The 144,179-nt window shown below is 38.5% G+C and overlaps 1 protein-coding gene and 1 pseudogene across 1 annotated transcript; one reads left to right on the top strand and one right to left on the bottom strand.

Moving 5' to 3' along the window:
* Positions 1-33,295: 33,295 nt before the first annotated feature.
* LOC123387219 (phosphatidylinositol 3,4,5-trisphosphate-dependent Rac exchanger 2 protein-like) lies at positions 33,296-86,206 on the bottom strand. Its single transcript, XM_045063240.1, has 9 exons — positions 85,956-86,206; positions 83,009-83,064; positions 75,693-75,763; positions 74,278-74,400; positions 69,389-69,493; positions 61,568-61,669; positions 58,062-58,223; positions 39,161-39,294; positions 33,296-34,171 (listed from the first exon to the last, which is right to left on the bottom strand). Exons 1-9 carry the CDS (start codon positions 86,204-86,206, stop codon positions 33,907-33,909), a joined length of 1,269 nt encoding a protein of 422 aa, XP_044919175.1. The 3' UTR covers positions 33,296-33,906.
* LOC123387218 lies at positions 41,310-41,898 on the top strand (annotated as a pseudogene).
* Positions 86,207-144,179: the final 57,973 nt, after the last annotated feature.

Raw genomic sequence — 144,179 nt, 5'->3', positions numbered from 1 at the left:
GGAGAGAACTAGGTGTCATCTTTAAATAAGAGGAGTCAGAACTCTACATGGGAATCTGGAAACAATAAATTATGTATTGTCTTAGTACTTTCAGGCTGCTATAATAAACTGCCATAGACTGGGTGGCTTATAAAAAACAGAATTTACTTCTCATCCTTCTGGAAGCTGGGAAATCCAAGATCAAGGCACTAGCATATCTGGTGAAGATCTGCTTCCTAGTTTGTAGACAGCTGTTTTGTCTCCGTGTTCTCACATGATGGAAGGCCAGAGAGCTCTCTGGAGTCTCTTCTATATGAGTACTAATTCCACTCATGTGGACTCCACTCTCATGACCTAGGCACCTCGCAACACCTTGCCTCCAAATGCCAGCACGTTGGGGATTAGATTTCAACATATGAATTTGTGGGAGAACACACACATTCAGTATATAGTATGTTATGTTTCAGGAATTTGTTTTAGGCACAAAATATATATAGACGAAAAATGTCTTTCCACTCTCAAGGACCTTAGCTATTTAGTAAGTGTCAACAATTTGCATGATTCTACTTAGCTCATTCATGTGGGAGAACAGTTAAGGCTTTAGGCGAAAAGCAAGAAAAACTGGTTCTGAATGGAAAATGATAACTTTTGGAAGGATCTGGCATGGCTCACCAAATAAAACAGCTGCTGAAGAACTAGCCTGGAAAGTATAGGAAGATGGGATGCTCTGGGCATCCCATAGCAGGGACTAATCTATAACTTTGATAAATCAGCTCCATAATTTATACCTCTCTTTGTCTCTCTCCTAAAAATGTAAAGTCCTAGGAAATAAATAGTCAAGCTAAGAAGGACAAATCATTTTGTCTTGATAAATTCATCAATTCTTCTTTTACCAGAATAATGGTGATAATAGATGCTAGGCAGCAAAAACCATAATATTTACCACCTTCAGTTAGGCTTTAGCAGTGGATATAAAACTTGGCTACTCAAAGCCTCTATTCATGAGATGAATAGTTCATGTTTTAGGGTAACTCCTTATTAATATCTCCTATCTTGTGAAATAATTCTGTAAAGTACTCAGCACGATATTGGTCATATATTAAGCCATCAATAAATGATGGCAGTGACTAAAGCTTTTGTCATTCCAAAGTTATGGCTTTTATATTTCCTTAAAATATTTTAGAATTTTGTCCTGGAAAAAGGCCACTCCTTTAGAATACAGTGGCATGACATGAGGATAGTGGCATGACAATCACTGTACTAGTACATTTTGGAATCAGTCTGGACAAGGAGAAAAATTGACTTTTGACCTGGAATGAGACCTGAACAAGAAGTAGAGCAAATGCTGAAGAACTAACCTGGCTGGTCTTTAGGGTTTGGGCCTAGATGTGTATCCTGGTGGTCCAGGAATAGGATTCAGGGTTTAAGGAAGCATACCTGTCCTCATATACCATTTATGGCAAATGATCTTTTGGTTCTGATGTGTAACTCTGTTGTAATAGAGTTAAACATCTATGCAGTTGCCATGGCGTCATTTTTTTGCCCCTTGACTTCAGGTCATGTGACGTTCTCTGACCAACGTAATGTTCAATGTTAAAGAGAGGAGGCTTGAAATATGCTTGTACTTTAAGGCTTCTTATTCTTCTGCCATTCTCATGAGAATAGAATGAATCACATGGCCCCAGAAAAGACCCATAGAACAGAGCCACCCATGCTAAATCTCAGATACATTACTGAGAAACAGATGCTTATTGTAAAGTGTCAAAGAATTTTATGGTAGCTGGTAAGCAGAATTATTGTGGCAACAGCTGACAGATAGGTTATTTAAAAAATTCTTTATATATAGTTGGGAGATGAATGATTAGAGGATGTGCAATGACCTCCAGCACAGATCACTAGGAACCCCAAAACTGTCAATGAATCAAAATTTGATGGACATATTTTCAGACATTGTTGTTATAAAATCTCTGTACTTCACTGAAATAGTGTTCATCATTTTATAATGTAGAGTTCTCAAAAAATATTTATGACAATGAGGTTAAAGAGGTTCTTTTTTCAAAATAATGCAGCTCCATCAATTAATGAAAAAAATAAAAATTTTAAGTTGAATTTAATTAGCATTCTTTTAAGTGCCCATGAACATTAGAAAAGGATAATGACATTTGAAAGCTATTTTCAATTTGAAGAAGTTAATTGTTTCATGTCTGAACAGAGAAAGGGACAAAGCAAAAGATCTGCTCAACAGAGTATGTAGAAGGCAAGTTCTATTTTTAATGCTTACGAAATAGAAGAAATGGTCAATTAAGTGAATAACATTAAGCAATAAAAAACAAATTTTTTACTATTATAAGATTGTTATAATATGCCTTCAATATATCCTACTGGTGTATTTCTTTTATTCTTTTGTAAAGATGTCATGCAAACTTTGGTTTTTGTTTTGTTTTGTTTTAAAGATTTTATTGTATTTATTTGACAGACAGAGATCACAAGTAGGCAGAGAGGTAGGCAGAGACAGAGGAGGAAGCAGGCTCCCAGCTGAGCAGACAGCCTGACATGGGATTTGATCCCAGGACCCTGGGATCATGACCTGAGTAGAAGGCAGAGGCTTTAACACATTGAGCCAACCAGGCACCCCGCAAACTTTGCAAATAAGAAGTTATTTTCAAGGAGTGTTTTTTTTTTTTTCTCTAGACTTTTGTATAGGTGACTTGTAAAAGATCACAGTGTTAGTCAGAGTGTTCCCAGAAGCAGAGTTTTTAAAAGATCAAAATATGTTCAACTAATCCATAAGACAAAGGTAAAGCCTTTGGGTCAAAAGCTATTTATGCCATAGATAAAGTGAAAAAAATCTAAATTTTTTAAGTAACCTAAGTAAACATTAAAGTCCCATCTATTAGGAAAAATATAAAAGTAAAGTTGAGTATGAGTAATGGGAGTAGTTACTACTACCTGTTTCAGGTGCCTATTTTTGTAAGCGAGCTACCCCAAAATTAGTGTCCTGCAACAAGAATCATTTATTGTTATGATCTCTCATAGATCCTAGGATAGACTGGACTCAGTTAAGCATTTTTCACTGAGGATGTCTCCTGTAGTATAGGCAGAGAGTGGCTGGACTAGAGACATCCTGATGGCTTCATAGCTCAAATGTCTGATGCATGGGCTGAGCACAGTCAAAAAGCACACCCATAGGCATGGATTTCAACCTCTATTTCCTCCCTCCCTGTCCTGCCAAGTAGCATTATAACCAATATTGACAAGTGCTTGTTTTGCAAACCTCCAGAGTGGTCATCTTATTTTAAGTCAATAAGTATATACATATATAGGAGACTGGGAAGGTAGTGGAGTAGGAGGAACCTAAGCTTGCCTTGTCCCACAGACACAACCAGACAACACTCACATCAGGTTAATAACCCAGAAAACTACCCAAAGACTGGCAAGGAGAGGCCACCTTGAAGAAGGTAGGAAAGGTGGAGAGGTGATTTGAAGCCTAAACAGGCCATGGCTACTTGTGGAGAGAAAGGAGCCAGGGGTGCTGAGAAGGGTGAGAAAGGGACTGTCACACAGAGGAAACTGCAAGGGTAAGACAAACCCCCTAACATTTGGCTTTGAAGGTGAGAGGGGACACGTTTCCCTAGTTCTTAACAACAAGCAGCCTTAAAGCTTGGCCTGGTTAGTACCTGGATAGAATTCTAAACTTCAGTAAGCTCAGCTCTAGGAGAGCCCTGAGAATGTTAAGAAGTTGAGTCCCCAGCCTTAAAGAGATAGCATGCCAAGCAACCTTAGCAGATAGAACATAGAACCAGCAATTTGAAAAACCATCAGGGAAAGACTGGAGGGAGAGTGATTTACTCATCACAGGGCATGTCCTAGAGAAATCAGATCAGTGACCTGGAGAACAGAGTAAAGAAAATAATGAATTGGGGTGACAGAGAGAAAAAAAATAACCAAAAAAAAAAAAAAAAAAAAAAAGAAAAAGAAAAAAGAAAAGAAAAGAAACTAAGGCAATTTAGTGATACATTCAGCATAATAACAGTCATAGTATAGGGATCCCAAAAGAACAGAGAGGAAAGTGAGGAAAGTGGGCAGAAAAATTATTTGAAGAAATAATAGCTGAAAACTGCCCTGAATCTGGGATGGGAACAAATATCCAGATCCAGGAAGCACATAGAAACCCAATGAAATCAACCCAAGGAGGTCTACACCAAGACATATATTAATTAAAATGGCCAAAGGAGAATTTTAAAAGCAGCAAGAGAAAAGAAAACAGTTACATACAAGGAAATCCCATAAGGTTATCAGCTGATTTTTTCAACAGAAACTTTGCAGGCCAAATGGGAGTGTCATGATATATTAAATGTGCTAACAAAAAACTGTGCAAACAAGAATACTCTATACATCAGGGTTATCCTTCAGAATAAAAGGGGAAATAAAAAGTTTCACAGACAAAAAAGAAATGAGAGGAATTCATCACCACCAAAGAATTCCTACAAAAAAATGGTACCAGAGACTCTGAATGGAAAGGAAAGACCATAAGGAGTAAGAAAAGTAGAAAGCAGAAAGTGGTAAAATTAAGAATAATTACAAAAAATCAGTCAAGGGATTCACAAAATAAAAAGATGTAAATTATGACACTATATGCATAAAACTTGGGAAGGAGAGGAGAAAAAATGGGTTCAAACATAAGTAGCTATCAACTTAGTATGGACTGGTATATGCAGACATTGTATACAAATCTAATAATAACCACAAATAAAAATCTGGTAATAGATATGCAAAAAAATGGAGTAAGGAATCTAAGTTTATCACTAAGTCAGCAAACAGTGAGAGAAGAGAGCAAGAGAAGAATGGAAGAGAGAACTACACAAACAACCATAAAACAAGTAACAAAATGGCAGTAAGTACATACCTACAAATAATTCCTTTGAGTATAAATAAACTTAATGCTCCAATCCAAAGACATAAGGTGATATCATGGATGACAAAGCAAAAACCATCTATATGCTGTCTAGAAGCATCTCATTTCTGAACACCTGCAGACTGACCGTGAAGAAAAGGAAAGCATTTATCATGAAAATGAAAATGAAATAAAAGCAGAGTAGCAAGACTTATATCAGGCAAAATAAACTTTTTTTAAAATTTAAATTCAATTAGCCAACATATAGTACATCATTAGTTTCAGATGTAGTGTTCAATAATTCATCATATAAAACCCAGTGCTCATCACCACACATGCCCTCCTTAATACCTCCTTAATGCCTGTCACCCAATTACCTCATCCCCTCACCCACCACCCCTCCAGCAACCCTCAGTTTGTTTCCTATAGTTACAAGTCTCTCGTGGTTTTCCTCCCTCTCTGATGACTTCTCCTTCAACTTTTCCTCTGTTCCCTTATGATCCTCTGTGATGTTTCTTTTATTCCGCATATGAGTGAAACTATATGATAACTGTCTTTCTCTGATTATAATAACTCCAGTTCCATCCACATCAATATAAATCATTAAGTAATGACAGTTGGGTAATATTCCATTATATATATATATACCACACCTTTTTTTATACATTCATCTGTCAATTGACATCATGCTCTTTTCACAGTTTAGCTATCATGGACACTGCTCCTGTAAACACTGGTGCACGTGCCCCTTTGGATCAATACATTTGCATCCTTGGGGTAAATACCTAGTAGTACAATTTCTGGGTTGTAGCATAGCTCTATTTTCAACTTTGTGAGGAAACTCCATAATATTTCCCAGAGTAGCTGTACCAGTTTGCATTCCCACCAACAGTATAATAGGGTTCCCCTTTCTTCACAACCTCGCCAACATTTGTTGTTTCCTGTCTTGTTGATTTTAGCCATTCTGACTGGTGTGAGGTGGTATCTCATTGTGCTTTGATTTGTATTTCCCTCATGCCATGTGATGTGGAGCATTTTTTCATAGGTTTGTTGTCCCTTAGTATGTTTTTTTTTTTTTTTCAGAGAAATGTCTTTTCATGTCTTGTATCCATTTCTGGACTTGATTATTTGTGTTTTGGGTGTTGGGTTTGATAAGTTCTCTAAGATCTTATCAGATCTTTACCTGATAAGACATTAATGAATATTTTCTCCCATTCTGTAGGTTGCCTTTTGGTTTTGTTGACTGTTTCCTTTGCTGTGCAAAAGCTTTTTATCTTGGTGAAGTACCAATAGTTCATTTTTGCTTTTGTTTCTCTTACCTTTGGATACGTGTCTATCAAGAAGCCGCGGTGGCCAAGATTGAAGAGGTTTCTTTCTGTATTCTCCTCTAGGATTTTGATGAATTACTGTCTCACATTTATGTTTTTCATCCATTTTGAGTTATTTTTGTGTATACTCTAAGAAAAAGGTACAGGTTCATTCTTCTACATGTGCCTGTTCAATTTTCCCAACACCATTTGTTGAAGAGACATCCTTTTTTCAGTTGGATATTCTTCCCTGCTTTGTCAAAGATTAGTTGAGGAGTTGAGAGTTGAGGGCTCATTTCTGGGTTCTCTTTTCGGTCCCATTGAAATATGTGCCCTTTTTTAGTGCCAGTACCATAATGTCTAATATTTACAGCTTTTTAATACAGTTTGAAGTCCAGCAAAGTGATGTCACCAGTTTTGGTTTTCTTTTCAACATTCCTTTGGCTATTTGGGGTCTTTTCTGGTTCCATACAAATTTTAGGATTCTTTGTCCCAGCTCTGTGAAAAATGTCCATGGTTTTCTTTCTTTGTTTTCTTTTTTTTTTTTTTAAGATTTTATTTATTTATTTGACAGAGATCACAAGTAGGCAGAGAGGCAAGTAGGCAGAGATCACAAGTAGGCAGAGAGAGGAAGGGAAGCAGCCTCTCTGCTGAGCAGAGAAGCCAATGCAGGGCTCGATCCCAGGACCCTGGGATCATGACCTGAGCTGAAGGCAGAGGCTTTAACCCACTGAGCCACCCAGGCACCCCTGTCTGTGGCTTTCTGATAGATATTTCACTGAATGTGTAGATTGCTTTGGGAAGCATAGACATTTTAACAATATTTCTTCTTCCAACCCATTACAATGGAATGCTTTTCCATTTCTTTGTGTATTCCTCAATTTCTTTCATAAGTGTTCTGTAGTTTTTAGAGTACAGATCCTTTGCTTCTTTGGTTAATTTTATTCCTAGGTATCTTATGGGTTTTGGTGTAGTTGTAAATGTGATAAATTCCTCAATTTCTCTTTTTCTATCCCATTGTTAGGGTATAGAGATTCAACTGAATTTTATGCATTGATTTTATATTCTGCTATGGTGCTGATTTTCTGTATGAGTTCTAGCAATTTGGGGTGGAGATTCTTGGATTTTTCTATATAAAGTATCATGTCATCTGTGAAGAGTGAGAGTTTCACCTCTTCCTTGCCAATTTAAATTATTTTTATTTCCATTTGTTGTCTGGCTTCTGAGGGTAGGACTTCTAGTACTTTGTTGAATAACAGTGGTTGAGAGTGGGCATCCACTGCTGTGTCCTCAACCTTAAGGGAAAAGCTCTGTTTTTCCCCATTGAGAATAATATTTGCTGTGGGTTTTTCATAGATAGCTTTTATGATTTTTTTTTTTCAGTGCTCAGACTTCTATTGGAGACTCTGCCTCCCCTGGGTCCAATTTCTAGCCTACATGCATCTTCTGGATTATACTCATGGTGGAGTGGCTGGGCAGGGCACAGAGGAGGGGTCTGGCATCCTGTTCTGAGAAGGGACCTTGGTGAGCTTTGTGGCAGTGGCAGTGGCTGGGAAAGAGTGGTCATTCCCTGTGTGGGGGTGCACGTGAACTTGGGTCCAACAGGACACAGGGCCCGTCCTGTGGTGAGCAGCCATGAGGCCAAGCTCCTGAGAAGACAGTCCTCTCTTGGGGTGGTGGGAGGTCACGGTGGAACACCTGCCTCACATTGGCCTTGCACCCCTTGCCTGGCACTGTGCGCTCTCAGCCTGTTCCTCCATGGGGAGCTGGGCCCCTAGCCCCTCAGAGGGAGGATCCCCTGAGAAAATTCTGTGGGGTCACGGGCATGGAGCACAGTGGGTGTGGGGAGCAAGAGAGTGGAACAGGGGCCTGGGGCTGGGGGGCTGGGGTGGCCTAGTCGTCCTTGTCCTTGGCCCCATGCTTGAGGATGCGGGTGAACTCCATGTAGTTGAAGTTGCCTTTCTTATCAATGGGTGCCTCTCGGTACATCTCGTCCACTTCTTCGTCTGTGAAGCGGTCTCCCATGGTGGTGAGTAGCTCCCGAAGGTGGTCCTCATGGATAAATCCTGAGGCGATTTTAAAGTATGTTACCTCTACCCCTACAGTGTGGAGAGTTTTAATTAAGAAAAAATTGTATTTAGTCAAATGCTTTTTCTGCATCAATTGAGAGGGTCATATGTTCCTTGTCTTTAGTTTTATTAAAGTGATATATCATGTTATTTGATTTGCAAATGTTTAAACATTGCAGCCCAGGAATAAATTCCAATTGGTCATGGTGAATAATCCTTTTAATGTATCTGTTGGATCTTAATAATACCATGGTGAGAATTTTGGCATTCATGCTCATCAGGGATATTGGTCTGGGATATTCTTCTTTTTGATTAGTTCTTTGGATTTGGGATCAAGATAATGTTGGTCTCATAGAAAGAGTTTGGAAGTGTTCCTTTTGCTTCTGTTTTTTGGAACAGCTTCAGAAGAGTAGGTATTAGTTCATTAAATGTTTGGCAAAATATTCCTGGAAAGTCATCCAGACCTGGACTCAGGTGTTGGGAGATGTTTTATCACTGCTTCAATTTCCTTACGGGTGAAGGTTTGTTCAGGTTTCTGTTTCTTCCTCTTAGAGTTCTGGTAGTTTATAAGTCTCCAGGAGTGTATCCATTTCTCCCAGGTTGCTTAATTTGTTGGCATATAGTAACTCCAAATATGTTCTTATAATTGTTTGTATTTCCTTGATGTTGATCATGATCTCTCCTCTTCCATTTTTCAATTAATTAGTTTTCAATTTATTAAAACTTGCAATTTATTAATTTGGGCCCTTTCTCTTTTCTTTTAAATAAATCTGTTCAGGGGTTTATTGATCCTATTAATTCTTTCAAGGAATAAGCTTCTAGTTTTATTGATATGTTCTACTCTTCTTTTGGTTCCTGTTTCATTGATTTCTGCTCTAATCATTGTTATTTCTCCTCTGCTTGGTTTAAGCTTTATTTGTTGTTTTTCTCCAGTTTCTTTAGGTATAAAGTTAGATTGTATATTTAAGACTTATCTAATTTTTTGAGAAAGGACTGGATGGCTAATATATTTCCCCCATAGGACTACCTTTCCTATGTCCCAAAGGTTCTGAAGAGTTGTGTTTTCATTTTCATCTGTTTCTATGAATTTTTTAAATTCTTCTTTAATTTCCTGGTTGACCCATTCATTCTTTAGTAAGATGCTCTTTAACCTCCAAGTGTTTAAGTTTCTTCCAAATTTCCTCTTGTGGTTATGTTCAAGTTCTAAAGGATTGTAGTATAAAAATTACTGGGAATAATCCCAATCTTTTGGTACCCATTGAGACCTTATTTTTGACCCAGTATGCAGTCTGTTCTGAAAAATGTCCCATGTGCACTCAAGAAGAATGTGTTTTTTCTGTTGTTTTAGGATTGAATGCTCTGTATGTATCTGTGAAGTCCACCTTTCCCACTGTGTCATTGTCATTCAAAACCCTTGTTTCCTTGTTGACCTTCTGCTTAAATGATTGTCCATTGCTGTGAGTGGGGTGTTGAGGTTCCCTATTATTATTGTATAATTATCAATTTGTTGCTTTACTTTGGTTATTAATTGATTTATATAATTGGTTGCTTCCAAATTAGGAGTATAAATATTTGTAATTGTTAGATCTTCTTGTTGGATAGACCCTTTAAGTATGATATACCGTCCTTCCTCATCTTCTATTATTATCTTTGGTTTAAAACCTCATCTGTCTGATATAAGAACTTCAGCTTTCTTTTAACATTCATTAGCATGATAAATGATTATCCACCCCCTTTCAATCTGGAGGTGTTTTTAGGTCTAAAATGAGTCTCTTGTACACAGCATATGGATGGTTCTTGCTTTTTTTTTTTACTCAATCTGATATCCTCGGTCTTTTGATTAGAGCATTTAGCCTACTTATATTCAGAGTAACTACTGACAGAAATGAATTTAGTGTCATTTTATTACCTGTAAAGTCCCTGTAGATTATCTCTGTTTCTTTCTGGTCTATGCTACTTTTGGATTCTCTCTTCACTTACAGGATCCTCTTTAGTCTTTCTTGCAAGGCTGGTTTAGTGATCACAATTGTTTTCATTTCTCATTGTCCTGGAAACTCTTTATCTCTCCTTCCATTCTGAATGACAGCCTTGAGAGATTAAGTATTCTTGGCTGCATGTTTTTCTCATTTAGTACTCTGAATATATCATGCTAGCCCTTTCTGGTCGACCAGGTCTCTGTGGATAGGTCTGTTGCCAGTCTAATGTTTCTACTATTGTAGTTTAAGGAGCTCCTGCCTTGAGCTTCTTTCAGGATTTTCTCTTCATCTCTGAAATTTGCAAGCTTCACTATTATATGGCAGGGTGTTGATCTACTTTTATTGATTTTAGGGGACATTCTGTTTACTTCTTGAAACTGAATGTCTCTCTCTCTCTTCTTCCTCTGGGACCCCACTAATTCTAATATTGTTGCACATTATGGTATCACTGATTTCTCAAAGCCTCCCCTTATGGTCCATTAATTGTTTTTCTCTCTCTTCCTCGGCTGTCTTCCCTTCAGCTGTCTTGTCTCCTATGTCATGGACTCTCTCTTCTGCCTCATTTACCCTAGCCATTAGAGCAGCCATTTTAGACTGCATCTCAGTTAAAGCATTTTTAAATTTCTGCCTGATTAGATTTTATTTCTGCACTAAGAGATTCTCTAAAGCCTTTTATGTTTCTTTAAGAGAGCTAGTAACTTTATAACTGATATCTTTAATACCAGCTCTGACATTTCACTTATGTCCATATTGATAAGATCTGTGGCAGAAAGTATTACCTCTGGTACTTTTTTTTGTTGTGGTTTATTTCTTCTTGTGATTTTGCCCAGAGAAGAAAGGATGAGCGAGAAAACAAAATTAAAAATATCAAGTGAAATACACACTAAACAAATCTGAAGAGGTCAGAAAACAAAAGAGAAAATAAAAAGGAAAAAAGTAGAAAAGAAAGAAAATAATCTCACAGATGAGGTGGACACAGGTGGATAAAACAAGGTAATCCACTTGCCCTGTCTCTGCACCTTCTTTGTTAGAAGACACTAAATCTCAGAATTGTAAAGAAAGCAAAATTTATATATAACAAAAATAAAATTGTATACAGTAAAAGGAAGCTGAAAATGAAGTATATATCAATAAAGTGAAAAATGGAAAAATGGAATTTAACAAAGACTTAAAAACAAAAAGTTGATAAAATAAAAACAACTAGTTGAAAAGGAAAAAAAAAAAAGTCTTAAACTGAATGACTAAAGACTCATGCCAAAAAACCCAATTCTATATACTATTGTCCCCTAGCACAAGAGTTTTTCAGTTTTGAGTGATCTATAAATTTGGGTATTCCCCTGAGGATCCTGCTGATCTTCTGGGGGAGATGATGTTGCACTGATTCTCGGGTGTCTTTGCCTGGGTGGAATTGCACCATTCCTTGCCAGGGGCCAGGCTCAGTGTAAAATCATTTGGATTTCTCTGTCTTTCCCTGCTGCTTTATAGGGTGAACAAAAAAACTAAAAAAGAAAAAAATGACACCACCCCAATCTCCAGCCCCGGAGCTGAAGGATCATGTCCCCCACTCTTCAGTGCACCCTCAGGGAAAGACAATCAGACCCTTTCATATGCTTCTAACTCCCCAGACTTCTGTTGTGTGTACCCACACCAATCCTCCCAGGGGAAGGAGAGGTGCCTCAACAAAGCCTGTTTGGGGAGGCTTTACCTTATTTTTTTTCTGATCCATGCCACTCCTCCTGGGCAAAGTAGCCAGCTCTCAAAGCAGTTGTTCTTTTTTGGGTCCCTGCTTGGAGAGTGGTCTCCTAATTGTGCTGAGGTTCACAGTTTATTGTAACACATAGCTGAGAAGCCACTCTGGAGCTCGCTAATTATAGCTGGCTTCTCTGCTCCAACACTTGGGCACTCTGCTGCACTCAGTCATCCCCCTTCTTTCTGTGACCCTGGGGATCCTGAGACCACATGGTACCACATAAGAGTCTGCCCTGCTTCACCACCTGAGCATATTTCAGCCAAGGATGTCCCTCAAGGAAGCAGACTTCTAAAAGTACTGATTTCGTGTACTACTGCTATATCACTTTCCAGTGGCCTGCTTACAGAGGCTCCCTCCCCACTGTGGTTCATATATCCCCACAAATTCATGTCTCTGCACCTTCTTTCTTTGCAAAAGTGGTCTCTTTTCTATTTGTAGAATTGTAATGATTCTTTCCTTAGATCTCAGGTTGAATATACAGATATTCTGAATGATTAGATATCTAGGTGAATTCAAGATACCAGATGAAACACAGTTCCCCCAATTTTCCATCATCTACAGGATTCTTCCAGACAAAATAGACTTTGAAAACAAAGTCTGTAACCAGATACAAAGAAGGACACTATAACCATACAGGAAACAATTCAACAAAAAGATATAACAATTATAAATATTTATGCACCCTCCAATGGAGCCTTCAAATACATAAAGCAACTAATAACAAACATAAAGGAAGTAATCAATAGTAATACAAAATAATATGGGAATTTAACACCCTACTCACATCAATGGATAGATTATTCAAACAGAAAATCAATGAGGAAACAATGGCTTTGAATCACACATTGGACGAGATGTATCTAATTGGTATATTCAGAACATTCCATCCTAAAATAGAAGAATATACATTCTTTTCAAGTACACATCAAATATTCTCCAGAATTGATCACATATTAGACCATAAAACAAGTCTCCACAAATTAAAAAGGACAAAAATCATACCATCCATCTTTCCTGACCACATTGCTATGAACCTAGAAATAAAGGATAAGAAAAACTCTGGAAAGAACACACTTACAACTAAGTTAAATAGCATGCAACTAAACAAGAAATGGTCAACTACGAAATTAAAGAGAAAATTTAAAAATACATGAGTATGAATGAAAATGAAACACAATAGCCTGGAATCTTTTTGGAAGCAGCAAAAGCTATTCTGAAAGGGAATTTTAAAGCAATTTTAGAGGCCTACCTCAAGAAGTGAGAAAAATTTCAAATAATTAACCTAATCTTAAACCTAAAGGAGCTAGGGGGGAAAAACCCAAAACCAGCAGAAGGAAGGATGTAAAAAAAGATTGAAAGCAGAGATTGAAAAAAAGATTGAAGCAGAGATAAATGGAATAAAAAAAAAAAAAAAACATTGGAAGAGATAAATGAAATCAGTAGCTGGTCCTGGGATGAAGCCCTGCATTGGGCTCTCTGCTCAGCAGGGAGCCTGCTTCCCTCTCTCTCTCTCTCTCTGCCTGCCTCTCTGCCTACTTGTGATTTCTTGTCTGTCAAATAAATAAATAAAATCTTTAAAAAAAAAAAAAAAGGAATAGCATCCAAAATACATAAAAAACTTATACAACTCAATGCCAAACTTCCCCAAAACAAAAAAACCCTAACAATCTAATTAAATGGATTAAAAATGGGCAGAAGCCATGAGCAGACATTTCTCCAAAGACATACAGATGGATTACTCATAGGAAGAAGATGGAAGGTACATCAGGTTATCCTGGAATTTGATTTTCTTAAAAATATTTTACAGTATGTACAGTATATTATTCACATAGAAGGTCACAAATATGTAATTTATATATGGTTATGCATGTTGAAACAATTTGAAGGATGGAGTGAATTATTTAAAAAGCAAGACTTGGGGCACCTGGTTGGCTCAGTCAGCTAAGTGGCTGACTCCTGATTTGGGCTCAGGTCATGATCTCATGGACCTGGAATCCATCCTCACACATCAGCCTCCATACTCAGCACCTTCCCCTTCCCCTCCACCTCACTAGAGCACACTCTCTCTTTCTAAAATAAACAAATAAATCTTAAAAAAAAAAACAACTCAGCAAAAAGCATGATCCCTAATCTTTTGGTGTCATATAGGAATTCTTTTATGTTTATTTAAATTAATAATCTTAGGGCTCTGCCCAGGGCATATGATATGTTCTGGGCTTACTAAATGAATGAATGAATAATATTTGGTTACTGAATATGCCAGAACACTGGGGTCACCATAACAACACAGTCTTTCCCTGTAAGTCAATATTTATAGGCAGGTCATATTTTAATTAGAATCTTGCATGGGGAGTACATAATTATGACAGGAAAAGGCCATTATTTTTTGTTAATATCCCTAGGGTACAACAGCCAAATCTAGTAATTTTCAGAGTGACATACTTACCACAAGAGAGAGAAAAATTAGGACTGTGGGCTGGTGAACCCAGTCAACCACTGGCTTGACTTCTAGTCTTTTGGCTATTCCATCCCTTCACTATGTGAATTGGACAAACTATAAACTACTGGATTAAGATTTTTGCTTCCTAATTTATATTCCCAGCCATCCCTGCCTCATTCAGATTTTTTACAGGCTTTCCATTTCTTTTGTTTTTACTTTTTTTTTTTTCTTGACCCCATGTTTTGTTTTTTCACAATTTCTACTTTCAGTACTTAGGTGTTTCTCAATACAAGAATATTTATTTTCTTACAATGTCTTTATAATTTCATTTTGTCATTAATATTTCAGTTATTGACAATCAATTTTGTATTGTATGTGGAAGGATGTACACTTTTTCCTAAATTGTCTTAAATGAGTAATTATTGATTTCTGCTACATATTCTTAATCTTTTGTACATTCAAACATCTCCAGAAAAGATAGAGGGAAAAAAAAGCCTTAGAGATAACTTATTTTTATGAGCTAAGAATAACATTTGATGGAAGTGATTGCATCTATTATTGTGTTATTGAGATATTGAGAAAGTTGGTTGATACCTCCTTTGGCTCTAATTTGTCTATAAAGTAGCATAATTAACTCTGTATTGCTGACTTTTTTTACTAATTAATTATTTCTATATCTAACTCATGTTCAATGCAAATATTCAAGGAAGTCTAAATATTTTAATGCCCAGTCAGGATGCATGAATAAGAGTTAACTTTGTTACTCAGTTTTCTGTCTTAGGTCATATTGTGAAATCCCAAGAATAAAGACTTTATTATGAGGTTTCCTAACTTGAGTTTGGTTGATTAGAAATGATACTGGAAATTGGTCTGTGTGGGAGTACAGAAAAATCTATCACAAAATAAAAAGAGCAATGGTGAGGGAACAAAATCAAACCACAAACCATTATCAGGTTTTCAACATCATTAGTTATATAGTCTGGGTTTAGAATGAGATTTGGGTTCAATTTCAGGATATTTTGACACTGAATTCACTTTGAATTGGTTTCTTTTTCTAATGTCTCAAGGGGGGATTATCATTCAATAAACTTTAATAATAGTTTTGTGTGCTAATGAGAGTTTTCTACTATATTAGAAAGAAAAAAATTCAATTCTGAATCTAGCAGGAAGAAGCAAGTTGGGATTGACTTTTCCTTTTTCATTGTATTTGTAAAGACTGGACATCAGCAAATAGGGCAAATAAAGAATTTACAGAGTTGCAAAGGTATTTAGATATATGCCCTTCAAATATTTTGCAGCTGATGATGGGAAGGGAAGTAAATACTTTTTTATATATCTTAATTTGTTAGCCTATATCATATAATATGTGGAATAGATAGATTATAACTTATGGGAAATTTAATACTGTGTAAATGTTTACTATTTTTAAAATTTGGAATTTTTGAAAAAGAAAGTCTAAGTATGAGATGTTTTTTTTTTAAACAAGGTAACAGAATATTCTAAAATATAATTTTGGGATTCATAACCTTACTTTTATTTCTGTATGTAGCAGACAGCATTACATAGTATTAACAATAGACCATGTGTGCATATAAATTCTCATCAACAATATTCTCAGTGTATATGGACAATTGTGTGAGTATTTTTTATTTTGTATATGTGTGTGTGTATTTATTTTGTATATATATATATATATTTTGTATATATATATATATTTTGTATATATATGTGTATGTATTATTTTGTATGTATATATATATACAAAATAAATACACACACACATATACAAAATAAAAAATACACACACAAATATATATGCACACACACAAATGTGTGTGTATATATATATATATATGTAGTGCAACCATCACCACCATTATCTTAAGAACTTTTCCATCTTTCCAAAGTGAAACTCTCTAACCATTAAACAGTAACTCCTCATTCATCCCCAGCCCTGGTAACCACTATTCCACTTTCTGTCTCTAAGAATTTAACTATTCTTAGGGGTGCCTGGGTGGCTCAATGTTTAAGCCTCTGCCTTAAGCTCAGGTCATGATCTCAGGGTCCTGGGATGGAGTCCCACATTGGGCTCCGCAGGGAACCTGCTTCTTCCTCTCTCTCTCTCTCTGCCTGCCTCTCTGCCTACTTGTGATCTCTGTCAAATAAATAAAATATTAAAAAAAAAGAATTTGACTATTCTAGGTATTGCACATAAGTAGGATCATATAATATTTGTCTGTTTGTGTCTGGTTTATTTTACATAGCATAATGGTGTCAAGGTTCATCCACACCGTAGCATATTTCCCCACTGAATGGATTTTGTATCCTGACTGAAGATCATTTGACCATATATGCATGGGTTTCTCTCTGAGATTTCTATTCCATTAAATTACCATTTATTTTTAGGTCATTATTATGCTCATTTGATCACTGCAGATTTGTAGTAAGTTTTGAAATCATGAAGCATGAGACCTCCAACTTCATTCATTTTTTAAGATTATTTTGTAAGGGCCAGTTTGGCCAGAGGGAGCCATTTTGTTGCAGTGAACTTGTATTGACCCTGCCGCTACCAGAGGAATTTGCTTGCAAAGCCTAGATACAAGGGCGGGGCAGGCCAGATGAAGACATTCAATCAGTGGGGCGCGCGTATATCCACTAGAGTGAATTGAAACTCAATTGGCCACCTGTGTGTGGGCGGGGCAGGTTGGATAAAGACATCCAATCAGTGAGGCACACGTATATCCACTAGGGTGAATTGAAACTCAATTGGTCACCTGTGTATAGCCCGGCTAAACTACCTCTATAAAAGTATGTCTATGAGGCTGGGAAGGGTTGCCTCTTTGCAAGAGACGGCCTTGACTGGTCAGTATGATTCTCGATGCTTGGCGCAAAATAAAGCTTTGATTGACCTTCGCTTTGTATCAGTCTCGCTCCTTTGATTATGGACCCTAACATTGGAGGGGGCACCTGGATTCAAACGATGAGAACTGAGTCAGCATTGGAATTTTTGGGAAAAGCCTCCGGAGGTAAGAACACGGGATCCTATCTGTCTGTCTGGTTGGAGCTCCAGGGTATGGACCACCGGGGAGAAGCTGGATGCAGCCATGCTCCCCAGGGCTGGAGTGGATGTGGGGACACCCCATCCCTCTGCTGGTAGATCGACGGGAGGTTCAAGTCCCCCTGGGTGGTCAGGGGTCTTCTGGGGGGTTTGAGTCCCCCTGGGTGGTCGGGGGGTTAGAATCCCCTTGGGCGGTTGGGGGGTTCGAGTCCCCCTAGGCGGTTAGGGGATAAAGAAAGCCCCCACCAGTGGCAGGTTCTGGGTAAGAATCATTGGGCCTGCAGTTGTCTTTGTCTGGTCCTTTTGTTATCTGTTGTGTTGTTTGTTTGTTATGACTGAAGGAATGGGGCAAGCAGAGAGTAAGGGGACTCTGACTTTCATCTCTCCGTTCTTCATAATAGATGTGAGGCTTCTCGCTCACTCATTTCGTGTGTTAAGGGCTATGACTGGAGCTGACTGGGGTTAGTCTAATACCGGGGTTAAGGTGCCCAATGCTGATGCTCATTGGAGCCGGATGTGGAATATGAGTGCCTAGTGGGCCACTTTTGGTAAGCAGAACTGGCACTGCAGGATGAACCGACCTTGAGACAGAGACTTTAAGGAAAATTCCCAAGCAGCTGCTGAAACTCCCTTTGTTTTGGGGAATTCCTTGCCTTCTCTGGCCCAATGTGGACTGCCTAGCCCCTCCCCCTTGCTGGCGGGAAAGCATGGCATCTAAAGTGGAGATGATTATTTGTCTGTCTCAAGGTTTTAATGGGTAATTGTTAAAGTGGCTTCTGAAGTCTTTGGTAACCTGAAACTGTGAAGGGTTGCTTGAATGACAAATGGAATTAAATTTGTTGGACATCTAGGTCTTAACCAAATGGGATAAAATGTTAGAGCGTTGGCTGCTGGAACTGGGTTTGTGTTTTTGAAATCTGCCTGTGAACACGTTCTGTGCTTAACTGATTGATAAATTTGCCATCTACAGAATTCTGTTGTAACAACTCACAGTTGGTTTATATTTAGTCTTCAGTAGAGGTTAAGGTATTTCTAAGAGTACAACATTCTGTTAAGTGTAATTAAGACTGATGGAAATGAGAAAAGCAACTCTGTATGTAAAAAGTAGGAGATATGTAAAAGTTTGAATCTGAAGAGTACCTGACTATGTGAATGTGTCTGTATGGCTCCATGGCTTTGGCTACGGAGTCTGAGCGGGCTGCACCCTGAGCCTCGTGGGGTGTCATATGACATAATGGCCATATACTCCATGGAATAGCCTGATCCAGGGTTTATATGGACAGAACTTAGCTAAGACGCTCCTAAGTTCCTGCAAGGGACGCAAGCAGGACAGCATATGAAAGATCCCCCCTCCCATTGTCTGCAACATCATTCACGATGGGAGGGAAACCTAGTAAACTCATTATCTGCATAATTGAAAACAAAAAAAGACACTGAAATAGAAAAGCTGGTTTTCTCTCTGTTTAAAAAGACAGTTTTCTTAAGTTAATTGATCTGTTATGGTTTTCTCTTTGCCCAGAAAATTCAGTTTCTATGTTTTGTTTTATCAGGTGTTTAACATCCCTAATTATATTTAGGCATGTGTTTTAAAACTTTCTAAGGTTTTAGCAATTGTTGACAAGATTTAAACCAATGATACACCTTGGGTTACATTTGGGAAAATGCTATGCATTCCCTAAAATTTTAATATGTTGATAGATCATCACTTGATATTGTGATTATGGAAATGTTATGTGTCACAGAAGTAACCTGATTTTCTTGCCAGTTACATTGTAAATTCTCATCTCACCAGCTCTTTACCATATCTATTCTGAGTTTTTGTCATTTGTAATTGTTTTATTTCTCTTGTAAGATAAATTCATCTCAAAGAAAATTCATATGGGAGACTTTCAGGACAAATACAGGTCTTTGATATGTTAAAATCCTGGAACTGAAATGGGTAAGAATTTATAGAAGTAAAAGCTGCATTCAGACTAAACCAGAATTATTAACATGGGACTAGATGAACTGAAATATTGTAATGTTGTATCTCTTGATGTTTTGTCTTATTTTAAACATTAATGACTCTTTAATGTTTGCTCTTCCAGACTAGGGAAACTTTTTCTTAAGTTATCTGTAACTTACAGAGATAAAAATGTAGTCATTTGTAAACAAATCAAGGTATTCAACTCTTTCTCTCTATCTGAACCCTTTGAAAAACCAAAAGGTCTCAGCAAGTATTCTTTCTTCCATGGCTATAAGTCATTTGCATAAGTTCAATAATAATCTGTTCTCCTTGTAACAGGACACCATTGGAAACACTGGTTATTTTACCATGGCTTTGACTGGAATGGTATTTGAAAAGACTCAGATATGACTAGACAGATTAAAGGAACTAAGGTTGACTCTATAAAACCTGGAACTGTAAAGCTCTTTGGAACTGTTGGCCTGATACCTTGCTTACAGAGTTCCCAGCAGCCTCACCAGGTGAGTAAAGGATGTTACTTCCTGGCAGGTGCAGGACCTCAGGATTCTTTGGGGGGCCTCAGGAAGAAGAATTCACCCAAATCGACAGGAATTGCAGGCATGTCTGATGGCAAGTATGTAGCTTGGCTTCTGGCCTGGAGAGGCTATTATAAGTTCAATCTAGAGATTCCTTACAGGAAGTTCCAGCAAGCATACTCTAAAAGATCTATATGATCACTCACTGTTCTTTCTGAGCTTATGTAAATAATTAGGCCAAGTTTGTTAAAAACTGGACTTGTTTTTCAAATAAATTAGTCCTGATTTGGCTATCTCTGAAAACGTGTGTTATTTTAGAGAGAAAAAAATATGTTTTAATAACACACCTTTATGGATGTTAAATTCTAGATTTGATTGTCTTTAAATGTTTGTTTACTTAAGCTAGACAACTTGAGGGAACTTGCATGATAGCTCATTTAGACGATCTTGTTTTGCCAGTCAGTCAGCCCCAGATATAGGAAACTTCAGAAAATTGAAGGATTTGAAGGGAAGAATCTGACTGAGTTAGTGGGAATAGCAGAAAAGGTGTTTAACAACAGGGATGCACAGGAGGATAAAAAAACAGACCAAAAAAAAAAAAAAAAAAAAAAACAACTGGTTAAGGTTTTGGCATTACATGAGGCGGAGAGGAGACAGGTAGGGGATAGTAAATGGAAGGAAAAGCCTAAGCATAGAGAAGGCAGGTGGGAAGACTTAGATTCAGATCAGTGCACTTACTGTAAGGAAAAAGGACATTGGGCCAGGGAGTGCTCCAAAAGGAAGACAGCAACGCTTGCCACCAGAGACTGAAGGGGCCATGGTTCAGAGCCCCTCCCCGAACCTTGGGTAAAAATTGAAGTGGAGGGGGAAATCAGTTGATTTTTTGGTGGACACAGGAGCCCAGTTTTCATCATTACTTAAACCTATGGGAAAACTATATGGAGAGGAAGTTTGGGTACAAGGAGCAAATGGCACAGAGAGACATAAATGGACAACAGAAAGGACTTTAAATTTGGCCTCGGGAGTAGTTAAACATCGATTTTTGGTCCTCCCTAATGCCCCATGTAATTTGATGGGAAGAGATCTCCTCCACAAGTTAAGAGCTGGCATTCAGTTCTCAGAAGGAGAGATGGCTGTAACCTTGAGACAACCCACTGTACAAGTGCTTATGGCAGCAGTAGATGAATACCTCCTTTACGAGCCAGTCTCAAAACCAGAGGAAACAAAAGGGAGGAGCTTTCTCCAAATCCTACAAGATGAGTTTCCCCAGGTTTGGGAGGAAGGGAAACCCCCTGGCTTGGCCAAGGAACAACCTCCAGTGGTGTTACAATTAAAGGCGACAGCTATGGCTATTCGCATTTGGCAGTAACCCTTCCCCAGGAAGCAAAGGAAGGGAACAGAAAACATATTAACCACCTCTGAGGAGACGGGATCCTAGTTCCTTGCAAATCTCCATGGAACACACCTTTGCTGCCCATCATAAAGGCCACGACTGGAGAGTACCGACCCGTCCAGGACTTGCAGGAAGATAACAAATGGGTTGAAGATATCCACCCGACGGTGCCTAAACCCTATACCCTACTCTCCTTCCTGGGCCCCAGAAGAACTGTGTATACCGTCTTAGATCTCAAGGATGCATTTTTTCTGCATGTCTTTAGCAAAGGAATTCTCAGCACCTTTTTTTCTTTTGAGTGGTCTGACCCACAGGAAGGATTCCAAGGCCAGCTCCCCTGGACCAGACTTCCCCAAGAGTTCAAAAATTCACCCACTATCTTTGAAGAGGCCCTACATGAGGATTTGCATGAGTACAGAACCTCCAACCCAGGAGTCACTCTGTTACAGTACATTGATGACTTGCTAGTAGCCGCTGAGGACTATGAGTCATGTTTGCGGGGGGACGAGAGCTCTCTTACAGGCTCTGCAGGAAAAAGGGTATCAAGTGTCAGCAAAGAAAGCACAGCTCTGTCAGAGCCATGCCACTTATCTAGGCTTTGATCTCCACGAGGGAGTGCGTACACTGTCTGAGTCCAGGAAACAGGTGATCACCCGATACCCCCCCACCCCACCATGTCCCGACAAGTAAGGGAGTTTCTTGGGCCGGTGGGCTACTGTAGGCTATGGATACCGCGGTTTGCAGAGATTGCCCTACCTCTACGAACTGACAAAAGGAGGGCTCACTATGATAGAGTGGACAGATGAGACAGAAGGAGCATTTCTGCCTTACTGCCTTACAAACAGCCTTACTGATTGCCCCAGCATTGGCCATCCCAGATGTTACCAAGCCCTTCCAATTGTATGTGGATGAAAAATCAGGGGTGGCCAAAGGAATTTTTAACTCAGACTCTGGGGCCTTGGCGAAGGCCAGTGGCCTATGTTAGCAAGAAACTAGATCCAGTAGCAGCTGGGTTCCCCCCCTTGCCTTTGCATAAATGCTGCCACACAGCCCTCCTGATCAAGGATGCAAGTAAATTGACTTTGGGTCAAAATATCATCTTGACCACCACCCACACTTTTGAGGGCCTTCTCTGGACTCCACCCGACTGATGGATGATGAACACCCAAGTGACAGGGTATCAGGCCCTCCTCCTCAACGAACCAAGAGTGACCATCCAGCCCCCAATGGTGCTAAATCCAGCCACACTGCTGCCAAAGGAGCTGGCTGACCATCCACACGACTGTGCAGAGGTCCTAACCCAAGTCACAGGAATAAGGCCGCATCTCAGAGACATTCCCCTCCCAGATACTGAGAAGACTCTGTTCACAAATGGGAGTAGCTACATAGTCGATGGAAAGAGGTATGCAGGGGCTGCGGTGGTTTCTCCTGAGCAGGAACTCTGGGCAGCAGCCCTGCCACATGGAACTTCGGCACAAAAAGTGTAACTGATTTCACTCACTAAGGCACTGCAGATGGCCAAAGGTAAAACCACCAACATCTCTATGGACAGCAGGTATGCCTTTGCTATTCTCCACATACATGGGGCTATTTATAAAGAAAGGGGCCTATTAACAACATAATGAAAAGGAATTAAAAACAGAGGAGAAATATTGGCTCTCCTCCAGGCTATTTGGGATCCAAAAGAGATGGCTGTTATGCATTGCTTGGGACACCAAAAGGGGACTGATCTGATTTCAAAAGGAAAACCAATTAGCAGATCAAGCCACAAAGCAAGCAGCCTGAGAAACAGTGCAAGAACTGGTTATACTCCCGGCTCCAGCCCTACCAGAAAAAACTGAACTATTCAGAAGAAGATTTAAAGTATTTACAGAAATGGGTTAAATTGGACTATGAAGGGGACTGGGCTAAGACTAAAACAGGAAAAATAATTCTTCCTCGAAAACTAGGTAAAAAGTTAGTAGACCAAATACATCAGGGTACTCATTTGGGGATATGCAAACTCAAAGACCTTATAGGCAAGCAATTCCAGGTTTCTAAATTAGGGTGTATGTTTCAGATGTGCTCAATGCCAGGCAGTTATTATGGAAAGAGCTAAAATGGGAAGAGGGAAAAGAGAAAGAGGTAAGGAACCAGGAATTTATTGGGAAAAAGATTTTACAGAAATGAAACCCAGAAAATATGGGCACAAGTATATGTTGGTTTTTGTGGATACTTTTTCAGGCTGGGTGGAGGCTTTTTCCGCCAAACATGAGGTGGCAGGACTGGTGGCCAAAAAGCTACTAGAAGAAATAATTCCTAGGTTTGGGCTGCCTCTCGCCATTGGGTCAGACAGTGGCCCTGCATTTGTGAGTTCAGTCTCACAGGCATTGGCCAAGGCTGTGGGCACAAACTGGAAACTACATCGTGCCTATTGGCCCCAGAGTTCCAGATAAGTAGAAAGAATGAACCAAACTCTTAAAGAGACCTTGACAAAACTAATTCTGGAGACTGGCGGTAGATGGGTGGGTCTCCCTCCTTTCACCCTCCTCAGGGCATGATGTACACACTATTTAAACAAGGTGACCCCATTTGAAATAATGTTTGGGAGACACCCCCCTCCCCACTCTGTCCTCAGCTATAGGAGGTTGCCCTAGCAGAAATGACTGATCAGTCTGTACTCCAGTCACTGCAGGCATTAGTCTGTCTTAAAAAAGCCCACGCAGGGATCCGAACTGCCCACACTGGGACAGAGACGGTGGTACAACCACATCCTTACCAACTCAGGGACTTGGTTTGGATATGTCACTATCAAGTGGGGAACTTGGAGCCTCGCTGGAAGGGACCGTTTAGTGTTATCCTAACCACCCCCATGGCAGTAAAAGTAGAAAGCATTAGGGCCTGGGTTTATGTGGGTCACGTCAAATGAGCCAAGAGTAAGGACACCCCCCAGAGATGGAAGCTGCAGCCAACAGACCCCGCTGACCATGGACTAAATCTAAGACCAAAAAAAAAAAAAAAAAAAAAAAAAAACCTGTGAGTTTATTGTTTCTCCCATTGTTACATGTTTAGGTAAAGTATAAGTGGGAAATTAGATGAATGGAATTGGGAAAAATGAGCCGACTGTGCACTAATGTCATTTGTACCAAAGAAAATCAGAGCGATAAAATGTTAGTCTTACATGCTCAATATAATATAGAACTAGCTGAAAAGTCAAGGATTTGACTAATCTCCAAAGAAAAGGGGGGGAATGTAAGGACCTGGTTGGCCAGAGGGAGCCATTTTGATGCAGTAAACTTGTATTGACCCTGCCCTTCCCAGAGGAATTTGCTTGCAAAGCCTAGATACAAGGGTGGGGCAGGCTGGATGAAGACATCCAATCAGTGGGGCGCGTGTATATCCACTAGGGTGAATTGAAACTCAATTGGCCACCTGTGTATAGCCCGGCTAAACTACCTCTATAAAAGTATGTCTGTGAGGCTGGGAAGGGTTGCCTCTTTGCAAGAGACGGCCCTGACTTGTCAGTATGATTCTCGATGCTTGGCGCAAAATAAGGCTTTGCTTGACCTTCGCTTTGTATCAGTCTCGCTCCTTTGATTACAAACCCTAACAATTTCAGCTGGTGATACAGATTCCTTTGAGATTCTATATGAATTTAGAATGGATTTTTCTAATTTTGGGGGTGGGGATTTTGATAGGTATTACATTAAACCTGTGGGTCACTTTGGGTGGTATTCATGTCTTAAAAATGTTAAGCCTTCCAATCCACAAAATAGGCATGTCTTTCCAGTTGTTTATGTCGTTGAATTCTTTCAGCAACATTTTATAGACTTCAAAATAAAAGCCTTTCAGCTTCTTGGTTATATTTATATTCTGAGTATTTTATTCTTTATGATGCTATTGTAAATGGGACTTCTTTCTTTTTAAGATCTATTTATTTATTTGAGAGAGTCGGGGGAAGGGGCAGAGGAAGAGAATCTTTCAAGCAGACTCCCCACTGAGTGTGGAGCTGAACATGGGGCTCAATCCCGGGACCCTGAGAGCGTGACTTGAGCCAAAAACAAGAATGAGGTGCTCAACTGACTGAGCCACCTAGACACCCTTCCTGACTGAGTTTTCTTAACATCATTTTTATACTGTTCATTGTTAATATACGGAAACTCTATTGATATTTGTGTGCTGATTTTATATCTCACAACTTTGTTGAATTCACTTTTTCTAACAGTTTCTTTGTGGAAGTGAATTTACAAGGTTTTCTATGTATATAAGGTCATCTCGTCTTCAGACAGAAAAAAAATTTTCTTCTTCCTTTACAATTTTGATGCCCTTATTATAATTATTATTTTCTTATTTGTTTGCTCTGGCTAGGACTTCAAGCACCTCTGTTGAACAGAATACCATTTCTTTTTATTTTATTTTATTTTTTATTTTTATTTTTTGTAAAGACCTGAGTCAGTGTGGCCAAAGGAATCTGGAAGCTATAGAAGAATTTTAAAAGTATCTGACAAGAGTTATACAGGAAAAGTGTTATGTGTAAGGACAGACTTTCAACACTGATGAGACCAGCTTGTTTCACAAGGATCCTGGAAAACAAACCTATGTAACACAAATTGTGTTTCAGTTGATGAAAATGTTTTGACCAGAGACTCATAGATACTTAAGCCTATATTCTGTGACCCACACCACAGTGTTCCCTAATTCAGTGCTCACAAGTTTATAGTATATAACTACCATGAATAATGAGAATTGATTATTCTCTCCAATATTATTGCCATATGGTCTCCATTTCCACTAAACTATTTGTGGTTGCCTGTAAATACTTTTCTTGGTGTTCTTGCCCTCTCCTCTTCATCATCTAGACACCTAGATTCAACCATTAAACCTCGGCCAACATGTGAAATAATAGAATATATATATATATATATATATATATATATATATATATATATATGACTCTGGCCCTGGTTCCTTTCCTGACAACTTCCCAAGTGAAGAGCAATATTGGGTCTTTAATACACTGCTTTGACCTTACACAGAGCTCCTAAATCCTTTGGAATTTTCTGGCTCCTGGATGAGGACTGGTTGCCAGGAAGATGCTCAGAACTTTTAGCCCAAGCCCCAACCCCAAGGAACAGAAGAGGGGCTAGAAATTGAGTTTACAATTAATCATACCTATGTGATGAAGTCCCCATAAAAATCCCAAAGGTATGAGATTCAGGGAGCTTTCAGGTTGGTATACACAACCACATGTTGGAAAAGTACTCAACTCCATAGGGATAGAAGCTCCTATGCTTAGGACCCTTCCAGACCTTGTCTTATGGAGCTCTTCATCTGGCTGCTCATCTACATCCTTAATCATATACTATTTTTATAATAAACACAATAAATGCAAGTAAGAGTTTTCTTGAGTTTAGTGAGTTTTTCCAGGGAATAATTGAATTCAAGGGGGGAGAGGAAATCATGGGAACCTCTGTTTGTAGCTAAGTTATGGGTAACCTGGGGACCTTTTACTTTGCAATTGACAAGTTGAAGTTGGGTGCAGTTGTTTGGAACTGAACCCTTAAATTGTGGAGTCTGCATTAATTCCAACTAGTATTAAAATTGAATTAAACTGTAGGATACCCAACAGGTATTGCAGAGAATTGCTTGGTTTGGGAAACACACACACACACACACACACACACACACACACACACACATACTTGGTATCAGAAGTGCTGTCAAAAAGGTAGTAGAGTAATGAGAGAGAAGAAGCACACAGAAGGAGTGCTGTTTTATCCTCCATGCTCAAATCCTCAGGGAGACACTCTTTCTCTCTGGACCCCCAACTCTAGTGTACCTGAGGTATTCTTCTTCTTGTTAACGCACCGTGTGTACACCTTTCTCTCAGCATTTATCTCAGCAATCAATTTGTTGATTTTTTCTGTTTTCCCCATCCATTTTTAAGCTGTTGAGATGCAAGTTCCATATATATATATCAAATAGTTTCAATGTATTAAATTAACAGTTTGTCTCCTTAAATATTTTAATAATTCCTTTACCCCCCCTTTCTTTTGAATTTGAGCTATCTATAATAAAATTTTGCTGAACAAAAATAAACTGCAGCTTAGTCCAAATGGAATAATTAGAAATTTGGAAAAAGCCATCTGAATTAATGTGTTTCTACTGTGCTCAGAATAATTCTAGAATATTAGAGCCAGGAGAAATCCTAACTTATTTACACACGTGCCAATTAGCTCTTCCAGGTTAGCTAAGAAGATAGGAAGGATAAAGATCTGAAACAGCGATCGAGGGCCAGAAAGGAAGGTCATGTGAGGAGAGTGCCATGTCCAGCCTCTGAGAGCAGCTCTGTGATTAAACAGCTCCAAGCTGTCTTCTCATGAACAGGCATACACTGCTGCCAGAGCTGGAACTACTGTTATAGAGCCATTGCTCTAGTGGCTACTTATGCCCAGCTTGTCGTGAGCCACTATTTCTATCACTACTCTCTCTGCCTACTTTATGCTCCTGCTCCTGCCTAGAAGTCCAAGTGCTAATGCTCTCTACAAGCCTAAAACTCAAACCAAACCAAATTCCACAGATTCAGGTTTCTTAAGATAGCTACTCTCCTTCCTGCTGCATGGAGATCTTGTGCATGCCCACCTACTATGATGCTGGTCACCCTGTAAATTAGTTGCCTTTTGGACAAGCACTTCCTTTATGAGTTATAATGGTGAGAAGGTATGATCCAGCTTCATAGAGGTCCTAAGAGTGTGGAATGAGCTCAAGATACACCACTGGGAACTCTTCCTCCTTCCCTTTACAGAGGCAGAAAGTGAAACCTAAATAGTTAGATGATCACTGCAAGAAGGATTCCATTCAAAGCCTACCCTGAAGCACATCGTCTCCTCATAATAAGAAACTATCTCTTTGTCTCAGTCCTTTTGACCTATTCCAAATGTTTGGGTTAAGCCCACAAGGGCTGAATTAACAGACACATCAGGTTTATGGAATGTGTAAACATATTGCCAATGTATGTTTTATTTAGAATTATTTAGGCGTAAAAATTAAGGATGGTTATGATTTCTGGATTGGTATGTAAGGACATTAGAGGGTCACTGCTTTATCTTAACATCAGATATAAAACTGAACAAACTGAAAAATCAACACCTTTTTTTTGATCTTTAAAAGGATTAAGGTCGTGGGGCAAACTTTCCACCAAAATTGGACAGACAGAGAATTACAATATACTGGAGTAGAAACCTCCCCAGGAACCAGTAATAGGGTCAGAAAATCTGAGTGTATTGGCAAATTGCTGGAGGCTAGGCCTGTACAAATCTGGGAATTAAGGGCGTTAGGGGAAACCAGTCATAGGTGACTGCCACACTTTTCTGACCCTACCGTTAGGAGCTTGACTGGTGCTCACAAGAAATATCACAGTAAATTCCCTTCATGTCTCTGGCAGGGAGAGGGGAAAGGCATTTGGACACATGCCAGAACACTCTACCCTTCTTAACATGGTCTATCTTCTGGAAAAACTCAACTGAATATCTTCTGAAAAAACCAGAGCCTAACCTGCTGGGATTTTCTCTGAGCCTATTTGACCTAAGGAGGAAAATACCCAACTTCAGTCTTTGTGGGGTTAAACAAACAAACAAACAAAAAACAAAACAAACAAAGTTGTGATGTTCACAGTCCAGAGGCATAGGCACACTAAAAGACTGAGACCTAACCATTGCACTATAGAATGCTTCCCTTTCACTAGAACTACAACTACATTACCAAAGGCCTACTTACTGTTGTTCATTTTCCCTAGCACATCACATCCAGTAATCAAGAGAAAATTACAAGGCATATTAAAAGGCAATAAACACAGTTTGAAGAGAAAGAGCAAGCACCAGAACTGGACATGACAGGGATGTTGGAATTTTCAGACAGGGAACTTAAAGCAATGAGGACTGGACATCAGGAGAAGACAACAGAGTAGGAAGTTCCTAAACTAATCCTTCAACCTCTGGATACAGCTCGGAAACACCAACATCAGAGTAAATAATCCAGAAAATGACCTGAAGATTAGCACAAGACTCCCCACAGCTAAATGTAGAGACAAGCCCACATTCAAGACAATAGGAAGGAAAGAGACATAGTAGGGAGTCAAATGGACCTGTGAGACTGTCTGCAAGAGGGAGGGATGTTGTGGGCTCAGGGAGGGGAGAGGAACAGACCCCACACCAGGCATCCCAGGCATGGGAGATCCTGACTGAGAAAACAAAATCAGCATAATATTTGGCTTTGAAAACCAGAATGGGCAAAGAATCAGTTCCACTTGGAACTTTAAAATCAGCAGCTTGGTTCTAGGAGAGCCAGAGATAGCACACAACAAATACCGCTCCTGCGATACAGCACAGAAGTAGCAGTTTGAAAAATGCCTAGAGTACACAGGAAGATTGGCTGATTGATTTCTTAATCTCAGAGCATGTGCTGGAGGCAAGGATTTTGGGGAGACTTCACCAAATACAAAACAGCTGGCAAGTATCATTTTGCTCCCCTGCACCCCAGCGTAAATAAGGGGACACCTGAGGGAACTAGCACAGCATTAATACTCTAGAACTAGCTTGCAAACAGTATGCCTTGTCCACACACAGTTCTGTGAAGCCATACCTTCCATCCCAACCTGACACCCCAGGAGTTTTCCCAAGCAGCTGCAGGTCCTGTCCTGCAGCAGGCCAGCTCTAACCTTGATAGAAACATGTATCCTGCCCTTACATTCTGCAGACCTGCTCCCACCAATACACTCTTGGCTGGAGACCATCAAAAGCAGTATTACAAGCCTAGCAGTGTGCAAGCAGCCCAACAGCAGCCAGCACCACTCTAAAGTGATTCCTCCCCTAGGAAGAGAAGATAACCACACACACCAGTTCCACTGTGGACCCAGCAATGAGCTAGGGTCAGACATCTGGTATGACTGCAGGCCCCATCCACCAATGAAAACTTCTCGGGGAAAACACAGGAAAATCACCCCGCACTTTGGTGTTACCGCATCTTTAGAAATGTCTGGTCTGACAACATGATTTTAAGGAGCTTCCACACTAACCCACTAAAAACTCAAAACCTGTACATAAATGTATCTGTGTCCTTATGGAAGCAGTGGGGCCGCCAAGGGGGTAGAAGTGACTGCAGTGGTCTGATATTGACACTTTACAGGCTTGTAAGAGGTGTTCTCATCTTGCTTCTTTGAAGGCCCCTTCCCATTTATGGTGGTCCTTCACACTTCTGTTTTACTTGAATGATTTCCCCAAACCAAAGGGTTTAAAACAACATTGATAATCTGATATGGTTTCTGTGGGCCATCCAGGTGCAACTGGATGGGACAAGGAGAAAAGAAATGTCAATGATTTCAAGAAGTTTAAACCTACCAAGTATTAGAACACCATCTCTTCTACACTAATTCATTCAGCCAAGAAGTCCAATGGCCAGGTCCCAGACTTTCAACTCATCTAATTTCTGTGCTTTCTCTAGGGACACCAGGGAACTTCTGGGCTCTTTTTCTGCCTTCTAGGAGGCTCTATGGGGCTGGGTCTAGTGCTCTCAGCCGACTTGGACCACACTGCCAGTTGTTTCCTCCTGCATTTGCCAAATATCAGCACGGGAGGATCAAGTGAGGGGATGTCCTCTCAGAGAGATACATGGTGAACAGATAGAGGTCATCTTTCTTACATTGTTCACCCTAATCTCTCAGTAGTTTTTACCATCTCTTGATTTCCCTGGAATTTCAACCCCAGGAGAGGGGGGGTGGGTCAGAAGCCAAAAATTCGGCATCACGCTTCTGTTTTACTTATATCCCCAAACCAAAGGGAACAACATTGATAATCTGATATGGTTTCTGTGAGCCAGCCATTCAGGTGCAACTAGCCAGGTACCTGTGGCTCGGGATCTCTCACAAGGCTGCAGTCAAGATGTCATCTGGCTCTTCAGTCATCTCAGGGCTTGTCAGGGGAAAATCTTCTTTTGAGCTCACTCAGGTGGCTGTTAGCAGCCAGAGGTCCTTTATTGCTCTAAGCAGGAAATATGCATTCCTTGCCACATGGGCCTCCCCATAATTTAGCCCACAACAAGCAGCAGGCTTCCCTAGGAACATAAGAGAGAGGGAGGGAGGGAGGGAGGGAGGGAGGGAGGGAGGGAGAGCAAGCTCAAGAGGAGACTGGTCTCTTTGTCAACTAACCTCAGAAGTGACATCCTATCACTTTTCCCCATTCTGTCCTTTAGAAGGGAGTCAGTTGTTCCTAACTGCATTCAAGAGGTAGAGTATGCAACACAAAACTATGTGTACCAAAGATGGGAATCATTGGAGACCCTTAAAGGCTGCCCTCCATACTTTGGTGGGACTTTACCTTCGCTAGCCACCACGAGAATCTTTGCATCCTTACTAGAACGTGAACTAGGAGAATATTTTATCAAGCCCTTCTGGGATCCTGCAAGCAGCTTGCCTAGAAGTTCCTTGCACAAGGGTGCCTGTTTGGCTCCGTCAGTTCAGCGTCTGACTCTTGATTTTGGTTCAGGTCGTAATCCCATGATCTGTGAAATCCAGCCCAACATCCGCTTCTGCACTTGAGTGGAAAGGCTGTCTAGGTAACTCTCTCCCTCCGCCCCTCTCCGCGCTTGTCTGTGTGTGCCCTCTCCCTTTTTGTCTAGTAGTAGGAGTAGGAGGAGTAGTAGGAGTAGAAGCTTTTTGCACAGCAGTTGATAATGAGACAACCCTGCTTTGGAATGGGAGCTCTGAAATTCACTACCTGTGTGATCTTGGGGCAAATTGTTTCCCCTCTCTGAACCTCAGTCATATATGACACACTGGGTTATTGGGACAATTAAGTGAACAGTAAAAGACACTTCAAACCCTTCATTCTATTCATTCTATTAAGGCATAGAATCCCTTAATAAAATCAATTCTCAGTAGCAGTAGTATCAGCAATTTGATATTTTTATTTTTTGTATGCTTCACATTGAAAAATACTCTCTCACATGCTATAGGGAATATGTAGCATTAGTACAATAATGGGGTGGATCTCCAGTAAAAGGAGCAATGGGTATGGCTTAAGGGGTAAGCACAGGAGCTTCTGGGCTCTGGTTGTGAGTGTTGGTGGCTGCTGGGAAAGGGAATCAGACCTGCAGGGGACCCAAGAACTTGGGAGTCTGGCCAGTGCACCCTTGCTCCCTTCTTGGGCTCCTGGGGATTCAGGGGAGCCTTTGGCCCTTGTGGGCTGTGCCCAGAAGAGCAGGAGCAGGAGCAGGAGGCCCCCCCCCCCAGAGACAGGCTGGACCCTGGGCCCAGAGTTGGCCAGCTTCTGCCTGAGGCAGTGCTTTTGTGCCTGGAGCCTTTGGAACTCCCTCTCTGGCCACAGAACAGCTTTCTGGCTCTCCTTACTTCTGTTGTCCACAGGAGGTGCTCACGGTCATGCAAAGAGGAGATTTTTCTGCCCCTGGCAGTGCAGGTCCTTGGGCCATGGACCTGTAGAGGCCTAAGTCCCAGTGGGCAGCAGCCGCCTTCTTGTGCACCTTGGCAAGTTCCTTATTCACTTGCAGGCAGCGTGCCTTCACCTCCATCACCTTCCTCTCCAGGTGTTTGATGTGCTTTTCCCATAGCTTAGGCTCTGCCTCCAGCTTCAGGTGCAACTTCTGAATCTCACTGTTCAGGAGGAGGGTGTTTGGCAGGTGAAAAGATCTCTGCTCAGCCTGGTGGTTTGTTTTGTTCCTTGAGAGCTCTTCATTCCTCTGACTTGCCTTCTTCTGGGCCCTGGAAGGCTTTCCTTTGTTCACGAGGCTCCCGCCTGAGGGCACATCCTCAGTGGAGGAGGAGCCAGTCTCCACCTGCCTCCTTGAGCCACCACGTTCTAGATGATCTCTAAGCAGCTCCAGCAGATGCATCAACTTCAGTAGGATCTGGCTGAGGGTGTGGTGTTGGCTCTGGCCCTCACCGGTGGCCTGCACCCACACTCCTCCTCCATCAGGAAGCTTGGGCCCGCCTGCTTCCCCTGCCTCTTCATGCACTCTCTGTCCACAGCTGCCAGTGTCCTGGACTGGTGGGTCTGCACTTCCCTGCAGATCAGGGCTGTCCTTGAAGCCTTGAAGCCTTCTGGTATTTTCCTCACACGGGGTTCTCTCCATCTTCCTGGACTGCTCCAGAGATGGAATTTTCATCAGTCAACTGGTGAGGGTTCTTCAACAGCCTTTCCCGAACTCCCTTCAGCAGGTGCATAGTGTTTTCCACGGAAAAGTACCCGACATTTTGATTCAGGGCAGCCAGAGCAAGAATCTGTAATGGGAGAGTACTGGCCTTCTACTCAGATGATGCAATGTCTCCACAGGCTTGTGCATCCGGGTCAGTCTTCACCATGTCTTTTCAAAGATACTTCATTCTGGGCACAATGCCCCTTTCTTCTTGTTAAGCTGAGTCCATACTTTACTGTAATGAACAACACCACTGCAGTAGACACCAGGAACTCCCAGCCAAACCCAGAGACTCGTGGCACATGTGGCAAACGTTCATATATCACCAACCCAACAGCCCACAGCTGCTCCAGGACAGCCCACAGCGACTCCAGCACTATGTGCGGAGACATTTGGATGGCCACCAGCTGGATCCAAAAAGCCTTGTGGCTTTGTCTCTGATCACCAGGGTCTTCTGGGCCACTAGTAACTGCTTGGAACCCCTATGAGGGTTCCGTCTCCAACGCAAACCAGTGCCTGGCAACAGGAGCTGTGGTAGTTGGGGTGGAGGAGGTGCACCTGGGTCTCCAATGCAAATCAGTGCGTGGCAACAGGAGCTGACAGTAGTTGGGGTGTGGGGGGTGAATCCCTCTATTGTATACCTGAAACAAATATAACACTAGATATCAATTTATTGGAATTAAAATTTTAAAAATTAAAAAAAAAAAAAAAAAACTAAATATCAAAAGGAGAAAGATAACAAATATCCAAACACTTAGAAAGAAACATTCTACATTATCAAAGATTAAAGATAATATCTCAATGTGCTGAACTGAAGGAAAATGAAAATACAACATATTAAAATTTGTGGGACACAGCTAAATCAATGGATAGCCAAATTTATAGCACTCAATGCATATGTTAGAAAGGAGGAGGGGCATCATTCAGAAGGAGGGGGGTGGCTCAGTCAGTTAGTCCAATTCTTGATTTTGACTCAGGTCATGATCATTCTCGGTGTTGTGAGACTGAACCTGCATTGTGCTGGTGCTGGGCATGGAGGCTGCTTAATAATCTCTCTCTCTTTCTCTCTGCGCCCCTTCCCTGTCTCTCTCTCCCCCCCATCTAAAAAAAAAAAAAAGAGTCTCAAAACAACAAGCTCTCAGCTTAAGAACCTAGAAAAAGAAGAGAAAATAAACTAAAGAATAAAACCAAAAGAATCCTTCTACCCAATTTCAAGATCTATAGCTACAGTAATCAAGAGTGTGGGGTGTTGGTGAAGGGATAGACAAATGGAACAGAATAAAGATAGAGAAGTGGAAGAGGATCAAGGACCCAAAAAGAGACCGACACCAATATGTGCAATGGGGTTTTGACAAAGGTAAAAAGCAGTTCAGTGGAGGCGTGACAGCGTTTTGAATAAATGGTGCTAGAACAAGTGGACTTGCATAGCCAAAGAAGAAGAAGGAGAAGAAGAGGCAGGGGGAGAGATGAGGAGGTGGTGGAGGATGAGGACCACAATCTAAGTCGCATACCCTATACAAAACTTAGCTCAGGGTGCCTGGATGACTCAGCCGGTGAGGCAGCCAGCTCTTGATTTCAGCTCTTGTCATGCTCCCAGGGTCCTGGGACAAAGTCAGGCTCTAAGCTTACTGGCGAGTCTGCTTAAGGATGCTCTTTGCCCTTCTCCCTCCACCCCATCCCCAGCTCATGCGCATGCTCATTCTCTCAAAAAAAAAAAAAGAAATTTTAAAAATTAACTCATAATTATTTACTGCCTTACATCTAAAGTGATAAATCTTACAAGGAAAAAATGGGAGAAAATTTCCAGAATGTAAAGCTAGGTAAAGAATCCTCCATTTGGACATCAAACCATTTTCCATAAGGGAAAAGTTGATTACTTGGACATTATCCAACAATCCGGATTGTAAATCTGTACTGTGTGAAAGACCCTGTTAAGAAGACACAAAAGAGGGCAAGGGTGGCTCACAAAGGTCATGATCTCGGGAGAAAATATATGTAAAGCCACTCTCTCTCTCTCTGCCTGCCTCTCCATCTACTCTGATAAATAAATAAAATCTTTAAAAAAAAAAAAAAAAAAAAAAAAAAAAAAAAAAAAAGAAGACACAAAAGACAAGCTACAAACTGGGAGAAAATATATGTAAACCACATACCTGATAAAGGACTCCTGTCTGAAGTATAAAAACTCAAAATTTGACCCCCAAATAAGAAAGCAAGCAATCCAGTCAGGAAAAGGAAAAAAAAAAAAAAAAGGGCAAAAGACTTAAATACTTTACCAAAGAGTATACAGATGGAAATCACATAGGAAGTTGCCATTGGGGCAGTTCAAATTAAAACTACAATGAGCTCTCACTGCACACCTATCACAATGATTCAAACCAAATGCACCAGAAAGGGAGAGACAGACCCCACTACCAAATGCAAGGCAGGATGTGGAATGACAGGATCACTCCTGCATCGCTGTTGGGAATAGAAGATAATAGAGCTAAATCTTGAAAACAGTTAACAGTTTCTTTTCCTTTTCAAAGCCTTGAGTTAAATTCGAGTTAACATGAAATGCAATGCCAATTTCGGGTGCACACTAGAGTGACTCAACACTTCCACACAGATTCTTTGAAAACTAGACTTGCTACCACCATATGACCCAGTCATGGCACTATGGCATTTATCTTAGAGGAATCAAAACTTACGTTTGTTCAAAAGCCTGTACATGAACGTATCTGTGTCCTTATGAAAGCAGTGGGGATGCCAAGGGGGTGGAAGGGACTGGAGTGGTTGGATATTGACACTTGACAGGGCTGCTGTAAGTGATAAACTCCTCTTGCATCTTTGAAGGCCCCTTCCCACTAATGGTGGTCCTGCGGACGAGGAGAAAAGGAATGTCAATGATTTCAACAACTTTAAACCTGCCAAGCATTAGAACACCATCTCTTCTATGCTAGTTCATTCTCCTATTAATCCTCAGTATCCCAAAGCAGACAGGAGGCATCTGGTCCAAGAGGGGTTGTGGGCAGCATCCCTTCCACAGGCCATCTCCCCTCTAGCCCAGAAGTCCAATGACCAGGTCCTAGGCTTTCAACTCATCTAATTTCTGTGCCTTCTCTAGGGACACCAGGGAACTTCTGGCTCTTTCTCTGCCTTCTAGGAGGCTCTACGGGGCTGGGTCTAGTGCTCTCAGCCGACTTGTACCACACTGCCAGTTGTCTCCTCCTGCATTTGCCAAATATCGGCATGGGAGTATCAAGTGAGTGAATTCCTCTCAGAGAGATACATGGTGAACAGAACAGAGGTCCTCTTTCTTACATGGTTTACCCTAATCTCTCAGGAGTTTCTACCATATCTTGATTTCCCTGGAATTTCAACCCCAGCAGAGAAGCCAAAAATGTGATCTTAGGGTCCTGGGACTAAGTCCATGTCAGGCTCTGCACTTCAACGGGAAGAGTCTGCTTCTCTCCTTCTCCCTTTGCCCCTCCTGCTGCTCTCTCTCTCTCTCAAAATAATTAAATAAATCTTTAAAAAATAAACAAAAATACCCTTCAGGATTTTAATTTTACAAAATCTTTTCTGTTGTTTACCAATTTAACAAGGAAAGTCATAAGACTGTAAATGATATCATCATTGTACATGACTAACCTTGCAAAAGCTTGCACTTGAAGGCAGGCATATATATTAATCCGTATAAGATCAATTGTAATTTTAAAAAAGTTCTAATTCTCAAATGGATGCCTTTAATAACTGGACCTAGATGGATGTATTATTTTTGATTCCATGGGCAAAATCCTTTCATGATGTATATCAAATCATCATGTTGTTCAATTAAAATATATTACAATGTTATTTGTCAACTAGTCCTCAATAAAGCTGGATAAAAACAATTGTACCTTAACATCTTGAAGCACATTATAATTTTTTAATGAGTGCTATACAAGTAAAATTAACATCCTTTTCTACATCTTCCTGAAACCTATTTCTGTGAGTCCCAATCTTGCTGCAAAATACAAAGAATTTAGAATTGCACAGTAAAATAAAATAGACAATTCATTTTCATATGTGGTAGAATGCATCTTTTTTTTTAAGCTCATTAAGGTGGGGATTAAAAATATCTTTTTTTTGAAAATTTTATTATTTCTTTATTTATTTTAAAGAGAGAGAGCATGTGTGAGATTGGGAAAGGGCAGAGTGAGATAGAAGGAATGATAGAGAGAGAAACTCAAGCTGACACCAATTTGTTGCAGAGCCTGATATGGGGCTCAATCTCACAAACCTGAGATCATAACCTGATTCAAAACCAAGAGTTAGACACTTAACCAACTGCACCACCCAGGCAATCCATAACTATCTTTTGACTTTAACCCTAACCTGTTCCCTTTCAGCAAGACACATGGGTAGTTCTATGCTTTCTCAGCATCACTGTATGTTTGCACTAATGTCTCCTGCTAGGGCATTCTGATACTATAATCCAAGAGGTTGAACTCCCATGCCATCAACATAGCTGCCAACTCAGAGAACTTGCTCTTGACATCTGTGTACATTGACTTAGGAAATTCCATTTCAAGAGATGAAGAATGATGTTCCCTTAATCTTGCCTCAGAAATCAGTGTTTGAGTTTCTCATTCTCATGTTACCAAAAATCTTAGGTTACATTGTCCTCATTTCTGAACCTATAAGAAACACTCATGCAAACCCTGCATCCTCAACCCATCTGTTTTACCTTTAGATTTCATGAAGGCTTTTAGTATCTTTTCACTGAAAATATTGTATCCTAGATATGGTTAGGAGGAAGTATATAAAGGCTCAGGAAATTTGCTAATTAATTTCAGCTTTATTATTTTGCTTAAACAATCTGTAAAATGTTTCACCAGGAGTTCAAGGAAACATCCTATAAATTAAGTACCTCCTGAGGAGAAAATTATATTCCCTACTTTAAAACAAATAACATACATCATTAACACTGCTACATTAAATTGCTTAAACTAATGATAACTAAGATATACCAGGAACTTGCTTGGGTTTCATTCATTCACTTGTTCATTCATTTATTCACTTATTCAACAAATACCTCTTGAGTGTCTATTACACGGCAGGTCCAGTCTCGGGGGAAATAGCACAGAATAAATAGCAAGACCAGTATTCTCATGGACTTTATAGTCTAATCCATCAAAGGTGGCAACAAATAAATAAATAATAAAGAAAATATTAACAAGAATTTTCTAGATACCGATATAAAATTGCCGGGAAGCTATACCAGATGGGGCAGTCAAGGAAAATATTTCCAAGGACGGGGAGGAAATTACTGGGAAACAGCACTGGGAAACATGGAAGACATTTTCGCCTTTCCTATAGAGCCTGAGGCATGTGGGTTAGCAACAGAAGAATTTTTTTTTCCTCCAAAAGCTTCCTAGGAAGGTAGTGTTATTGAATGATAGTCACATTTCAGTCAGGTTTTACAAGAAGGTAATGAGAAGAATCAGAAAACAGGCTAAGAGTATGTGAATTTTACTGAGGAGATCCTGAGTTCCCAGGAGGACAGAGGAAAAGGTTGAAACTGTGAGACTGATAATTTATTTTTTCTTAAAAAATATTTTCCAAGGTTAATAAATTATTTCTAAAGTAGTACCTGTTTATCACCCTACCTGTGTTTCCTTTTGCAATACATCAGAAGATTATCAAAAAGAAAAAACACCCATTCTTGAATATTTCCAGAAGAAATTTTCAACAAGATGCCACACATTAGCATCTCAGTGCAGGTGTCGATGATATTGGATCCCTAGGTTAAAAAAAAAAAAAAAAAAAAGTAAAAGAGAGAGAGAGAGAGACAATGTCTGATTACTTAACAGAAACTTCTGTGTAATTCTTTTTCTCATTAAAAGTCTGTTTTTATATCAAGATACAATATATGGACAGGATAAAAATTGAAACACCATAAATAAACACTGGATGGAGTTCTCTTTTCCTCTCAGACTCCTCCTCATCAGTCTCAGCAGATACAACTGTGGTTAGGAGACTCTGGGTCTTCTTTTAGCTTTCTTACACATGTAGGCATATATAAGCATGGATGATACATGTTACCTATGCTCTTTTACAAAGAGATGATTTCAAACTGATGTGTAAAAAAATTCATGTGTCTAGCACTCCTCTCCCCCTCCTCTCTTTCCCTGGTATGGGAAAAGAGTTCCATGGATATATCACAAAGTACATTAAATTCTCTAAATGTTTAACAGGTCTCAACCTATTTATCCACTCCTTGGATGGATAGAAGAAAAAAGAAGAAACAAAAAAGAAAAAAGTAAACTATTTAAAGAGAGCAACCTTCCATAGAGCTTTAACCCAAGTTAAAATTTAGCATAGGCACACTTGTTCCTTAAAGAAGCCTTCACTGAGTATATACTAAGGTCAGATGACTAGTGACAAAACTAAGTCTTAACACAAAAAACTAACCACTGAGAGGAGCCACAGATGGAAAGAGCCTGAATCATGAACAGAGGAAAGCTGCCCAAAGAAGCAGAGCACAAGCATTGGATTATTGTGTGAGCTGATCAACAGTTTCTCCTTTGAGCCATTATAAAAATGGCAGTGCATTTGTTTCTACAATTTAAACTATCACAAGTAATGCACTAAGTTAGACAAAACAAGAAGCAAAGAAAAAAAAATTTTTTAGTAGATAGCTGATAACATGCTCTTTTCAATATTCTGGTCTCTTTAAATCTAGGGATAAATTTCTAATTCTTTTTCAACTCAATTCTTTTATTTTTGTTTTTGATATTTAAAAATCAGACAACTAATTGTAAATTTCATATTTCCACAGTAATCACTGATACAGTTTCCCTGATTATAAAAATTTAAATTAAAGTGATAACTCATACATGTCAGTAAGAAATTTCCCAAATGGGAAGTGAAGAGAATGTGATTGTGCTGAGTATCTGCATTACAAACACATTTTATTTATTTTTTTACTTTTTACTAACTTTATTATTTTAAAGATTTTATTTATTTGTCAGAGAGAGAGAGAGACAGAGAGAGCACAAACAGGGGGAGCAACAGGCAGAGGGAGAAGCAGGCTCAATCCCAGGACCCTGGGGTCATGACCTGAGCCAAAGGCAGGTGCTCAATTGAGTGAGACACCCAGGCAACCCTACACCCATATTTTATTTTTTGTTTTTATATTTAACTTAAATTTAAAAAACAATTTTAATTCCAGGAGAGTTAACATATAGTGTCATACTAGTTTCAAGTGTATAATATAGTGACTCAGCAAGTCCATGCCTTATTCAGTGCTCATCATGAGAAGTGTATTCTTAATCCCCCTTACCTCTTTCACCCTTCCCCCGACTCACCTTTCCTCTGGGGACCATCCATTACAAAATATTTTAGATTTAAGACATTTCCCTTTTTTCATCTTTCATCATAAAGGTGGACATATAACTAGAGATCTATCAAAAATTTATACAATTACATATCCTTCCTCATGTGATAGTGAAGTAAAAACTGTCATCAAATTCAAATATAAATCCCAATTTCAGTGGCAATGACTCTTACTTAAGTACTATCCCTACCTCAGAAAAAAATTACAATAGAATACTATTAAAAATGGAAATAAGGAAACATCACATTGATTCTTGCACAACGACCTATACAATGTTATGGAAGTGGTTTTATTGATAACAATTTTACTAAACATACAAAATACTTCACCTTAGGTTATTTCTCATGGTAGCCCAAAAAAGTAAAACAAAGAAGCTAAGTTGTTATCTAATTAAATGGGACCTGCAAGAGAGGAGCAAGATGGGGGAGGTGTATGGAGATAGTTATTATTACGAAAATGGAGGAATGAAGCCAAGAGGGATGAAAGAAGCTCTCTCTACTCCCTCACGAGTGGCCCACAGAGATTAGGAATGGTATGATGCTGAAATTGCCAGAAAACTGCAAGAAGAAGAAATTTTGGCTACCCAGGTGGACATGAGAGCAGTTCAAGTATCCCAGGATGAGGAAATAGCTAGACTTCTCATGGCTGAAGAAAAGAAAGCTTATAAGAAGGCCAAGGAGCAGGAGAAATCATCTTTGGACAAAAGGAAGCACAACCCCCTGATTAGAAGCCAAAAAAACAACTAAATCGGCACACTCAAAGTCGAAAGAGAGTGATGACCCTCACCGTTCTAAGAATGACAGGCCAGCACGGCCACCACCACCTATCATGACAGATGCTGAAGATTTGGATTACACTCATTTTACAAACCAGCATAATTCCACGCGTCATTTCTCAAAATCAGAATCCACTCATAAAGGTTTCCATCATAAGCAGTAAAACCCTAGGAATGTGCCTTGAGAACAGACTCACTGTAGCAAACATTACTGGATGATACAGAATGCATTCCACACTGATTTTTTTCCTCCTGTATTTGTATTCCTGAGATTTATCTTCAAGTGTTCTGACCATAAATAATTTTAATTCATTTAAAAAAATATATCATCAGGAGTTCAGCTAGATAGTTATCAAACTATTCTGAATACCTACAAACTCAACAGGAGATCAAAGAGAAGAAGACCAGTAATTCTAAGAGAAAAAAGACCACTTCCCAGAAGGAAGAACGTGCAGAGAAGTGAATCCGAGGTGACATATGGGAAGACACACTGTGGGGGAAAGGCCAGCTCCCAGCAAAAAAGATGGAGCAGCAGAGAACATAAAAGGAACTTTTAGAAGTCTACTCCATTGAGGGATGTCATTGTAGAGGCTAGAGGGGGGTGGGGGTGAGGAGAACACTCGTGGGGATAGTATGGTCTCAGGATCCACAGGGTCAAAAAAAGACCAGGGGTGTCTGAATGTGGCAAAGCTCCCAGGTATAGAGCAAGGAAGCCAGCTGCAGAGACAGAGCCAAGGAGGAAGAACTAAGCTCAAGGTTACCTTAAACCATGATCCGTGGCATAGCTGGGCCACTACTCTCCCAGCAGGAACCCCACAAGGGGCAGATCAGGGGAGAACCCCCATTCCTCCTCCAAGAGGAGCTGTGCAGGAGAACAGTGCTGGAATCAGCTGGGTTTGGAGACTCCAAATGGGGCCATTCTCCAGAGATAGAAAAACTCAGACACAGGATGGGTGAGCTTGGAGTGCAGCCGGAGATAGGGAGACAGAGGGATTAACTGCTTTTCTTTGAGGGGGTGCACTGAGCAGTAGGGCCCCCAAGCTCTCAGCTCCTCCAGGGCCAGAGACTGAGAAGCCACCATCTTCATTTTGGTCCTCCAAAGTTATACAGAAAGTGTTCAGGGAACAAAAGTTCCTGAAAGCAAACACAAGCAGATTACTTAGCCTGGCCCCTGGCAAGGGTGGTTCAGTTCCACCTCAGGCAAAGACATTTGAGAATCACTGCAACAGACCCCTTCCCCAGTATATTAGCAAGAACATCTAGCCAAGAACAAGTTTCCTCTCAATGAGAACTGCAGAACTCCAGAGCTAGGGGAAAGCAACACATAGAATTCATTACTTTTTCCCATGATTCTTTAGTCTTTGAAAGTTAATTTTTTACATTTTTTTCTCATTCTATTTGTAAAAATTTCTCCTCCATCTTATTTTAACTTTTTTTAAACTATTTTATCTTATCAATACCTTTTTAAATTCTTTTTAAATTTTCATTGTGATAGTCATATTCTATCCCTTCATTGTATTTAACTTTATTTTTTGTATACATACAGGTTTATTTTTTTTTTAAATTCTGGGACACAGATTCTTCTAATAGGCCAGAATATACCCTAAATCTAGCACATGTCTTTGTTCTAGTCTCCAGCCTAATCACATTCTTTCCCCCTTTTTTTTTTCTCCTTTTTCAAAGAAATTATTGTTTCCTTTTTTAGAATATTTTTTAATTTTTAGCTTTACAGTCATATTCCATCCCTTCATCATGTTTACCCTTATTTTGTCTGTTCTATTCTCCAGTCTAATATAATTTTTTTTCTTTTTTCCTCCTTTGTTTTCCTCCCAGTTTGGGGTCTCTTCTGACTTGGTTAATATATAATTTTCTGGAATCATTGCCACCCTTGTAGTATTTTGTTCAATCATTCATCTTTTTTATCTGTATAAAATGACAAGGTGGAAAAACTCACCACAAAAAAAAAAAAAAAAAAAAAAAAAAAAAAAAAAAAAAGAACAAGAGGCAGTACAGATGCCTAGAGACCTAACCAATACAAACAACAGTAATATCTCAGAACTACAGTTCAGAATGATGACTATCAAGGTACTAACTTGGCTTGAAAAAAGCATGAAAGACCCTAGAGAATCCCTTTCTAGAGAAATAAAATCCCTTTCTGGAGAAATACAGGAATGAAAATCTAACTAAGTTGAAATCAAACAAGGTATTGATGAGGTGTAATAAAAAAAATGGAGGCTCTTACTTCTAGGATAAATGAGGCAGAAGAAAGATTTAGTGATTTAGAAGACCAAATGATGGAGAAAAAGAAGCTGAGAAAAAGACAAACTACTACTGAACCATGAGGGCAGAGAATTTGAGAAATAAATGATACCATAAGATGAAATAATATTAGGATAATTGGGATCCCAGAAGAAGAAAGAAAGAGAGAGGTAGAAGGTATTTTGGAAAAAATTATAGCAGAGAATTTCCCCAATTGGGCAATGGGAACAAGCATAAAAATCCAGGAGGCTTAGAGAACCCCCCTCAAAATCAATAAAAATGGGGGGGTTATGGACATTGGGGAGGGTATGTGTATGGTGAGTGCTGTGAAGCGTGTAAACCCGGCAATTCACAGACCTGTACCCCTGGGGATAAAAATATATTTTATGTTTATAAAAAAATAAAAATAAATTTAAAAAAATTTAAAAATCAATAAAAATAGGTCCACACCCTATCATTGAATAGTAAAACTTACAATTCCTAGTGACAAAGAGAAAACCCTGAACGCAGCCCAGGACAAGAGGTCTGTAACCTACAACAGTAAAAATATTAGATTGGAAGCAGACCTGTCTACAGAGATCAGGCAGGCCAAAAGTACTGGCATGATATAATCAGAGCACTGTAACGAGAAAAATATGCAACCAAGAATACTACATCCAGCTTGGCTGTCATTGAAAATAGGAGAGATAAAAAACTTCCAGGACAAAGACTAAAAGAATTTGCAAACACCAAACCAGCCCTATAGAAAATATTGAAAGTGGTCCTCTAATCAAAGACAGAGCCTAAAAGTAACAGACCAAAAAGGAACAAAGACAATATACAGTAACCGTCACCTTACAGGCACTAGAAGGGCACTAACTGTATAGCTTTCAATAGTAACTCTGAATGTAAGTAGGCTAAATGCCCCAGTCAAAAGACACAGGGTGTCAGAATGGATTTTAAAACAGAAGAAGAAGAAGAAGAAGAAGAAGAAGAAGGAGTAGATGATGACGACGATGAATGAAAAGACCCATTGATATGCTGTGTGCAAGAAACTCATTTGAGACCTAAAGACACCTCCAGATTTAAAGTCAGGGGGTGGAAAGCAAGTTACCACGTTAATAAACATCAAAAGAAAGCTGGTGTAGCAATCCTTACATCAGATAATTTAAATTTTAAGCCAAAGACTATAGTAAGAGATGAGAAAGGAAACTATACCATGCTTACAAGTTTTGTCCAACAAGATCTAACAATTTTAAATATCTATGCCCCTAACATGGGATCAGCTAATTATATAAACCAATTAATAACAAAGTCAAAGAAACGCATCAATAATAATACTAATAATAATAGTAGGAAACTTTAACAACCCCCTCACTGAAATGGACAGATCCTCTAAGGAAGAAATCAAGAAGGAAATGAAGGCTTTAAATGACACATTGGACCAGATAGACATCTCAGATAAATTTAGAACATTCTATCCCAGAATAACAGATTACACATATTCCTCTAATGCACATGGAACATTCTCCAGAATAGATCACATTCTGGATCACAAATCAAGTCTCAACTGGTACCAAAAGATTGGGATCATTCTCCACATATTTTCAGGCTGCAATGCTTTGAAACTAGAACCCAACCATAAAAGGAAAGTTGTAAAAAACTCAAATACATAGAGGCTAAAGAGCATACTGCTAAAGAATGAATGGGTCAACCAGAAAATTAAAGAATTAAAAAAAATTCATGGAAAAAAAATGACAATGAAAACACAACTATTCTAAATTTTTGGAAACAACAAAGAGAGTCCTGATAGGAAAGTATATAGCAAGATAAACCTTCTCAAGAAAAAAAGAAAGGTCTCAAGTACACAACTTAACCTACACCTAAAGGAGCTGGAGAAAGAATAGCAAAGAAAGCCTAAACCCAGCAGGAGAATAGAAATCATAAAGATCAGAAGAGAAATCATAAAAACTCAGAGGAGAAATAAATGAAATAGAAACCAAAAAACCAGCAGAACAAATCAACAAAACTGGGAGCTGGTTCTTTGAAAGAGCTAATAAGATTGATAAACTCCTGGCCACACTTATCGAAAAGAAAAGAGAAAGAACCAAATAAATAAAAAACATGAATGAAAGAGGAGAGATCACAACCAACACCAAAGATATACAAACAATTATAAAGAACATATTATGAGCAACTACACACCAGCAAATTTGACAATCTGGAAGAAATGGATGCATTCCTAGAGACATATAAACTACCAAAATTAAACCAGGAAGAAACAGAAAACTTGAGCAGACCCATAACCAGTAAGGAGATTGAAACAGTCTTTAAAAAAAAAAAAAAATCTCCCAACAAACAAGAGCCCAGGGCCAGATGTCTTCCTGGGGAATTCTACCAAGCATTTAAAGGATTAACACCTATTCTCCTGAAACTGTTGCAAAAATTGGAAATGAAAGAAAAACTTTCAAACTCATTTTATGAGACCAGCATTCCCAAAACCAGACAGAGACCGTATCAAAAAGAATTATGACCAATATCCTTGATGAACATGGATGCAGATAATCTCGCCAAAATACTAGCCAATAGGATCTAATAGTACATTAAAAAGATTATTCACCACGATCAAGTGGGATTCTTTGACTGCAAGGTTGGTTCAACATCTGCAAATCAATCAATGTGATACAGTACATTAATAAAAGAAAGAACAAGAACCATATGATATTCTTAATAGTTGCTCAAAAAGCATTTGACAAAGTACAGCATCCTCTCTTGATCAAAACTCTTCACAGTGTAGGGATAGAGGGTACATACCTCAAAGTCATCAAAGCCATCTGTAAAAAACTCACAGCAAATGTCCATTCTCACAGGGGAAAAACTAAGAACATTTTCCCTAAGGTCAAGAACACAGCAGGGATGTCCACTATCACCACTGCTATTCAACATAATACCAGAAGTATTAGCCTCAATAATCAGCCAAGGAAAAGAAATTAAAGGCATCCAAATTGGCAATGAAGAAGTCAAACTCTCCCTCTTTGCAGATATGATACTTTATGTGGAAAACCCAAAAGACTCCACTCCAAAACTGCTAGAACTCATACAGGAATTCAGTAAAGTGTCAGGATATAAAATCAGTGCACAGAAATCAGCTGCATTTCTATACACCAACAAGAGGACAGAAGAAAGAGAAATTAAACGGTCAATCCCATTTACAATTGCACCCAAAACCATAAGACACCTAGGAATAAACCTAACCAAAGAGGCAAGGAATCTGTACTCAGAAAACTATAATGTATTCATGAAAGAAATTGAGGAAGACACAAAGAAATGGAAAAGTGTTTCATGCTCATAGATTGGAAAAACAAATATTGTGAATATGTCTATGCTACCCAAAGCAATCTATACATTTAATGCAATCTCTATCAAAATACCATCAATTTTTTTCAAAGAAATTGAATAAGTAATCTTAAAATTTATATGGAACCAGAAAAGACCCCAAATAGCCAGAGGAATGTTGAAAAGAAAACTAAAGTTGGCAGAATCACAATTCCGGACTTCAAGCTCTATTACAAACCTATAATCATCAAGACAGTATGGGATGGGCTCAAAAACAGACACATAGGTCAATGGAACAGAACAGAAATCCCAGAAATGGATCCTCAACTCTATGGTCAACTAATCTTTGATAAGGCAGGAAAGAATGTCCAATGGAAAAATGATGGTCTCTTCAACAAATGGTGTTGGGGAAATTGGACAGCTACATGCAGAGGAATGAAGCTGGACCATTTCTTTACACCACACCCCCATAAATAGACTAAAAAACGGATGGAATACCTCAATGTGAGACGGAAATCCATCAAAATCCTTGAGAAGAACACAGGCAGCAAAACCTCTTCAACCTCAGCTGCAACAACTTCTTCCTAGAAACATCATCAAAGGCAAGGCAAGCAAGGGCAAAAATGAACTCTTGGGATTTCATCAAGATCAAAAGCTTTTGCACAGCAAGGGAAACAGTCAACAAAACCAAAAGACAACTGGCAGAATGGGAGAAGATATCTGCAAATGACATATCTGATAAAGGACTAGTACCTATAATCTATAAAGAACTTACCAAACTCAACACCCAAAGAACAAATAATCCAATCAAGAAATGGGCAGAAGACATGAACAGACATTTCTGAAAAGAAGACATCCAAATAGCCACCAAACACATGAAAAAGTATTCAACATCACTCGGCATCAGGACATACAAATCAAAACCACAATAAGATACCACCCCATACCAATGAGAATGGCTAAAATTAACAAGTCAGGAAACAATAGATGTTGGAGAGGATGCGAAGAAAGGGGAACCCTCCTACACTGTCGGTGGGAATGCAAGCTGGTGCAGCCACTCTGGAAAACAGTATAGAGGTTCCTCAAAAAGTTGAAAATAGAGCTACCCTATGACCCAGCACTCTCACTACTGGGTATGTACCCTAACAATACAAGTGTAGTAATCTGAAGGGGTACATGCACCCAAATGTCTATAGCAGTAATGTCCACAAGAGCCAAACTATGGAAAGATTTGCAAGATCCCTGAAGATCTCTTCTGAACCTTCTCCAGTTTGTGAGGGTCTCCCTCAATATGAAACATCTCTAGAAGTGAGCACTACTACTCAGATGCAAGTTGGCGAATAAATCATGTAGTGATATCAGAATTTCTCCAGACCCCTACAATATATATCTTGATCCTATAAGATTGTATTAACACATCTATGGCAATTCCATCTTCCAACTAATTCAAAGTGCTCCATTAGTCAACAACGCCTCTAGATCATTTTCCTCTATTGTATGCTTAAATAGTTCGACTTTTGATTTAATCTAGATTGGTATCATAGCAAACCCTAAACCCCCTACTAATATACAAATACATTATATTTGGGGGCACCTGGTGGCTCAGTTAGTTAACTGTCTGTTTTCAGCTCAGGTCATGATCCCAAGGTCCTGGAATGGAGCCCTGTGTCAGGCTCCCTGCCTATCAGGGAGTCTGCCTCTCCCTCTCCCTGTCCCTCCACTTGTGGCCTCTCTCTCTTTCAAATAAATAAAATTTTTAAAAAATATTAAAAACTAAATTATGTTTAAGTCATTACCATAAGTTCCCATTAGCTCCTAGCTCCTGATAAAAAATCTGAATATTAATTGAACTGTGAGGTAAAACACTTCTTTTCAAAAACAGCCCAAAGCATCTGTTTAATAATCTATTAATGAAATTTTGTCGGGTAATGACATCAAGCCCAACAATCTTTTTATGTTTTAAAGTATATCTCACAATATAAACATAACATCACTCATTATATTTTTTACTAAATCCTACTGAGACATTTCTATCACTGTAAAGAAATTTCTTTCATATTTAACATCAAGCTTTAAGAATCAGTAGAGTAGGTACATTTACCATCTTGTACCAGAGTAGAATAGTAATAGTATTAGATAATAGTAATCTACTATTATCACAGGAAATGTCCATTAAATAATTCCCAGAGGATTGCTTACTCACTTAAAGGAATCTGAGTTGAACATACACATTTGTCTAAAAAACTCCTTCTAAATGAATGGCCTATAGCATTTCTCTTTATACCCTGTGTAAAGCCGTAATGGTAAAGAAGAACCATTGTGTCTTTGATTTACCATGTTTGAATCTGTGCATTATTAATAGGACAATGGCAACTAGAAATCACTAAGAATCTTTTAACTACAGAGACGTACAATGTTAGAAATATTAAAAAATTTGACCAAGTGTATATACAGTCTTCTGTATAGTCATGATATGCCTCTCACTTCAATTCCATCCCATGTACAAGTAGACACTTAATAAGCGTCTCTTTTTAAATAATGTTGTGGTTATTTTCTCCTTGCTTACATGATAAGTCTACCTTTCTCTGTAGCTAAAACAAAAGAAAACAAAACAAAAACCTCACAACTTTATCTTTAAAGTAAATGAAATTTATGATATTTTGAAATTACATGCAATTTTTTTTCATTTACCTAGAAATCCCAGGAGAGTTTTCTGGGGTCAGAAATAAAGAAGTCAAGCTATAAAATTCACAGAAGAAATTGAAATAAAGTATGATTATGAACATCAGATTACTAGGTAAGGGTCAGGAGCGCTAAAGTCTATCAAAATGACAACGTCAGCCAACTGATCTAGAATATAAAAAAAATGTGGAAGCAGTAAAACAAGCCAGGCAGATCATCGGAAGAGAACAAAGTCTCTAGGGCATGGTTCTCAAAGTTTAGTGTTTGGGAGACACACCTGATATGCTTCTTGAAATTCTCAGGTTCCCTGGTCCTACCTTTGGAGATTGAAACTGAGTAAAGCTGTGGTAGGTCCCAGGTCATTTCAGTAAATGCTGATGCATCTGGAACACTCTAAGTAAAATTACCTTGGAGGTTTTGGGTACCTGAATCCAGGTGCTCAAGTGCATCAGATGGCAACCCTGCTGACAGGGAGAGAGAGGTGAGCGAGCACAGGTCTCTGCCTGAGGTCGTCCTGACTGCTTCCTAGTCCCAGGGCAGATAGGCACTGATCATGTTACCATGGTCGCAAATATACCCCATGGTCACCTATGGTATATTTCATCACCGGTGAGTATTTCACTTACACCTAAATAATGTTACATAACCTAGTTAGTGTTTTATCTTCATTTTGAAAATTGATCCTAATTTTTAAATCTAGAAATATGTTCTTTGGCAATTCCATATTTAGTCATTGAACAATCATGTATGATAAACACTTTTCTCTATATGAATACTGAAGTCAGGATTTTAACATTTTATAACATGTCAAACAATGTGTTAAACATTTTTTCCTGGTATAAATCTCTAGCAGGTTGGTTTCTCTGTTTGTAAAGTTTTAGGAAGCAAGAGGGACAGAGGGAGATGGGAGGGAGGGAAACTGGAGGGAGGGAGTAAAGGAGGAAGGGAGGAGGGAAGGAAGGAAAGAAAGAAAGATGGAGGGAGGACAAGTGCAAGGTAAAAGAAAGGGAAAGATGTTGGGTTAGATCAGTTTTGTACAGTTTTTCATGGGTCACCAAGTAGATGTTGAAGGCAGCAGATTATTTCACTATGGGAAAACAAACAAACAAACCTATAGAAATACTTTTACAAAGATGGAATTTCATGTGTTTGTGAAAAAAATATTGTCCATGAAAATAAGCTATTTTAAAAGCACACTGATATATCATAGAGTCATAAACCAACATTTGAGAGGCAAGGTATAAAAGAATTATTTTTAAAAAGTAAGAGGGCTTGTATAAATCATTTATTTTGAACTATTCTAAAGCTATTACCCATAATGTAATATGTATATATGTACATATTAAATACAGATTTTTAAAATTTTTTTTTATTTTTTATAAACATATATTTTTATCCCCAGGAGTACAGGTCTATGTATTATCAGGTTTACACACTTCACAGCACTCACCAAAGCACATACCCTCCCCAATGTCCATAACCCCACCCCCCTTTTCCCAACCCCCCTCCCCCCAGCAACCCTCAATTTGTTTTGTGAGATTAAGAGTCACTTATGGTTTGTCTCCCTCCCAATCCCATCTTGTTTCATTGATTCTTCTCCTACCCACTTAAGCCCCCATGTTGCATCACCACTTCCTCATAGCACGGAGATCATATGATAGTTGCCTTTCTCTGCTTGACTTATTTCGCTAAGCATGATATGCTCTAGTTCCATCCATGTTGTCGCAAATGGCAAGATTTCATTTCTTTTGATGGCTGCATAGTATTCCATTGTGGATAAAGAAGATGTGGTATATATACACAATTAAATACAGATTTTTTAAAAAGATTTTACTTATTTATTTGACACACAGAGAGAGATCACAATCTGGCAGAGAGCAAGCAGAGAGAGAGAGGGGGAAGCAAGCTCCCTGCTGAGCAGAACCCCATGTGGGGCTGGTTCCCAGGACCCTGAGACCATGACCTGAGCCGAAGACAGAGGCTTTAACCCACTGAGCCCCCAAGGTGCCCCAAAGCAAGTATTTTTAAATAATGTGTTTACCCATGTGATTCAGAGTTATGCTGTCTCAACATTCCCTTAATAAATAAATAACCAAAATAATGGACTTTTTTCATCTAGATGATTTATCCTTTTTAACATGCATTTCCCTTTAAGAAGCAACATTGATCATGTGAAATCACACCTGTGATGAATTATATATATATAGAACTAAATACAGCAAAGACCCAGCAAGGAAGTTCCATGGATGGTTCTGATCCTGACCACTTTTATTAAATCAGGAAAGGAAGGCTGAGTGGCAGTTCAAGAGGAGAAGTAACCATCCACTAATAACTGCACCATAGGTGGGAATCTACTCACCCAGTGCCTCTCCTTCCAAAAGCTTCTCTTTCTAGTCCAGTCTGTGGAAACCTATGTTATCCCTCCTCCTTCACCTTGGTCCCAGCAGGTGCAAAGTCTTGGGACATGACCCCTGTTCCCGATACTAGTGGAAGAAATACATATGAAAGCATAGAATTAAATGCAGCATGATCACTGTAGTAGCAGAGTATCAACAAAATGAGAGCTGGCATGAATTAACACTATTAGAGATAGCTGTGTGTATATGATTATTTGTTTATCATTAACTATATAGTTCATTTCATGTCATGGTTTCAGATTTCAATCATGCTTTAGGGATTTTCTTTGTCACTTACAAAGTACACCATTTCGGTATCACCTTCTCATAGGGTGAAAAGATCAGTCTGAAATGGATGGAGCAAACCATGACTTCAGTCACTAAATCCAGGACCCAGAGGCAATCCATGTTGGCAACACTCCTCACCAATGGCTCCCCTTCTCACTGTGGGTGTCTCGTGGTCAAGATCCAGCCAGAAAATGGTGACAATTCCGAATCTAATTTGCTAAGAAGCTGAATAAATTTTGATTCTACAATTTGAGGTATAATCAGGTGTGAATTATATAGTCAGCATACATGAAAGACTAGCAAATTCAAAGTGCCATTACAGAACTTAATGTATTTAATTTAATTTAATTTAATTTGGAATATGATGAATTTCCATAGCTGGACACTAGTTAGGTGCCAAAGTATGCTTTCAGAAAATGACAACACCCAGAAAAGACAGTCAGGAGTGTGTGAATTTATTTTATGGCTCCTTTTCTAATTTCCAGTGTGTCTTCAAATACAATTTATGAAATGATTTATGAAACACTGCAACAATAGAACAAAGCCCCACCTCTGAAAAAGATGCAATGAAAATAATATTGCTAAACCACGTCTGGATTATTTGAAAGGTTAAATCTTTTTATATTAAGTTCTCAATATGTTATGTAAGGGTTCATTACTGATTCTTTGCAGCTATGAAGAGTCAAAAAATCACTATAATAGGAAACTAGTCACTATCTGACCCCACTGTCAGGGCTCCCTGCTTAATACCAGAGTCTACCTCATTCATCTTGTCAACTAAATGTTGAATGTCAATACCAGAAAAACTCAGACTGCAGAGAAAAGGCATAATCTTGGCAAAGAAGAAGGATGACAGGAGGCTCTGAAACTTCCCCCAATCATATACAAAGCACAGACAGATGAAGATCTAACAAGAGTTAGACCCACTCACTGTGGAAGAAAATTGACAAGAATGACAACTGGGTGGGCCGTCGCATAAGAGAATGGTTTCAATATCAAAGAAGTGTCTCAAGAAAATGAATGAAGCATTTGAATATTCTTTCAAAAAAAAAATCTTTTAAAACTACTAGAAAAGTTAAACATGAAATGAAGAATATCACATCATTTTATCATGTAATGTCATAAAATGTATGCCGCCCAGCAAGATTCAGCATTTGGTTCACTCTTTTTGAGATTCAATTTATTAACTGATGTTTTAACCTACATTCTGTCATATATTAGATAAAACTAATAACATAAATGTTCATTTTATCGAAATGAAGTCCCAATCAAGCTTCGCCCCCTCCCACTTAGAAAATTCTGCTCCCTTTCTTCACAGATTAACTTTCAATGGCCTTCTTCCCAAACGACCTATCCTTAAGTAACAAGGGCCATCTATAAATCAATTCTGTCTCAAGGCAATAGACAAATTTGTATCTACCAAATCACTTTGTAGAAAAGAAAAAAAATTCTGATCACAACCTCTGTTAGACTCACACTCATAAAGTAAGAGAACATGACTTGAAGTCAATATACTGTCAGACACAAACTTAATCATATGTAAAGCAGGAAATGGATGTTAAAATGGTTTTGTGCCATTATATTTCTCCATGTAGAAAGCCAAGAGGTGTCAAATTTCTATTCTGTTTCTATTTCGTAAAATGCAGTGACTATTTTGATCTTATTTTTTCCAGCACCTTCATATATTAATAATTCTCCCTCTTATCTTTTAATATGATTGTTTTCAGATTGGAGAGATCTATTCCAAACAGGGCTATCATGGATATAAAGCTGAATTACCAAGTAATATAATGCTTTTTGATACTCCCTTGTTGATAGAGTTCATTATGATTCCAAAGATTAAAGTTACCATTACAACGCTATCAATCAGCCAAAAAAGCAGACCAAGACAGCAACTGGTCCTGTTCTATGAAATGAATCAGTGACTCTGATTAAACAACTAAGGAACTTCCTTTCCAAGCACACTGATCATTGCCCTACAATTACCTTTGGTAGAATATCCTATGCAATGCTCTGAATGTTGGATAAGACATAAAAATGAGATATGATAAATTATACTAATAAAAGGCAAAACTTCAAATATGAGCAATTAAACTACAGATCTTCTGTAATGGCAGTCACTATGTAAATGATGACAAAACCTAATTTCTATATTCAATTTACTTCTAAATGGCAAGCAATCGAATTAATCTAAAGAATTAGCTTAATTTTTTTCTGAGTAGATACAATATTACATGGTGACAAGGAATATAGGTTTAAACTCTGCCATCCATTAGCTGTAAGCACTTGAGGGAAATTTTATGGCCCTCATTTTTTAAATCTGTGTAATGGGGATTATAATACCTCAGCAAACTGTTAAGGGCTCACCAAGATTGCATACAATGGAAGATCAGTCTTTCCCCAAAAGGAAAGTGGCTGACTGGCCAATAAGGACCTCTGTCTTCCCCTAGGCAAGACTACAGGATTCTTAGATTTTGATCTTGAATCCTGAGTGATGTAATACAATGATAGAAAAAATTATTAGAGTCTATTCATTTTAGTCAGGGCACTGATGAACCTACTTATGAGCATTGGCTGCCTAGACACCCTTGAGAGTGTAGCTTTTCTACTGATTCTGTGAGCTGCCCCATATCTTTTTAAATTAATTTTTCTTTTAGTTTCTGTGACTTGGAACTATCTAACCTTAACTGAAGTAATATAACACCTTCAGTAGGCAGGAGCATGTATTAGACAAATAGGAATTTCTCAAGGGTAAAATCCTACCATTGAAGCAGAGCTTTAAAATATTACTCATTTGCATAGCATTTGACATTATTCAAGGCACCTCCACTTATTTTGTTTGGCTCCTATAATAACCCACATAGTATGTGGGAGAGGTCTGATACATCATCCCCAAAGTAAGGGTTAGAGTCCGGACAAAAGATGAAGTCTGCTTGAAAATCAGGCTTCAGCTCTATGTCATCTAATTTGGGACCATAGATTTCAATCACTTGTTTACCTAAATTCAACATAAAGGAATGTAACGATAATTTATAGCACAGAATATTAGACAGGCAAGATACCTGATATATTTCACTCTAAAAAGCCTTTATTTGATTAATGGGAAGATAAGACTGGATAATGAAGTGACTTACTTGAAATAAATAATCCACCTAAGGTGAAAATAATGCTAAATCATGGTGTATCAGATTCAGATCCCATTCAAGAAATTTTAGTTACTGGAGCGAGGTGTCATCCCTCAGGTGGTCCTCAAGGGTCTGCAGGAGCTTGGGGAAGGAATTAGACAGGGAGTTGTTTTCCCAACCTTATAAGCTCAAGACTTCTTACCTCAAAGGTTTTTTTAAGTAACTCTCCATTCTTAGCCAGCATGCCACCTGATATCTGCCCTTGGCCATGTCCTAAACCCACTAGAGCTACTCTAAACATACACAAAGCTGTCTGCAAGCTGAGCAGTAATCTCTGTTTGCAATTTAGAGAAAGCTCTGTATCTATCCTCCTTCCCAACCCAGGGCCTGCATTTATTCTTTAAGACTACCCCTCTCTCCTGGACAAATTGGAGTCCTATCAGCAGTTTCTCCAAAGCTTCCAGAAACAGACCAGGTGTGAGTATTATAAGACCTTTCCCCCTCTCTCCAAGCTGGTGGACTGAGATGAGGAATCATGTTCTTATCAAAAATTGCCAACCAGTTAGCTGGGCCTTCCTCCAAGCTGCATTCCCTCAATGTCCCAAAACCCCCCAAAGTAGCCTGGCTGTGTCTCATGCAATTATATTCAAATCCTACTCAAATAGAATCTGCATTGCTGCCCTTTTATTGGGACCCAACACTCATATGATCTCCTCTGTGCCTGCTGGAACTGTAGTCATATCTGATTTCCTGCAGCCAGTTTCCTCTGTCCAGGTGCTGCATTTTCCTCTTGCACTTCAACTGTTTGTTGTAAACATAGAGAGCTGGTGAGATTGAGGGACCCCCTGTTAGGGGCTGATCGTAACGGAACATGATCCACACACATTCTTCCTTTGAGTAACTGGCTTGCCCAGAGCAAGAAATATCAACTTTTTAAAGAATCTCTTAATTCTGCACTAGATACAATTTTTTTTTTTTTTTTTAGGAAATAAGTGAGGAGGAACAAAATTATGACAGATTCCATTCCCCTAGAGTACCGAGAAGAATCTGTGAGGTTTTGTTTTGGGAAAAGGCTGGGCAGATATCAATGAAAAACCCTGCAATGTAAAGCACATTCAGTTTTTCTTCCAATGCTCAAGTGACAACAGAATGACAAAAGCAAACTTCAATCCATTTTTCTCAACCCAGCAGGACAACCACTCCCCAGGAAAGGAATTATCATCGTGAATCAACTGTAAAACACACAACCATTTTAACTGACTGAAATAAGTAGCATTCATGCTGAAATATGAGGTCACCCTGGACACTTGAAATGAAAGAATATAAAGAGAAAGCTTTGATCCCTGCTGGATTTGAAAGTTTCATGGTGAAGAGTGGATAAACTGGGGAATTCGTGGACGTCAACGTTTGAGGTTTCTTTGCAAATCTGAATGGATATAATTTTAGATCTAAATGGAAACCAACATATTGAAGATACGAAACAAATCAGTCAATTATAAGGTCCTAAAGATAAAAAGCAATCCAATCGAATGTGTGTGATACATTATTTGGTTGGAAACATTTTAAATCTTCCCTATACCTTTAAAAAATGCCTTAATTGCTTTACTTTATAAAAATAAATGATCCCAGTTGAAAGCTCATCTCATCTCAATTAAGTCAATTTAAAGACAAAATTTTAGTTTATGCGTTATAACATAGGGCTCCAACCCCATGAAATAATAGGGATTCAAAGTTACCATGGATGAAAACATATATCACTCTTCGTTTGCTTTTTTTATCATTTAAAAAAATTTTTCTTTAATGTGTCATAAATCCATAAGACTTTTCATCTTGAATGGACCTTAAAAATCACATCATAGACAGTCTCTTCATTTAGAAATGATGAAATAATTGCAATGAAATGCAATTTAAGAGACTAAGTGGCCTTAAAATGAAATTCATCATCAAACACCTAATTTAGAATCTGAAAATAACAGTATCATAGAACACATATGGGGCATAACTCCCCTTCCTTACTCTCTCCAGGTTTTAGGCTATGTACTTACTGACCAAAGGAGGGCAGGATAATCAAGATGCACAAATACTGAAATACCAAAGCTCATAACCCACACAATATTAGAAGGTTCTATGACAAAGCTTTCAGGTTGATGTTAAGTCAATTAACTTGCCACTCTAAAGATATTTAAAAATGATAATGACAGCACTTTGCAGAAATGGTTATAGCCCTCTGGCATTATCTGTTAAAATGACCATTTATGGTTCCATCCAATGTCAACAATTCTACATGCAGCACAAGACATAACAAAACAATTTTAAGTAGAGTGAATGTACCTCCCAGCCTTCAATGTGAGACTGCCATTCCTCTAAGACTTCTAACTTCTCCATCTGCCTCTTGGCCTCGTTTATGTTGTAACAGACAGCTTTCACGACTTGGAGGGCTTCCATTACCGCTGCGTAGTCACTGTGTTTCCTTGGACTCTGCTTCAGCAACTCCTGTTTATATACACAAAAAAATAAATCGCCCTTTGATCTTCAGCTTTCTGGTATAGCATGTTCAGAATGGCCAGGAAATGAGAAGTGCAGAGATTGTGAGAGCCACTTTCAGAAGGGACATCACAAACTCCACTAAAATTCAGATCAAAAACAAAGGTTGAATCAATGAATATACATTACCCTGACACACATTTTGCAGCTCCTTTAATTTTTTTGCCTTAAAATTATTTTGTTTTAAAAACTAAATTAGATTTCTCCTTTTGAATTGTCAAATATCTCACCTGCAGCATGTAATTTGTTTCTAAGATTGACCTCTGCTCCAACAGAAATAGAACTCTGTATGTCTTCCTAGAGCCTTAAGGAACATTAAGTCTTTATATAAATATGTCTCATAATATCAAAAATAATTTCAATGCCTTATTTCCTAATACACCTTTGAGAAACTACAAAAACATGCCATAAGTAAAGCAAAATTTTTAAATAATGTCTTATACTCTAGCAAAATAAATAACTTACAAGTTCCATGATACTCCATCACTAACAGAGCAATTATGCTATTTTCACCAAAAACCTGGTTTCACTTTCTGCAATGAATGAATTGCCATAAGCCCCTCCACAGATTATTTTTTTGTTGTGGTTTTGATTTTGGGGGTTTTGGGGGGCATTTTATGTTTTTTTTTTCCATTTAGGATATCAGAGCAAGCGTGATCTTTAATATTTTAAATTTAAAAGGTTTTGTTTGTTGTTTAGAAGCACAAAATTAAACATCTTCACCCACTGTGTAGACAGTTGTGACCACATTGCTTTTTAATCAGTCATTTGTTTCTTTACTACAGTTGCCATCATCACGTAACTAACACAATTACAGAAATCCTGGGGCAAGTCTTTAAAATAATTTTCTCAATTCTTAATATCCAGTGGGAAATTATGCAGTTGTTATACTCTCTTGAGGGCTGTTACTGTTGAAACTTCTGCCATAAACTTTGACCCTGCATTCAGTATGTTCAAACTCCATTCTGCAGAGCTATCGCCAGAAGAATACACATTGCATCACTCCCAACATAAAATTTAAAAACTTATGTTGGATCACAAATCCATAAAAGAGATATGCTAGCTTCTCTAAAAATTCTAAAGTGCAGAAGTATTTGTAAATTATGTGAAGTGGTCAAGTCAGTCTGTGGACTGTGATTTGAGGTCCTATGGAATTGTGCCCAGTGGGTATCCATGAAGTTGAGACATGAATGTAGACAATGTGAAGTAGCAAGAAAAATAACTAGTAATAATCTTTTGTCAGTTACTTTCTATGAACACTGTACTGGTTGGCCACACCAATAATTTCAAGTTCCACAAATATGACCAATAGTTTAACACAAAGTGTAACCCCTAATGTTTTTCTCTGAATAAATAAAACCAACCGAAATCAACGAGATTATCAGCACAATGGTACAACAACAAAAAAATTATCAACACCAACATATCTACTACACAAGTAAATAGTTTCTTTGTGAAGATAATCATCCAAAGAAGGGGAAAGATGGCATCTTTCCACTTCTTGAAGGAGTGCTGAGTTGATCATTTTCTTCCTAAGCAAGGATGTGGCCATTATTCTATCTGTTGAGAGGTCAGATCAGCCAACCCTATCTGGTGGTCATCCCCATCCAGAAGTTATTTAGAACAACTACTTAGCATGATATCCTTCTCTTAATATCACTATCCCTTCTGACTCTTAAAACAAACAGATGCCTGGGATTGCTAAATCAGGTCCAGGAATAGCTGATGTGATCTGAGTCACCAAGTCAAGAGTCTGAAAGGACTCTCAGAAAGACAGGAGTCATGTTTGCCCCAACCTTCCTGTACTGAAGACCATATTAAAGGTCTGCAGAACTGAAGATCCCCATGTTAGCTTCCCTCTGTGGCTTAGCCAAGCAATTTTAACTTGTTTTTTTAAATAAGGAGAAATTGTTTTCAAAGAAATTTTACACAAAAACCCAATTATGCAACTCATGGAAGTTGTAGTTAAAAAAATGTATTTTAAGTTCAAATTCCTTATATTTGTTTCTCAAAAAGTAAATCAATAAGAACACCAGTTAATATGTGCATAACATATTGAAATATTTTAAATTTTTAAAAATTTAAAGAAGTAGTTAAACTATTAAGATAAATCAGAATCAAATATATATGAATAATAATAGCTAACATATACGGAGTACATACTGTGCAAAATGATTTGCATAACAGTTTAATTACTATTTTTATGTAATACATTTTCCATATGTGTGTATATATATATGTATATACACACATACACAGACATACACATCCGTTATACACATCCTTGCAGACATATGCTACAATTTCATCATCATTATTTCTGCTTCATTAATAAAAACCCAAGGCTTTAAGAAGTTAGAATATGTATTCAGTCACACAGCTAGTAAGCAGAATACTTAGGATCTGAACTCAGAGCTCCCGTGCTCAACCACAAACACAAACTGCTGCTATAGTTCCAAGAAGCACCATTTCCAGAATTGCTATTCCAATCTATTCACATATTCTTACAGTACAAGCATAATTAGCACATTAAAATATGGCGCCTGGGTGGCTCAGTGGGTTAAGCCGCTGCCTTCGGTTCAGGTCATGATCTCAGGGTCCTGGGATCGAGTCCCGCATCGGGCTCTCTGCTCAGCAAGGAGCCTGCCTCCTTCTCTTTCTCTCTGCCTGCCTCTCTACCTACTTGTAATCTCTCTCTGTCAAATAAATAAATAAATGTTTAAAAAAAATATGATTTTCACAATAACACTTTTAGTCATTGTAATGAGGCAATGGCCTACGACCATTAATGTGTCCAGAGGCAGTACTTGCTTAGCACGGTCATTCTACATCCTACCATTTATTGTCCCATGTGACCCACAACATTTCCTATAATACTGATTCAAAAACCAAACTGTGAAATTATGTAACTTTCACTTTAAGTTCATTAGCATCAATGGGGAAGTCAAAAAATAAAACAATAGATTTACTTAAGATAATGAACCCTGTAGATAATATGCAATATAAACTTGTCATAAGATATTTAATGGGATCTATCTTGAAACTAATGCATTTACTCTAAAGAAAACTCAAATGGATAAGTTTTATACAGAGAGCACTAAAAGTCTCCTTTCCTAAAAGATTTGTTTCCTAATCCATATATATGTGATGAAATAGCTATTTTTCCTAGTAACTCTGAGCTGCACTTTCTTCAGAAAATCAGATTATTTAAAAGAAAAAAATTTAAAGCAAAATATGCAGCAAAATATGCAGATACAAGAAAGATACTACAGTAAAATAAACACATAAAATACCTTCAAAATGAGAGGGTATTTGCAAATTCTTTGTATTGGTGCTACTAAATATCCTTCCAGGGGAACATCTGTATTCTTCCGTCCTCCAAGTAGCATGCAGTTCTGCAGTGGAGATAAAAATAATCATGAATTTTTAAAGCTGAAGGCATGAAATTTTCTTTTATCATAAAATTTTCTGTCAAAAACTTGTGAAAGCCTGTCTTTATACCTTCTTTCTCTGAGATGAGCCTGGGAAATCACAAAGAACATTTACAGATGACAAAGAGAAGTATTTTCATATCACGTTAGTTATAGAAACCAAAATATGTTTCAAATACATACCTTTAAAATTAATTTTCATGTACTATCCTCTGAAGTCTGAAGAAAAGAAATAGGATAGAAATGGAGGAATAAATGATGGGTAGGTGGATGGATGGATGGATGGATGGATGGACAGATGGGTGGATGAATGGACTGATGGATAAATAAATAATAGACACAAAGATACACAGATCAATCCTGCTTATAAAGGAGTTGTGTTGTAGCTGAATTGTGGTGTTGTGCTGTGTTGTAAAGAGCAGGGCTGGAGACAACTGGGTTCTATACATCCTCACCACTGACTAGTGATGTAACTTTGTGAGGGAGTCCTGTGAGCATGAACCCCACTGTTGCAGAACTTCCCAGCAGACAAAGGGCTTCCGGGAACTGTTATGAACTAGGAGATGTTATGGAGGATGTTATAACTGCCCACAGATAGACCACCAGGACATGGGGTACGTGCTACAAGCAACATCAGCAGCAGCAGACGAGCAGCCTCGCACGTACAGCAGACCGCAGATTAACCGCAAGCGCCTTTGACGCAGTGACTGAACTGGCATATAAGCAACACTGGCCCTCTGCTTGTCAGAGGGCTCTTGGGACACTCTCGCTCAGATCATCCTCCCGGTCGATGCACCCAAAAGGTGTGCTCCAGGGAGGGGATTGGTCACCTTATCAGTTGATGCACCCAAACGGTGTGCTCCCGAGAAGGGGATGGAGCCCTCTCCCTAGCCCACGTGTCTAGAGTTGTCTGTCTTGTATTAGCTATTGTGTGGCACACGCTAATAAACAGTTTTCGCTTTCAGTTATTGTGTGTGACCCATTTGCTTCCACCATCAGACCGGCTCACTCCCCTGGGAGCTCCGTGAGTGGCAGAGAGCTCCCACTTTGGGTTGATTTCAGAATGCTAGTTTTCCTGCCTGTAAAACTGTCGTGTTTTAACCAAGTGATTGCTAAATTACTTTTAGTTATAATACACTACCAGTGACAATGGCCAGCCAGTCTCTGAGAAGGAGGTCAGGTATGATCACCAGAGAGGCAAGATGAATGGAGAAATCTCAAAAGCAGCAATCAGAATAAGATGTAATAGAAGAGAGAATCAACTCTGATTAAAAAAAAAAAAAAAAAAAAAGCCTATATCCTCTGAAGCATCTTGTCTTTATTTCATAGTTTAAGTATCAATTTAAAAAAGAAAAAGATTAGAAACTTGTGCCAAATCCTTTTCCTACAATGCCTATCAGAGTGGCTGGCAAAAAGAAAGTAGTCAATAAATATGTAATAAATGGAGAAAAGGGCTCCTCAAATATCATACTGATAATTTAACAACCTTTATACCAGCATTTTACAAGGGTTGAGACTACTGTCCGACATACATTGAGAAGCGAGACCAAGAGCTAAACAGGAAAGGATGAAAAAGAAAAGACTGGGGGTAGCAGTATATGTCCCCACCCCTGACTGTCGTGAGCAACTTGGCTTTAGCCAAATGTATTCATGTCAGCAAAACTAACATCATGCCTTTAACTTCACCCAGACACTTTAGAAGACAGGGAAGCAAAGAAATGTTCTGACTCAAGCATGCTCTTTGAGGGCTTCATCCCCCATTGCAATCAGTTTACCAAAATATTTTTTTTCCAACCCCACATGGTGCTGTCCCCAGAGGAACCATATGAAACACAACCATGTACATCTCACTGTATTTCCAGTGATGTTTCAGCATCCCTACATAAGTTAGCACCCCTTATAAACACATCCACCCCTTTCCCCATCCCTGGGTTGAAGTACCCTAAGAATTTCATGACTGCTTAACACGCTGTTATTTCCTTGTCTAATAGGCCTGTACAGATCATGGACTGTCTTCATAACAGCAGAGGTGGGTTGTCACTTTAGACTGGCTTATGAAAGCCAACTCTCTCTCCATGCGTCCAGAAAGAATATCTTCTAAATGACCTCCCAGAGATCTCTCCCTGATGATGAAAACGGTGGTGGCATATCCAAGTATCCATCACCAAATCTGTAAACTCTCACCTGTCTTCCCAAGGGTGACTGTTATTAACCCCCATTTTACAGAGATGGAAAATGACACCAGCGATGTACTGAATTTCTTAAAGTCATTCAAGTAATTAGAGGTCACTTAGTACCAGAGCGGGAATTATAAAAGCCAGGTTTCCTACCAGACTGTGCTGTAAGACCATATAAAAACCAGCACTCTTCGGACTTTACTGGCATGGCTTGACACAATTCAGTCAATAAACTAGACCAAGGGGATCAAAGAGTTGACTGTGCTGAGAAAAGACCAGATTCACTAAGAAAATGAGGCTCTAACACCTCCTAAAAAGCCCTAAAATTTTAGTGGCATAGACACCTCTTCTGGCTGTGGCAGAAAAAGGGGGAGGAGTCCTCCTAAAAAGCCCTAAAATTTTAGTGGCATAGACACCAAATCTGGCTGTGCTGTGGGCAGAGAAAAGGGATCAGTAAATCCTCTTCCAAAAAAACCAAACCAAACCAAACCAAAACAACAACAACAAAAAAACAACTGTAACCTCAGCAAATTGTCAAAAATATCAACTTCAGAGCTCTGGAAATCAACTAAAGTCAAACAAACAAACAAAAAAAACAATCTTTTTATTCATGAAAAACTGTGGAAATTTCAGATAAGAAAGGTGGGAGTCTATAACATTCTCACAAGAGCTTCTTCCACCTTCCCTCTGCCTCCTCATGCCCCCATCCTCCTCAGCTCACCCTGCACAGTAGCCCTATCAAAATGGTGCTTCCACAGTGGCTGTCCTGCAGTGGCTCCATCAAAGGGGCCCTGACATAGTGATAGACCCTGAAAACCTGCTTTCAGGTAGACCCTTTACTGCAGAGGGTAAATATCTCACTCCTGAGGGCATTGTCAATAAAGTTAGCACACTCTATAAGAAAAATGGAGAATGCCCACAATTCTGTTGGCCTGAGATTACAGCCCTCTTTGGAGCAGATATCAGGCTGTGCATCTGTAGAAAAGACCCAAAGGGGAAGGGGTATCCCCATGGAAATAAAAACCTAGATCTGACTTGATAACTGCCTACCCTTTGAATGTCTCCCCCACCCCCCACCAACTAACACATAGATCCATAGACAAGATGATTAACGATGTTTAGTCACCTCTGACAAACCATCAACAGAACTAAGTTAAGCAGTTACTGGAGTCACCCCCTAAAAAGAAAGGCTAAATTATAAAACAAAAAAAAAAAATGAGTAGAGATAGCAGCTGTACATACAAGAGTCACAGGTTCTTAAATCAAGTCCAGGAAAGTTACAACAACAAAACAAAACAACACAAACAAAAAACAAAAACCAACTTCAGGAAATAGACTTGATAAATTAAGATGAATATTGTTCTTAGAGCAATCACACTAAACACTAAAAACACTAGACAGTAAAAAAAAAAAAAAAAAAAAAAAAAACCTAAAAAAAAACACTAAAAAACTAAACACTAAAAAAAATAGTTCAAAAACAGCAACAGAGGAGATAAAACAGTACACTAAGGAAGGTAAAGGAGGAACAGAGGGGCAACAATAAAAACACATACACAAAAAACAGTAAAACGATACCTTTCAATACAATATCAATAATTCAGTTAAAGATCAATGAATGGAACACTCCAATCAAAAGTCAGAGATGATCAGGCTGGATAAAAAAGCAAGATCCAGGGCGCCTGGGTGGCTCAGTGGGTTAAGCCGCTGCCTTCGGCTCAGGTCATGATCTCAGGGTCCTGGGATCGAGTCCTGCATCGGGTTCTCTGCTCAGTAGGAAGCCTGCTTCTCTCTCTCTCTCTCTCTCTCTCTCTCTCTCCCTCCTTGTGATCTCTGCCTGTCAAATAAATAAATAAAAATCTTAAAAAAAAAAAAAGCAAGATCCATAATGATGTACTATAGTTGGCTAATTGAATTTAAATAAAATACACTTTTTTTTTAAAAAAAGGTAGGATCTAACTATATACTGTCTCCCAGGGACATGTTTTAGATTCAAAGATCTAAATAGTTTGTAAGTAAAATACTGGAAAAAGACAAACAAACAGTACAAGAAGTGTCATGGCTATAATAATATCAGCCAAAACAGACTTTAAGAAAAGAAATATCCCGGGGCACCTGGGTGGCTCAGTGGGTTAAGCCTCTGCCTTCAGTTCAGGTCATGATCTCAGGGTCCTGGGATCAAGCCCCACATCGGGCTCTCTGCTCAGCACGGAGCCTGCTTCCCTCTCTCTCTGCCTGCCTCTCTGCCTACTTGTGATCTCCATCTGTCAAATAAATAAACAAAATCTTTAAAAAAACAAACAAATAAATAAATAAAAAAGAAAATAAATATGCCTAGGGACAAAGAAAAACATTTTATGATCAATAGAAATACAAATACAAGCACTTTCAATGAGTATATATTTAACAACAGAGCCCCAATACATATAAAACAAAACTGACATAATTGAAAGGCAAGACAGACAATTTAACAATTAGACCTATAGATTTCAATATCCTACCCTCAATAACTGACAGAACACCTAGAGGAAAAGACAAAGAAGAGAAGAACAACACTATGAACAAAACTGACCTAACATTTATAGAATATTCCACTCAACAGCTGCAGAATATGCATAGTTTTTAAGCACACATGTAGCATACAGAGAGGGGGAAAAAACAAAAAACTCCAGGACAGATCACATGCTAAGCCATAAAAATGTCTTAATGAATTTAAAAAGATTTAAATGATTTAATTATGTTCTCTGACCAAAATGGAATTAAATTTAAAAAGTCAACTACAGGAAGAAATTTGAAAAATTCCAACATTGGGAAATAAAATAACAGAATGTTAAAACTGATGATTCTAAGATTTTACCCTAACGACAAGCTCAAAAGTCAATAGGCCAGAGATTTCTGGATGCTGGAAGAACACGTGAAACTCCTAAGCCAGAGCTACAGGACTTTTTTCCCCTTAGAGCAATAGCAGTAGCCAGAGTATCATTATTTGGGGGCCAGTTTGCCAAGGCTCAGTTCCCAAATTGCAACACAGGGAAGACCAGGTGGCCCATGCACATGGGACACCAGGAAAGGAGACCTAAGGCTAAGAACCATGCATCTTTCATGAGGTCAGCAGGCATGACTGCCCATCGCTTAGGAGGAAGAGAATATCTCTACTTCCTGATATAAACATCCCTTATATTGTGATATAAACATCCTTTAAAGATCAGCCAGAACAAAAGCAGTCAGTCCCTCCACTCAGAAAATGTGCAGGGACACAGTCCCATGCAGAACTGCCTTCCAAGACAAACTCTAAATAAAGAATAGACTATAGATATTACAAAGGAAACTAGACCTTTTCAATAACAAAACATATGAAAAATTTTAGGGAATAAAACTAATGCAGTGTGTAGGGCAATATTCATAGCTTTAAACACCTATGTTGGAAAAAGCAAAAAGGTTCCAATAAAAACTCTTGACAAACTATGAATATAATGGAATTTCTTCAACTGTAAGAGGACATCTGTGACAACAGTTAACATCACACTTCATGATGAAAAACTGATTGATTTCCCCCAAGATCAGAAACAAGGCAGGCATGTCTGTTCTTATCACTTCTATTCAATAGTAAACTGGTTCTAACCAGTGTAAAACCCAGGGAGAAAAAAAAGACAACTATATTGTAAAGGAAGTAATATAACAGTCTTTACCCTCAGATGACTTCATTCTATATGTAAAGTGTCCTAAGAATCTACCAAAAAACTACTAGAACTAATGCATGAATTTAAAGCACATGATACAAAAATATACAATAAACAAAAATAAATAAAAGTCAAATGTTTATATGGTAGCAATAAACAGTCCAAAAAATGATATTAAGATCATTCCAATCACAACAGCATCAAAAAGAGCGAAATACTTGGGAAAAAACTTAACAAGTAAGTATAAAACCTGAATACGGACTTCTTAAATAAAATGAAAATATGTTCATAGGAAAAAAATTTAATAAATCCTACTTCAACAAAATGTAAGAATTTTGATTTCCAAAAGACAACATTTTTAAACAAACCACACTGAGTGGAAATATTCACAAATTATATGTCAGATACAGAAGGTGTATTCCAAAATAAAGAACACTTGTAGCTCAATATAAGATAAACATCTCAATTTAAAAATGGAGCAAAAGTTCTGAATAAACATTTCACCAATAGGATATATGAATGTCTAATGAGATCATTGAAAGCATGCCTGATATCAATGGTCATGAGAGAAATGCAAATAAAAATCACCTTGAGATAAACTACACCCACTAAACCAGCTGTAATTGCAACTGGTAATACCATGTGTTTGCAAAGATATAAAGAAACTGCAAACGTACATTGCTGGTGTATATGGCACAGTCATTTTGGCAGTTTCTTAAATATACACTTACTATGACCTAGCAATTCCACTCTTAGCATCCATCCAAGAAAATGAAAATATCCACACAAAGACTTGTACATGAATGTTCATCTCAGCATCGTTTATAAAACAGTTCAAACTGGACATTTCCTGACTTTTTCTATACTAATACCTCCTCTCCCAAAAAGATCTTCAAGGCCCATCATTAATCATACCTGCTTGCTGACCAAAGCCCATATACCGGCAAATGGATAAATAAAATATGGTATAGCCGTACAACGAATACTATCCAGCAATAAAAATGAATGGCATATGGATACATGTCACAATGGGGATGAACCTCAAAACATTTTACTCAGTAAAAGAAACCAGGTGTAAAATATTACATTGAAGGATTCCATTTGTAAGAACTATCCAGAAAAGGCAAACTACGGAGATTGAAAATAAATCAATGATTGCCTAAAGTTTACAGGGGTTGTAAAGATGGGCCATGAGCAGGCATGAGGGATGTGCTAGAAATCTCTATAACTGGATATTGGGGATTATTCCTCCACTCCACAACTGGCTAGATATTATTGAATTGTACACTTACAATGTGGTCCTCACTGGCAATTAAATTGCCCAAATTACTACCAAAATATGCATTTCTTTGTGCTATCCTGAAGAAATGAAACATAGATTCTTCTTCTTTCTGTGGAAAGTGAGTAAAGAATTTATGCAGGAGAAAGGTCAATCTTTAAATTTCTTTTCTACCATATCCAGGATCTGCTTCCTTCCTGTGACTGCCCCACTTACAGCTCTCTTAGAAAAGCAAATGAAACCCTAGGGAGCTGAGGGATATAAAAGCGATGATGAGCATAAATGTCTTCTCTCACTAAGAATCTGTGGTTCTCACAAACAATTCATAGTCAGCCAGGAGAGGGCATTATCAGTGTTTGCCCATCCATGAGCTCCTGCCTACTCTCTCTTCTTATGATTAGAGTCCTTTGGGACTCTAGTCTCCTAGGTTAGACACATTTAAAGCATTGTCCCATGAGTACTTTTTACACCACACTGATGCTAGTCCTTGGTTCCTTAGAGAGCCTATCAACAAATCACAGCGTATGGTAACACTCATATATATACTTACCAAAAGAAATGTGCAGATTGTTCTTATTTTGTTAAGTTCGAGAACCAATTTCTCTGCCTTCTCATGGTTACTACAATATTCATCATATATACGAAACTTGTCTTTCTGTGAATTTGAATAAGGATAAGTTAGAGAGAGTCATGGCAGTAGTTACTTGGAAAGATTAACCTGTATGATGTTTGTGAACATACTTTATGTGTCCAAAGTGTTTACAATATTTTGGGAGCTCTATTCTATGTATGTATCTAAGCACACTTTATTTATCAATTTTCTCTGATTCAAGAATAATAATCTAGGGAAAAAGGTCATATTAACTAGAGTCCAATATGATGTATGCAATACTAAGTAAATGAGCCAAATGGTAGCAAATTACAGAGAGGAGAGTGCTTAGCTTTCCTGAGAGGGTTCAGATACAGCTTTAAAAAAAAAAAAAAAAAAAAAAGTAGTATCTGAGCAAGTTTCAGAGAGATGAATCCATCATTCCCAGGCAGGGTGAGGGAAGAAAGCATTTTTTAGGAACAGGGAAAAGCATGTGCCTGATCATGCAAGAATAATAGAGAGACCTAGTACCCTGCAGTTCACATGCACCAATCTGGACAGCAGAGTTTAGGAGGGACACGAACAAATGAGAATAGTCAGCAACAAGTGACTAAGATAATGATGGACTTTGAAGACTCTAATATGAGACTCTCTGTGAAAAAGTATGAGAGGTAATTTCAAGTAGAATGATTTGTTAGTATAATAAAGTAAGGAAATGGTAGCTACTTTCAGACAGCTGTCATACTGTAATAGGACTTACAACAGCGTGTAGCTCCAAAACAAAATCCAAGACCACTGGGTGGAAATTGCAAGGGCAATCCACAATGGGCAGTGGTAGGCAGATTCAGGATTAACATAAAGGTCTTCTAGTGTTTATAGTTCTCGCTAAAAGTGATCAAGTCGGAACAAAATAAATAACCTTCGTATTTGCTACAGAAGGGGTACTTTCAAAAAGGGAGTAATTTCACCATCATGGCCTCTGAGCATCCTTCCGTCATTAGATTTTCTCTCAGTGGCTTGGATTAGTATCTACCAAAGCAGCTCCAATACCAGGAAGACACAGAAAATGTATTGATCAAATATTAGAACCGAAGTACCCTCTTGAATTTCTATGACATACATTTGGAAAGCAACAATGCATACTATTTTATATAGCCAGCAAAAAATATATTGAGTCTGTCTTTTTTCCACTGTATATTTTTTCCTGTTCTGTGGAAGATGAATTGACCATAGAGCTAAGGGTCCATATCTGGGCTCTCTACTCTGATCCAATGGTCTATGTGTCTTTTTTTTTTTTTTTTAATTTTTCAATTTATTTATTTTCAGAAAAACAGTATTCATTATTTTTTCACCACACCCAGTGCTCCATGCCACCCATGCCCTCTATAATACCCACCACCTGGTACCCCAACCTCCCACCCCCCCGCCACTTCTGTTTTTTATGCCAGTACCATACTGTCTTGGTGATCATGACTTTGTAGTAAAGCTTGAAATCAGGTAACGTGATGCCCCAGTTTCTGTATTTTCATTGTTAGTGTATAAGAAAGCCACTGATTTCTGTACATTGACTTTGTATCCTGCCACGTTACGGAATTGCTGTATGAGTTCTAGTAGTTTGGGGGTGGAGTCTTTTGGGTTTTCCATATAAAGAATCATGTCATCTGCGAAGAGAGAGAGTTTGACTTCTTCACTGCCTATTTAGATACCTTTTATTTCTCCTTGTTGTCTGATTGCTGTTGCTAGGACTTCTAATACTATGTTGAACAAGAGTGGTGAGGGTGGGCATCCTTGTCGTGTTCCTGATCTCAATGGGAAGGCTGCAAGCGTTTTCCCATTGAGGATGATATTTGCTGTGGGTCTTTCATAGATAGATTTGATGAAGTTCAGGAATGTTCCCTCTATCCCTATACTTCGAAGTGTTTTAATCAGGAACAGATGCTAGATTTTGTCCAATGCTTTTTCTACATCAATTGAAAGGACCACGTGGTTCTTCTCTCTTCTCTTATTGATTTGTTCTATCACATTGATTGATTTGCGAATGTTGAACCATCCTTGTAACCCAGGGATGAATCCCACCTGGTCATTTAATGTGCTATTCGATCCTGTTTGCTAGGATCTTTTTGAGAATCTTAGCATCCATATTCATCAGTGATATTGGTCTAAAATTAAATACAGTGGAAAAAAGACAGTCTCTTCAATAAATGGTGCTGGGAAAAAACTGGGACAGCTATATGCAGAAGAACGAAACTCGACCATTCTCTTACACTGTACATGATGATAAACTCAAAATGGATAAAAGATCTCAATGTGAGACAGGAATCCATCAGAATCGTAGAGGAGAACACCGGCAGTAACCTGTTCGATATCAGCCACAGCAACTTCTTTCAAGATATGTCTCCAAATGCAAAGGAAACAAAAGCGAAGATGAACTTTTGGGACTTCATCAAAATCAAAGGCTTCTGCACAGCAAAGGAAACAGTCAAAAAAACAAAGAGGCAACCCACGGAATGGGAGAAGATATTTGCAAATGACAGTACAGACAAAAGGTTGATATCCAGGATCTATAAAGAACTCCTGAAACTCAACACACACAAAAACAGACAATCATATCAAAAAAATGGGCAGAAGATATGAACAGACACTTCTCCAATCAAGACATACAAATGGCTATCAGACACATGAAAAAATGTTCATCATCACTAGCCATCATGGAGATTCATATTAAAACCACATTGAGATACCACCTTACACCAGTTAGAATGGCCAAAAGTAGAAAGACAGGAAGCAACATGTGTTGGAGAGGATGTGGAGAAAGGGGAACCCTCTGACACTGTTGGTGGGAATGCAAGTTGGTGCAGTCACTTTGGAGAACAGTGTGGAGATTCCTCAAGAAATTATAAATAGAGCTTCCCTATGACCCTGCCATTGCATTATTGGGTATTTACCCCAAAGATACAGATGTAGTGAAAAGAAGGGCCATCTGTACCCCAGTGTTTAGAGCAGCAATGGCCACGGTCGCCAAACTGTGGAAAGAACCAAGATGCCCTTCAATGGACGAATGGATAAGAAAGATGTCCATATACACTATGGAGTATTATGCCTCCGTCAGAAAGGAGGAATTCCCAACTTTTGTGGCAAGATGGACAGGACTGGAAGAGATGATGCTGAGTGAAATAAGTCAAGCAGAGAAAGTCAATTATCATATGGTTTCACTTATTTGTGGAGCATAACAAATAGCATGGAGGACAAGGGGAGATGGAGAGGAGAAGGGAGTTGAGGGAAATTTGAAGGGGAGGGTGAACCATGAGAGACTATGGACTCTGAAAAACAATCTGAGGGTTTTGAAGGGGTGGGGGGGGTGGGAGGTCGGGGGATCCAGGTGGTGGGTGTTGGAGAGGGGCACGGGTTGCATGGAGCACTGGGTATGCTGCAAAAATAATGAATACTGTTACGCTGAAAATATAAAAAGTATTAAAAAAATCATTGATAACTTGATAAAGTAAAAAAAAAAAAAATATATATATATATATATATATATATATATATATATATATATATATATTGAGTTACTTATTTCAAGAGATGGTATGACCCAGAATGAAATATGCTTCAGAAATCGTTTAGCTAAATTCACGGATGACAGATTCATAGTGTGTTACTGAGGAAATGGATGTCAGAGTGCAAGATTCCCATGTGAGGCCCTGGACTAAGGCAGCAAATGCTGATCTGGCAGAAGATGGGAATTCCTTCATGAAGAGGAAAAATCTGGATTAAGTGGACACAAACATGCATGGTTTTCTAGTCATACCCAAGGAAAGTACGGCTTGATCTTCCTATGCCAAGGAGCCTCTCTCCATTTAATATTAATTACCTTTATGAAATATTTCCTGATTATAAAAAGGACATATGCAGCTCTGCCCACTACATACAGAATTACAGCCTTAGAGACTACATACCATTACCTTTCTAAAGGCTAAATAGAAATAAAAATAAACAAACATTGACTTCTGTGACAAAATACTCTTATGCATTTTAAAATAAAACATCAATTATATAGCACTTTGGTATAGAAAGGAATTCAGGTAGGTGTTCGGAAAATTAGCGTCTGTGGAATGCTATAAATAGCAGCACTATTTTTCTTTTTTTTTTTTTTTTCTATGAATGCCCTTCAGTTCTAAAAATAATTTTCATTTTATAGGTGACTTCTTATTTTATAAATCAATTGCACAAATAATTTCAACTATCCTGTCCAAAGAGACAGAAATGATTACATGAGCGTGATGTGTAATTTGAAACAACTGAGGACTGACTGGTTATACTTCTCCACCACTCAGTATGACCTTCTGAGAAACTACCCTTGAGAAACACCAAGACTCTGGTGTCTGTGTACCTAGAGTGACACCCCTTGTTCACCCGCAGGCTTGTCACCAGCCGATTAACAAGGAAACATTCTGACTCACAAAAGGCTCATCACGCCATTATAAGAGTAAGGATTTTCTGCCTCAAAAGGGAAATGCTCTGTCTTTGGGAGAAACATAAAAATCCATTCATTATGAACAGCCTGAATATTCATTAGGACTCAAAGCTACAGAGGATGCAAAGAACTAACTTGCTGGGAAAAAGAAAAGGCTGTTTGTTCTTCACTGAATAAAATGGATGATGTGAGGCCCTCATCCCCCCTTTCTGGCTCTCAGTGGAAGATTTCATTGGCCTTAAAAGACCCCAAACTTTCCGTGTCACATTTTACTTCTACACTGAGTTCTCACATGCTACTGTGCCAAAAGCTAAACCTTAAAATCTGGGGGGTGGGGTGGGGCAGAGCTTCCAAAATAAACAGAAATTGATCTTACAAAGTGAAGAAAGCAGGTTCCCACTTCTTGTTGAGCGTTAGGTTCTGGATGCAGGCATTCTTCCACGACTTTTGAAAATTCCCTATGTACAGCAAGGATATCTTCAATGTTTGAGAACAGCATCTACAAATAAATATAAGTGCAATAATGATGCAGGTAAAAAAAAAAAAAAGTCCATGAGAGGATGTATTCTCTTTCCAAGCTGAAAATTTCAGGGCATGCTTATCCTTTCCACCCACCCAGAGAGCAGAGGACCAATTTTGTATGGACATCCTTTCTACTCCTACACAGCTCTGGGAACCAGGAACCCATTCCTGGCTCTCAGGAAAAGCCCGAGTGACTAAATCCAAGCATGACAGTCCCAAACCCATTAGTGAGAATGGGCAGCAGGTAACATAGTGCAGGCAGATTTGCTGGTAGGCTTTTCAGAGCAAAGGCTTCTTCTTGGTTCTGGAACGGCATCCTGGAATGGACAGCTTCCCCTCTGGGAAAGGTGCTGTGTCTGGAAGTGATAGCTTGGACAGCTACAACGTCATTTTGCAGGGATGAGAGGAGCCATTCCTGGGGCAAAGTGGATAACCTGAATGGCAAAGTGAAGAGCTAGACAGAACCTGGCAATCTTATCGACCTCCCTGAGTCACAGGTCCTGAACCTTCTCTTCTGTCTGGAGTCCCCAATTGAGAGCTGAAGTGTCTCCAAGTCATTTGAATAATAAGTGTCTTTTGCTTGAGACCTAAAGCACACAAACTAAAATGCTCCCATGGTAAGAGAATTTGAAAGTTCATTTTTAATTATATGAAAAAATAGTCAGAAGAGCCTATAAAAATCCTTGGGAATTTTTTTATTTTTTGTAAAATAAAACAGCAAATCAGCACCAAAAATAAACATCAATAATAATTTAGGCAGCTTAAATGAATAGTAATGTAGTGCAATTAATTTTCATTTACCTCCTCCCCCCTTTACAAAACCCTTCATCATTTTCCTTTCCTGCAGCCTAAAAGGAAGGGCTTATACATGTGTTTCTGAGTTGAAGACATTATGCAGACATTATCCGCACCACGGAACCACTCAAATCATTTACCCTTGCCTTCCTAAGCCACATCTGGCAATTCTTCCACTTAGGGCTCTATTCCCCCCTGCTCACAGACACTGAGGTTCTTGGTCAGGAGTCTTTTCAAACTGTCCTAAGGCCTTGGCAGAAAGTTGTTCCATGTCTTCTCACCATCCTTATCAGTCTCTGTTTCTTTTCCCAAACCCTCTTTCCCTTTATCTCAGGGTTGCCCACACAAGTAACTGGTGCAGAACTTATAGTGGAACTGAGGAGAAGCTGAAAAGCCTAGAGTAACATCCCACAGAAGAAATTTTAACTAAAAGGGAATGTGTACTTGGGTTAAGGGCTGACTATGCCTCCTCACCTTTACTGTTTCTTTTGTTACATTTTTATCAATTTTTGATGCTGCACACTGGTTCATTCTTGTAAGAATGCCTGCATGAAACAAACAAATAAAAAAAGATTTTGTGAAGGCAACATTAGGTTAGTAAAATAACAGGGTATTGATTAGAACTGAAATTTTTGTAGGAAGCCAGAGTTTAAAAACCCAATAACTACTGAGAATAATAGTTTTGTTGTAAAAAGTGAAACCCTGGTTCACAGTGGTTTTTCCCTGGGAATTATATCCTTCAGAATTTGGGGGCAAGCCCAAAAGTGACCATGTATATACATGAACTAAATTTATCCATCACGATCTCATTGTTCTGTGGTAAACAGGAGTCAAATGTTTCCTAAACTTCTAAGTCTTGTGAAGCACAAAACACCAAGATCTAATGAAAAATGGGATTTCTGATTTTTTAAAAAGGGGAGGGGTCAGAAATTCCAAGGTGATCCTTTGGAACTAAGATAGACTGAGAAAGACTGAAGGAAGAAGTAGGGAATCAAAGATAGAAAGAGAATGAAAGAGAAAGAGAGAAAGAAAGTGACTCTTCAAGAAGGAATGAAACAATTTCCCTTCCCTTCCTAACTACCCCCTGCCAAGTTTTAGAAAGCCAGATTTTGCATTTCTGGGATCAGGTCAGGGCTCTCCAAAGCCCTATGGTAGGCAGAAAAGTTCCTTAGTATTTCAAAGATCTGGACTCTCCTTAATAAGTCATTAATTAAACTTGGACCCATGACCAAGTAAGCTATTATTTTTGCAAACGAAGAAAAGAGTAGAAAGAGCTTTTTATATTGGGCCTTAAAAGAGAAAGTTAGGAAGGAAAAGGAGAAGTGACTTTCCATGCAGTCACTTGTGTCCTCAAGACATTGCTCATTAGCCACCTAGTAACCAGGTGAAATCATTGTTTCCCTGTCTGTCTTAAGAACTTCAAGTACTACCAGCCAAGTTGGGGTATGAGTACATAGCCCATCAATCCCCAGGGCACACAGACTCTCCAAGGAACCTCTGGATACTATATCAAACAAATGAAGATTAAAGTAAGAATCCCATTTTTGACATGCTATATTTACAAAGACTTAAGAGATTAAGAAAGCCCAGTATTGCTCATAATGTTCCAAATCACCCTCAAGCACACTGGAGTAAGAATATGAAATGGCACAGGGGCGCCTCAGTGGCTCAGTTGGTTAAGCATCCAACTCTTGATTTCAGCTCAGGTCCTGATCTCTGAGTTGTGAGACAGAGCCACACATCAGGCTCTGGGCTGAGTGTGAAGCCTACTTAAGATTCTCTTTCTCCCTCTGTCTCCGCCCCTCCCCCTTCCCTCTCTAAAAAAAGGGGGGGGTATAAAATGGCACAACATATCTGGGAATAACTTGACCATATATCTCAAAATTTTAAATGGGCATACCCTTTAACCCAGAAATTCTTACCTCCATGAATTTATCTCAAGAAAACTTTTCAGATAAGATGAAATATTAATTACAAAAGTGAAAACATTGGAAACAACATAAATGCCCATTCAAAAGGGAATCATTTATATAATGGTACATGCAAATTACAAAATACTATGCAGAACTATAATCATAAGTGGAATGTGACAAAAATTTCATAGAAATATGTGTAAATAGATGTCTATAAAATATTGTTTCATGAACAAATTTATCAAACAGCTTTCTTGATAGGTACACACTTATATGTACACACAAATACATATTACACACACAAGCATATAGGCATAAATATACTTGTGTAATGGCAGTGTGCATTCATACTAAGAAAAAATATGTAGCACATATCAAAATGCAACAGTGGTTAAAGTGACCTTTGTATACCTCCTTATGCACAGAATATTTGGCTGTGAGCATACTGTAACATTAGTAAAAAGAAAAGCAAAAAAAACTATTAAAAAATGAGCCATAGGACCTCATTCCTAGCATTAGCTTCAAACTCATCTCTATTCCTGATTCAATTAGTTCATGTTTCAGTCTATAATTACGAAGCCACATCAATACTAACAGCCTCAACAGAATGAAATAATTCGGCTGAATTAAATAAACTTAATAAGAAAGTAATGGATGTCTTGTCCTTGTTTTTTTAATTGGAAACTTGTGATATGATTTTTGAACTATTATCTAGAGTTAAGTAAAATTACTCATGAAAAGAGATTTCAAATTTCTGACTTTGCCCATTTGAATCACTATCAGTCTCATTTTTAATTTTAGATTTGGTTTTGTACACTCATATCAAAAAGGCTCCATCAGTTCTTTCCACTTAGTCTTAAAATAACATGGTGGTGTAGTCGCCTAGTTTACATTTCGTGTTGACCACACAGTAAACAGGTAACCTCTCATGCAAGCAAAACCGAAAGTTCACCTCTACATTTATAAACCTTTTCTTAGGAGCTAAACTCAATCACATTCTGAAGCCCATGAATTAAAGTAAGGAGACAGTACGAATGGATCAAAATATGAGTTAGAAAGGCACATACAAACTAAGAAAGAAAACTGTATCTTCACCTGACTTTTTATCTTCTTAGCCTCTGTGACAACATGGAACTTTTTGTTTAACTGTATATGAAAGAAAACCTGGAAATTGTTAACATTTCTGATGAGGCATTTATCTTTCTAAGAGCTTCATTTTATACACATCGTTCAGTCAGATTTCAGATAGTTTGCCTAGAGCACAAAATCACTAAAACTGACATTCTTAACAAAACATGTAAGTCTTCTTTCCCTAAGATAAAGAAAAATAACATGTTTTCAGAATCCTCTTGTAAAAAACCAGCATCTACAAAGTCCTTTCAGTCTTTGTAATTGGAGCATTTTTCTCCAATTAGTCATTAATACCTAAATACAAAAATACATGAGAGATTTCATACACTGTTTTATCTCTGCATTCATTAATTCTTATTGGTCCAGAGTTTCATCAGAATTAGGTCATTTTCACTTTGATATGAATACATTGAAAGTAAGTACTGGAAAAAGCTTGTAATGCCAGTGGTTCTCAAGCTTTTTATTGTGCATGAAATTTGGAGAGTTTCTTCTAATTGCAGATTGCCCTATCCCCAGAAGGTCTGACTCAGCAGACTAGTTGAGGACCCAGAAATCTGCACGTTGGTAAGTTCCCCAGATGATTCTGATGCAATTGGTATAGAGACCACATCTGATGAACACTCCTGTGAGTTTATTCTTCCAAAGACTAAAGAAACAGACCGCGAAGAAATAAGTGAGTCTCAATAGCAAAAATGGGTTCAGTTATTTCTTCTTTATTTTCAAACCCTATGTCAGCTCCCTCTATTCACAATAACCTCTGGATCTGCCACTTGGTGTTCCTGATAATCATACCAGAGGATACCGTTTGGACCATGAACCTCAAATATGGGCTGCATAAACGGGGCATAATATGTCTGAAGGCTAGGGAGATGCAGAGACCAGTGACCTAAGACAGACTACATTGCATTTGGAAGAGGTGAGGCTCACAGTTACCCTTTCTTGTGCCTTCCAGCTTGCAGGTGTGTCAGTATGAACTCAGTTTGCCAGCATTCAGCTAACAATGATTGCACAACACATTCCTAGATTCACTGCAGTCAGGGGCTTCTCTTTCCCTACACCAAGAACAGAATTCTTCATCTCCTCTTCAGTTTCTTCCATTTTGTTTTTTTCCTACCATGTATTTGGTAAAACGGGGTAAATGCCATATATTAATTAAAGCTTAAGAAAGCTAAAAATGTCACAAATGTGCTACCAAGAGAGTAAAAGAAGGAAGAAAACTCATGAGGATAAAAGAGAGCGAAAACAGCAATTCCCTTCCTCCATGTCTGCCCATCTGGGCCACTGCTTGTTGAAAGGGTAAGACAAACTCCACGATGAATTTCATTCTCAGAATGTACCAGTTTACTTTATAATTCTGATGTACTAATTTATCTCCTTCAACTCATTTTTGTCCTCCCCACTCTTCCTGTCAGGCACGCACAGTAGATCACTCTTAAAAGTCACACAGACATGTTCATTGCTATAACATTTTCAGATAGTTGTGGATATTCTTCTTTAATACAACACCAAACTTCATTAAGTGGTCATTTCTTAAAGGGTAGTCATGATTTTTAATCTGAAACCAACGATATCAGTGAACTCTCCACACTCTGTTGCATTAAAACCAACTAATCTATCTGCAGTTTGAAGGGATCGATTACATATGCTTGATGCTGTACTTTTTTTTTTTTTTTTTTTAGCAATGATTCACTGGGAGTTAAATATATCTTCAAGATATTAACACATTTTGTTATTTTATATCAAAGAAAACCCACCATCACAATAGTTAATATCAGTATCCAACTCAATAGAAAAATCTGTAGGTATTAGGAAAGTATCCAGCTCATAGATATAAATTTTCCAAAACTCGAAGTTTACTTGCAAACTTGAATTTATCATCATCAACAAGTACTATTAGTTGTTTTCCTTGAGGTGAAAAGCTTACTTCATTCTTTTTTTGTAAAAAAGTATCTGCCAAATGCCTGAGTGCCCTGAAACTGAAACATAGTTTATCTCACAGTTGTTATTTCAAGTAAATATAATGTTCCATAGCAACTCAATCACAAATTCTAGTCCCTGGAGACAACCATATTTTTGAGTATGCAGCAGAAGTACTAGGTACACTTCCCATTTCATCACACAGAATATTAAAAAGGCACATGCTCAAGAGTCAGGACTTAATAAAACTCATATTTTTTACAGCTTTAAGTGAAATTGGCATCCCCTTGTCACTCCCTCATGAGGGAGGACCAGGAAGTATGTAGTAGCTCCTAGTAGAATTTGGTGCCACTGCTCCATTCACACTAAAACATCAGCAGTTTTACACATGACTGATTTTCCCCGACCAGTGTGAGCAACAGCACAGTGGGGCAGAAAAAAGCAAATTAAGTCTTAGTCTTAGTATTACCACAAGAATAGCTTTGACCTTCTATATTCTCCAAAAGGATTTTGCAAAACCCCAAGAAACTGCAAAGCACACACTGAGAACCACTGTTTTAGGCATATAAAACATATCAAATAAACAAAATAGTCAAGAATTTCTGCTCTTATTCTAGTGGGAGGAGGCAGACAATACGCAATAAACATATATTCAGCATATGAGAAGCTAGGTGCTAAAACTGAGCAATGATCTTACTGTAATAATAAAAACATATCTACACACATTTGAAAAAAATAATAATTATTAAATGTTACCAAACATTTAAATTACACCAAGTCTCTGCAATCTCTTTCAGAAGACATGAGTAGAAGAAATATTTCCTCACTTTTTTTATGAGGCCAGCATCACACTAATACCAAAACCAAAGACTTCACAAGAAAATAACAGACCAATATCTCTTATAAGTATAAAAGTTCTAAGCAATATATTCACAAATAAAAGCCACAAATGTCTACAAACAATTGTACTCCTCAACCAAGGGGAATTTACCATAGGTATGCAAAGCTGGTTCAACATTCTAAAATCAGTTAATGAAATCCATCACATTACCAGTCTAAAAAGAAAAATCATATGATCTCATCAAAAGATGAAGTAAAAAGCATTTGACAATTCCAACACCCACTCATTACAAATACTCAGTAAACTAAGAATACAAGGGAATGTCCTCAACATTATTTAAAAAAAATCTTTAAAAAAAAAAAAAAAACCCTACAGCTAACATCATATATAAAGTGAGAAACTAGAAAATTTCCCATTACAATCAGGACCAAGGCAAGAATGTCTCCTGTCACCACTCCTTTTCAGCATTGTCCTCTATTTCCTAGCTAATATAATAAGACAAAAAGGGAAGTAAAAGGCATATAGGTTGGAAAGGAAAAACAAAACTGTCTTTATTCACAAATGATATGATTATCTATGTGGGAAATGCTAAAGAATCAACAAAAAAACCTCCTGGAACTTAGAAGCAATTATAGCAAAGTTGCAGGATACATGGTTAATATACAAAATTCACTCACTTTCCTCTGTGCCAGCAATGAACAAATGGAACTGAAATTAAAAACACAATACCATTTATATTAGCACCTCCAAAAAAGAAATACTTAGGTATAAATCTAACAAAATATGTACAACAGGAGGAAAGCCACAAAACTCTGATAAAAATATACCAAAAAAGACTAAATAAGTGGAGAGAGGTAGTCCACATTAATGGACAGGAAGACTTGGTAATGTCAAGATGCTAGTTCTTCCCAACCTGGTTTAACACAACTTTAATCAAAATTCTACCAAGTTCTTTTGTGGGTATCAACAAAATGATAAGTTTATATGGAGAATGAAAAGACTCAGAATTGCCAAAACAGTACTAAAAAATAAGAAAAAAGTCAGAAGACTGACACTACTTGATTTCAAGGCTTATTATAAAGCCATAATCAAAACAATATGGATTTGGTTAAAGAACAAATAGATAAATGAAATACAACAGAGAGCCCAGAAACAGACTCACACAAATATAGTTCAATAAGCTTTGACAAAGGAGCAAAGGCTATGCTATACATTGGAGAAAGGACAGTCTTTCTAACAGTGCTGGGAACAACTGGACATCCACATGTAAAAAGACAATAATAATAATAATAATAATAATCATCTAGACACAGACTTTACATCCTTCAGAAGAATTAGCTCAAAATGGATCAGACCCAAATATAAAATACAAAACCATAAAGTGCCTAGAATTAACATAGAGGAAAATTTCTAGGTGACACCACCGATGGTGATGACTTTTTAAGATGTAACACCAAAGGTATGATTCATGAAAAAAATAATTGACAATCCAGACATCATTAAAATTAAAAACTTTTCCTCTGTGAATGACAAGAGAAGAAGACAAGCCACAAACCAGGAAGTATTTCCCTAAGAATTATATGACACATGTGATAAAAAAAAAAAAAACAAAACATTGTCCAAAAGGTACAAAGTAAAACTCAACAATACGAAAGTCAACAATGAAATTAAAAAATGGGCAGAACTGAACAGACCCCTCACCAAAGAAGATATACTCATGGCAGATAAGCATATGAAAAGGTGTTCAAATCTAGTGTCATTAGGCAGCTGCAAATTAAAACAATGAGATACTACACACCTATCAGAAAGGACAAAATCCAAAATACTCAGAGTGCCAAAAGCTGGCAGGATGGCGAATAATCAGAAACTCTCACTGATTGCTGGTGGGAATGCAAACTGATACAGCCACTTTTGGAAACAGTTTGGCATATTCTTCCCATAAATGTTCTTACCATGCCAATTCAAGGATCGTGTTCCTTAGAACTTACCTAAATGAGCTGAAAATTTATCCATAACAAAACCTGCACCTAGAAGTTCATAGCAGCTGTATTCATAAATGACAAAAGTTGGAAGCAATCAAGATGTCCTTCAGTAAGTAAATGGATAAATGCGTCCAGACAATGGAATATTCTCAACCTAAAAAAGAAATGAGCATGATCTGGCCCCTCCCTCCTCTTGTATTCTGTCTCATCCCAGCTTCCCGATTCTGGACCACTGCCCAACCACAGCCACCTCTCTGCGCCTTCCCAGCAAGCCACACCTACTTTCCACCTTGACACCTTTTCACAACTTTCTTCCTCTGCCTAAAACCCACTTCATCAGGCTGCCTCCTGCTGTCACTCACTCCTAAGCTTCAGGTCTCTCATGGCCATCCAGTCTAAGTGTTCCCTTTCCCACCCTCTATCATTACCTACCTACCCCATTACTCCACTTTATCTACCCTATGGCACTACCTGCTCCTCCATGTCCCATTTTATGTATTAGTTTACTAGTCTCCCACATTCATACCAGAGCTTTGTGAAGGCAGTCTATCTGTTTTGTTCACTTGGGTTTCCCCAGTGTCTCCCAACAATGCCTAGCACTTGGTAAGCACTCAATAAGTTTAGTGGTATAAGTAAAAAATATTTTCTTTACTAGATCTTCGTTTCTAAAGACCACCAGACTGTGTAGTATTAATTCCCCTATTGTATTATCTTCCCAGATATTAGAATATATCTAATCATCAGCAACTTAGAGTATAAAAATATCATACAATTGCTTTTCTTTTTCATCATCATATACCAGGGTATCTCAATATTAACACTCTGGACACTTGCGCCAGAAAAATATTGGTTGTGGGGTTTGTCCTTACATGTAGGATATTTAAGAGTTTCATGGCCTGCACTGACTAGATGCTAACAGCAACTACCATCCCAGTTGCAACAACCAAAAATGTCTCTCCACATTGCCATGACTCAGCACCACCACAGTGGTGCAGTTGAGCATCCCTGGTATATACAATCCTAAAATACCTATAGCACTGTTAAGGAGATTCACAAATTTGAGACTAAAAGCATCTGCATTATCAACATCTCTGGGCTACATTATAAAAATAAGTAATTTTTTCTGGCTTCCTGGGCTTTAGCAATGTCCCACAATGATTTCGTTAGATTATAAGTAAAAAGTCCACCACATTTTTATAAAATTATTAGGCAGAGTTTAAAGTTCCTTTCAAACAAAGCGGAATTTTTAAAGCTCCCTTTGTTGTGTAGTTTCAACTCAGACACAATGAACAACAATTATAAAATACTTTGAGTTTGCATGTCTGTTCTCCATCAGACTATATGATGCTACAGAAAATGTATGGGCAGCATGTTTTCATCTTTTGGAACAGATATTAGTTTGTCCCTAGATTGCCATGACAACATTCCATCCGTATAAAACTCCAAAAACTGAGAGAATAATAAATCACTTGTCACTTGTTCAGTAGCACTGAAGACTGACCCTCTTGGGCATCTATCTCTCTACAAACCATTAAAAGAAAATATATGCCACCCTGGGTTACTCAGATAGATGCCTAAAAACATCACAGTGATACCAAACACTATGTCAATATCCAGACCAAAAAAATCTTGGAATGTTGGTGTTTTTTTTCATGATTCAGAATCAAAAGGATTTATAATGTCATATTTGTTGAGAGCCTATTAATATATACTTAATTTCCCACAAAAGATGTTTTATTCTTTCTCAAAACAACTATTATTCCAAAATTAACATCACCAACATCTAGGCGAAGATAATTTTTCACCATACAACCATACTTTTTAAACTTCCTGGGATTTGAGAGGATAATTAAAAAACATTATTTAGTGTTTTCTGTTTGACCTCAATGTGTTAAAAGGCAGCATGACAGAACTGTGCTCTTCAGGACTTCTCAGGGGAAAGAATTCATGAAGGATCAGCATGTCATCGGTACTCTAACTACATACAAGGCACAAGATTTTAAGGGTGGTTAAGAGGTGGCTAGAAAGCCACTAGTGAAAATGGACAGAAGATGAAGGAAAAACCACAACCATGATCAATGGAATCTCGGAGATGCATAAAATTGAACGAAGAGTAAAAATCAGAATTTTATTAAGTGATTTCAATAACGTACCAAAATAAAAGCAAACTTTTCTGAATTGTGTTTTTTGTCAACTTTTGTTACTTTGTTAAGTTTTTGTTTTTCTCTTGTGTTTCTGTGATTTCAGTTCCTGCCGTCTCATCCTCACCACTCAACCCATAAAAGTAGATTAATAATAGTCATCTTTTTTGGATATTTAACTTCCATTGACTTAAGGCAATGAGTTAAGTCTAAAGCGGAGATTGAAAGAAGTGGAGGTATTTTTGAACATAACACAACTGGTTAAGATATTGTTTTAACGGCTTCCATTTAATAAGAACATTTACATAAAAATCAATCATTACAGTCCCTCTTCAAACACTAGAAAAAAAAAAAAAAAAATCAACCCAGGTTCCAGATTCCTGAATGGCAGCAATAGCCTGGAGCAAAAGCAACCACAAGTTCCCTTCCCTCCCTGCAGTCATCACTATTCCCTGTTACCCCCAGACCAAAACTAAATGGCAATTGTTTTTTATTCTCGACACTAATATTAGTATCTAATTTACATAAAATTCATTTTACTGATTTTTGTGACTTAGAAATCTCTGTGGCCCTTTAAATTTTCAGCACATAATCTTGAGGTTTTGCCAAGGCCCTGTGGGCTTTTATAAAGCTTTCTTTAATAGTAATCAGTCTGCTGGGGTCCGTGATCAAAGGAATGAAACCAACGCAAAGTGAAAGTCAAGCAAAGCTTTACTTCGCACCAAGCATCGAAAATCAAACCAACCAGTTGGGGCCCTCTCTTACAAAGAGGCGACGAGGACCAGGACACGGACCCTGGCGGTTCCCCTCACCCCGGGAGGCAGTTCCCCTCACCCCGGGAGGCGGTTCCCCTCACCGGGCGAGGCGAGAGGAGGCCAGGCTGCCACCCCCTACCCATTGAGGTGAGGCCAGGCCAGGCCGCTCCCCTGACCAGGCGAGGCGAGTCCAGGCCAGGCCAGGCCAGGCTGCTCCCCTTACCCGCCGAGGGAAGGCCGGGCCAGACCACTCCCCTTACCTGGTGAAGCCAGGCCGCGAGGCGAGGCCGCTCCCTGTTGAGGCCCATGACGCTCCCAATGACCCTGACAATCCCGACAACCCCAACGACCCCAACGCTACCACTACTACCCAGACGACTATCACTACTTGCCTGCCTTGCAGACTAATCTTTATGGAGGCGGTTGAGCCCCGCCCACACACGTGGCCAATGAGACTGCAACAAACAGGGAAAACTGCAGTCACCCTCCCTCAGCAATACCGGTGGCCAATTAAATTCCAACTTACCACGGCAAATATATGCGTGCCCCACTGATTGGATGTCTCCAACCGACCTGGCCCGCCCCCCCAGAGGGCCTGCAAGCAAGTTACTCCAGGAGGGTCAGGGTCAACCCAAGCCCACAAGGAAATGGCTCCCTCTGGCGGGAGGGGCCCTTATAATTCCATACTTCTAACCTCTATTTGATTTTATTTTCGAAGTTTGCTTATTTTTAGTAATCTCTACACCCAAGGTGGGGCTTGAAGTCAGCACCCTGAGATCAAGTCGCATGGTCCCCTGACTGAGCCCGGAGAGTTTAAAATGGCACATGGTCTTAAAGTATTAGAGTGAAAAAGTCCCCAGATGAGAAGAGAAAAAGCTTAAAGAAATAGCACGAAGAAAATTGGAGCCTATTTACTTAACATCTGTTTTTCCCAAGGCATTAACAATTACATTAGATGTTAATTCTAACATAAAGTTTACATTTTTTTTTTTTTCGGATAGGTCTGTCATTTTACTTAATCAACCTGTGTGAGTTCTGTCCATACCAAGATCATTTAGCAGATCACTGAAATCAAAGCCATAGTGTGGCCTTACTCCACATACATTGTTCAACTTATATTAGTACTTTGTGCTCTAAGTCCTCTCAAGGATTATAGATGGGCTGCAGTCTCTATAAACACCTTACAGTTTGATCTTGAATTAAGTTTTTCTACCTTCTTTGCATTTGTTAGTTTTTAAATTTCTGAAATGTTTAGAAAATAGGACTGAAGAGATTGATTGACATGAACCACATTTGAGGGCAAACCTGGAATTCTGAGCAGAAAAGATCCAATACTATATGACAATATGGAATATACATATATTTTAGCAAACAATAGCACCCCCTCCAAACAAATACCTTGACTTATTTGTTTTGAAACCAAGGAATTGTCTTGAAGTTAGCATTAGTTGGCTTGATTTACTGTTAAGAGAGGAGCAAAAACGGGAGGTGGGGGTTTACCCTTTAGTTATTTTTTCTCTAGTGTTAGGAATAAATAAAACCACAGTAGATGTAATAGATCTACCACAGTAGATGCTGTGGTTGCAGCAGTAGTGGCAGAAATACCAGTCAGCATTTATTTGGTTCTGATTATGCACTGACACTGTGCAAAGTGCCGACAAAATTACCTCTGTGAATTCTTTTCACCTCTCTGTGAAAAGATTGAAAGATTTATTTATTTATTTAAGAGAGAACAAGAATGAGACAGAGAGACAGAGAGAAAGCCAAAGAGCATGCACCCATAAGCAGCGGTAGGGGCGGGGCGGGGGGCAGAGAATATCAAGCAGATTCCTTGCTGAGTGCAGACCTGGATGTGGGGCTTACCCCAGGACCCTGAGATAGTGACCTGAGTCAAAAGCAAAAAGCCAGAGACTCAGCCAACGAAGCCACCCAAACATCCCAAAGTACTAATATTTCTAACCTAATTTAATGTGTGAGGAAACCAAGGCTCAGAGCTTTGGCTGCATTCCCTGCCTGAGACATCCTGTATCTGCGTAGGTGTTTATAGGTGTGTTGAGGAGGATTAGCTCTGAGGGGTTTCAAAACAGCAAACAATAAACATTGGGCACTTCTTAATCTTATTTATTTAGTTGGTTTTTTCCTGAAGTTTGGTGTTTCACTGACCATTCTGGAAAAAGACCTCAATCATTCAAAACAATACAAGGAATACAAGATCATCATGAATCAAATGATACTTTGAATATATAAGCCAAAAGAAATTTATTGCCAAAAAATCACTTTATCAAAAAATATTAATAGTTTAAAATAAAATAAAATGACAGGCCAATCTGAAAAAAAGTTCTACAGAAAAATCAGGTACAGAAAGTAGACTAATACTCTTGGAGTTGCCTTAGCTCTTCTGAATACTATTAATTCTTTATAGCACCAAGAGAACCATTAAACAAATATGGTGCATTAGGCGAGATTATAAAACAAAAATTAAAATCTATTCCTTTAAGTATTACAAGTCATAATATTTGTAAAAGATCTCAAAGTCACATGAAAATAATGAACCTTTCATTACATTCTGAATTAATAAACAAAAAAGGGTATTTCAAATATCTCAGAATTTTGGGTGGCATTTAATAAGATAAAAGTATGTTTCCGGTGTTGGTGATCGATATGGGATAAAATGAATTTCCAAGGGCCTTTCATAAGCTTATAGGAACACATTTGTGAAATTTTTATCTCAATAAAATGCCAGCTCAATTAACTTATTTTTAATATTGCACAAATATTTATTCAGAGATGCCAGGAGACTACTGTGGCTCTAATATAATACTTCATATTGTGCTGCTCAGGAATTCACAGTGATATCAGATAACTTAAAAAACACAGCACAGTGAAAGAAAAGGCTAAGCAGGAAGTACAAAGCACATTATATAGATAATATTCTCAAGCACAAATTTTTCTCTGGTACAGGAAACTGGTCATTTCCCCAATTTAAAGTGCAAAACACTATTTGTTTAAGTTGTTATTTGAGAATTCAGTTCCCATGAAAAGGAAATGTAACAGCGAGGGAAGGAAAAGTATTTAATGCTGGAAAACAACCCAGAGAAATGACTGAGGATCCCAACACGAGGATTCGTCTCTGCCTGGCATCCAGACCTCTTTTTTTTTTTTTTTCCACACTCTGTTCAAGCTCACTATATAATCCCACAAGGTCGAGAAGAAAGGTTTTTTTTAAAATTTGCTTCATGATACATGTATGCTTGAACTAATTTAAAGAACTTTTTTTATTTAGAAATTTCTGTATCTATTTTAATTTTTCTTCAGAACTCCTAAAATTGTCCATTCCTATCCTTAAGATACATATGACTTTACTACCAACATTCTTTTGCCCTTCTGACTTACCATACCCCCTTCTCTCCTTTCTTCCTGTCTAGATATTCACGATACCATCCACTTCTCAGTCTATAGTTCTGTTTCCTTTCCATTTTCATTCTATCTGAATTCTATTTCTAAAAGGAACTAATGTATAGTAATGTTAACAGTTAGTTTGGGGCTAGTACAGATCAGTGGAACAGAAGAGAGTCCAGAAAACACTCTGAGTAGAAGGGAATTCTGTATTTGAAACCAGTGGCACTTTATTTTTTTAATTAATTTATTTATTATAGAGAAAGAGAGCACTTGCAAGCATGCATAGGGGAGAGGAGAGAGGGGCAGAGGGAGGAGGAGGAGAGAGAATCCTAAAGTTGACTCCATGCTGGCCCACAGCCCCACGTGGAGCCCAATCTTACAACCTTGAGATCATGACCTGAGCCAAAATCAAGAGTCTGAGGCTTAACCAACTGACCCACCCAGATGCCCCGTGAAGCACGTAGTACTTTAAATCAGTGGGGAAGGAATGCACAGGTGTTGAGACAACAGTCAGTTCAGTTTGCAGACTTTGTCAACAGAAAAAAAAAAAGAACATGAAGTGGTTTAAAGTTTGAATTCTAGAGCCAGTCTGCCTGGATTCAAACCCCAGGTCTACCAAATGCTAGATAGAAGACATCTCACCAGTAAATTTACTTCCCTGATGCTGTCCCAACATCTGTAAAATGAGAATTAATATGGTATTTCTTCTTATAGCCTTCAGGCAAAGGTTAAATAAGTTAATATTTGTGAAGCAACTATTACATCAAAAACCAATATGTCATTGTTAGCTATAACTACTATTTTTTCCTATTTTATTTTATATCACCAAATATACTTGCCAGATGTTATTCTCATTAAATGACAGTACATTTAATCTCTGAAAGACCTTCAAGAAGAATCAGTCTTTTATACAACATGTGATAATCAATGCATTAACAAAAGGATTAGTATCATATATGTATATAAATATGTAAAATATCTTGGTCTTTAATCCATTTATAATTTTTATTCATAATTTGCTTTATAAGTACACATTAACAATCTTTAAAAAGGCAAATATCTGAAATATTTTGCTTATGCACTCAAGAAATATGAGAAAAAAATAACTGAAAATCTGGGATAACAATTATTATCAATAATCTCATTATATTTCAAGAGCCAACAGGAAAATGAAATAGGAAATATCATAAATGGTCTGTATACTTCATGAACCAAGTAGGAGCGAGGAAAATACTATTAATGTGTTCATTTCCATGGATATTAGCTTGCAGCTCCATCAACAGCTGAATATTCATGAAGCAAGTTGGATGCAGGTAAATGAGAAAACTGCCCTTACAGGAAAATTATAACAACAATTATAACAACAACAAAAATTTATGCATTTTTTCTGGCCTGGGTTATGTAAAATAACAAAGAAAAAGCTAATGTTCATTCAAAACTTTATGAATTTTGTTATATATCCAACAAAGATGCAATAGATTTGCTTACTGCTCCAAAACAGCAAATACCCTCTAATACCAGTACTTTCATTGTTTCAGAACACTTAAATCATCCTAGATCCTCAAGAAGCAGCCTTAATGGGATATAAATGAAATTGTCCCTAGGCTGAGTGCACATTACTAACATGGGTTAGGGCAATTATTTGCAGAGCTTAGAGCTTGAAAATGCAAACAATATAAAGAACAAACTAAACAGTAAACTAAAATCTAATCAGAACTACACCCAATATTTGGGGGTTTGTTTGGAAGTCCTAAGTGCCCCCAGCAAGAAGACTTCAGGCAGCAATGATAATATTCAGGGAGATGGGAGCATGTGTCCCGCTGTCATTGGTCTGAAAGTTATACGAATATACAGATGCTCCTTGACGTGGAGTGGGGAGAAGAGGAGGTGGGAGGAAGGGAAAATGGCACTTACCGGGGAATAATTTTTATTGTCATGGCCTCTTCCAAATGCAATAGGATTTAGATTTGGACCCTAAAGCTGATAAAGAACTGGAATAAAATTCAGAAATGAAGTAGCATGTGACTTTATAGTGCCGAGTCACACTGCAGAAGTGCGTTATCAGCTTGAAACTGAGGGATTAGGTCCAGTTCCCTGGACCTGAGACAGTAAAACTAATTCCAGATCCTGCTTCCCAGGGTGGAAGAGGCGATGCAGTCTGTTTATCGCTTGTTGCTTTGTGTTAAGTTTATGGCCCTGAAACACCCGCCATCTCCCAGTGTCCATTTATCACCTTGTTTCGTACTCTGTGCCTGTGTCCTCACCATGCCCTCTCCCTGGAATGCCCTCCTCCACTCCAAATTTAGTCAGCTTCTACTCCTCCCTAACAGTGGTTCAGGGTCCTCTTCTGTAGGTAGCCTTGCGTTAATTCTCTAGGTTGGGGTTGGTTCTGCTCTTTTGGTTTCCAGAATGCCCTGTGCACTTACTCATGATTGTACCGCACGTACTATTTGATTGTATTAAATTTATGCACTCCTCTCCCCGACTAGCTTGAAGCTGATGGGGATAAACACAATATTTTAACCACCTTTATACCCAAACAACAGGCCAATGCTGTACACAGAGTAGAAATTCAATGTTTCATAAATGAACAATGGACTGAATGCAAGCAAGATTAAGAAATCTCTGAGTCTCCGTTTCTTCACGTGTAAGCAGGGGCCAAAACTAGTACCACTTTATAGAGAAGGAAAAGAGGTAGAGGATGAGAGCAGAGAGGTAAGGAGATGGGAGAGTATAGGACCTTGTTGACCATTATGAGAACTTTGACTTTTGCTCCTAGTGCAATGGGGAAGGTTTCGAACTGAGTAGTGACAGGACTTGGCCTATGTTTTAGATGGAGTCTGGTCGCTTTCTGATAATAAAAAATGAGATGCAAGCTCAGAAGCAGGAAGATGAGTGATGAAGCTACTGCATCTCTCATTTGGTGAAATGAATTTTGTACTTCCATAATTAAAATGTTTCTCACACATCCATATGCACACACAAACACACACACACCCCATTTCAATTAATAAACACCGATCCAAGTAATCCCATTTTTTATTTCTCAAAATCATTTAAAATGCCAGTTAAGGAATAGATGCATGACTATTTCTTCTGTTCTCTGTTTTTGTTTTTTTTTTTTTTCATTTAAATTTTCCCTTCTGTTCTGTAGTCTGAATTAAAGAAGCCATCAAAAACTATAACTTATGGGACGCCTGGGTGGCTCAGTTGGTTGGACGACTGCCTTCGGCTCAGGTCATGATCCTGGAGTCCCGGGATTGAGTCCCGCATTGGACTCCCAGCTCCATGGGGAGTCTGCTTCTCTCTCTGACCTTCTCCTCGTTCATGCTCTCTCTCACTGTCTCTCTCTCAAGTAAATAAATAAAATCTTTAAAAAAAAAACCTATTACTTATAAATAAGGTCAACAATTGCTTTCTTATGTATCATTTCATTAAGTTAAGAATGAATGAGATGTGGCCATACTGGGTTCTTTCTCATTCCAAAGTGATAGAAAGGAATGATGAACTCCCCGGGTCAAAAGTCCACACTCGCTGGAATATTTGTTCAGAAATAAGAAATGTTATATATATTTTCATATATGGATTGTGACTGTTTAAGAAAAATATTAAACTTTATTTTAATCAATAAGTAAATTGCCTAAATACTAAACTAAAAAATATAAAATAAGAGTATTTCATATAAATTGGCAAGGCCCTTTTCTCAGTGGCAAGAAATATAAACAACTCTGAATTCTCAGTTGACTAAGTAAAGACAGACATAACTGCTTTGATGCCTATTCACTAAAGAATTAATTAATAAAAACACATATGAATAAAGGGACATGAAATAATTAGCCCTTGCCACATGAACAGAAAAAGAAATGCAGGTACAGAATAATTAAGGTTACTGGTCAAACTTACTATTTCTATCACATATAGAGCAATAACATTTAATTCATTAATTATTTAATAAATAAAGTGTCCATTTTTTTCACCAGTTCTATAAATTAACTCAATTAATGTTTCCATGATCCTCTAAGTTTGGATATAATCTTAGCTGAATTTTAACAATGGAGAAACTGAGTCTTAAAAAGGTGAAGTAACTTCAAGTTCAAGCAGCCAGGATATGAGGGATCCTGGATTATATACTTGCTTGACTCAGCACTGGATTATGAGACCCACACTCCCTCACAGGGAAACTAAAATAGTCAGGTCAGGAGACCTCATGCAGAGGCTGAGACAGAAACCAAATTATGTTCAGTTTCTGGCACTCTCTCATATCTTTGAGCACAGAAATCTTCTGTTTAAGGCTACTAGATTTGATTGTAGGGACTTTTTCCTGAAATGAGTAAAAAGCACAGAATTTGAGTAAGCTCTTATATCTGTAACAGAATATTGCTTACAGAAGAAAATTCTCTGAAAATCCTGTCCTCTTAACCTAATTATAGCATGTAAGTTAAGACCACATTAAAGAGCACAATACAACTGAGTACCTACTTTCAGCTAACGAATTCCAGCAATTACCAGGGGCAGACCAAAGTCTGCCTGGTTAGCATACTATCCACTAGTTTCACCTACAAAATGTAGGAAATGGCCTTTCACCATTTGAGGAATTTAGATACTTAGAGTTTACCTTGTTTTCATCCAAAATTATTGTATTACTACTACAGAGAGAAATACAGGAGTTTATAAGGGTTTAGGACATAGCATACATGCCAAACCCTGAAACTCTGAATCAGTCTTCAGACATCCAAAACAATGTACTAATGAATTCAAAACAGCATAAAATCTCCTTTGAAGATGACCAATGTAGTTAATAATGATAATTATCCTAAGCATTCATTCTCCAGAAAGCTGTTTCTTTTATGATATTAAATCTAAGTTTTGCCCCGATCGAAGCACCATTAATTAGGGAAATTAATAGGCAAACCACAGACTGGGGAAAAATATCTGTAATATGTAAGTCTGACAAAGTTTCCTTATGTAGAATATACAAATATTTAAATCAATAATAAAAAAAAAGAAATACTTTACAATTTTTTTAACGGGTAAACATTTGAACAGAAAGAAGATACAAAAAAAATGCTGATAAACACTTAAAAGAGCAGCTTGGATCATCTGTTATCAGGAACAATCAAATCAAAATGAAAATAAGATACACTAATACCAGGAACTAAAATAATAAAGACTAGCAATACCAAGTGTTGGGGAGAATGTGGTTTTATCTAGGACTACAAATGACACTCTAAAACTAAGTTAAAGTGCCAATTCTCAATCATCACCAGGTGAGCCATTTATATCATAGCAATTTATATCATTCACTGATACATAAGCAGTGAAAATAAAAAAATTAAAACCCATAATAAAAGGCTTATTAAGAAAATGTTATGCATTATACTAATTATAAGGAATCTAAGCATGAAAAGCCATGTAATTCTATTCAGTAACTTTACAATAACTCTAAACCTTATACTTCCATTATCTATAAAACTTTATTATATATATCATTATGTATGGAGGGCAATCAACATAAGGAGTGTACTAAGTAAACTGTCTAAAAGAAGAGGAGAAAAAATATGAAGCAGGAAGCAGGGAAGAAAAGAAAAAAAGATAAAACAATTCTTCCCCTCAAAATGTTTAAATTAAAAAAAAAAAAAGTAGTTTTAGGATAGAATTATACACCTATCAAATTATATTCAAATTGTATAGATCTCCTTTGCATATACTGTCTTCTAGGGTCTAACCCCTGTGTTCTCTCCAGGCACAGCTCTTACTCTTAATGTGTCCTGGATTTTATATGGTCTGACACATAGCACAAGCTCCATACACAGGTGTTAACACATTATCTGGACTTCATGGTGAAGCAGTTCTCCCGAATACAGAGTCAGCAACGGTAGTTACTGATAAAATTCTTAAAAAACCGGGATTAAATTTATTTCCCTGGTTCTCTCACAGAATCTAGCCCAGAATCTCACGCATAATAGATGCAAAACAAAAGAATGTCAAAATTCATTGGGAATAACGATTTCATTTCTCCAGTGTTCTTTTTTGAATTCCAATTTTCCAACAACTGCTTAATATACGATTATATGTAAATAACTCATAGTCATCTGTATTATCTTCTTCAAGTACAGGAAGATATTTCATTCAAGATTTAAGAGAAACAATTAGTCGACATCAAAAGGCTATAAATAGTGAAAGAATCTCTCTCTTCTCTACCACAAAACTTAGAAAAATACATTCAGTGACAATATTAAGGCAACTCCAGCTGAATTTTTGTTCTGATATCTATGCCATGTCAAATAATTGTCAAAGGAAAAAGAGAAGATTCCTGGGCTGGCTAATGCAGGTTTTTCCCTCTTGCCTGTCAATAGCTACCTGCTTGATGACCCCCGCTGCAGGTTTCTGAGATAGTAAGTGTAGCCTATAGCCTTGGGACAGAAGCAAGCATGAGAGGCACCTGGATGGCTCACTGGGTTAAAGCCTCTGTCTTCAGTTCAGGTCTTGATCCCGGGGTCCTGAGATAGAGCCCCACATCGGGCTCTCTGCCCAGCGGGGAGCCTGCTTCCCCCTCTCTCTCTGCCTGCCTCTCTGCCTGCTTGTGATCTCTGTCAAATAAATAAAATCTTAAAAAAAAAAAAAAAGAAGAAGAAGAAGAAGCAAGCATGATCTGGCTTGCACTAGATGTATGCAATCATCTAGTGGAATCACCTAGGACCAGATGATAGTAGATGAGCAATAATCAGTTTAAAATTACATAAATCATTCCTACAGAACTTCATTTAGCTTTTTAAGTTTTATCGCTCAGCCATTACTCGTCTCAAAATCATACTCTAATTCCACTCATTTCCCTTCGGTCACCAGTGTCATTGATAAGAACTGCAGCCACCACTGCATTGGTGAAGGAAGGTTTCAATCCATCCTCCAGGGCCTAGGTCAAAGCCCACTTCCTTCCAGAATATTTTCTCCAATCCTTTGGCCCATATATTTTTTCTTAATTAAATAACCAATAGAATTACTAGATAAAATACTCAATAAGTAGCTACCAAACTGAAGTAGCAATTCTAAATTTTCAAAAAAGTTAGACATAATATTCTTTCTAAGAAACTAGAATTTTATATGCAAATTGAACATTTCATCTTCAATCATATGATTACATATGGGTGTAACTATCTGGAAAAAGAACACAGTCCAATAAAATGTGCTCTATGGTTAGAAAGTTGAGTTGAAGCATGGCATTAATTTGAAGACCTACCTGTATTTAAAAGAAACAGAATTCTTAAACAATAGAACACCTATCTCTAAATACTTATAAATCTAGAACAAATTTTAATAATTATTTCTTCATCATTAAAAGAAAAAAAAACAGAATATTTTGAAATCTGCTTACAAACTTAAGCCAAGGATAATTTTGAACAGTTCAAGTTCTGAAATAAACAATCCATAATCTTCAAAACTTATTTTTAAAAATAAACAGTGCAATTTTTTTATAAACTTAGGTTTTCCAAGAGAAATGTATTCACCTGAAGTTTTTCCTTAAGAATAACTAATTGCATTGTCCCTTTTTTTTCTAAGGTACCCAGTTATGACCCTCTACATCTTCTAAAATAACTCAGTTTGGTTCCTCTAACAAGAAGACAGATCCTATTATGTTCAGATGAATAACTCAGACTAATAGAATCTGAACCATTGCTATAGAGGCTATAGAGGCTGGTTCTAAATCAAAGTGCTATCATTCAGGTCCCATGGTAATACTGTTATTAACAATGACATTTCTTGCAAAACACTGCACTGTTTTAAGAATGTCTAAACTATTGTGCTGTATTAGAACACTAAGGGAGAAATCTATCAAAAGTTGTTCATAGTTAATGTTCCTTAATCTTAGAAATCTAAGAAATTTAGAAAGGGTCAATATCTGACCAAATCAGATTTTAAGCATTGTTCCTTAAATTATAAAACACCTTATTTTCCAAGTTCTTAAATACTTCTCAGCCTGTATATTTGTTGAATGAATAAATACTAAGAAAATGTTCATCAAACTTCTCAGCTGAGACTAATTAATGCACATGCATGCACAAAAATGAGAAATTTACACATGAAAATTAAGCAAAACCAGGATATTAAGTTGATGGGGGCAGGTTATATCTTAACACTTGTGTTTATGATATGATAGATACCCTCATCTGTGCTGAACCACAGACCACAGAGATGACAAAGAAATGAGAGATGTCCTTGATATGACCTTCAGATCAATGAGACATTCCCACACCTGCAGCTTAGTGTCACAAAGAACAGTATATACAGTTTCAGAAGAGTAACACAAAGAGCTTGTGTAGATCAATGCAGGTCCTGTCTGTGGAAAGACCAGTCCCTCCCCAAAAGAATCTACATGCCTTCTTTTCACAGAGCTTAATGTGTTGCTCATATTGTCTTTTCAGTATCTCTGTCCTTGACTAGGGCTTCCCTTAATGAGAATGAAGAACAGTGAAGACAGCATAATTTGTAACAGAGGTTTACTAGTTTAAAAGGTAAGGAAGATTCATATTAAAAATTCCAGATTTTGGGGTCACCTGGGTGGCTCAGTGGGTTAAAGCCTCTGCCCTTGGCTCAGGTCATGATCTCAGGGTCCTGGGATTGAGCCCTGCATCGGGATTTCTACTCAGCCTGGAGCCTGCTTCCTCCTCTCTCTCTGCCTGCTTCTCTGCCTACTTGGGTTTTCTATCTGATAAATAAATAAAATCTTTAAATAAATCAATAAATTTTAAAAATTAAAGTTCCAGATTTATAGAGTACCTCTTAAAACATCAGATGTGCTAACTATACTTGGGGCCACACATCTGCCTGGCAGCAATTGGCTGGAGCAGAGGGGTGATGCCCTCCTTGCACTCCCCACTCCTCACCATTCCCTAGTGTTTGCCCCTGAGCAGCTTTGGCCATTTTTGTTCCGTGCCTTACCTCATGAGCATTTTATTCGAATCCTTTGGTTTAACCTGCCTTTGGAAGGTTACAGAAGGAGAGAAGTAATATAAATGGAAACCAATGGCTTAAACCCAGTGAGATAAATCAATGCTCCTTGAAGTGTTACAGAGAGTTCAGAGACCAATCCAACTATTGTATCTACATGCTCCCTGCATGCTCAGGCAGTACAGTGTCCTGACAAAGAGCAGAATCTCAACTCTAAGACGTGGTTTAAATCCCAGCTGTGCCCCTGATCAGCTGGGTGATTCTGGGGCAATCACTTAATCTCTCTGTGCCTCAATGTCCCAACTGTAAAAAAGGCAGAATAAGAGTGCCTACCTCATGGGATTACTGTGAGAATTAAAAAAAATTACACACGGTGCACTTAATACTGTGCATTGCACACTAAAAATTTTCATTAGTATAACCTGATTAGCCCAAAAGAAAGCCTAGAAAAATGTTAATCTTTCCTGCATTTCTCCTGTCTCCAGCCAAAAGAAGCATTATGAAAATGAACTTTTTTCTCAATACACATTTGCCAACCAAGTGAAATTAACCTTGAACTTCGATCTCCCAAGTGACAGCTGCCTGAGATCTTTCCACCACTACATGAGTCTTCTTATTCAGCAAGCTCCCTGAAAGCCTCCAGCAGAGCTGTTCCCTGCTAGAAACCTCATGGTCCTGATAAAAGAATTAAAGAGATATCATTATGGATATTTCTGGTGGAAAGCACTGGTTGTATGTGACGTTGGAGCAGCTCCACACCCCAGAAAAAATGTGTGGACCTTAGCCAAGCCCAAATGCCCTGTCCAGACATTGCACTCAAATTGCCTCCAATGGCCTAGCTGCTCCTCTACCTTCCAAATGTTTGGTCATGCCAGGGAAGAGAGATTCCTTCCCGATTCCCCTTCAGCCGCCTACACTTAGCACCCTCCCCAGGATTCTCTGCCTCTAAAATGTTGTTTTCCCATCCCTGAAAAAGAAGGAAAAATAAGTTTTGTCACGGCACAAGTAGACTTACTTGTCAGCTGCTCTGATCTTGGCATTTAGATCCAAAGTTGTACCTTCTCAATAACTCATCAGGTTTTTAAAAAGATAACTTGGGGGTGGTGCCTGGATGGCTCAGTTGGTTAAGCAACTGCCTTTGGCTCAGGTCATGATCCTGGAGTCCCGGGGTTGAGTCTAGCATCTGGCTCTCAGCTCCACAGGGAGTCTACTTCTCCCTCTAACCTTCTCCTCTCTCATGCTCTCATTCACTGTCTCTCTCTCAAATAAATAAATAATATCTTTTTTTTTAAAAAGGATAAATTGGTAATATCCATCACAAATGTGTCAATATCAATGGTCAGCAAAATCTGAAAACTGTGTTTGCTTTAAATTAAAGCAAACATGGCCAGTGGAATTAATATTTACAACATAATGTCCAAAAAATTAGAAATAATCATCCTTAAACAGAAGAGAAAAATCAGATTTCCCACAATGCTACTTCTTTACCAAAAGCATCCCCTTCATTCTCATCCCTTTAAATAAAAACCTGTTAATTAGCTTGGGGGCAAAACTGACCAAATGCTGATGAGTGTTCAGGATGCTATTGTGTTTGGCTTTGAAAACAAGTCATGATTAGGAAATCAACAAGGGGAGCATACATCAAACATCCAAAAGCATTTTCTCTGCTTAGCAACTGGCAAGAACTTAGTGTGTTTTCTCTGCTTCTGTGTCATGTTGTCATGTTGCTCTGGTCCCTGGAACTATGTGGTGGCTGCAAAAGGAAAGGGGAAAAAAAAAAAAATCAAACAACAAAAAAAACTTGTGCATTGAAACAGCTGCACAAATTTAGCCTGAAAGCTGCTGTGTGGGGGACCTGTGCAACCGGGCTCCATGCCCACCAGTTACTAGCCAAGGAAGGGTATGGCGGTGGGGCCCCTCCCGCTCGCAGCACTTGGTTTCCTCCTCCTCACCCCGCAGTGCAGCAAGGGACCTTCAGCATTTCCTCTTCTGGGATGGCTGGGAATTGACTTTTTTATGAAATGAACATGACCTAGGAAAGCGGATCAGCATGATCCGCTTGTGCACTTGAAAGAGTCCTCAGCTGTACTTCCCATCACAAAGTGTTTGAGCTCCTGTTTATTAAAGCACAGCTTGAACCAGAGGACGCGTCAGTCTTCCAGGTGAACAGCAACAGATCTTTGGCATGGAATCACCACAACTCCCAGCTAGCACTTTTACATGGGAAGTCAGAAGATTAATTTCTTATAAACTACCAGAACTAGTTAAATTAATGCAAACTGGCAGTAATGACTGTATTTAATCAGGCATACACTAATAAAAGTACACATATACAGATATGTATCTATACCTATCAGAATCACACAAGAACACCATGCTCTGGAACAAAGTCCAAACGAAATCTTGAAATTCAATACTACCACCACCACATTCTGTCATAAAATGCTTTGCTGTTCAGTCAAAAAAAAAAAATTGTGCAATGATTATTTATTAAAAACGATGTGCTTGACACTGAGCTAGCTTCTGAGGAACCAATGATAAGTCAATAATGATTTCATGAGTTGCTGATCCAGTAGAAGACACACTGATACATATAAAAATATTTGCATCACAGTGTGTTCCATATAAATTTATTTTCAAGGTTCAGAAGTAGATGGAGTATCAGATCTTTCTGAGCATGTAAAGGGTAACATGGAAAGGCTTTACTAAGAGACTGACATCTTAGAGGAGGGTTCTAAAGAAACAGATAGAAATTCTTCAAGAAAAGAACTCTGAAGATAGTGGGAACAGCAGGGGTGCTTGAGTGGCTCAATTGGTTAAGCATCTCTGCCTTCGGCTCAGGCTATGATCTCAGGGTCCTGGGATCAAGTCCTGGATTGGGCTCCCTGCTCAGCTGAAAGGCTGCTTCTCCCCTTCTCTCTGCCCCTCCTCCCCCCCATTCATGTGTATGCTCTTTCTGTCAAATAAATTAATAAAATCTTAAAAGAAAATAGGGAGAACAGCAGGAACTGCTGGCATGTGACACACATCTAAAGGCATGATGACACACATTCCCAAAGCAGGACAGAGCACAGAGGTACACTGATGTGCTTTACACATATTAACTCAATCCTCATAACAATCCTATGACTTAGGCACTAACATAATCCCCACCTTACAGTTGTGAAAGTTGAAGGAAATAAAATTTGAGTGTAGAGCCCACATCCCTAATAGCTACAATAACATTTAAGGGGTTATCAAAGAGTGAATAACACAACAAAAAAAACTACCTATATTTCTGAAGCATAAAATCCAAGGGGTCTGGCAGAAGGGAAAGGACAGGGAAAGACTGCTGCTAGAAATCTGTTATGGGGAGAGGGGATCTCGGAAGGACCCTGAGGCCAGCTTCAATGCTTGAAACTCCTGTGGCATTCTAGGTCCATGAAGATGGTCAGCTCTGTGCATAGAATGTTCACGATCATGGAGGGTGAGGGCTTACCTGAGTCCAGAATGGTGGCAGGCACCTCAATGAGGAAGCTAATACAATAACTCAGGTATAAGAATTTAAATTAAGTGACAGTGAAGATGGAGCGGTGGAAAGTATTGCAAAGCGTGTGCACATTTGAGCAGCACTGCACCAGCATGGCTGGGTGATGAAGGGGGACATAGGCATCCACACATCTGTGCAACTGAGTCAGTTAAAGGGAGCATTTAGTCTTTTTGCATGAAAGCCTTTTGGTGCCAGAGTGAAACAAAGTTTGTTTCCTCCCCCACCAATTCCTAATCATTGGTATGCAGATACCAAATTCAGGATCTGTTTTCATTAAAGTAATGTTTGTTTTTAAAGAAGTACACAAACTTAAAATTTTAGGAATTAGCCTATCGCTTTAAAAAAACAAACTCTATGGTCTACAGAAAGTAAATGTTCTGTGGATGCCTTTCAGTATTGTCTAAAGGGGTCAGTAAAAAAAAAAGGGGGGGGGATAAAAATGAAAACTTAATAATGCAGCTCAATTCAGATAAAGACTGGATAAAGACGAGTACCTGCATACCAGAACTGAGGTATTCCAAGAAATACCACAGAGGAGATGCTAAAGGCCAGGCCAAAACTGAGCTTCAGGTTCTTTGGAGAGTACGCAAGTAACTGTGTTATAAATCAGGGAATAATAAGCAAGTAAGAACATTCGGGGTGGGGGGGTGTGTGCAGGGGTGGGCGGTTAAAGGAAAACATAATCCCATCCCAGTTAGAGGATCGGAAAAATTTTATAAAGTAAGTAGCATTTTGGATTGGTGTTGAGAGGTTGTTTACCTGAAGAAGGATATATAGCCCCATACTGTACACCGTTCTTATACATAAATATACGAGACTACTCATGTAATCATCAACTGCTACCTGGCTCTCTCCCAAACTCCCAAGTGGAATGATATATTTTTATTATATATATATATATATATATATATATATAATATAATAATATTATATAGACATATATTTTCCCCCTGTAAAGAATGAAGATTCTAGGGGTGCCTGGGTGGCTCTGCCTTCGGCTCAGGTCATGGTCTCAGGGTCCTGAGATCGAGCCCCACATAGGGCTCTCTGCTCAGCAGGGAGCCTGCTTCCCTTCCTCTTTCTCTCTCTCTGCCTGCCTCTCTGCCTACTTGTGATCTCTGTCTGTCAAATAAATAAATAAAATCTTAAAAAAAAAGAATGAAGATTCTAATATTTTTTCATATTTCTTTAGCTGTGACATTCCCCCAACCCATTGCATCACAGGGAAAACAGCATGAGCTTTGGAGCCATAGTAAAAATTAAAGTATGATAGCAAACTTGTACTAAGCATCTACTATGTACTAAACACATTTAACCCTCATCTATGTGGCAGCCACTCATACTATCCACACTTTTCAATGGGGGGACGGAGGCATGGAGACACGTGAGTCTCCAAAGTGACACAGCTGACAAATGTTGCAGCTGGACTCACTCTAGTCAATCCTTTCTTTGTTCATTGATAAAACAAGGGATAGATAATAAGCTCCACCACCCAAGTCTGTTGTGATGACTAAGTCAGATAGTGTGTATAAAGTACCCAGCTGAGAATTGGGCACTAGCAGGCATTCATTTCCTAATGGCTTTAATTGTTATTTCATCTCAATTTAGCAACTAGGTCATTTCCTACCAGTCATATCTCCAATGAAAGCTCTCACACAGCCCTACCGCATGCCCAGGACTTGCTGGCATCACGGCTCCTAAATGTATCCAGCTGAGGCCATCTGGTTCACATACATCTTAAGGCTATCAAGAGTGTCATATTTTACATCCTCAGACATCTTCTAATGACACTGAAGGTCATTAGTCAAAATGCCTACAAATCACAGCATAACTGACAAGTTGGCACCCATCACAGCTTGAACATTAACAATACACAAGAACAATACACAGAGGTATTTATCCCAAAGTTGTTTATTTCCTTATTGTCAATGAAAGTCGTAAGAAAGATCATAGAACTAAATTTCTTCATAGAACTAAATCTACTCCTCAGACCTCCAGTTAGTGGTTGTTGCCTTCCCTCTAGACAATTCTTGCTTTAGACTATCTTGTCTCCTTTATTCAATGGGAGGGTTGATCAGCTTCAGGTCCATTGTCTCTTTTACCTGCAATATTCTTCCCAGACCGTTCACCACCCTGGTTACCTTCCCTGGCCATTCTCTTCTCTGTAATTATCTCTAAAAATATGGCCTCCAGAACAAAGGGAAATGCATTGATGGAGGTGACACCTCTATCCAGTGTCACCTGTCTTTACCAACACCTTCCTGGTAAGACCACATTTACTTTCCTAACAGTCTTCTAATACTGTTCCCTTCTTTTAGGGGCTTGTTTAAAACATAGAACATCTCTTTCCCAGTAATTATAGAATTGCAGAAATTTGGATTTATGCCTTTAAACTTTACTTTCTCACTCTCAGACCAGCATATCTCCCTATCATAATCATTCTGTTGCCTATTTCTGTTATCAACCACATTAGTGTCTACCTAATTCCATCCAGTTGTCCTCTGTGGTTTCACCCAGGTTGATAAAGGAAGATAAAGAAATAAAGAAAACCATACCCAGTGCTGAAAGGCACTCTAATGGAGGCTTCCTTCCTTCTTATCTGTAGCATCTCTACTTTGGGAATGACCACTGATTGCTTATTGCTCTGAGACTATGTTGGGGTTTTACTCTCATTTGTCCTTTTTACACTTTTTTAGAAAACTCAATCCTATTTTATTTGCTGATCAAAAGCCCATTTTTTATTCAATTCCTGCCAATTGTACAAAGGGTTACCAGTTCCCATATTACTGTTCGGTTCCAAGATAAAAAGGAGGGGGTCATTCTGGGAGAAGGCTGTGCTTTTCATGTCTGGCTGGCAATGTAAATGGTAACCTTCTTCATCTCAAGTCTTCCCCCTCTTCTTTATCCCAGTGTGCTTTAAGCTCTAAGAAAACAGCACTTATCATTGTTTCTAGAACGTGCCAAACCTCTCTATCTGTGCCCTCTGTATTACACTACTCTTTTTGCACAGAAGATCTTTCCTTCCACTTTTTTGCTCAAATTACTATACATCCTTTATGTCTCCCTTTCAATGTTCTCTGCTGTGTACAACTTCCTGGACTCCCTTAGGCAGAACGAGTTGCTCTGATCCTACTTTGCTCAGGTTTACTGATATTATATTATATTTGTCTATAGCTGGTATTCCCAGTACACTTGAGTTCCTCCAGGGAAGAACCAGGTCTTTGAAAATGGAAGTCCCACAGTAATATTTACCTCAAAAAAACACTCAGTAAATGTTTGCTGAATAAATACATGAGTGGGAAGATGAAAAAGACACCATGATATTCAAAACAACAAAAACAACAACAAAATACTAGGAATTAAAGGAACAAGAATAAACCAAGATAGAAAATGCATGACATTTGTTCATAAACACACATATTTTAAGCTTGGTTGAAAAGATTCTTTAATCTTTTTATATATCCTGATTCTTTAGAGTTAACAACCACAAACCACAAACTATAAACCATCTGAAATTAATTTAAATCTCCATGTCACTATTTTTTTGTTGTTGTTCAAGAGCTACATTTTTACCAAAAAGAATAAAAAAAAGTCTGGTATATCAGAGTCAAACTTTTCCATATGGTATTGGCACTTAAAGTAAATTTGCTGGGATGGAAAGTAATCAGACCTGGCCTATTTGAAATAGATTTATCATTGTAATTTTTAAAATAAATAATCCAAATGTTACAGCAAAGAGGCAAAGAACAAGACAAGTCCTCAAGTTGATTACCTGTGAAGGAAAAACTATTGTAATTTTAGTACCCATTAATTTATACTAGAGTAAATGATATGATGCAGCTCTAAAACATAGCTCATCAAATAGAAAATATGTACTCTAACACTGTTCTCAAGTTACACACACTGATAATTTATAAACTTTATCCTAACAAGTGATTCACTGAAGCTTATAACCCTAAGGTATGATAATAGTACACAGAAACTTCAGTTATTTATTACTATCCTTTCTTTTATCATTATGAGAAAAGTGATTTTCTTTCTCATGCTCTTTATAAAACAATAAACAATAGCTCTGGGCAGATGAAATATTTTCCAACAAACTGCTATTTATTCAACAGGAATGTCTAGTTAAAAAGATATTCCCTATTTTTTGTACTTAAAGACTGGAGTACATACTCCATGATTAATTTAGAACTTTTTTTGAGAAGCCAAGCATATGTGCTTTAAAATTTCTAAGTGAACAGAGGTGCCTGGGTGGCTCAGTGGGTTAAAACCTCTGCCTTCAGTTCAGGTCATGATCCCAGGGTCCTGGGATGGAGCCCCCACATGGGGCTCTCTGCTCAGCAGGGATGCTGCTTTCCCCCTCTTACTCTCCACCTGCCTCTCTGCCTACTTGTGATCTCTGTCTGTCAAATAAATAAATAAAATCTTTAAAAAAATAAAATTTCTAAATGAACGATCAATGTATATTTCTTGAATAGTTAAACTATAAACTCTGCTTGGTAGGCATTATGATGAGAAAGAGAAACACATACACCCTAGTCATTGCACTCTAAAACGGCATATAGGCTACTTGTAGACACAAAACTAATGCAATGCAAAATAGCCATAAAACAATTCAAAACCACCCAACAGAAAGGGGTACGTACTTTTATCAAAGACATTTATAAGAATGCTAACAGCAAGAATATCCATATTAGTCAACAAGAGGAAACTACTCCAACGTCCATCAATAGTAGAATGGATAAATTGTGATACACTCACAGAATGGGATACAATATAGCAATTAAAAAACTACAGGTAAATTGCACAAACAGGGGTATGCGAAAAATTGGAGACACAAAGCAGTTGACCTTTAACATGAGTTTAACTTCATGGCTGTCCTTACAGGTACATTTTTACAGTATAGTGCAGTCACTATGTTTTCTCTTTCTTGTGATTTTCTTAACATGGCTCAAGCTTCTCATGGCACAGTGGTCTCTGAATAGGTATACTTCCTACATGGTGGCTGGCTTCGAGGTGAAGCATCACAAAAGTAAATCTTCCTTCAAGCTGCACAGCTTCTTATGACCTAGACCTAGGAGTCTTTGGTCAACAGCAACTTACAGGGCCAGCTCAGAGTCAAAGAAAGGATGCCACAAAGGTGTGACCACTGGGAGGTAAAGTTCCTTGGGGAGACAACTTTGGAAACCAGCTGTGGCAGTGCATTATTCTTTTTTTTTTTTTTTTCCCAAGTTTAAATTTTTTATTTTTTATATACATATATTCTTTATCCCCAGGGGTACAGGTCTGTGAATCACCAGGTTTACACACTTCACAGCACTCACCAAATCACATACCCTCCCCAATGTCCATAATACCACCCCCTTCTCCCAAACCCCCTCCCCCCGGCAACCCTCAGTTTGTTTTGTGAGATTAAGAGTCACTTATGGTTTGTCTCCCTCCCAATCCCATCTTGTTTCATTTATTCTTCTTCTACCCACTTAAGCCTCCATGTTGCATCACCACTTCCTCATATCAGGGAGATCATATGATAGTTGTCTTTCTCTGCTTGACTTATTTCACTAAGCATGATACGCTCTAGTTCCATCCATGTTATTGCAAATGGCAAGATTTCATTTCTTTTGATGGCTGCATAGTATTCCATTGTGTATATATACCACATCTTCTTGATCCATTCATCTGTTGATGGACATCTAGGTTCTTTCCATAGTTTGGCTATTGTGGACATTGCTGCTATAAACATTCGGGTGCATGTGTCCCTTTGGATCACTACATTTGTATCTTTAGGGTAAATACCCAATAGTGCAATTGCTGGGTCATAGGGCAGTTCTATTTTCAACATTTTGAGGAACCTCCATGCTGTTTTCCAGAGTGGCTGCACCAGCTTGCATTCCCACCAACAGTGTAGGAGGGTTCCCCTTTCTCCGCATCCTCGCCAGCATCTGTCATTTCCTGACTTGTTGATTTTAGCCATTCTGACTGGTGTGAGGTGATATCTCATTGTGGTTTTGATTTGTACTTCCCTGATGCCGAGTGATATGGAGCACTTTTTCATGTGTCTGTTGGCCATCTGGATGTCTTCTTTGCAGAAATGTCTGTTCATGTCCTCTGCCCATTTCTTGATTGGATTATTTGTTCTTTGGGTGTTGAGTTTGCTAAGTTCTTTATAGATTCTGGACACTAGTCCTTTATCTGATATGTCGTTTGCAAAAATCTTCTCCCATTCTGTCAGTTGTCTTTTGATTTTGTTAACTGTTTCCTTTGCTGTGCAAAAGCTTTTGATCTTGATGAAATCCCAGTAGTTCATTTTTTCCCTTGCTTCCCTTGCCTTTGGCGTTGTTCCTAGGAAGATATTGCTGCGGCAGAGGTCGAAGAGGTTGCTGCCCGTGTTCTCCTCAAGGATTTTGATGGATTCCTTTCGTACATTGAGGTCCTTCATCCATTTTGAGTCTATTTTTGTGTGTGGTGTAAGGGAATGGTCCAATTTCATTTTTCTGCATGTGGCTGTCCAATTTTCCCAGCACCATTTATTGAAAAGGCTGTCTTTTTTCCATTGGACATTCTTTCCTGCTTTGTCGAAGATTAGTTGACCATAGATTTGAGGGTCTATTTCTGGGCTCTCTATTCTGTTCCATTGATCTATGTGTCTGTTTTTGTGCCTGTACCATGCTGTCTTGATGATGACAGCTTTGTAATAGAGCCTGAAGTCCGGAATTGTGATGCCACCAACGTTGGCTTTCTTTTTCAATATCCCTTTGGCTATTCGAGGTCTTTTCTGGTTCCATATAAATTTTAGAATTATTTGTTCCATTTCTTTGAAAAAGATGGTTGGTACTTTGATAGGAATTGCATTAAATGTGTAGATTGCTTTAGGTAGCATAGACATTTTCACAATATTTATTCTTCCAATCCAGGAGCATGGAACATTTTTCAATTTCTTTGTGTCTTCCTCAATTTCTTTCATGAGTACTTTATAGTTTTCTGAGTATAGATTCTGTGTCTCTTTGGTTAGTTTTATTCCTAGGTATCTTATGGTTTTGGATGCAATTGTAAATGGGATTGACTCCTTAATATCTCTTTCTTCTGTCTTGCTGTTGGTGTAGAGAAATGCAACTGATTTCTGTGCATTGATTTTATATCCTGACACTTTACTGAATTCCTGTATAAGTTCTAGCAGTTTTGGAGTGGAGTCTTTTGGGTTTTCCACATATAGTATCATATCATCTGCGAAGAGTGATAATTTGACTTCTTCTTTGCCGATTTGGATGCCTTTAATTTCCTTTTGTTGTCTGATTGCTGAGGCTAGGACCTCTAGTACGATGTTGAAGAGCAGTGGTGATAATGGACATCCCTGCCGTGTTCCTGACCTTAGCGGAAAAGCTTTCAGTTTTTCTCCATTGAGAATGATATTTGCGGTGGGTTTTTCATAGATGGCTTTGATGATATGGAGGTATGTGCCCTCTATCCCTACACTTTGAAGAGTTTTGATCAGGAAGGGATGCTGTACTTTGTCAAATGCTTTTTCAGCATCTATTGAGAGTATCATATGGTTCTTGTTCTTTCTTTTATTGATGTGTTGTATCACATTGACTGATTTGCGGATGTTGAACCAACCTTGCAGCCCTGGAATAAATCCCACTTGGTCGTGGTGAATAATCTTTTTAATGTACTGTTGAATCCTATTGGCTAGTATTTTGTTGAGTATTTTCGCATCTGTGTTCATCAAGGATATCGGTCTATAGCTCTCTTTTTTGGTGGGATCCTTGTCTGGTTTTGGGATCAAGGTGATGCTGGCCTCATAAAATGAGTTTGGAAGTTTTCCTTCCATTTCTATTTTTTGGAACAGTTTCAGGAGAATAGGAATTAGTTCTTCTTTAAATGTTTGGTAGAATTCCCCCGGGAAGCCGTCTGGCCCTGGGCTTTTGTTTGTTTGGAGATTTTTAATGACTGTTTCAATCTCCTTACTGGTTATGGGTCTGTTCAGGCTTTCTATTTCTTCCTGGCTCAGTTGTGGTAGTTTATATGTTTCTGGGAATGCATCCATTTCTTCCAGATTGTCAAATTTATTGCCGTAGAGTTGCTCATAGTATGTTCTTAGAATAGTTTGTATTTCTTTGGTGTTAGTTGTGATCTCTCCTCTTTCATTCATGATTTTATTTATTTGGGTCCTTTCTCTTTTCTTTTTGATAAGTCTGGCCAGGGGTTTATCAATTTTATTAATTCTTTCAAAGAACCAGCTCCTAGTTTCGTTGATTTGTTCTATTGTTTTTTTGGTTTCTATTTCATTGATTTCTGCTCTGATCTTTATGATTTCTCTTCTCCTGCTGGGCTTAGGGTTTCTTTCTTGTTCTTTCTCCAGCTCCTTTAGGTGTAGGGTTAGGTTGTGTACCTGAGACCTTTCTTGTTTCTTGAGAAAGGCTTGTACCGCTATATATTTTCCTCTCAGGACTGCCTTTGTTGTGTCCCACAGATTTTGAACCGTTGTGTTTTCATTATCATTTGTTTCCATGATTTTTTTCAATTCTTCTTTAATTTCCCGGTTGACCCATTCATTCTTTAGAAGGATACTGTTTATTCTCCATGTATTTGGGTTCTTTCCAAACTTCCTTTTGTGGTTGAGTTCTAGCTTTAGAGCATTGTGGTCTGAAAATATGCAGGGAATGATCCCAATCTTTTGATACCGGTTGAGTCCTGATTTAGGACCGAGGATGTGATCTATTCTGGAGAATGTTCCATGTGCACTAGAGAAGAATGTGTATTCTGTTGCTTTGGGATGAAATATTCTGAATATATCTGTGATGTCCATCTGGTCCAGTGTGTCGTTTAAGGCCTTTATTTCCTTGCTGATCTTTTGCTTGGATGACCTGTCCATTTCAGTGAGGGGAGTGTTAAAGTCCCCTACTATTATTGTATTATTGTTGATGTGTTTCTTTGATTTTGTTATTAATTGGTTTATATAGTTGGCTGCTCCCACATTGGGGGCATAGATATTTAAAATTGTTAAATCTTCTTGTTGGACAGACCCTTTGAGTATGATATAGTGTCCTTCCTCATCTCTTATTATAGTCTTTGGCTTAAAATCTAATTGATCTGATATAAGGATTGCCACTCCTGCTTTCTTCTGATGTCCATTAGCATGGTAAATTCTTTTCCACCCCCTCACTTTAAATCTGGAGGTGTCTTCGGGCTTAAAAATGTGTTTCTTGGAGGCAACATATAGATGGGTTTTGTGTTTTTTTATCCATTCTGATACCCTGTGTCTTTTGACAGGGGCATTTAGCCCATTCACATTCAGGGTAACTATTGAGAGATATGAACTTAGTGCCATTGTATTGCCTGTAAGGTGACTGTTACTGTATATGGTCTCTGTTCCTTTCTGATCTACCACTTGTAGGCTCTCTCTTTGCTTAGAGGACCCCTTTCAATATTTCCTGTAGAGCTGGTTTGGTATTTGCAAATTCTTTCAGTTGTTGTTTGTCCTGGAAGCTTTTAATCTCTCCTTCTATTTTCAATGATAGCCTAGCTGGATATAGTATTCTTGGCTGCATGTTTTTCTCGTTTAGTGCTCTGAAAATATCATGCCAGCTCTTTCTGGCCTGCCAGGTCTCTGTGGATAAGTCAGCTGCCAATCTAATATTTTTACCATTGTATGTTACAGACTTCTTTTCCCGGGCTGCTTTCAGGATTTTCTCTTTGTCATTGAGACTTGTAAATTTTACTATTAGGTGACGAGGTGTGGGCCTATTCTTATTGATTTTGAGGGGCATTCTCTGAACCTCCTGAATTTTGATGCTCGTTCCCTTTGCCATATTGGGGAAATTCTCCCCAATAATTCTCTCCAGTATACCTTCTGCTCCCCTCTCACTTTCTTCTTCTTCTGGAATCCCAATTATTCTAATGTTGTTTCGTCTTATGGTGTCACTTATCTCTCGAATTCTCCCCTCGTGGTCCAGTAGCTGTTTGTCCCTCTTTTGATCAGCTTCTTTATTCTCTGTCATTTGGTCTTCTATATCACTAATTCTTTCTTCTGCCTCATTTATCCTAGCAGTGAGAGCCTCCATTTTTGATTGCACCTCATTAATAGCTTTTTTGATTTCACCTTGGTTAGATTTTAGTTCTTTTATTTCTCCAGAAAGGGCTTTTATATCTCTCGAGAGGGTTTCTCTAATAATATCTTCCATGCCTTTTTCGAGCCCGGCTAGAACCTTGAGAATTGTCATTCTGAACTCTAGATCTGACATATTACCGATGTCTGTATTGATTAGGTCCCTAGCCTTCGGTACTGCCTCTTGTTCTTTTTTTTGTGTTGAATTTTTACGTCTTGTCATTTTGTCCAGATAAGAGTAAATGAAGGGGCAAGTAAAATACTAAAAGGGTGGCAACAACCCCAGGAAAATATGCTTTAACCAAATTAGAAGAGATCCAAAATCGTGAGTGGGGAGAAAGGGGATAAAAAGAGGTTCAAAAAGGAAGAAAGAAAAAAGAAAAAAAAAAAAAAAAAAAGAAAAGAAAAGAATATTTTTAAAAAAAGAAAACACCTAAGAAAAATGTAAAAAATAATATATATATTAGATAAACTAGTAAAAAATCGTTAAAAAAGAAAAAGGTAACAGTTAAAAAAAAATTTTACCCGAAGGCGAGAAAAAAAAAACAAGTGAAAAAGAAAAAATTAAATTAACTGCAAGACTAAAATAAATCACAGGAAAAAAGCCATGAGTTCCGTGCTTGGCTTTCTCCTCCTCTGGAATTCTGCTGCTCTCCTTGGTATTGAAACCGCACTCCTTGGTAGGTGAACTTGGTCTCGGCTGGATTTCTTGTTGATCTTCTGAGGGAGGGGCCTGTTGTAGTGATTCTCAAGTGTCTTTGCCCCAGGCGGAATTACACCGCCCTTACCCGGGCCGGGGTGAGTAATCCGCTCGGGTTTGCTTTCAGGAGCTTTTGTTCCCTGAGCGCTTTCCGTAGAGTTCCCGAGGACGGGAATACAAATGGCGGCCTCCTGGTCTCCGGCCCGGAGGAGCCGAGAGCCCAGGGCCCCACTCCTCAGTGCGCCCTCAGAGAACAGCGCCCAGTTACTCCCGTCTGCCTGACCTCCGGCCGCGCTCCGAGCTCACCGAGCCTGCGACCGGTTCAAGGTAACACGGAGCTGCGAGCTTACTGTCGGCTCTGTCTCTGTAGCCGGCTTTCCCGTTCCAATACCCGCAAGCTCTGCGACACTCAGACACCCCCGATCCTTCTGTGACCCTGCGGGACCTGAGGCCACGCTGACCCCGCGTGGGCTTCGCCCCGGTTTAGCCTCTGGAGCGATGTCCCTCAGCGGAACAGACTTTTAAAAGTCCTGATTTTGTGCGCGGTTGCTCCGCCGCTTGCCGGGAGCCGGCCCCTCCCCCTGGGGTCTATCTTCCCGTCGCTTTGGATTCACTTCTCCGCCGGTCCTACCTTTCAGAAAGTGGTTGTTTTTCTGTTTCCAGAATTGCTGTTCTTCTTCTCTTCAATCTGCCGATGGATTTTCAGGTGTTTGCAATCTTTAGATAAGCTATCTAGCTGATCTCCGGCTAGCTGAAGCAGTCTCAGCTTGCTACTTCTCCGCCATCTTGACTCCCGGCAGTGCATTATTCTTTAATCAAATACTTAAAAATATATGAGACACAATTCATGTATTTGTTTCCACAAAAACCATTTACTGAATTCCTGATAAATACTGGGAACATTAAATGAATAAGATATATGATTAAAAAGACATAATTAAATGCTAAAATATAATACTTACTTAGGCAGCACTTCCTTGCCCTACTTATTGATAATAATGTCCATCCAACACTTTGTTTAATTCCATCGCCCTCATCTTTTCCTATATTTAGCTTATTCAGACTATTGTGTACTTGGAAATGTAAAAGATTTTTAAAAAAAGGGTAGAAGAAGAATAAATGAAACAAGATGGGATTGGGAGGGAGACAAACCATAAGTGACTCTTAATCTCACAAAACAAACTGAGGGTTGCCGGGGGGAGGGGGTTTGGGAGAAGGGGGTGGGATTATGGACATTGGGGAGGGTATGTGCTTCGGTGAGTGCTGTGAAGTGTGTAAACCTGGTGATTCACAGACCTGTACCCCTGGGGATAAAAATATATGTTTATAAAAAATAATTAAATAAATAAATAAATAAATAAAATAAATAAATACACACTTAACAACGTAAAAAAAAAAAAAAGATGTATGGTAACATTTATTTGTTTGGTCATTCATTCATTCTCTAGTTTCACTATAGGATTGGCAGTGCATTATAAACTCATTATAGAAAATAAAAATAAGAGAAAGGCACAGTTTCTGCTTAAAGATATGTAGAGGGGAGCCTGGGTGGATCAGTGGGTTAAAACCTCTGCCTTCGGCTCAGGTCATGATCCCAGGGTCCTGGGATGGAGCCCCGCATCGGGCTCTCTGCCCAGCAGGGAACCTGCTTCCTCCTCTCTGTCTGCATCTCTGCCTCCTTGTGATCTCTCTCTGTCAAATAAATAAATAAAATCTTGAAAAAAAATTAAAAATAAAATATACGTAGAGAAAACACACTGAAAAGGACATAGAGACAGAAAAGCACAGGCTATGCACTCGTAACGTCGACCAGATCTATCAGTTCATTTTTTGTTGCCATTTTTTAAGGATTTTATTTATTTATTTGACAGAGGGAGACATAGCGAGAGAGGGAACACAAGCAGGGAGAGTGGGAGAGGGAGAAGCAGGCTTTCTGCTGAACAGGGAGCCTGATGTGGGGCTCAATCCCAGGACCCTGGGATCATGACCTAAGCTGAAAGCAGATGCTTAACGACTGAGACACCTGAGCCACCCAGGCACCCCAGTTCATTTGTTAAGAGTTCAAAAGACTAGGAGCCTTTAACCACAAGAGGCCATGAGTTTGGACTGATTCTCGGTAAGTCACTGAGCTATTATACATTTTTTAGAGAGAAAAGAATAAAGTAAAAGCTATACGTTCATTAGGAAATTTTATTTCTTAGCAAGGAAAAATTGAGAGATAATAAAAGCAAAAACCAGTTCAGAGAGCTCCAGAAAGAGGAACAAACGTGGAGACCAGGGAGTAGCAGAGGAATCAGCAGCTGGTTCTGAGACACAGCAATTAGGATACAACAGAGACTGGCTTGAACACAAAAACTGTCCTTTTTTATACCTGTTTCTACAACTAACTTAATATCCAATTGTTTATGCCCTCACATGAACAGGAGAGTAAAGCTGAAAGAGACCTAAGCAGTAAATGGATTTGAAACAATTATCTTTAAAATGGAATCCTTATATTGTCTCTGATTAGAACAGGCATAACTATTCACTATAGTAAAAGCTAAGTCACTTCTTTGTATTAGTTTTGTATAACCAATCCCAAATACATTCTCAGAATTTGCATGATTAATAACGGGAACATTTTGTCAACCTCACAGTTGACCAATCACACTATTTTAACCTACTACAAAAACATTATTTTAAAAAATCAATTCCCTTTCATTCATCCTTTTGTCATTCTTTACTTGGGAAAATTAACTCCAAACTTTAATAAAATAGAGTATTTCTGGGTAATATTTAAGCTAACTGATCTCATGCCATGCTCTAAGATACATTTATTAAAATATAAAGTGTATATATTTATACAGAGAGATATATATTAAATATATTTTTAGAACATAACATAAAAATGCTCAAAAGTGTATACCTTCAAAATGCATACCTTTTAATTTTTCAACCTAATAATCGTGCTTTTTCTTCTTAGCCAAGACATGAGGAAAATTCTATTTCAACAGTATAAGTCCACAGAGTAGTATCACAAAAGCAACTCTCAGAGAGGAGCTTTCAAACATGAGGTTTTTAGAATTTGAATTATTTTAAGAAAGCTGTTTATCAGAACACAACAAAGCAAATTTTAGTAATATTTGACCTTTTCTCCAATTGTTCCTTCTCCCTAAATGCAGAAAGGTAAGTTTTTAAGTGCGATTTTAGAACTCAGAGAACATGTTCTTGATTACTTATTGCGTATATTACAATCAGCCAGTAAGATACTTAACATCTACTAGGTAACAGTCATAAGCTAGGTTCTGTGGAAAACATAAAGAAAAAAAGGAGTTAAGTTTTACAATAAGTGCAAGCCCTTTGAGGGGCGCCTGGGTGGCTCAGTAGTTAAGCATCTGCTTTCAGCTCAGCTCATCCCAGGGTCCTGGGATCGAGCCCCACATCAGTCTCCCTGCTCAGTGGGAGTCCTGCTTCTCCCTCTCCCACTCCCCCTGCTTGTGTTTCTTCCCTCTCTTTCTGTGTATCTCTCTGTCAAATAAATAAAATCTTAAAGAAAGAAAGAAAGAAGAGAAGAAAGAAAGGACAAGAAAGGAAAGGAAGGAAGAACAAACTTTGAAAGTGATGGAAACAGTGCTGCATTTAGCATTAATCCTTACATCGCACTTCTATTTCACATTTTACTCTCACTATCTGTGTGTTCTGAAATTCTTACTAGTATTATTGATCCCAAGTGTAAAATGACTGATTTTCCTTATTATCAGGCACAAATACGATAATGATTTATAAACTGTGATGTCCAAACCAATAATTACTACAGAAACCACATGATGATGATGCCAAGACATCATCAAATGATGTCATCAAATGATGATGCAAGAAAAGCAGCATTGAAATGATGAAATTTGTGATATGAACAACAAAACATTGGGAGGTGATGAAAGGCAAGAGTGGTATGGGATATCTTTATAGAAATGTGATATTTGAATCAAGTCTTACAAGGAAAGTGGAATATGGATATCTAAGAGAGGAGAGTTTGTCCCAGCAGAAAGAAGAGCATGAGCAGAGACAATCAGATAAGTCAGCAAGATAACTGATTGGATTACTTGAGAAACAAACTGACCCTACAGGAGAGATTTGTCAGGGGTAGCCATGATAAGTGTGAACAGATACGGTAAGGAGATTTTTATGAAGGTTCTAGAATGTCAACTGGAGAAATTAGGATGTGTGAGCCTCAAGGAGTGAGTTCTGTCTTTGGCAAAATAAATAATAAATAAATAAAGATGAAAATAGTATTTTAGGAAAACTAATCTGGGCATATTTGTTGGATGGTTATCATTCTGCCCGCACTGTCATTGTTACATCTCCCTTGAACAAAGGGAGATCAATTCATTACATAAGTAGCAGCATCCTGGACACATTTAGAAAGGTCTAAACAGAATCAGAAGAGGGAATCAATAGGGCATTGAGACTGGTTTAATAGGGGATAAAAAACAAGAAGAACAAAAAGACACTGAGCCTTCCCAGTCTAGGGAAATCGGAAAATGCCAATTATAAGGTAGTAGGGCCAATAAAATCTTTAAGAAAAAAAAAAAAGAAGGTAGTAGGGCCCAAGAGAGGAAAAATAATGACAGAATTGCAGGCAAAAGTGAAACATACAGTGCAATGTCCCGAATATAGAAGACATGACTTTGGGACTCGACATCTTAACTGGAATTATATATTTGACTTTAGTTTTATTTATGTAAAGGTAATTGTAGAGGCCATGATGAGTTGATAAGTTTATTAAAAAGACAGATAAAATTTATATATAAAAAAAAAAGGGAATGAAAAGCCAAGAACGAGAGTTGAAAGCAAAGGAGGATATTACAGACTTTCATCAGTGAACCCAAGGGATGCTACCCAAGGAGGAAATTTCAGAAAAGTAACACTGATGAGCAATGTGAAATGCCACAGGGAAGCAAAAGGAAATCCTACTGGGGCAGACTTAAAATATATAGTTAAAAGATGGTCATGGGAAAAGTTTAGGAGTCTTTCTTCTGAAAAGAAGGGTCAGAAGCCAGGTTGGGAAAGGCTTCAAAGAGGGCAAGAAAGCAGTCAGTGCAACAGTAAATACATACAACAGTGTGGTCAAGGAGTCTGAAAGCATTGCGAGAGAATTTCCACAGCAGTACAAGAATCAATGGAATCCACAGGAGGTTTCCCTTGCCCTGCAGCTTCGTGGGCACAGGACTTTCATCGTGAGTCTCACCGCCCGCCCCCGCAGTTCCTGCTGTATGTTAATATTTGCTCTGATCTGGTCTAAGGTCCAGGAAAAGCTGGTGTTCTCCCCGTCGGCCTCTTCCTCCCAGCAGTAGAGAAGGTCCTGTGCAAATTAGATTTTTAAAAATAGACTGTGTGCGGCAGAGCATCCTGGAGGTCTCTACAGTTTCTCCTTCTGTAGGGCGAGTAATCTGCGTGCGTGTGCGCTCACGCCCTCGGTTTAACCAAGTGCCTGTAGATTCGATTGAGAAATTGTGTTGCCCCCCCCACCCCGCAGTGTATCGAGAACAGTGGCTGTTAGTGTGGTGGGGGAGGAGGAGCGGCCCTGGTGTGTGCATGTGTGCCCCATGTGCGTGAACAGCAGACCCAAAAAACAACAATGGCATAAACATGTAACAGTGACAAGGTGAGGTAGATATATTGTTAGTTTGCTGAACCTCCAAAAAAACATGTGCCTACACTATTAAAGTCAGTGTACTGAGAAATGACAGCTAAAGAATTAGCTAGTTAAAGCCTTAAGTCTTACACTCACTAAGCTATTGCTAATCTGTTCCATTAAATTTATTAGCAACGTATATCTGAGTTTAAATTCATCATTAAATTATAATTATACTAAAGAGCTGAACAAGAGACCTAAGTAGCACTTTCCTCTTAGGTACTGCCTGAGTTAAGAGTGTAAAAAAATAAAAATAAAAAAGTTATTTTTAAGTATTTTTAGAGCCTTGCAGAAAGGAGTGACTTTCTGCCTTCCCAACCTAAATAAAATGTAAAAACATACACAGATTTTTATTGTCCATCTGCTTCACTCATTCTCATTGCCATTTAAACTAGCTAATATACCAAACATTTCACTCATTTATCTGGTAGCTACGGTTTAGAAAGGGAGCTCCATGAAACAGGGGATTTTTAACTCCTCCTCCCAGCCTAGCACAGTGATTGGCATGCAATACGTGCTTAATGAATATTATTAAGAATCAAAACTGGTGCACATGTGTGGCTCAGTTGGCTAAGTATCTGCCTTTGGCTCAGGTCATGATTCTGGAGCCCCAGGATCAAGCCCCACAGGGGGCTCCCTGCTCAGCTGGGAATCTGCTTCTCTCTTTGCTCTTCACCCCACTCATGCTCTCTCCCTCTCTCACTTTCTCTCTCTCGCCCTCAGATGGATAAATAAAATCTTAAAAAAGTATATTTGGGGGTGCCTGGGTAGGTCTGTCGCTTAGGCATCTGACTCTTCATTTCGGCAGGGGTGGTCTCCACTGATCCTAGAATCAGGCTCTGTGCTCAGTGGGGAGTCTGGTTAAGATTCTCTCTTTCCCTCTCTCAAATAAATAAATAAATAAGTCTTTAAAAAAGGAATCAGGGGTGCCTAGGTGGCTCAGTCGTTAAGCATCTGCCTTCAGCTCAGGTTAGGATCCCAGGGTCCTGGAATCAAGCCCCGAGTCGCATCGGGTTCCCTGCTCAGCGGGAAGCCCGCTTCTTTCTCTCCCACTCCCCCTGTTTCTCTTCCCTCTCTTGCTGTCTCTCTCTCTGTCAAATAAATAAATAAAATCTTAAAAAAAAAAAAGAATCAAAATATCTGAACCTTATGTTTTTAAAACAATTATTGAAGAGACTAAATCATAAGACCTAGTATAAAAGTATTGTTTTAATTGACCTGAGACATAAATTGTACTGTTAAAAGGTTTTTCACTTGGGCGCCTGGGTGGCTCAGTGGTTTAAGCCGCTGCCTTCGGCTCAGGTCACGATCTCAGGGTCCTGGGATCAAGTCCCATATCGGGCTCTCTGCTCAGCAAGGAGCCTGCTTCCGTCTCTCTCTCTCTGCCTGCCTCTCTCTCCATCTACTTGTCATCTCTCTCTGTCAAATAAATAAATAAAATCTTTAAAAAAAAAAAAAGGTTTTTTCACTTGTAAGTTGGTTTTGAAATAAATTTAAAAATCACTCCAATTCCATTCCATAGTTATTTTTTTTTTCACTGATTGCTTAGTTCTGTCTTTACTTATTACAAAATTACTACAGATTTCATTTGGCAAAAATTAAATTCTAGGAAAGAATTCTAGAATATCACAGAATAATTGGAACTTCAATTCTGACAAGGTGGAAAAGAAATGGTTTGTAGAAAGAATATATAATACAATATAGTAAAGCTATAATTTTCTCTTTAAATCTAGTTAGCAGACTTTTTCTTTTTTAAGATTTTATTCAAATATCCTGGCTGACTTCCTGGACCTCTCATTTAGGTTTGTGTATATTTTTCTGATGCCATTAAAGTTGAATCTGAACGAAATACTCAACTATAGTAATGCAAATGTTTAAAATTAAGAATCTATTGAAGTTATCAACTAAACTTTCACATTTTCTGATGATCTAACTCATTAAATACCTTATAATTAAGTCCATTTTAAATATAAAATAATTTTTTTAAAAAATAGCCCGAAAGCCCAAAGAATAGTTGCTATCCTCAGAAAATTTCACCATACAGAGAAGGTACAATTTATATGTGAGAATTATTATTTCAAAATATACATGAGAAACATCAACTTCTCATATTTTACTTGAAAGCTATATTCATCTATCCATAGCATGATTCCCTTCTGGACTCTAAGATTACACAGCTGTGCTAACTGTCCTTGCTAGAATAAGAAAATAAGAAAAATGGCCCCACCTATATAACATGGCTTATTTATCAAAGGTCATTCGGGGATTACCACAATGCCTGTTCCTCTCCCTCGTCTATCCCATCAAAAAAAGTAGTCCTGGAAAATAGAGTACTTCCAGGAATAACAACCATTTGAATTATAGTTCACTTCCTCTGTGTTTTAGTTACATTAATGCTTTCTACCAATGCCAACTATACAATATCCACTGAATGTAGAACAATACATACAAGCTTTACCATTATCTATTTTCCAAGCACCAATAGCAGACTTTCTAGCACCAGATGTACTGACTTCAAGGCCACTCAAGACGTGGTTTGTGTAAGCACAGCACAGTCTTACAGTGGTGTAGTCTATAGCCTGTGCGAGGACAGCGAGGACCAGCCAAGAATTTCTGACCCCCGACCAAATCGTCTCTTATCTTACTAGCAAACATGTGGGAAGTCACGTAGGTGAGCGCACAACACACATAGCACAGACCCTTTCTCAGTGCTACTGGACTTTATCTACCTAAGCCTTTTGTTCGGCTATTTAGCCTTTAAAGGAGGCACAAGTCAGGGCCTGCTTTGGTCCTCATCTCAAGCCTTACTGTGGCCTCCCACAACTCTCCCAGAGAAACAAAGTTTTAAAATAAATAAAAATGTTTACTCATTCATATTCTAGATTACTGTGTTTTTTGCTATTAACCCAGAGAATATTTTTATGTCAGTATTCTAAATTTAACCAGATGTCGTCATTTCTTAAGTATTATACCATTTAAGCTTTCCAAGTGAAGGGGTTGTCTTTTAATGGAAAATACTCATTTCACATTGAAGACAGAACATAATGTCCTTGGCTTAGCTATTCTCCAACAACACAGGTCCTTTTTTGTACAGTATGCTTAGCTATATGGTAAGGCTAAAATACTACAAATTTATGCATGGAATCAAAGTCTGAAGTCCTCTATACTAACTAGAGATGTTTAAAAACCATAACCACAACTTAACATATCAATTTTCTTAAAATTATAATCATTGAATTCTTGGATAAAATTCAATGTTTGTTCATGAGAATGGGAAAAAATTGAAAAATCATTTTTATAAGATGTCCCAGGATTTGAATGAATATACTCAACACCATTTGAAAAGTGACCCAACCATAGTTTTAAGCAAAGAAACATTTATTAAGGGGTGAGTTTGAATTTACCATTGTTTCAGGCAATAATATAATAAGTCAAAGAAATCCTGGTTTTAATATAGCTAGTGCAATTACAATACACTGAGAATAAAAATTCATCTATTATGAAAAGTAAATATTATAGCTAAGAATTTTAAAGAATTCATGTAAATAGAAACAACTATTTTTAGGTCAAACTAATTGTACTCAAAACTCAAACATAACAATTTTATTTGGAATTAAAGTATGAACCAGGTATATAATAAGAGAACACTCAACAGAACAATGCTAAAAGACAGTACTGAGAAAAAATGTAATGTTATCCAAATGCTGTCAGATAAATCAATGTTTCTTTTCAAAGAGTGTGCACAGTAATTGCTGTGTGCATTAAATGTAATAGTATGGAAGTTCTACACAATTTGTGTCATGGTTTAAAAAAATGATTATGTCATTATTTCTAAGATTTGAACCTAGTCATAATATAAGAAATGAGGTGAAGCCATTTCTCTATTTTGACTTCTAAATTGATATGTTGCATTAAGAAAGTCACATTTAAAAGAATACGTATGGGGCGCTTGGGTGGTTCATTCAGTTAAATAGCTTCTGCCTTTGGCTCTGGCTCAGGTCATGATCCCATGATCCTAGGGTCCCAAGATTGAGTCGTTCCCCCTCTACCCTCATTGAGCTCCCTGCTTAGCAGAAGAATCTACTTCTCTCTCTCCATCTCTCCCCTCTCCGCTCATGCTCTCTCTCCCCTCCACTTTCAAATAAATAAATAAACAAAATCTTTTAAAATAATAATAAAAATAAATAAAAGAATGATTACACAAAGACAGTCAGACATCCAGTCTCAGATACCTGAATTCAGTACCCCTTACTGTTCTTGAAAGTGTATGTTTCAAATCTGTTCTTGAAAGTGTATGTTTCAAATCTTTATCACTGTCTTCATAGGCCTTACTCTCAGCAAAAACAAACAAAACAGAACACAAAGAAAACAATAGTTCAATTTCATAGAAAAGTAAAGTTCATCAGGAGGAAACCTCCAACTCCCCTCTCCTCTAAAATAACTCTGGGCATTGCATCCTTTGTTCCTCCCAGAGGCAAACTACTCTGCACCTTCCACAGCACAACACTCCCCCACTTCCTCCACCCCCCCACCCCCTCACCTCCTCTAAGACCACACCTCCCCTGCATTCCTGAAGGGCTTTCCAGCCTCCTTAGGACCTTTCTATTAAAACTTATCTATTAAAACCTCCAATATGCTTCCAGGCTGGAAGAGAAAGGGCCCAGAAGCAGGCTAGGTGGCCTCAACAACCACCAAACTCTATCTGTGAGGCAGGAAGAGAAAGGAAAAAGAGGAAAGCCTTACTACCTATCAGGACTGTACCTACACAATCTGATTTGAACTTGAGGCCAGCCTGTGAGATATTATTGAATGTGTTTTCCAAATATGAAACCAAGCATAAAGAGGCTATGTAATTGCCCCAAGTTACAAATGGTTGGTAAGTTTCAGTGCCAGAACTTTAACCCAGGTCATCAGATTCCCTAAAACCATGCTCTGTACCATGCACCTCCCCTACTGTCCCAGCAGGGCCGCTGGTGAGTGTGCAAAAGGAGGGACAAAGGCCATCCCAGCAGTTCCTCACATGCTACACTAGAGAAGCAGCAGAAATGTAAAAGTATCCAAGACAGCCGGTTCACTCTTGGCATTACAGTCTGCAGCTCACTGATGTGTTGTTGTGGGTGTTTCATGGCAGTGAATCTTGCCAAGGATCTTTATCTCCTGGTGACATGGCAGTTCCTCAAACATCCCTGGGCAAAATCACCTGCTTCTGTTACTAACCTACTTCTCCCCTTGCATATACTGACAAAGTCTCAGGAGAGTTTTTCCACTGGTCTTCATCCCTCAGCTTCCACGGGGTCTCAGCTCATTCTCTATCAGTCTTCTGCTCACACATACTCCTGAACTAAAGCCCAATGACAGGCATTTAATTGGCAAATCCAGGGGCCTTTTCAGTCTTCCCACCACCTACTTCTCAAAAGTCCTAAGGAAGACTTTTGTCTGGGTACTAGGTCCTTCCTTGGATTTCAAGAGATCACTCTCTCCTGGTTCTTTGTTTCAACCCTTGATGACTCAGACTGAGCCATCAGCACAGTCTATTTCTTCCTCCATCCTTCAAATGCTGGCTTTCCAACAACCTACCCTCTGTCTATATGGCTTTTTTCCTCAAATTCTTCCCCTTAGGGCATCTCATCCACCTGATGACTTCAAAAAATATGATAAGTTAAATTCTAGAACTCTAATTTTTGCCCCAAATTCTTTCTTAACTTTTATATTCATATCCTCAAAAAGAAGCAGAAAGAAGCAGAATTTGCAGCCCAGTGGGTCCCAAACCAAATTCACCTTTTTCCTCCTCCCGATGCTCTTCCATCTCTTGTGCCCATCTTGTTTTCAAACTACAGTCTGAAGTTCCACACAATGTTCTCCCTTCTACAGAAACCTCCACTTCTGAATGAACACACATACCAAAAGTTCCACCCAAGGATGTCTCCTAGTTGATGGGTACTTGTTTGCCTGTTTGTGGTTTGGTTTGGTTTTTATTCTGTTTTGCTTTGTTTATCTTCTTCATTGCTTCTGTCTTAAATCAGACATTCCACATTTCTTACCTGGACTAATGCAATGGCAGAAGCTCCCAATGTGTAACCAGACTCCAGTCTTCATTCCTTAATCCTAGTGACAGAACTCTCTTGCTGAGAAACAAAGCTAATCTCAGTAGATACTATTCTTATATTAATGGCATTATAATAAGGTACAGCTATGCAGATGAAACCATAAGACTAAAGATACCTTCCTCTGTATAGGGAGTAGGCTCTGGCCAGAATGATTAATATTCCAAATATCTGAATTATGAATGAACTAAGGTGTATTCACTACAAGACTCAAGACATCCTAAGGGCAGTGTCCTGAGGCCATCCTCATACATACATGTTCAAGTTAATGTTTAGAAAACAAAGCACTCCCCCAAGTCAGCCCAGGAGTAACTACGTTGGGGCTTAGGATAAAAATAGGTCCAAATCTCCAGGCCCTGAAAGATCACTTTGTTAGGAGCAGGAATCTGTATTATACAAGTTGGACTATGCTTGTGTTTCATGTTGTTTCTAGGATTACTGGCCTCTGTTCTTCCCTACTCAAGAATAATGCTTTGAATATTATAACGTGTCCCAGATTAAGAGAAGCAAGGAAAGGTCTTCTCCATATGCTTATGTGGATTGCTGAGGACCAGAGAGGTCATAGACATAGGGAATGAAGAGAAGGAATCCCAAGGTGAAATTCAGAGATAGTGATTCAGGAAATATTGGCCTAGTACCTTTATCCCACAAGACATCTCTTTCCAGTGCCAACTTTGGAGATCTCAAATTTGTTTATTACTAACAGGACAGTAGGTGTCCCCTCACAATTGATTTCCTACTACTTTTAGTTAAAGTCCGAATTTTTCAGGTCATGCTCAGTGGAGAGTCTGTTTCTCCCTCTGTCCCTCCCCCTGCTCATGTTCTCTCCCCCACTCTCTCTTTTACATAGATTAATAAAATATTTGAAAAAAAAAAAGAATTCTTGGGGCATCTGGGTGGCTCAGCTTGTTAAGTGACTGTCTTCAGCTCAGGTCATGATTATGGAGTCCCAGGATTGAATCCAGCATCGGGCTTCTGCTCAAAAGGGAGTCTGCTTCTCCCCTCCTCATACTCTGTCTCTCTCTTCCTCTCTCATTCTCTCTCTCAAATAAATAATAATAAAAGAAAGAAAGAAAGAAAGGGAGAAAGAATTCTTAAACATACAATCCTTCTCAAACTAGACTGAACTTACTTCACATCCTACCAATACCCAAAAGTATCCAAAGAGCATATAGAACTTATCAATCTCCAACAACAAAGAACTGTCAGCATCGCCTACACAATGTCATGCCAGCAGCCCTCAAATGTCATATGAAGGTCACATGGAACACGCTGTTCTTTCCAGATGGATAGTTAGCTGTCTTCCCATTCTGGCATATTCTCCTCATCCCTCAGAAGCTATCCTTCACCTCTTTCCTAAAGCTTCCCTTGACCCTGTACTGAAGGGGCCTCTTAATGCCTCCATGCAACTTTGCTCATAACTCTATCATTGACTCGCCCAGATGGCATTGTAATTATTTGTATACTGAGGGTTAGGATGGCAGCATATGAATTTGACGGTCACACAATTCAGCCAGTATAGCACAAACCTAAATGTAATGTGTTGAATTAGTTTATCCTTGCCTGGAAAACGTTAGATCATGACTGAAGGAAGGTGTTTTTGGACTCATTCAAACTGTGTGTTTGCTTTTGTTTGATTTGTTTGTTTTCCTGTGCACCTATTTACACACCACTATATTTAGGCCAAGAAAATTGTACCTAAGAGAAAAATGCACCACTCCTGTTCTCTTGGGGTTTACTATCTAGGTAAGAGGCTTTTCTAACTGCTTTAGCAAAGGCACAAATCAGAAGAAGGTGGGACTATGCTAGGAGAGGTTCAGTGGAAAGCCTGAAGCCATCCAATTCAGTTCTTGCTCACCCTCTCTGAGGGACAAACCACAGAACCCTGAAGCCAAACCACAGCACCCTGGAACCCTAGGGATCACCATTTGAAAGAGTAAGGGGCACATATATTAACCCAAATCAGGTAATAAATATGCAATCGTTTACTGTAAACTGTAAAATAGCATACTAACTATGGTTGTTGTTTTGTAGACTGCAAGGTGTTCTCACAGTCTTACGTCAATTGAGTATGTATAAGAATATCATGGGGCACACCTGGGTGGCTCAATTGGTTAAGCGTATGCCTTTGGCTCAGGTTATGATTCCAGGGTTCAAGTCCCGCATTGGGCTTCCTGCTCGGTGGGGAGTCTGCTACTCCCTCTACCTACTGCTCTCCCTGCTTATGTGTGCACTCGCTCTTTTGCTCTCTCTCTTTCTGACAAGAAATAAATAAAATCTTTTAAAAAAATAAGAATATCATGGGAAGAAGGACTGCATGAAAAGAAGGAGAAACACCGGGGGAAGAAGTAAAGAAGAGACTCAGAGATAGAAAGTGTAAAGAGGAATATCACACATGCAAAAATTAGACATTAAGGCTGACCAGTATGGGTACCTCTGTGTAGCAATTGTAGCATCAGAAGAAATAACAGTAACCATATATAGGGCACTCCTGTAAGTCAGGGACTGGGCAGAGCCCAAAGCATCCATCATCTCATCCTTATAGAAACCTTGAGAAATGCTATTGTTTCCCCATTTTACAGAAGAAGAAAATGGGGCTGGAAAAGTTTAGGAATGTGTCCAAAGTTAACTAGTAAGTTAGAGACAGGACTCAGATTCTGGGCTATCCGAGGTCAACGCCTAGACAGGTGACAAATTTCAAAATCTTTTGTTTATGACAAGACATGTAACTCAAAGTCTTTGTCTTCATGTGCTGGCAACGTGGAAGAGCAGCACATTCTGATTTGCCAGGAACACTCCAGGGTTACATCTGTTTCCCAGTGTAATTATTAACAGCACTCCCTTTCACCCTCAGAAGTGTCCCATTTTAGACAAAAATGTTCAGAGCCATCCAGCCACAATGCCATAGTGAAATGTGTCTACAAGATTTTCCAGGCCCAGTGCAAAATAAAAGTGTGAGGCCTTTTGCTCAAAAAGCAGGGGGAAATGTTTTATTAAAGGTACTGAAATAGGGGCACCTGGGTGGCTTAGTTGGTTAAGCCTCTGTCTTCAGCTCAGGTCATGATCCCAGGGTCAGGGAATTGAGCCCCACATCGGGCTCCCTGCTCAGCAGGAAGCCCGCTTCTCCCTCTCCCTCTCCTCATGCTTATGTTCCCTCTCCCATTGTCTCTCTCTGTCAAATAAATACAGTCTTTAAAAAAAAAAAGTGGTACTGAAATATAAAGCTTTTCTCTTTCTTTCATATATTAGCTCTACTCACACTCTACTGTCCAATGGACTTCACTTATAAAACACAAGTTCAAAGATAAAACGAGCACAAATTTCAAGACATTGGTAGCAGAGCTCTGAACCAAGTTCCAGGTCCTTCTGAGCATGAAGCCCAGAGCAAAGTGCAGAGCATGCACACCCATGAAGCTGGCCCTGCTCTGCTCTTCTGTTCACTCAAATGGGTCTGGGAAGACATCCTGATCTTGGAATGGCCTATGATTTCACAAGCACTGCACAAAATTCTGGGGAAAAACAGACAAGTAAAATATGGGCCTGTCCCCAAGAAGCTTACATTCTAATAGAATGAGACCAAAGTAAACACATACATGTATAAGACTCCTTCGGTGCAGGGAAGAAGAAACTACAAAGCAGTGAGCACTGTAGACTGTGATGGGGAGGGGGGGCAGCAGAGAGGACAGGATTATGAAGTTTCCTGAAGGAATGGAGCCCTAAAAGCCCAGTGAGAATATAAAAGGATAGAAGGGCTAGCAAGAAACAAAAGAAGCCAGAGATCCCATGGGAAGAGAGAATCACTCTATATACCAGCTCTCTGTGGGGTGGGAGTGGGGAAAGTTGTTCTCGCTTTAAAAAATGAAAGGGTTGGAAATGAGAACAAAAAGGAATTAGAAATATAAAAGATCTTAGGGGTACCTGGGTGACTCTGTCAGTTAAGCATCTGACTTAAATGCTCAGGTCCTAATCTCGGAGTCCTAGAATCAAACCCCAGTCAGGCTCCCCTTAGCAGGGAGTCTGCTTCTCCTTTTCCTTCTCCCTCTGCCTCTCCCCTGGTTCATGATCATGTGATCTTTTTCTTTCTCTGCCAAATAAAATTTTTAAAAATCTTTTAAAGAAAAAGAAGTATAAAAGATCTTAGTATGAATGGGGCGCCTGGGTGGCTCAGTGGTTTAAGCCTCTGCCTTCAGCTCAGGTCATGATCTCAGGGTCCTGGGATCAAGCCCCACGTCGGGCTCCCTGCTCAGCAGGGAGCCTGCTTCTCCCTCTCTCTCTGCCTGCCTCTCTGCCTACTTGTGATCTCTCTCTATCAAATAAATAAATAAAAATCTTTTAAAAAAAAAAGGAGATCTTAGTATGAAAAGTTTTCCCCTTCAGGTCATATGATCATTTAATCAAGAGAAAAAATACCATTTTGTTTGATTATGTATGGGCTTCTAAGTAAAAAATATGTTCTTGATAAAACTGAAAATATGTTTTCTATCTCTTTATAATAAAGATAAGAGTTACCTTCATGCATGTTAATGGCTGAAACAATGACAGAAATCTAAAATGATGACTAATCTAACAAATATTTATATTTGACTTAGAAATGCACTATCAGATTTTTTACAACAAATGTACCCCTTATTTAATACTAGTGCTAACTTTTTTTAAAAAATCAATTTTATGGTTTGTCTATATTTCATATCAGTCCTTCGAGATGGACTCCTAGAAATAGAATTGCCAGGCCAAAGAGTTTGAATATTTTTAAAGCTTGGTATATTATTAGCTTACACTAAAGTTAGAACTAGATTGACTACATCAACAGAAGGTGACCAAGTAATAATACATGTGTATTCAGTGTTACTATAAATAATAATGAAAAAATAAATACTCAGAAATGAAAATCTAAAAGTATATTATAAGTAGATCTGGGGCTTTCGATGATTATGATTAAAAAGAATTCAGGATAGGGTATGTGCTTTGGTGAGTGCTGTGAAGTGTGTAAACCTGGTGATTCACAGACCTGTACCCCTGGGGATAAAGCATTTTGGCATTTAACTGCCCTTTCCTGAGATAAGTGTATATATGTGTTTGTGTGTATATATGTACTCTCTTCATTAAATACTTGGCATACCATTTTCTTTCATTTATAGTTTATTTTTCCAGCTCATTAAATATTTTTTTATATCAGGAAAAAATATACGTTTATAAAAAATAAAAAATTTAAAAAAAAAGAAGTCAGGATAAACTTTTGTTTAGGATGACAAGCTAATTAGTGTGTTTGTGTGTGTGTGAACATGTTTGTGCATAAGTATTGGATGTACATGCACAAAATAATGGACAAAGAAAAATAAAAGTGGAAGAGTCCATAATTTCTGAATGAAATAAGAAGAATGAAATCATTAAATGAACTACTTGTAAATAGGTACATATAATTTATTTTATACCTCCCACAATTTCTTGTTTTTTTCCTTTTTTAAAAAAGGTTTTATTTATTTGTCAGAGTGAGAGATCTCAAGCAGGGGAAGCAGCAGGCAGAGAGAGAAGCAGGCTCCCTGCTGAGCAAAGACTCCAATGTGGGGCTCAATCCCAGGACCCTGGGATCATGACCAGAGCTAAAGGCAGATAGATGCTTAACCAACTGAGCCACCCATGTGTCCCCTCCCACAATTTCTTACCCAACTCTATCTAGCAATAAGTTTTCAATTTTAATAATCAAGTGTTAAGGTTAGAGGAAAAACTCATATATTAAAGATCAACAAATTAGTTTTTGATGTAGATTAGATTAGCTCTCTATTTCTACAATTCAGGACTCTGCACAGTACTTTTTTTCAAATACCTCTAGAAAGAAGTAACTAATACAGTTTAAGAAGTGGCTCAGATTTTTCAAAAGTCAAAGGACTTCGTCACCAGTGAAGTTTCATGAAAGGCAAATCTGAAGCTATTAAAAGTCAAATATCCACCTCACATCAGTCAGAATGGCTAGTATCAAAATAACAAGAAATAACAAGTGTTGGCAAAGACATGGAGGAAAGGAAACCCTCATGCACTGTTGGCGGTAATGTAAATTTCTGGAGTCCTTAAGGAAAACAGTACGGAAGTTCCTCAAATAACTAAAAATAGAAGTATCATATGATCCATAACTCCAGTTCTGGGCGTTTGCCTGAGGGAAATGAAAACACCAATTCAAAAAGATATATGTATACCTGTTTGTTGCAGCATTATTTACAGTATGTAAGCAACTTAAGCGTCCATCTATAGATGAATTGATCTAGAAGATGTGGTATGGAATAGAATATGAAATTCACTATGGAATATTAAAAAGCATTAAATCTGGCCATTTGTGACAACACAGATTAACAGTATTATGCCAAGTGAAGTGAGTCAGACAGAAAGACACCATATAACTTCATTTATAGTGGAATCTAAAAAACAAAACAAGCAAACAACAACAAAAACAGAAACAGATTCATCAATACAGAGAACAAACAAGGAGTTGCCAGCAGGGAGGAGGGTGGGGGGATACGTGAAATAGATGAAGAGGATTAAGAGGCACACACTTCTGATTATAAGTCCTAGAAACATACAACATAGGGAATATAGTCAATAATATTGTAATAACTTTGTAAAAAAATGTCAAATCTTAAAAACATGCTTTTTTTGACATTGCTACATGGAAGTGTACAATAATCCAATTTATCACCAATTACCCATATATTCTCAAATATCTAAATATTTCCAAAGAATGTGGTCCCAGAGGCTCAGGTATCCTGATTTTAATTTGAGAAGTCAACCAGAAGTCCACCTGTGTTGAAACAATGTTCTCTCCTTCTAGACATAGCAAAGAAGTGAATTTCTCTACCATAATTATAAGCAGAACGTTTACATCTTACAGAACACTGAGCGGGAAGTTTTGGCCTTTGAAACATTTCCCGTTGGACCACAAGGGCATGCAACAGGGAGGTGGAAGGAGCAGAAGGTTTGAAGATGTGAGTTAGATTGCAAAGGCTAAGAGCTCCTCAGTCCTATGCTCTCCCAGGCATCTGGATGCAAAAGAGCCAATGCTCAAAGTTTGTCTTTGCAACATTGAATAGAAAAAAAATCAATTTCTGAGTGATGTCTCAGAAGTTTCTTTCACTCAGTTTTGCCCCTTCTGGCTCTAAAATGAATGAAACGTTTCCAGAGCAGGCTTCCAATAGTCAAGCTGAAACTTTGAAACAAAGTTCCTGCCAGTTCTTTCTATGAAATCCTGAAGTTTTTTTTTTTTTTTTTTAAAGATTTTTTATTTATTTATTTGTCAGAGAGAGAGCGAGCGAGAGCGAGCATAGGCAGACAGAGTGGAAGTCAGAGTCAGAGGGAGAAGCAGGCTCCCTGCAGAGCAAGGAGCCGGATGTGGGACTCGATCCCAGGACACTGGGATCATGACCTGAGCCAAAGGCAGCTGCTTAATCAACTGAGCCACCCAGGCGTCCCCTGAAGTTTTTTTTTTTTTTTGACACTAGTTTTATTGTACTGCACTAATGGGCTCAGTATGAACAGATAATCCAGAAGCTGAGCGGGGAGCAAATTTAAACCCGGGAGGGAGGATGGGGGTAGGAGACTGCAGGGCTAGAACAGGGTGAGCACCACAGGTGGCTTTAACAGCCAACAGCTGCTAGAGATCATAACTCCACTGCTCATCTCTACCCCTCGCCAGAATCCTGTGTTTCAAAGATTATTATAACTAAAAGGACTTCGCTGCCATCTAATTTGAATAATGAACTCAAGCTCCAAAACAAACAAGGACTTTTTTTTTTTTTTTTCTTTTAACTAAATGTACCTGAATGTAGTAGACTGACCTTAATCACCAAGCCAAAGTCTTAAAAACCCAGGGGAGGAGAAGAGGGTAAAAAAATTACACAAGGCAGCCGGGGACGGGGTAAAGAGTGAGGAAAGAGGGGGTAAGCAGGGATTCCCGGGACAGGACCCTTCTCCCATTGGACCTAACTTTTCAAGCCCGCATGTGTCCAAGGCCCTGGCAAACTCATTGGATGTCCAGGCTTTAAACAGTCCCTCCCGGGGTCCACGCGCGGGCGAGCAGAGTGTCCGTGCGCGGGTTCATGGTCCCGAGACGCCGGGAGCGGTGCCCCGTCCCCCCGCAGACAATGCCACGCGCCCGCTGCCGCTTCGGGATCCGCGCGCTGCGCCGCCAGCTACACCCTGCGTCGCCGAGGGGAGACACACTCTCCGACACCAGGAGCTCCAGCGTGCCCACATAGTCCCGCTCGCTCTTCTGGAGCTCGCTGAGCACGCACACGCGCAAGCGAAGCTGTTTCTCCAAGTCCTTGGCTCTCTGGGCGCGGCCGTCCCAGCGGCTCCCGTCGGTCATGGTGGGTGGCGGGACGCAGGGCTGCTGTGCTGCGCGCTATTCCGCGAGCCGACTGGCGCCCGGCCCCGCGCCGGCCAGAGGGGAAAGTTGCTGCCTCCGAGAAGCCCGAGGGGGTACCGGCGACTTTACAGGCTGGGGAGAGGCTGGGGTGTTGGGAGAGGAAAGGGCGCTCGCTGGAACTCGGGCGCGGGAGGCGCGAGGCTCTTGAGCAGACAACTCCCAGGAGAGGCGGCCCCGGTCCGGGACCTGCATGCCGAGCCCCGCAGCTACGGCCTCACGCGGCAGGGGCTGGCGGGGAGGCAGCTCCGACAGCGAGAGCGGTGACTTAAACATTAATCAAATGCTTTGTACCCATGGGACTCCGACCCTTTACCCTTCGCCAAATCTCAGGAAAAATGAAACAACCCTGGGGAAGTGTGTTGCATGCCAGCTAACACACACACACACACACACGGAGTCAGCACTTGAGTTGGAACTAATTGGAGATTCCCAAACCTAGGAGGACATTCTCCAAGACACAGCTCAAGGGTTGCTTCTATGATTCCCGCCTATTGTTTAGCTTTAATGTGTTTTGTACAAATCCTGAAAGCAAAGACACAAGTCCCCACGGTTACATAACTGGATGGGAACAAAACAACCATGGTATTGACCCTCCCATCTTTGAAAAGAAACACACTGATTTTTGGTTTTGTTTGGGCACAAAATAGGTTTGCTTTTAAAAGCCCCCCAACCGAGAATAAATCACAGGGCAGACACCCTCCTGCCTGCACTTGGAAAGTCAATTAGCATAAAAAATGAAGACACTATGGGAAAGTGACAGCCCTGGCCCAAACAACAGACTCCAGATAGAATGAGCATCCCCATTGCACTGTGCTGTTTTGGAGGGATGCTTTGCATGCCTATGACTTTTTTCCAATAGCAAGATAATATGAAATTCAATCACAGGCAAAAATATTTTGTTTCTGAGAGCTGCTATGATTTAACACAGTGTCACTAAATGAGCAGCTTTGTCTAAAGCTGTTATTGAGTGGTTATCAAAAGATATGTAGATACACATAAAGGTATATAGATACAGATATATTCTTAGGATTTGAAAAAGGAGAGAAACACAGAACATGTCCTGATTGGAATATGTATGTTTATTGCCTTTTCTCACTTGGAAACAGAATCAGAAGCTAATGATCACTGAACATTTAACAATTCCACGCAGAATAATCCATATAAACTTTTGTCTTTATATTATCCACATTGATTTTTCAGTGTCATTTTTTTCCTACTTAGAACTTGAAGCACTCCACACTAATGACATTTAAATAAACTGAAGAGTGAATGAGTTTGATGAAAGTAGCATGTTAATTTTTCCCAATAGTTGAAAGCATTAGCAAATCTCTAAAAATAAAAGATATTTTCCACATTACTTACATTAAAATAATTATTAGAGATATCTTTTCAGAGCATGATGAATCCCTATGTCCCTCAAAGAGCAAAGAGGGAGTGAAATATTCTTCTTTTATTAAGGGCACGGCTTTTGAATGTGTGAGGAGCTGATGGACAAGATATGATTTTCCTTTGTTTTGTGCATGCCTATCTACAGGTAGCTCTGAACAAAGGACAAATAAGCAAATGGCTTCACACCTTGTGGCAGAAGAACAAAGGAGGAGGAGCCTTAAAGAGCAGATCTCATAACCCCTAGTAAACAATAAACAAAAGTAACAAGGGGAGGACCAAGGAAATACACATCCAACAATGAATGGGGAAAATCAAACATGGTTTATCCTTTTCACAATGTACCACAAGCAGCTAGGAATGAATGCTTTTCCTCCTTCTTACATCTACCCTTCTCAAATGAAAAATGTGAGTAAATAAATCAGGCTTTCCATTCAGGCACTCTTATAGGTAAATATATATATATTTCTAACCAATCCCCCCCCCAAGTTTGAGCCTGTTTATGCCATTATCCTTCTATCAAAAATAATTAGTTTATATTCAAGCCACTAGAGCTTCAGCCTCATCTCTGAGAGTAATCTATTGAGCTTAAATCTCCAGTGGGGTTTTACCTAACCAAACCATTTGCCTTGAATCTACAAACGTGTATTGAGTACCTCTATGTGCATTGCATGGACCTATGGCCTGAGGACCACAGAGACTTGATCTCTAGGCAAATATTTCTGAAGGTATTTCACAGACCATTACATGGAGGTCTTGTTAAACATTTATGGGCCTTATTCTAGATGTATTGAATGAGAATCTCAGAGATGCAAGCCCTAAACTCTTTTGACGGGTTTTCATATTATTCTTAGCCTCACTAATATTTGAGAACCACCATTCTAAGGAATTGTAATTGAGTAGGAGAGTGTTATAAATATAAGTAATTCTGTTCAAAGGAAGCTGCAAGGCATGCTTTGAAAAAAAAAGTGCAAGGATGTTAACAGAAAAATATTCAAGTGTGCACATCCAATTGTCTCTCAGAAATGCTCATGTAGAAATTATTATGATATTAACAGTTTTTCCCCATTCTTCTGTTCCTCAGTGTAGTATTCCTCAACACCATTTGTAATAAATGTACAGCTTCAGAACACCATGTAGTGCCTTCTGAAAGGCACCTCTCAGTGTCTTTTGTAGCCCTGGCAGGAGTTCTTAATTCCTTATCAAAGACTTAAGAGCATAAGAAAACAGGGCCAGAGTATCTGGAAACCTTCACTTTGATGGCAAATAGGGTCTTTCATAAACTCTGAATGTGTTGTATCCCTCCCCAGTTCCTCTATTGAAACTTTAAACTCTGTCTGCCAGGAAAAGGAAAGCAACAATAAAAATGATGGACAGGATCCAGTTTTTTCCTGAAATACTAATGAGGTTGAAGCATCCAATAAAAAAGGGATGGGAAAAAAGAAGATAGTGAGAAAAGGCTAAGTGGTAAACTAGCCCAGCCATTAGGTTTATTTCATATGCATGTACTTGTTCAGGTTAAAATCTATTATTATACGGTTCAAAGAGCCAAAGTACAATGTACAGTAGGTTTTCTTTGGTCAGACTTAGAGAAGAACAACTCCTGGACAGAAGAACCCAAGATGGTCTCTTAAAAAAAAAAAAAAAAAAAAAAAAAAGTTCCCAACTTCTATTTATGATAGAGATAATTTTAACTTGCCTGCCATCCCGATACTAGTGTTTGCCCAGGTGAAGTAATAAATCAGATTTGATGTGGAAGTCATTTAAAGACTACAGCACTGGCTAAAAAAGAAGAAAGAAAGATCACTTCATTGCACAGCCATCTTGTTAAACAGAGAATTCTAGGGGACAGACTTTTTTATTTACAAGTAAAAATAATTCTGGCATTTCCTTTACTACTCTAGCCTATGATAGATGATTCTAGATTATACTCATATAAAAAATATAGGTATGTTGGAGCTGTATAAAGCATAATTAAGAGTCTTGGACAAGAAGAGATCAAGAGAGTTTTTCCTGGAATACAAGAAGGGTTTGAATCTGCTTCAAATCCCTCAGGTAAAGGCAAATGTCATTTATGACCCAGCCTCTCAAGGTTTATTTCATGCCACTCTCACCTTGGCAAATGAACCCCAGCCATGCGGGAGTACTTTCAGAATTCTTAAATGCCAAGATCCATAGCACAGTCCTTTTTCTTATCATCCGTTATGTTCATTATAATTGCCAGGTCAATTGATGGAATTCTTTACTGGACCACAGTATCTTGAAGGAAAAGACAGTGTCACCACAGCTTCTCCAGAATCTGGCATACAGTCTTGTTAAATATATATTTGTTAATCAAATGAATGAATGAATGAATTGCACTGGAATTCTTTAATCTCTGAACAAAAATGGTCTTTGTTTAGACTTGGCTTTTTGCTTCTCTACCATTTCTTCAGGAGAAGGCAAGATAGATACCCTTTTATTTTCTCAGAGAAAAAGGGTGTATATGTAAATAACTGTCACTGTGACTCAGGATCCTGTTTAGAGGACAAGAAGAAACTACAAATATTACATTTCTTATATTCTCAAAGAAGTATCATTCATTTCACCTGAAATGTGGCAATCACATAATTAAAATCCATATACACTATTCCTAAACCAATCATGGGAAACTGAAAGAAATACATGATAATAAATTCAGGAAAGAAATTACCAAAGCAAAAAAGTTTACTGAAAACAGATATATAATATATTAGGCTAGAGAGTTCCTATAAACCCTCTTATATTTCACCTTCCCAACACAGATTTTCTTATTGTGAACATCTTGCATTAGTGTGGCACACTTGTTACAATTAATCAGCCAATATGTATAAATTATTATTAATGAAAATCTATAGTTTACATTAGAATCCACTCCTTGTGTTGCACATTCTGTGTGTTTTAACAGATGTATGATATAGGGGCGCCTGAGTGGCTTAGTCTGTTAAGCGTCTAACTCTTGATTTTGGCTCAGGTCATGATCTCAGGGTCCAGAGATTGAGCCTTGCATCAGGCTCTGTGCTAAGAGGGGAGTCTGCTTCTCTGCCTCTCTCTCTCTCTCTGCCCCTTCCATCTTGCTCTTTTGCTCTCTTTCTCTTCAATAAATAAGTAAATCTTTTTTAAAAATGTATGACATATCTCCACCACTACAGGTCAGAAAACAATTTCTAAAAGTGCCCTGCTCTCTACATATTTACTCCTCTCTCCATTCCCCCATCCTGGCAATTACTGATCTTTTTACTGTCTCTGTAGTTTTGTCTTTTACAGAGAGACACATAGTTGGAATCATACATTATGTACATTTTCAGACAAGCTTCTTCCACTTAGCAATCTGCATTTAAGTTTCCTCCATGTCTTTTCATGGCTTGATAGCTCATTTCTTTTTATCACTGAATAAAATTCCATTATCAGGATGTACCAGCTTATCAACTTACCTCTTGAAGGACATCTTGAATGTTTCCACATTTTGGCAATTAGGAAGAAAGATACTATGAACATTATTGGGCAGGTTTTATACAGATAGAACATTTCAACTCCTTCGAGTAAATACCAAGGAGTATGACTGCTGGATCACAAGATGAGAGTGTATTTCAGCTAAACTGTTTTGAAGAGACTGTATCATTTTTTATTCCCATCAGCAGTGAACGAATATTTCTCTTGTTCCACATCCTCACCAGCCATTGGTGGTATCAGGATTTGGGATTTTGGCCATTCTAATTGGTATGTAGTTGCATCCTATTGTTGTTTTATTTTATAATTCCCTAGTGCCATACAAGACTGAATATCTTTTCATATGCTTATTGTCATCTGTTTATCCTCTCTCATAATCTGTCTGTTAAGGTCTTTGGTCCCTTTTTAATGAAGTTGCTTTCTTATTAAGCTATAGGAGCTCTTTGTATATTTTGTATAATAGTCCTTTTATCAGATATGTCTTTTGCAAATAATTTCTCCCAGTCTGTGGCCCATCGTTTTATTCTTTTGACGTTGTCTTTTGGCAGAGAAGATCTTGACTTTAATGAAGTTCAACTTAACAAGTTTTTCTTTCACAGATCACATTTTTGCCACTCTACCCAAAAAATGTTTGGATTTATCATTGTCACACCCAAAGTTGCCCAGATTTTCTCTTAGGTTGTCTTCTCAGATGTTTAGCTTTGCATTTTACATTCAGGCCCATGATCTGTGTTTTTTTTTTTTTTTTTTAAAGACTTTATTTATTTATTTGCCAGAGACAGAGGGAGAGAGAGCGCGAGCACAGGCAGACAAAGAGGCAGGCAGAGGCAGAGGGAGAAGCAGGCTCCCTGCTGAGCAAGGAGCCCGATGTGGGACTCGATCCCAGGACCCTGGAATCATGACCTGAGCCGAAGGCAGCTGCTTAACCAACTGAGCCACCCAGGCGTCCCTGGCCCATGATCTGTGAATTAATATTTTTGAGAGGTGTAAGGTCTTTGTCTAGATTTGTGGGTTTTTTTTGGTTTGTTTTTTTGCATTGATTGTTCAGTTGTTCCTGCATGACTTGATGAAAAGATTATCCTTTTTCCATTAAATTGCCTTTGCTCCTTTCTCAAAGATCAGTTGATTATGTTTGTGTGGGTCTTTTTATGGACTCTTTATTCTCTTTCCTTGATCTATTTGTCTCTTCTTTCCCTAGTACTGCACTGTATTGATTACTCTAGATTTATACTTTGTCTCAAAGCTACTCCTCTGACTTTGTTCTTCGCCATATCAGAGTCTTTTGCCCCTCCATATCAATTTAGAATAGTTTTTTCAGTATTCACAAGATAGCTTGCTGAGATTTTGTTTGGAATTATGTTGAATCTATATATCAAGTTAGAAAGAACTGACGTACTTACAATATGGAATATTTCTACCCATGAACATAGAATATCTCTTCATTTATTTGGATCTACATTGCTTTCTTTCATCAGAGTTTCATTATGTTTCTCATATAGATATTACATATACTGTGTTAACATTATACCTATGTATAATTTTTGGTACTAAAAATAAGAATGAAGCTGCTATAAACTTTAGTGTGCAGGTTTTTGTGTGGACATGAGGTTTACAAAGTAAATGGTCTTGTGTTTTTTATTTCAAATTTTAATTATTCATTACTAGTATAGAAGAAAGCAATTAGCTTTTTATTTTAGTCTAGTATCCTTCTAGCTTGTTTTAATCACTTACTAGTAACAGGAGGTTTTTATTGTTAATGTTTTGGACTTCCACATAGTCATGTCATCCTACAGCAAAGATAGTTTTATTTCTTCCTTCCTAATCTGTACACTTTTAATTTCCTTTTCTTATTTTATTGCATTAGCTAGGATTTAATACAATATAAAATAGAAGTGGTAAGAGCACATATCTTTGCCTTATTCTTGATCTTAGTGGGAAACCATCTAGTTGCTCACCATTAAGTATGATATTAGCTGTAGGTTTTCAAGGATGTTCTTTATCAAGTTGAGAGAGGGTATGCCCATTTTTGATAGTTGTTTTAATTCTTATATTGGCAACATCTGTAAATAAGCAACACACTTAAAATATTCCTTCCTGTTACAGAAAAGTTATGCAATGTCTCCTGACTACCCATTGTATTACATGAGACTATTAACAATTCTGCCTTTCTTTCTCTGACTCACCACCTTCCACCTTTACCTTTTAATCAGTAGCTTTAGTTTTGTACTGTCAGGATTGATAATATTTATCTTGTATTGTGTAACTACATTTAAGACATCCACATTTCTTTTTAAAAGTTTAAAATCAATTAACAGTGTATATATTATATGACTACTTAAATAATGCTCATCGCATAAATAATTGTACAATATAATTGTACTTCCTTCCTTTTTGGTCCAAATTCATAACACTCAGGACACTCAGGGACCTCTTCTAGGTTAAATGGGTTCTGTTTCATAACACACCATCAATTGATGAAAGACCTGCATGACATTGGGTTTCTTTCATATCTGAACCAAGACTTTATTAGACATTCTGTTAGGTTTTGGTTTTATTTTCTATTTTTGGTAGAGATTCTAATTTTCTGTAAAGAGAAGAAATCTATCCTTTCTTTGGAAAATCACTAATATTCTCCTGCCACTTATGTACTATCTGTTGCTCTGTTTTGTTTTTATTCTGTTCATTCTTCTTGGAGCCCTTGATTTCATTTGCACACTGGACTGATAGAATAAGTACCTGATCAAAAACTGTCATCCTGGGATTGTCCAATTCCAGTGAATTCCACCATCTCTCTTTTCAGAGTCTTTTCTCATGGTATATTCATTTTCTTGGGCTTCCATAACTAAGTTTTAACATCTCACACTACTGGAAGATGAAAGTATAATATCAAGAGGTTGAAAAGGTTGATTTCTTCTAAGGTCTGTGAGGGAGAATCTGATCATCCCTCTCTCCTATTGCTGGGTATCCTTAGATATTCCTTAGCTTGTAGATGGGTTCTCCCCATGTCTTCCACATTGTTTTTCTTCTGTGCATGTCTGTGTTCCCTTTTTTAGAAGAACAGTCATATTGGATTATGGTCTCTCCTAATGACCTCATTGTAAATTGATCTGAAAAACTTTGTTCCAAAGAAGGTCACATTCATAGGTCCTGGGGACTAGAATGAAAAAATCTTTTGGGGGCATATAATTCAACTGACAACACTTGATATCTACACCCATTTCACTGGATTATATCTCAAATGACTTCCTTTAGAAGAGTGCATGACATAAAAATTTTCGGAGTCCTGGGAACTCTAAAATGTAGTTATTTTGCCATGATGCATTTGCTTCAGAATTATTATCCATTAGAACTGTAAATACCATTGCTCATTTTTCTCTTACCAGTTGTGTTGGTGATTAGAAATCCAGTGCCACTTTGACTCTCTATCCTTTGCAGATGACCTGTTTTATCTATGTGAAAGTTTTTTGGAATGCTCTTTCTTTTGTGTTCTGACAGAAAGATTTCAGGCATACATTTACATGTGGATTTTCTCTTAATTTACTGGAACTTGATAGACTCAAACAGAATAGTGTTTTTTCTGACCTCTGGGAAAGTTTTTTTTGTAGTATTTCTTTAAAATTTCTTTCTCTTAGTGGGGCACCGGGTGGCTCAGTTGGTTTAAATGTCTGACTCTTAATCTCAACTCAGATATTGATCTCAGGGTTGTGATTTCAAGCCCATTGAACTTAGAAATTATTTTAATTAAAATTTAAAATTAATTAATTTAATTTAAAAGTAAAATTAAAATTTATTTACCTTTGTTAATGTATGCCCATTTTTCTGGAAATCCTGTTAGTTGAGTTGGGTCTCTTAGAATTATACTCTGAATATCTTATCTATTTCAAGTGTTCAATCTCCTTGTTTTGTTGTTGTTGCCTCTGTCTCATTCAATCTCTTTGTTTTTCTCTTTATGTTGTGCGAGAACTACTCACATTATATTCTAACCCTTCTTTAAATATTTCATTTGGCATATAATTAAATATATAATAACTGTTCCAATTTGTTCCTTGACTGTTCTTTCTTATAGCATTCTGCTCTTGTACTTGGGGTTACTACCTTCTCAAATCTTTCTCTGAAATTTCTTTGTTTCTTCTACCAACAATTTTTCTGTTGTTGTTGGTTTTTGGGGTTTTTTCTTTTTCTTTCTTTCTTTCTTTCTTTTTTTTTTTTTTTTTTGGTCTTGTCTTTGTCTTTCTTTTATCCAGTCCTTTTGTGATGTTGACAGTATATTCATTCCAATTAAGAAAAGGGAATGGCATTGTTTCTCTCTGCAGCAGGGATGTGTTTCCTATATTTATGTGGGTTTGTCTTTCTACTTGGTCTCATTAATAGACATTTACTGAGGCCTTTATGTAGGTGTCTAGGACTTGTCTAAATGGAATGAATTATTAATGGATACAGGCAGGTAATAGGTCTTTAGCTGTGGAAGTTCCAACTGCCAAAATGGGATAACTTTACTCTGGGTGCTGGCACCAAAAGTTCCAATTTTGCCTGTATTGATACTTGTATCTTATTAGAGAAGAATCTTTAGGTGTTTTTAGTCTGAGACTGATGCTTGATTTTTACACTAAGCATCAGAAAACACAGAGAAGGGAAGCAAATAAATGAGCATGTCAGGAAGAAAACATTAGGCTGCTGTGCAAATAGCCCTCTCAGATATGCCACCCTTCTCACTCTTGTTGCCTTTACACCCTCCAACTTTCCTCTAGGTCAACCTTCTCCTGTTTTCTGCTCTACACCTGCCTCACTCTTTTTCTTGTTGAAAATCTTCCATCCTCTTTTTATCTTTCATAAGTGTGTTGAAATCTCTCCCCTGCTCATGTTTCTATTTCATTTCCTTTATGGCAATGGGTGTTTTCTTTTACTCTTACCCAACGTTGGTAGGGGGATTGAAGGGATTAAGGAAAAACACACACCCTCTGCCCATTATCTTGTACCACCTAGAAATACAAATTTCAAATTCTATGTAACACTGCTGCCAGTGGAACATTTAAATAAAAAAGTCTGTATTACCAAAAAGAGAAAACTAGTGGTGACTTCATATCTTGATTAATGACATGTATACATACACTTAAATAAGTGTACACACACAAGATGTGGTAGAACAAATAGCCAGTTCTAAGAGGAAAGTTATGGAACTGAAATACACTAGATGGAAGCATTTACATAATTTTTTAAAATAGTAAATGGCTCTTTTTTTTTTTTTAAGATTTTGCTTATTTGTTTGACACAGAGAGAGATCACAAGTAGGCAGAGAGACAGGCAGAGAGAGAGGGGGAAGCACGTTCCCTGCTGAGCAGAAAGCCCGAAACAGGGCTCAATCCCAGGACCCTGAGATCATGACCTGAGCCAAGGGCAGTGGCTTTAAACTCACTGAGACACCCAGGCCCCCCCTTCATAAGTTTTTAAAGATAATACTAGATAGTGGGTTACACAACATGTGGTATTTTACAGCATAACTGACCTCATTCAACCATTATAGGTACATAATGCCCTTTAATGAATTCCCTATATCCACATCATTTAGTAATTTCACAATTTGGTTGCTCCCACTAAGGGATAGAGTCTTTTTTTCCCACTACCTTAAGTCATAACTGACCTCGTGAATTGCCTTTTCCAAAAGGATATGATAGAAGTGATGATCTGTAAGTTCCAGAGATTAAGCCCTAGAAAAACTTGTAACTTCCATTTTTGCCCTCTTGAAAACCTGAGATCATCATCTAGACAAAAGCCCAGAGTAACCTTCTGTAGGATTGGAAGCCACGTGGAGAAGAGCCAAAGTACCTTAACCAACAGTCATCATCAGTTGTCAGATATGAGAGTGATACCAGATGGGACTCTGGTTCCAACTGAGCTGTCACATGACTGCAACCATATGAATGAGCTCAGGCAAGACCAGAAGAAGAAACACTCATGTGGTCTACTCACAAAATTAAGAAAAATAATAAATATTGATGTTTTAAGTCACTAAGTTTTGGAATGTATTTTTTTTTTCTTGAGTACTGGATTTTTAAAAACAACCTCTAACAGAAGTTCTGAACTTTGTGTCTAATTGAACATTTTTTTAGGGGTGGGGGAGGGGCAGAGGGAAAGGGAGAGAAAGACTCTTAGGCAAGCGCACGCCCAGCATGACATGGGGCTCTGTCTTACAACCCTGAGATCATGACCTGAGCCAAAATCAAGAGTTCAATGCTTCGCCAACTGAGCCACCAAGGTGACCCTCTTTCTGGGCCATTTTAATGGTACAGATTCTTTCCTTCAGCAATCAATGTGACTGAAGGAATTCTGTATACTGATTGGCTTAGGTCTGAATTTTTGCTTTTCCTTGAACTAGTTAGTGTAGCAAGAAGTTGTCAGGAGTGGCTTAGGTCAATATCATGGAAACCAGTGGAGTAGGAGTAAAGGGGATGCTACAGAGGCAATTACAATGTCTAGGACAGGTGGGAGGAGGCTAGTAACTCACCTTGGAAAAGTTTCTGTTCATGACCATTATGCATTGTTGCTTCTCTTGAAAC

Source organism: Mustela putorius, unplaced genomic scaffold, assembly GCF_011764305.1.
Source record: "Mustela putorius furo isolate JIRA1106 unplaced genomic scaffold, ASM1176430v1.1 tig00003847_pilon_pilon_pilon, whole genome shotgun sequence".
Taxonomy (NCBI): domain Eukaryota; kingdom Metazoa; phylum Chordata; class Mammalia; order Carnivora; family Mustelidae; genus Mustela; species Mustela putorius.
Note: the sequence above shows the minus strand (reverse complement) of the source record. Positions and strands in the feature narration are given on the sequence as shown.

Excerpts from the sequence above, each read along its gene's own strand:
- LOC123387219 (XM_045063240.1), bottom strand. The coding sequence starts at position 86,206 with ATGGGCCTCAACAGGGAGCGGCCTCGCCTCGCGGCCTGGCTTCACCAG. Across the intron at positions 75,764-83,008 it reads TAAATTTTCAGCTCATTTAG|GCATTCTTACAAGAATGAAC; the intron begins GTAAGTTCTAAG and ends TGTTTCATGCAG. Across the intron at positions 61,670-69,388 it reads CAATCTGCACATTTCTTTTG|AACTGCATGCTACTTGGAGG; the intron begins GTAAGTATATAT and ends TCTCCACTGCAG.